This window comes from Oncorhynchus tshawytscha, linkage group LG09 (assembly GCF_018296145.1).
Source record: "Oncorhynchus tshawytscha isolate Ot180627B linkage group LG09, Otsh_v2.0, whole genome shotgun sequence".
Taxonomy (NCBI): Eukaryota; Metazoa; Chordata; class Actinopteri; order Salmoniformes; family Salmonidae; genus Oncorhynchus; species Oncorhynchus tshawytscha.
The window spans coordinates 26,484,966-26,603,498 of NC_056437.1; the positions used below are offsets into that span (position 1 = coordinate 26,484,966).

The 118,533-nt window shown below is 41.4% G+C and overlaps 6 protein-coding genes and 1 non-coding gene across 12 annotated transcripts; 3 read left to right on the forward strand and 4 right to left on the reverse strand.

Annotated features, from left to right (window-relative positions):
* The first annotated feature begins 2,509 nt into the window (after positions 1–2,509).
* On the forward strand, positions 2,510–40,220 carry LOC112257660 (E3 ubiquitin-protein ligase RNF128). Of its 2 annotated transcripts, none has more exons than XM_024431407.2 (7): positions 2,510–3,008; positions 31,800–32,047; positions 35,589–35,660; positions 37,448–37,530; positions 37,667–37,763; positions 37,942–38,131; positions 38,664–40,220. In XM_024431407.2, exons 1-7 carry the CDS (start codon positions 2,582–2,584, stop codon positions 38,771–38,773), a joined length of 1,227 nt encoding a protein of 408 aa, XP_024287175.1. In that variant the 5' UTR covers positions 2,510–2,581; the 3' UTR covers positions 38,774–40,220. The 2 variants fall into 2 exon arrangements, with proteins under 2 accessions (XP_024287175.1, XP_024287176.1); XM_024431408.2 differs by lacking the exon at positions 2,510–3,008 and adding an exon at positions 25,962–26,541.
* Positions 40,221–42,263: 2,043 nt separating this feature from the next.
* LOC112257661 (TBC1 domain family member 8B) lies at positions 42,264–68,345 on the forward strand. 4 transcript variants are annotated; one of them, XM_024431410.2, is made up of 21 exons: positions 42,264–42,379; positions 56,163–56,273; positions 56,499–56,617; positions 57,034–57,259; positions 57,431–57,671; positions 57,830–58,037; positions 58,138–58,305; positions 59,090–59,251; positions 59,433–59,583; positions 59,722–59,936; positions 60,033–60,150; positions 60,302–60,587; positions 60,758–60,890; positions 60,974–61,072; positions 61,166–61,234; positions 61,394–61,634; positions 61,786–61,851; positions 64,722–64,814; positions 65,108–65,155; positions 65,274–65,371; positions 65,549–68,345. In XM_024431410.2, exons 1-21 carry the CDS (start codon positions 42,313–42,315, stop codon positions 65,960–65,962), a joined length of 3,333 nt encoding a protein of 1,110 aa, XP_024287178.1. In that variant the 5' UTR covers positions 42,264–42,312; the 3' UTR covers positions 65,963–68,345. The 4 variants fall into 4 exon arrangements, with proteins under 4 accessions (XP_024287178.1, XP_024287181.1, XP_024287177.1 ...); XM_024431409.2 differs by lacking the exon at positions 42,264–42,379 and adding an exon at positions 52,481–52,831; XM_024431411.2 differs by lacking the exons at positions 42,264–42,379; positions 64,722–64,814 and adding an exon at positions 52,513–52,831.
* A 1,569-nt stretch (positions 68,346–69,914) lies between these two features.
* LOC112257662 (zinc finger MYM-type protein 3) lies at positions 69,915–91,171 on the forward strand. Its single transcript, XM_024431414.2, has 25 exons — positions 69,915–70,027; positions 70,938–72,013; positions 72,268–72,326; positions 72,413–72,479; positions 72,607–72,991; positions 73,076–73,256; positions 78,286–78,498; positions 78,602–78,752; positions 78,873–78,985; positions 79,576–79,662; positions 79,847–79,997; positions 80,124–80,296; positions 80,636–80,801; positions 81,063–81,112; positions 81,334–81,490; positions 82,887–83,002; positions 83,206–83,353; positions 83,453–83,602; positions 85,391–85,491; positions 86,097–86,244; positions 86,476–86,615; positions 86,745–86,859; positions 86,939–87,196; positions 89,658–89,772; positions 89,940–91,171. The coding sequence occupies exons 2-25, from the start codon at positions 70,945–70,947 to the stop codon at positions 90,124–90,126; spliced, it is 4,500 nt and encodes a 1,499-aa protein (XP_024287182.1). The 5' UTR covers positions 69,915–70,027; positions 70,938–70,944; the 3' UTR covers positions 90,127–91,171.
* trnav-uac lies at positions 90,259–90,334 on the reverse strand. The gene has a single exon. It is a non-coding gene; the product is annotated as a tRNA-Val (tRNA).
* A 2,222-nt stretch (positions 91,172–93,393) lies between the features above and the next one.
* Positions 93,394–101,482, reverse strand: LOC112259337 (gap junction alpha-3 protein-like). Its single transcript, XM_024434049.2, has 2 exons — positions 99,683–101,482; positions 93,394–95,020 (listed from the first exon to the last, which is right to left on the reverse strand). Exon 2 carries the CDS (start codon positions 94,969–94,971, stop codon positions 93,898–93,900), a length of 1,074 nt encoding a protein of 357 aa, XP_024289817.1. The 5' UTR covers positions 94,972–95,020; positions 99,683–101,482; the 3' UTR covers positions 93,394–93,897.
* A 1,559-nt stretch (positions 101,483–103,041) lies between these two features.
* Positions 103,042–106,136, reverse strand: LOC112257663 (gap junction beta-1 protein-like). 2 transcript variants are annotated; one of them, XM_024431416.1, is made up of 2 exons: positions 105,991–106,136; positions 103,042–104,556 (listed from the first exon to the last, which is right to left on the reverse strand). In XM_024431416.1, the coding sequence occupies exon 2, from the start codon at positions 104,540–104,542 to the stop codon at positions 103,820–103,822; it is 723 nt and encodes a 240-aa protein (XP_024287184.1). In that variant the 5' UTR covers positions 104,543–104,556; positions 105,991–106,136; the 3' UTR covers positions 103,042–103,819. The 2 variants fall into 2 exon arrangements, with proteins under 2 accessions (XP_024287184.1, XP_024287183.1); XM_024431415.2 differs by lacking the exon at positions 105,991–106,136 and adding an exon at positions 104,936–105,128.
* Positions 106,137–108,782: 2,646 nt separating this feature from the next.
* Positions 108,783–112,038, reverse strand: igbp1 (immunoglobulin (CD79A) binding protein 1). Its single transcript, XM_024431417.2, has 6 exons — positions 111,601–112,038; positions 110,987–111,289; positions 110,540–110,735; positions 110,372–110,448; positions 110,062–110,171; positions 108,783–109,916 (listed from the first exon to the last, which is right to left on the reverse strand). Exons 1-6 carry the CDS (start codon positions 111,810–111,812, stop codon positions 109,768–109,770), a joined length of 1,047 nt encoding a protein of 348 aa, XP_024287185.1. The 5' UTR covers positions 111,813–112,038; the 3' UTR covers positions 108,783–109,767.
* Between the last annotated feature and the right edge of the window lie 6,495 nt (positions 112,039–118,533).

The window sequence follows — 118,533 nt, forward strand, 5'->3', positions numbered from 1 at the left end:
ATAATTGTACTCCCTCATTATGCCAGCTATTTTTGAAGTGCACCAGTCCCTCCTGCAGCAAAGCACCCCCACAACATGATGCTGCCACCCCGTGCTTCATGGTTGGGATGGTGTTCTACAGCTTGCAAGCCTCCCCTTTTTCCTCCAAACATAATGGTGGTCATTATGGCCAAACAGTTATTTTTTTGTTTCATCAGACCAGAGGACATTTCTCCAAAAAGTACGATCTTTGTCCCCACGTGCAGTTGAAAACCGTAGTCTGGCTTTTTTATGGCAGTTTTGGAGCAGTGGCTTCTTTCTTACTGAGCGGCCTTTCAGGTTATGTCGATATAGGACTCGTTTTACTGTGGATATAAATACTTTGTACCTGTTTCCTCCAACATCTTCACAAGGTCCTTTGCTGTTGTTCTGGGATTGATTTGCACTTTTCGCACCAAAGTACGTTCATCTCTAGGAGACAGAAGGCGTCTCCTTCCTGAGCGGTATGACGGCTGCGTGGTCCCATGGTGTTTATACTTGCGTACTATTGTTTGAACAGATGAACGTGGTACATTCAGGTGTTTGGAAATTGCTCCCAAGGATGAACCAGACTTGTGGAGGTCCACAATTTTTTTTCTGAGGTCTTGGCTGATTTCTTTTGATTTTACCATGATGTCAAGCAAAGGGGCACTGAATTTGAAGGTAGGTCTTGAAATTCATCCGCATTCCAATTGACTCAAATTATGTCAATTAGCCTATCAGAAGCTTCTAAAGCCATAACATAATTTTCTGTTAAAAGGCACAGTCAACTTAGTTTATGTAAACTTCAAACCTACTGGAATTGTGATACAGTGAATTATAAGTGAAATAATCTGTCTGTAAACAATTTTTGGAAAAATTATTGTGTCATGCACAAAGTAGATTTCCTAACCAACTTGCCAAAGTGTATGTAAACTTCCGACATCAACTGTATGTTAACATGGTCTATTTTCAGAACTTTTCTGGGATGCTTGATTGTTTTCATTGCTTTACTTGGAAGCAAAGCAGAAGTAGACATGCTCATGTGATTTATGTTATTGCAGGGTGAGCTGCACACAGTGGACTTCCTGCTAGGGCACACCGCCTTAGTGCTAACAGTATAACTCTGGTTCATAGGCAAATGATTACTGCATACAATAGTTGCAGGACCAGCAGGGGCATTCAGGGCAGTTAGAGGGACATAATTTAGGTTACTTACATTGTCTTCCAATGCCCCTGGGAAAATGTACATTTTCTGAAGCATTATGATAACTCAGTGACACAATGGTAGGGATTAACTGAGCTAGGCTTGGGTCATTGATAAGTCATTGTCTCAACGCAGCCTTATAAGGCTGTGAAAGGATCCAGGAACCAAAATGATTTGCGTGGATCCCATCCTCCTTATGAAACAAGCTTTGTTTCCAGAAGGTATCAAAACTGTCAATAAATGTTACACCCACAGAGCTGGAATAGTCTCATAGCCAATTACGGAGGACTAAAAGTCTCCTGAAATGTATGTCAAGATTTAGGGGGGGCCCAGAGCCAGATATTATGGGGGTGTTTGTTGGTGTCAAGCAGAGACCCAATCAGTTCTTTAAAATCCATATTCAGCTGTTCTGAGCTGCATGTCAGCAATCAAGTGTAAGATATATCACTTCCAAAATACAGAAATACAGCAGGCATGAATCATACCGGCAGTATTTCTGTATTTTTAAAGTTAAATATCTTGAATATTTTATTGCTGACATGAAAACCATTTTGGGACTATATCAACAATGGACTAATGAAATGAATACCAAAATATAGTTTCAGGGTGGAATTTTACTTTAAGTATAATTAAACCATTAAATGGTTAATAATCACATTTTAAAGAGGATTTTGTTTTAAATTGCAGGGGTTTTGACTTGTCAACTCGTCTTCCATTAAGCACATGCTTAATGTTTCCTTATGCCACAGGATAAAAACAAGCTACATGGGCTCTGGAAAAAGTACATAGAACTATACAGAAGGTAGAATATTTGAGTAAACATCCTGAAAATGAGGATATAGTTTATGGCTCAAATGTTTAGAGTAAACCACCTTAACTGGTTTTACATTGGGATTAATTTTTCAATCTGTGATGCTGCTGCAAATATGTACAAAAGAATTGCCAGTTTTTTTGCTAGATCTGTGTTTTAAGCCTACGGTATCACATTATCTTGTGGACTTTTATGGCAGCAGTATTGTATTGACATTTAATGCGTTTGTTGACACTGCTCATTTTAAATCCTGCTAGAGCATTTCCTCCTATACACATTTAATAGCGCACTGGCCCGAAACTAATGAAGACAGATCGTGTGTTGGAATACAACACTGCAATATTGCAAACAAAAGCATGTGTCAAATCAACAGGCTAACACTCACAGGTAAACCTGGACTTAAAGCTTGTGAGCAAGGTCCACTGAGATAAGAGAGACCACAACTGACGTAGACTTGGTTTATGTTACAGAGAAGGGAGGTATCAGTTTACTGCACTACAGTATAGCGCTCCAGGCAGCCGTTAACCAGGAAGACGGGGCTCGACTGAACTACAGGAGTTGCGAGTATGTTTGAGAGGAAAATGGAGAAGAAAGGCACACATGGATTTGGCTTGAGATTTCTCACATTGCTCTGCCTGATAACTGCTCAACATGCTGGGGCGGACATGGTATTTACGAAAGCGATCGTTCAAACGCGTTACTTTAACACAAGTGACAACCAAACGGTGTTACAGAGCTGTGAGTGTGGATTATATGGGCTCCACTCTTCTGTCACCTCGGTTTCCGGAGAGGTGATTCTTCCAAATTCAAATCCCTTAGCCTGTGGTCTCCAGATAGGCTTTAACAGCTCAGAGCTGTGGATCGCCCTTATTCAGAGGGGGAACTGTACCTTCGCTGAGAAGATCAAGACTGCTGCTGAAAGTGGAGCCACTGGTGTGGTTATTTACAACCTTCCCGGTACAGGCGACGAGGTAACCCCCATGGTGCACCATGGTGAGTGATTCGGTTACCTTCCAATTGGTAGTGCTTCAGCCTTTTTGTTTTTCTATTCCTTACAGAATTGCAAGCTTAATAACTAACTAGAAAATGCCATTTACTTAAGTAAACTGAATTAAATGTGGTGACACTGATGCACATTTGCAACAATGTACATATGTGAGAGTGGATTCTCGGCCCTCACTAGCATGAAAACTAAATGCAGGCACAGACTGTGTGGAAATTGATTTAAGACTGAGACTCTCCAATACAACCCAACATGGCAGAGTTATGTGCATCCTTTCAAGCACACCCTTCTCATTAACCTGTGGTGAGTTTTTTTAAAATGGAGGTAGTTTTGTTATCAACTGTAACGGCCATTGGTGGAAGGTAAGGACCAAGGTTCAGAGTGGTACATGTTTATATTATTTATTCGAAACTGAACACTAAAATGCAAAACAACAAAGAGAACAACCGAAACAGTTCTGTCTGGTCCAGACAAAAACAGAAAGCAACTACCCAAAAAAACCCAGTGGGAAAAGCTACCTAAGTATGGTTCTCAATCAAATCAAATCAAATTTATTTATATAGCCCTTCGTACATCAGCTGATATCTCAAAGTGCTGTACAGAAACCCAGCCTAAAACCCCAAACAGCAAGCAATGCAGGTGTAGAAGCACGGTGGATAGGAAAAACTCCCTAGAAAGGCCAAAACCTAGGAAGAAACCTAGAGAGGAACCAGGCTATGTGGGGTGGCCAGTGCTCTTCTGGCTGTGCCGGGTGGAGATTATAACAGAACATGGCCAAGATGTTCAAATGTTCATAAATGACCAGCATGGTCGAATAATAATAAGGCAGAACAGTTGAAACTGGAGCAGCAGCACAGTCAGGTGGAAGTTGAAACTGGAGCAGCAGCATGGCCAGGTGGACTGGGGACAGCAAGGAGTCATCATGTCAGGTAGTCCTGGGGCATGGTCCTAGGGCTCAGGTCAGTTGAAACTGGAACAGCAGCATGGCCAGGTGGACTGGGGACAGCAAGGAGTCATCATGTCAGGTAGTCCTGGGGCATGGTCCTAGGGCTCAGGTCCTCCGAGAGAGAGAAAGAGAGAAGGAGAGAATTAGAGAACGCACACTTAGATTCACACAGGACACCGAATAGGACAGGAGAAGTACTCCAGATATAACAAACTGACCCCAGCCCCCCGACACATAAACTACTGCAGCATAAATACTGGAGGCTGAGACAGGAGGGGTCAGGAGACACTGTGGTCCCATCTGAGGACACCCCCGGACAGGGCCAAACAGGAAGGATATAACCCCACCCACTTTGCCAAAGCACAGCCCCCACACCACTAGATCAGCCACCATCAATCAGAGACAACGATAGACAGCTTATTTTATTTATTTATTTTTAAATGTAACCTTTATTTAACCAGGAAGGGCTCATTGAGATTAAAATCTCTTTTTCAAGAGCGCCCTGGCCAAATTAGGCAGCACCAAGTCATTACAAAACAATTACAGACAGACAACATGAAAAACTACAAGTAATCTAGTAAAAACCATTGAATTCACAAGAGTATAAAACAGCAAATTAAAAACATTGACAGGTCAAGGAATCAGCCTCAAAATCCTTCATCAGTGATTTAAAAACACCAATCGGGACAAGTTCTTCCAGTTTAAAAGTATTTTGTAAGGTGTTCCAAGACTATGGCGCAGAGTACATAAAAGCCCTTTTACCAAATTCAGTTCAGACATTTGGAACAGTTAGCAGGATAAAGTCCAGTGAACGAAGAGAGTACCCACCACATTTCTGAACAATAAAATGCACAAATAAAAAGTTAGAAAACCCAAAATGGCTTTGTAAATAAAAGTATACCAGTGACTGAGCCTACGAGTGACTAGAGAAGGCCAGCCAACCCTGGTATATAAAAGTGCAGTGGTGTGTAAGGGTTTTGCAGTTTAAAATAAATCTCAAAGTGCCATGGTAAAGAGTGTCAATTGATCTCAAAAACTGAGCGGAAGCATTCATATATAAAATATCCCCATAGTCTAGTAAAGGCATACATGTAGCTGACACTAGCCTCCTTCTGGCTTCAAAAGAAAAACAGGCCTTATTCTTAAAATAAAATCCCAATTTCAGCTTCAATTTTTTTGTAAGTTGTTGAATATGCAATTTAAAAGAGAGGCCGTCATCAATTAAAATTCCAAGATATTTATATGAGGTTACAACCACAATCTCCTTGCCCTGACAGGTGAAAGGTTCAGAGGTCTATTTCTTGCATTAGAAAACACCATTAGTTTAGTTTTGTCAGTATTGAGGATAAGCTTCAATTGACACAAGCTTCAATTGACACAAGGTATGTTAGACAGTATAAAAAGCAGTTTGCATGTTCTGGAAAGCTTTTGTAAGAGATGAGGCACAACAGTAAATAAGTGTCATCAGCATAAAAATGAAGTTGTGCATTTTGGACATTTTTGTCTAAATCATTTATATAAATAGTGAATAAGAGAGGACCAAGTACAGAGCCTTGGGGCACACCATTCAAGACAGACAATTTAACAGACATAAGCCCATCAAATTGAGTGCACTGAGTTCTATCAGACAGATAGTTAGCCAACCATGCAACTGCATGCTCTGAAAGACCTACACTCGACAGCTGCCTCTGATTGAGAACCACACCCGGCCAAATTTCAAAGAAATACAAAAAAATAGAAAATGAGCATTGAATGCCCACCCTAGTCCCACCCTGGCCTAACCAAAATAGAGAATAAAAGCCTCTCTATGGCCAGGGCATGACATCAACAAAAAAAATGGTTAAATATGTGTCCAAAGAAACTGAAATATTTCCTGAGCTTTCTTATCCTAGATACAGGACAGACAATGCGACTGTCTTTTTACCATTTATGAATGTGTTATTTAATGCGTTTCTATGGGCAATAGTAGTAAAGGTCAATTTTTGGGGGGGATACCTACAGGGGTCCTAAAATTCTAAATCAAATAGCTAAATGATCCATGGTATGACCACCTTAAAATAATACACAAAGGCTTAGACTTTCAGGTTAACTGGTGGAAGACTAGTAGTGACTGGAATTTTTACCATTCAAGTCCCTGAAATGCATTGGGATTTATGGAAATACCGTGGTAGTGTGAAAAGTATAAGTAGTATCAAAAGGTTTGTCAAGCAACAGTGCCCGTCTGCACATTATAAAATTGTTTTGGTAGCTTGAACGGTTAAAGACCAGTGGGGTATCCAAATACTTCCCATTCAAATCAAATCAAATGTATTTGTCACATACACATGGTTAGCAGATGTTAATGCGAGTGTAGCGAAATGCTTGTGCTTCTAGTTCCGACAATGCAGTAATAACCCACGAGTAATCTAACCTAACAATTCCAAAACTACTACCTTATACACACAAGTGTAAAGGGATAAAGAATATGTACATAAAGATATATGAATGAGTGATTGTACAGAACGGCAAAGGCAAGAAGCAGTAGATGGTATCGAGTACAGTATATACATATGAGATGAGTAATGTAGGGTATGTAAACATTATATTAAGTAGCATTGTTTAAAGTGGCTAGTGATATATTTTACATCAATTTCCATCAATTCCCATTATTAAAGTGGCTGGAGTTGAGTCAGTGTGTTGGCAGCAGCCACTCAATGTTAGTGGTGGCTGTTTAACAGTCTGATGGCCTTGAGATAGAAGCTGTTTTTCAGTCTCTCGGTCCCTGCTTTGATGCACCTGTACTGACCTCGCCTTCTGGATGATAGCAGGGTGAACAGGCAGTGGCTCGGGTGGTTGTTGTCCTTGATGATCTTTATGGCCTTCCTGTGACATCAGGTGGTGTAGGTGTCCTGGAGGGCAGGTAGTTTGCCCCCGGTGATGCCCATCGATGTGGATAGGGGGTTGCTCCCTCTGCTGTTTCCTGAAGTCCACAATCATCTCCTTTGTTTTGTTGACGTTGAGTGTGAGGTTATTTTCCTGACACCAAACTCCGAGGGCCCTCACCTCCTCCCTGTAGGCCGTCTTCTCGTTGTTGGTAATCAAGCCTACCGCTGTAGTGTCTTCCGCAAACTTAATGATTGAGTTGGAGGCATGCATGGCCACTCAGTCGTGGGTGAACAGGGAGTACAGGAGAGGGCTCAGAACGCACCCTTGTGGGGCCCCAGTGTTGAGGATCAGCGGGGTGGAGATGTTGTTACCTACCCTCACCACCTGGGGGTGGCCCGTCAGGAAGTCCAGTACCCAGTTGCACAGGGTGGGGTCGAGACCCAGGGTCTCGAGCTTGATGACGAGTTTGGAGGGTACTATGGTGTTAAATGCTGAGCTGTAGTCGATGAACAGCATTCTCACATAGGTATTCCTCTTGTCCAGATGGGTTAGGGCAGTGTGGTTGCGATTGCGTCCTCTGTGGACCTATTTGGGCGGTAAGCTAATTGGAGGGGGTCTAGGGTGTCAGGTAGGGTGGAGGTGTTATGGTCCTTGACTAGTCTCTCAAAGCACTTCATGATGACGGAAGTGAGTGCTACGGGGCGGTAGTCGTTTAGCTAAGTTACCTTAACTTTTTTGGGAACAGGGACTATGGTGGCCCTCTTGAAGAATGTGGGAACAGCAGACTGGGATAAGGATTGATTGAATATGTCTGTAAACACACCAGCCAGCTGGTCTGCGCATGCTCTGAGGACGCGGCTGGGGATGCCGTCTGGGCCTGCAGCCTTGCGAGGGTTAACACGTTTAAATGTTTTACTCGCGTCGGCTGCAGTGAAGAAGAGTCCGCAGGTTTTGGTTGCGGGCCGTGTCAGTGGCACTGTATGGTCCTCAAAGCGGGCAAAAAAGTTATTTAGTCTGTCTGGGAGCAAGACATCCTGGTCTGTGACGGGGCTGGTTTTCTTTTTGTAATCCGTGAATGACTGTAGACCCTGCCACATACCTCTTGTGTCTGAGCCGTTGAATTGCGACTCTACTTTGTCTCTATACTGACTGAGTGTTTTAATCGTTGCTATGGGAACGGCATCGTCAATGCACTTTCTAATAATCTCGCTCACCGAATCAGCGTATTCGTCAATGTTGTTGTTGTTGGAAGCAATGCGGAACATATGCCAATCCATGTGATCGAAGCAGTCTTGAAGCGTGGAATCAGATTGGTCGGACCAGCGTTGAACAGACCTGAGCGCGGGAGCTTCTTGTTTTAGTTTCTGTCTGTAGGCAGGGAGCAGCAAAATGGAGTCGTGGTCAGCTTTTCCCGAAAGGAGAGCGGGGGAGGGCCTTATATGCGTCGCAGAAGTTAGAATAGCAATGATCTAGGGTTTTACCAGCCCTGGTCGCGCAATCGATATGCTGATACAATTTAGGGAGTCTTGTTTTCAGATTAGCCTTATTAAAATCCCCAGCTACAATGAATGCAGCCTCAGGATATGTGGTTTCCAGTTTGCAAAGAGTCAAATAGAGTTCGTTCAGGGCCATCGATGTGTCTGCTTGGAGGGGAATATATACGGCTGTGATTATAATCGAAGAGAATTCCCTTGGTAGACAATGCGGTCAACATTTGATTGTGAGGAATTCTAAGTCAGGTGAACAGAAGGACTTGAGTTCCTGTATGTTCTTATGATCACACCACGTCTCGTTAATCATAAGCCATACCCCCCGCCCCTCTTCTAACCAGAAAGATGGTTGTTTCTGTGGGCACGATGCGTGAAGAAACCAGCAGGCTGCATCGATTCCGTTAGCGTCTCTCGAGTGAGCCATGTTTCCGTGAAGCAAAGAACGTTACACTCTCTGATGTCTCTCTGGAATGCTACCCTTGCTCGGATTTCATCAACCTTGTTGTCAAGAGACTGGACATTGGCGGGTAGTATGCTAGGGAGTGGTGCGCGATGTGCCCGTCTCCGGAGCCTGACCAGAAGACTGCTTCGTTTGCCTCTTTTACGACGTCGTTGTTTTGGGTCGCCGGCTGGGATCCATTCCATTATCCTGGGTGGAAGGCAGAACACAGGATCCGCTTCGCGAAAGTCATATTCCTGGTTGTAATGATGGTGAATTGACGTTGCTCTTATATTCAGTAGTTCTTCCCAACTGTATGTAATGAAACCTAAAATTACCTGGGGTACCAATGTAAGAAATAACACGTAAATAAATAAAAAAACTACTGCATAGTTTCCTAGGAACGCGAAGCGAGGCGGCCATCTCTGTCGGCGCCAAGAGCTCTTTTATGCATATTTAAACATTTATAGTTCAAGTAATAAATAGTATCAAAAAGCTGTGTACAAGAAACATTTTTGAGACAAGTCTGCACCATTTAAAATTCAAGTGGTGTTTCTAGCTTAAACGGTGACTCGTTTTACCCAGAATTTTTCCCATTCAAATCTATGGCCATTGAAATCAAATCCAATTTTATTGGTCACATACACATGGCTAGAAGATGTTATTGCGAGTGTAGCGAAATGCTTGTGCTTCTAGTTCCGACAGTGCAGCAATATCTAACATGTAATCTAACAATTCCACAACAACTACCTAATACACACAAATCTAAGTAAAGTAAAGGAATTGAATAAGAGTATATATAAATATATGGATGAGAGGATGACAAAGCGGCATAGGCAAGATGCAATTCATGGTATAAAATACAGTATATACATATGAGATGAGTGATGCAAGATATGTAAACATTAAAGTGGCATGTATATAGCCTCACAATTGTTACTTTACTGCTGTTCTTTAATTATTTGTTACTTTATTTCTTTTTTTGTTGGTATTTTTCTTAACTGCATTGTTGGTTAAGGGCTTGTGAGGAAGCATTTCACTGTAAGGTCTACTACACCTGTTGTATTCGGTGCATGTGACAAATAAAATTAGATTTATTAAAGTGACTAGTGATCCATTTATTAAAGTGGCCAATGATTTCAAGTTTGTATGTAGGCAGCAGCCTCTCTGTGTTAGTGATGGCTGTTTAACACTCTGATGGCCTTGCGATAGAAGCTGTTTTTCAGTCTCTCGGCCCCAGCTTTGAAGCACCTGTACTGACCTCGCCTTCTGGATGGTAGCGGGGTGAACAGGCAGTGGCTTGGGTGGTTGTTGTCCTTGATGATCTTTTTGGCCTTCCTGTAACATTGGGTGCTGTAGGTGTCCTGGAGGGCAGGTAGTTTGCCCCCGGTAATGCGTTGTGCAAACCGCACCACCGTCTGGAGAGCCTTGCGGTTGTAGGCGGTGCAGTTGCCGTACCAGGTGGTGATACAGCCCGACAGGATGCTCTCGATTGTGCATCTGTAAAAGTTTGTCAGGGTTTTGGGTGACAAGCCAAATTTCTTCAGCCTCCGGAGGTTGAAGAGGTGCTGTTTGGCCTTCTTTCCATTTCAGTTTGTACGTGATGTGTATGCCGAGGAACTTAAAACTTTACACCTTCTCCACTGCTGTCCCGTCGATGTGGATAGGGGGGTGCTCCCTCTGCTGTTTTCTGAAGTCCACGATCATCTCCTTTGTTTTGTTGACGTGGAGTGAGAGGTTATTTTCCTGACACCACACTCCGAGTGCCCTCGCCTCCTCCCTGAAGGCTGTCTTGTCGATGTTGGTAATGAAGCCCACTATTTGTTTTGTCGTCTGCAAACTTGATTATTGAGTTGGAGGTGTGCATTGCCACACAGTCATGGGTGAACAAGGAATACAGGAGGGAGCTGAGCACGCAACCTTGTGGGGCCCCTATGTTGAGGATCAGCAGGAGGTGTTGTTTCCTACCTTCACCACCTGGGGACGGCCTGTCAGGAAGTCCAGGACCCAATTGCACAGGGCGGGGTTGAGACCCAGGGCCTCAAGCTTAATGATGAGCTTCGAGGGTACTATGGTGTTGAATGCTGAGCTATAGTCAATGAACATTATTCTTACATAGGTATTCCTCTTATCCAGATGGTATAGGGCAGTGTGATGGCGATTACATCAAATCAAATCAAATCAAATTTTATTTGTCACATACACATGGTTAGCAGATGTTAATGCGAGTGTAGCGAAATGCTTGTGCTTCTAGTTCCGACAATGCAGTAATAACGAGCAAGTAATCTAACTAACAATTCCAAAAAAAAAACTACTGTCATACACAGTGTAAGGGGATAAAGAATATGTACATAAGGATATATGAATGAGTGATGGTACAGAGCAGCATAGGCAAGATACAGTAGATGATATCGAGTACAGTATATACATATGAGATAAGTATGTAAACCAAGTGGCATAGTTAAAGTGGCTAGTGATACATGTATTACATAAGGATGCAGTCGATGATATAGAGTACAGTATCAACGTATGCATATGAGATGAACAATGTAGGGTAAGTAACATTATATAAGGTAGCATTGTTTAAAGTGGCTAGTGATATATTTACATCATTTCCCATCAATTCCCATGATTAAAGTGGCTGGAGTAGAGTCAGTGTCATTGACAGTGTGTTGGCAGTAGCCACTCAATGTTAGTGGTGGCTGTTTAACAGTCTGATGGCCTTGAGATAGAAGCTGTTTTTCAGTCTCTCGGTCCCAGCTTTGATGCACCTGTACTGACCTCGCCTTCTGGATGGCAGCGGGGTGAACAGGCAGTGGCTCGGGTGGTTGATGTCCTTGATGATCTTTATGGCCTTCCTGTAGCATCGGGTGGTGTAGGTGTCCTGGAGGGCAGGTAGTTTGCCCCCGGTGATGCGTTGTGCAGACCTCACTACCCTCTGGAGAGCCTTACGGTTGGACCTATTGGGGGCGGTAAGCAAATTGAAGTGGGTCTAGAGTGACAGGTAAGGTGGAGGTGAAATGATCCTTGACTAGTCTCTCAAAGCACTTCATAATGACAGAAGTGAGTGCTACGGGGTGATAATCATTTTGTTCAGTTACCTTTGCCTTCTTGGGTACAGGAACAATGGTGGCCATCTTGAAGTATGTGGGGAGAGCAGACTGGGATAGGGAGAGATTGAATATGTCCGTAAACACATTGGGATTGGTATTTATGCAAATGTTATCAACCTGCTCGATTCGGTCTTATGTAGCGAAATTTGGAATTGTGTTTTTTTACATTGGATAAAAGTAGAGACTCAGAGATAGAAAATGGTATATAATACACTACAGTTGAGGAACAATGGTAAGGTAATTCTGCATTGATAGTTCATAAACTTGTTACCCCACTTTTGAGAAAATGTCCTTTGAATATTTTGGTACAGTACACCTACTGGAGAGCTCAGATATTCCCAAAATGGGGTACGTGTAACCCCAGGGGTATGTGCAATGCCGTCGGGGGTACGCCAGATAAAAATGTGATTCACATTTTCAAACAGTACATTTGTATTTTCCAACGGTGGTATACATTCGGGTGAGTTTTTTTCTCTCGCCTGAGTAGCCTCGTTTCGCTGCCAAAAATAAAATTAAACCCTTTAGTGTTCAGAAATAACAACACAATGTCAAATACAGGTAGTCTAGTCAAATAATGAACATCCAATCACATTAACCATTACTCTTTCGCGGGAAAACGTCACTCTTGCGGAGACATTTAGAAACAACACATGACCATTTGAAAAATAAGCCACGGGGGTTTTTGAGCTAGAATAAAGACGACTTTTGAGTAGTAAAACATGTATAAAAGCAACAGATACCATTAATAAGAAGGGGCTAGAAGCGTCTTATATGGTAAGCTACCGAGTGGCTAGGACAGGCAAGCCCCATACTATTGTGGAGGACTTAATTATTCCTGCTGCCGCGGGTATAGCTGGGACAATGATGGGGGGAAAAGGCCCAGAAAACTATACAGACAATGCCTTCATCAAACAACACTGTTTCATGACGCATCAGGGACATGGCAGGAGATGTTTTGAAACAATTACTTCTTTGCATAAAAGCCAATGAATTATATGCGTTACAGCAGGATGAGTCAACAGACGTGGTGGGCCTGGCACAGCTCCTGGTATATGACCGTTACATTTATGGGGGGTCAATTAAGGAAGACATCCTCTTCTGCAAACCACTGGAAACAAGGACAACATGAGAGGATATTTTTAAAGTACTGGACAGCTTTGTGACATCAAATTGACTTTGGTGGTCAACATGTGTTGGTATCTGGTATCTGTACTGATGGCGCAAAAGCCATGACAGGGAGACAGTGGAGTGGTAACACGCGTGCAAGCAGTTGCTCACGATGCCACTTTTTCTCTCCTGAATGATCTGAATCTAGGATTACAGGGACTCTCCGCAACTATATTTAATGTGCGGGACAAAATTGAGGCTATGATTAAGAAGTTGCAGCTCTTTTCTGTCTGCATTAACAAGGACAACACACAGGTCTTTCCATGATGGTATGATTTTTTTGTGTGCAAATGAACAAGCTTACGGACAATGTCAAATGTGATAACGAAGCACTGGAGAGAGCTGGGTGCGCAATTATGCAGGTACTTTTCCGAAACGGACGACACAAACAACTGGATTCGTTATCCCTTTCATGCCCTGCCTCCAGTCCACTTACGGATATCTGAACAAGAGAGCCTCATCGAAATTGCAACAAACGGTTCTGTGAAAATGGAATTTAATTAGAAGCCACTGCCAGATTTCTGGATAGGGCTGTGCTGAGAGTTTCTTGCCTTGGCAAATTGCGCTGTTAAGACACTGATGCCCTTTGCAACCACGTACCTATGTGAGAGTGGATTCTTGACCCTCACTAGCATGAAAACTAAAGACAGGCACAGACTGTGTGTGGAAAATAATTTAAGACTGAGACTCTCTCCAATACAACCCAACATTGCAGAGTTATGTGCATCTTTTCAAGCACACCCTTCTCATTAACCTGTGGTGAGTTATTCACAATTTTTGATGAACAAATAAGGTTTTATATGTAAGATTGCTAAATAAAGAGCAAAATTATTGATTACTATAATATTGTTATTTGTGCCCTGGTCCTATAAGAGCTCTTTGTCACGTCCCACAAGCCGGGTTGTGACAAAAACTCACACTCATTCTTATGCTTAATAAATGTATCGTACAGTATGTGTATGGCAGGCTTACAATGATGTTTGGGAACCACTGGTCTACGCCCATTCAGCATCGTTCACACCCTCTTCGGCCTAAACCCCACCAATCTCTTTAAGGATTCATATGTGAGGCCATGTGCTAAACAGAGTGAGTATGGTAGTGTAATAAACAACCAAAGATTTCAAGACTAAAGACTGTTTTATAATATGTCTACATTATACACATGTCTGTAGACAGTCGCAGTGACATCTATTGTTGTCTGTTATCAAACTTGTCATGATCGTTATAAAAAAGTATAAACCCAAATACGACAGACTGCATGACATCAGCAGCCTGGTGGTCCAAAATAGCTTTAATGTTGTATTTTAACACCAATAAACCCATCTGTTTAAAAATGAATTTAGTATATGTCAATCTAGCAAACCAGGCACTTAAAAGTAACTTTCTAAACAATGTTTTGGTTCGTTTCTGGCTTGTTAGCTCGCTAGGTAGTTCAAATAATAACAATATCATAGCTGACAAAGTTAACTTCAGCATATTTTTATTGATTATTACAGGAAAATGAACTCACAACAATAGTATTATTTAAAAGTTAATGGCAAGCAAATTACAAAATATAGCTAACGATTGTGAGTGTGACAAAATAAAAGCAGGGCATTCTACCCGAGAATTTTTAAACTTGGACACTGTCTCGTTGACCTAACATTATATCCTAATTTGACTTTGGTGCAGGTCATGTTGTTCTTCACATTACCGTCTCTGGAAAACACACGCAAAATCAAATAAAATCTGTTTATTTGCCACATGTATAGGATACAGAAGGTGTAAACGGTACAGTGAAATGGTTACTTGCATAGTGGATTCTTTTGTTTAGAAATGTAGCTAGTTAGCTAGCTAAACAATGAACCATAATCCCAACTCATAACTTTACAACTATGCATGAATCTGCAGGGAGCTAAAGCTGACCAACTAGGTTCAATGTTAGAGCCTAATGTTAGCTAGCTAGCTAACTAGCAATGCAAATTTCTTTCTGAGATACAAATAATATTACTACACAGATCATACACGTAACATTAGCTAGCGAACCAGCCAGTGAATGTTAGCTAGCTAGCTAGCTAACAGTACACTTTAAATTCCAATGAAAACGACTTTGACAAAATTAGAAAATTATAATATTTGAAAATGTAGCTAGCTAGATACTCTTACCCATATACATGGCTGAACGCTTCTCTCTCTCTGTCACAGATGCCATGGCTGCCTTTAGTTTGAAGATGTAATCCGGAGACAGGTGTTTTATATAACAGTGTTCTCTTTTCGACTCACTCCGCATATTTGCAATCTCCTTAACTATCATACTCTGCTTCGACCGGGCATTCCACTGATTTCAAAACTAGGTCAACTTCTTCCGTGACAACAACACTGTTGATCGCTGTTTTAGAAGACTCTACAACGTCCTTTTCAATGAAAATGTTTCTACCTAAAATCAGGGATTGCCACATCATCGGATTAAGTTGTTGAAAGTGGAGAGCATTAGCATCACTTTTGCAGTTCTTCGTGATATCTTTCAAATAAGCCACGTTAGAAAGGATTACCTAGACAAACTGAGCATACTGTTATAGACAGAAGCATGGTAGACCAATCCAAACTCATCTCTCAGCATGTCTAGCCCATCCATTATCTCAGCCAATCATGCCTAGCGGGAATGTTCCTGTCTTTTTCCGTGGCTAAACCAACTAGGCTCATAATTTAACGATTAAATTTGTATTTACAGATGGCATACACGTTTGTTATTAAGGCACCTGAAAGTTCACATGTTCCAGAAGGCAAAATAAATGTTTACATTCAAATGCCTCTCCTGGGAAGTAGTGACGTGCGACATACGACCAATTTACTGAAACGAGTCCCAAAATATGGTTGTAGTGTAAAAAGTATTAGTAGTATCAAAAAAAAAATTCAAGCATGCTGACCAGTGGCGGTCTGGACGTTTAAAAGTAGTTTGGGTGTTGGTAGCTTTTACGGTTTAGGCGCTACAGGTGGCAGCCAATAATAATAAAATATGAAAAAAAAACATTTAGGTTGTGCTTTGCTTTTCATGAGTGCATTGTGAAGTTTAATTTAATACACAAATAAAGCGAACTGGATGGAAAATGTCTTAAATCTTCAACATATAAATGCTATGAAATATAATTTACAGATACTCATTGCAAATTATGGAGTAATTGATTCACCAAATTATAGTATGAATGAGGAAGCTAAATATTTTAAGCAGATGTCTCCTCCATCTCCACTGAATGATAACAGTAAGGATTTCCCCCCTAGTAATAATGTAAAATTAACAAATTGTACAGAAATACCTGTGTGAAGGCCAACTTACAGAGGAACTTCAAGGCAATTAAATCCTTTCAGTCTGGAAAAACCCCAGGGCTTGATTGCATACCAGTAGAGGTACAGTACCAGTCAAAGGTTTGGACACACCTATTCAGGGGTTTTTATTACAAACTGAATTGGTCCACTCACACAGACAGCATCGTGAGGAAGGCGCAGCAGCGCCTCTTCAACCTCAGGAGGCTGAAGAAATTCGGCTTGTCACCAAAAGCACTCACAAACTTCTACAGATGCACAATCGAGAGCATCCTGGCGGGCTGTATCACCGCCTGGTATGGCAACTGCACCGCCCTCAACCGTAAGGCTCTCCAGAGGGTAGTGAGGTCTGCACAACGCATCACCGGGGGCAAACTACCTGCCCTCCAGGACTCCTACACCACCCGATGCTACAGGAAGGCCATAAAGATCATCAAGGACATCAACCACCCGAGCCACTGCCTGTTCACCCCGCTGCCATCCAGAAGGCGAGGTCAGTACAGGTGCATCAAAGCTGGGACCGAGAGACTGAAAAACAGCTTCTATCTCAAGGCCATCAGACTGTTAAACAGCCACCACTAACATTGAGTGGCTACTGCCAACACACTGTCAATGACACTGACTCTACTCCAGCCACTTTAATCATGGGAATTGATGGGAAATGATGTAAATATATCACTAGCCACTCTAAACAATGCTACCTTATATAATGTTACTTACCCTACATTGTTCATCTCATATGCATACGTAGATACTGTACTCTATATCATCGACTGCATCCTTATGTAATACATGTATCACTAGCCACTTTAACTATGCCACTTGGTTTACATACTTATCTCATATGTATATACTGTACTCGATATCATCTACTGTATCTTGCCTATGCTGCTCTGTACCATCACTCATTCATATATCCTTATGTACATATTCTTTATCCCCTTACACTGTGTATGACAGTAGTTTTTTTTTGGAATTGTTAGTTAGATTACTTGCTCGTTATTACTGCATTGTCGGAACTAGAAGCACAAGCATTTCGCTACACTCGCATTAACATCTGCTAACCATGTGTATGTGACAAATAAAAATTTGATTTGATTTGATTTGATTTATTTTTTACTATTTTCTACATTGTAGAATAATAGTGAAGACATAATTATGAAATAGCACATATGAAATCATATAGTAACCCCCAAAAAAGTGTTAAACAAATCAAATTATATTTTATATTTGAGATTCTTCAAATAGCCACCATGAATGCATTTCAATTAACAAGTGTGCCTTGTTAAAAGTTCATTTGTGGAATTTCTTTCCTTCTTAAAGCGTTTGAGCCAATCAGTTGTGTTGTCACAAGGTAGGGGTGGTATACAGAAGAGAGCCCTATTTGGTAAAATACCAATTTCATATTATGTCAAGAACAGCTCAAATAGGCAAAAAGAAATGACAGGCCATCATTACTTTAAGGCATGAAGGTCAGTCAATACAGGAAATTTCAATAACTTTTTCAATAAACTAAAGTTTCTTCAAGTGCAGTCGCAAAACTATCAAGCTCTATGATGAAACTGGCTCTCATGAGGACCGCCACAGGAAAAGAAGTCCCAGAGTTACCTCTACTGCAGAGGATAAGGTCATTAGATTTACCAGCCTCAGAAATTTCAGCCCAAATAAATGCTTCAGAGTTCAAGTAACAGACTCATCTCAACATCAACTGTTCAGAGGAGACATTGTGAATCAGGCCAAATAGTCAAATTTCTGCAAAGAAACCACGACTAAAGGACACCAATAAGAAGAAGAGACTTGCTTGCGCCAAGATACACGAGCAATGGACATTAGACATGGACATTAGATCATTAGATCAGTGTCTTTGTGAGATGTGGTGTGGTTGAACGGATGATCTCAGCATGTGTATTCCAAACCGTAAAGCCTGGAGGAGAAGGTGTGGAGGTGCTTTGCTCGTGATAATGTATGTGATTTATTTAGAATTCAATGCACACTTAACCAGCATGGCTACCACAGCATTCTGCAGCGATACTCCATCCCATCAGGTTTGGGTTTAGTGGGACTATTGTTTGTTTTTCAACAGGACAATGACCCAACACACCTCCAGGCTGTGTACGGGCTATTTTACCAAGGAGAGTGATGGAGTGCTGCATCAGATGACCTGGCCTTCACAATCCCCGATCTCAACCAAATTGAGATGGTTTGGGATGAGTTGGACCGCAGAGTGAAGGAAAAGCAGCCAACAAGTGTTCAACATATGTGGGAACTCCTTCAAAACGGTTGGAAAAGCATTCCAGGTGAAGCTGGTTGAGAGAATGCCAAGGTGTTATCAAGGCAATGGGTGGCTATTTGAAGAATCTCAAATATAAAAGATATTTAGATTTTTTTTTTTAAACACTTTTGGTAACTACATGATTCCAAATGTGTTATTTAATAGTTTTGATGTCTTCACTAGTATTCTACAATGGAGAAAATATTAAAAATAAAGAAAAACTCTTGAATGAGTAAATGTGTGCAAACTTTTGACTGGTACTGTGTATATATATATATATATATATTTGTTTTTTAAATACATTTTTTTAAACAAAAGTAGTGCACTGAAATAGTAAAATAGTAATAGTAAAAATAAAGACAAACCCTTGAATGAGTAGGTGTTCTAAAACTTTTGACCGGTGGTGTACCTAACTCTTTCTCTACGCTACGGCATTAGATAGTCGGATTGGGTGTAAATGAGCCCCTGTGGTTTCATCAAACACTATCACCACTTTTCACTCCGACACATCATTACTCTTGCTTCCTACCTTGGCCCTTTTTATGCTTACTTTATTAGTTGGTCCACTGCTTTCTGTATCATGGTCTGTCTTCTTCCTATGCCTTTCCACTACTGACCAGTGGCAACACGTTTTGAGCCCCACCTGTTTAGCTAAAAATGTTATTGTATGTTATTTTGCCATTAATTCATGTCACATATCAGTTTGCAAAAAATGTAAAGACGAATGTATTGAATGAATAAAGACACCTACAAACATGGTCTCTTTCTTGCTTTCTTGAGTAAGGCAGCTTCAAAATGCAGGTGTTTCAGCCTAGCTCAGCGCTTTCTGTTGTGAAGGGACAGCCAGTGGAAAATACAGAGTGTAGGCGTTGGTAATCTTCTCTAGTTGTGCAGTGATTAGCTCTGGTGTTCTGTAACTGATTGGGGACACTACGTCACCGCAGAATCTATAGGGAGAGCTAGGCAATTCAAGCCCCATTGGGTGCTGTCATAGATTTACATGAGAAGTGCCCATCCAAGAAGGCTCAAGGTCATTGGCCACAGCTAAAATGAGATCAAATAAAATAAAACAATAAAATCATATTTTATTTGTCACATGCGCCGAATACAACAGGTAGACCTTACAGTGAAATGCTTACTTACAAGCCCTTAACCAACAATGCAGTTAATAAAAATAAGTGTTCAAGTATTTACTCAAATAAACATAAGTAAAAAATAATTAAATTAAATACTAAATTAAAATAAAGAAAAATAGAAAAATAACATCATTAAGGAGCAACAATAAAATAACAGTAGCGAGGCTATATACGGGGGGTACCGGTACAGAGTCAATGAGCGGGGGCACAGGTTAGTCGAGGGAATTGACGTAATATGTACATGTAGGTAGAGGTAAAGTGACTATGCATGGATAATAAACAGAGTAGCAGCAGCGTAAAAAATGGGAGTAGGGGGGATGCAAATAGTCCAGGTAGCCATTTGATTAGCTGTTCAGGAGTCTAATAGCTTGGGGGTAGAAGCTGTTAAGAAGTTTTTTGGACCTAGACTTGGCGATCCGGTACCTCTTGCCGTGTGGTAGCAGAGAGAACAGTCTATGACTAGGGTGGCTGGAGTCTTTGACAATTTTTTGGGCCTTCCTCTGACACCACCTGGTATGGAGGTCCTAGATGGCAGGAAGTTTGGCCCCTGTCATGTACTGGAGAGACTCCTTCCCCTCCAGGAGACTGTCAAACAATATGACAACACCACCCCAACAGGTGTTGCTGGGCAGCTTCAATGTGGTGCTCTTATTCTTCTCACTTTGCTTGGTGAGGTAGATTGCTGCTATAACTTGATGACCCTTCACATACCTAACCATTTCCTTAGCTCTCTTGTAGAGTGTATCCATTGTTTTCAGTGCCATGATGTCCTTGAGGAGCAGAGTCAATGCATGAGCAGCACACCCAGTGGGTGTGATGTGAGGGTAGGACTCCTCCACTTTAGACCAAGCAGCCTTCATGTTCACAGCATTGTCTGTCACCAGTGCAAATACCTTCTGTGGTCCACGGTCATTGATGACGGCCTTCAGCTCATCTGCAATGTAGAGACCGGTGTGTCTGTTGTCTCGTGTCTGTGCTCTTGTAGAATACTGGTTGAGGGGCGGAGATGATGTAGTTAATTATTCCTTGCCCACGAACATTTGACCACCCATCAGAGATGATTGCAATACAGTCTGCTTTCTCTAGGATTTGCTTATCCTTCACTTGAACTCTGTTGAACTCTGCATCCAGCAAATGAGTAGATAAAGCATGTCTGGCTGGAGGGATGTATGCTGGGCAAAGAACATTCAGAAATCTCTTCCAATAAACATTGCCTGTGAGCATCAGAGGTGAACCAGTTGCATACAGAGCTCGTGCAAGACATTCATCAGCATTTGTCTGACTACCTTCCTCAATTGAGTCAAAAAAACTTCTGATTCAAGGAGAACCATGAGCTGTTGCTATTGATAAGGTGTCTGATTCAACATTTCCACCTCGAATAGAAGTAGAGGGACTTTTGTCAGAGGTTGCTTGTTGTGAGCACTGAGGCAACTTTATGCACTTGGCCAGATGATTCTGCATCGTTGTTGCATTCTTCACATATGTTTTGGCACAGTATTTGCAAATGTACACAGCATTTCCTTTTACATTAGCTGCAGTGAAATGTCTCCACACATCAGATAGTGCCGTGGCATTTACCTCTAAAGATTAGAAAACAATTGTCAAAAAACCCCAAATACAATTTCATGTAGAGATAAATAGTTAAGTAGTTAGATTAAACAACTCACTTGTAAGATACATGTTTTAAAATGAAACATGTATGGAAACAGGTAAATTAACACTCCTCAGTTAGCAGGATCAAGCAAGCTAAAACCCACATGGTAGCAAAACTAACTAGCAGAAATTGTTAACAAGTTAGAAATTATTTAAACACACTTTGCTGTAGGCTACTATGTATTAGTTAACATGTCATAAAATATATTCACCCCACCCAGTATTGTAATCAAAACTTACCAGAAAGCATGTAGTCCTTGTCTCAGACAGTGTAGTAGTTTGGGCTCAATAGCATCTCATTAGTGTGCAAGATCTTGAGAATCAGCTCTACATGTGATGGAAGAATGCACTCGCTGCACATGTGATGGAAGAATGCATTGTGTATGCAGAGGGTTGCAATTCCAATGAATTGGGAATAGTTTCACCAAAATATGCCACAAGACCTAGAATTGCCTTATGTGTATCCCACAAAAAAAAGTTCACTGTTATAAGCTAACTTTTTTGATGAATTTAAGCAGAATTCCCAAAATTCCAAGCTTAACTTCCCATGGAAAATTTCCATCCCCTTTGCAACCCTAGTTGTTACCTACCTTTACCACCTGGGGGCAGCCCGTCAGGAAGTCCAGGATCCAGTTGCAGAGGGAGGTGTTTAGTCCCAGGGTCGTTAGCTTAGGGATGAGCTTTGAGGGCACTATGGAGTTGAATGCTGAGCTGTAGTCAATGAATAGCATTCTCACAAAGGTATTCTTTCTGTCCAGGTGGGAAAGGGCAGTGTGGAGTGCAATAGATATTGCATCTTCTGTGGATCTTTTGGGGCGATATGCAAATTGGAGTGGGTCTAGGGTTTCTGGGATAATGGTGTTGATGTGAGCCATGACCAGCCTTTCAAAGCAGTTCATGGCTGCAGACGTGAGTGCTACGGGTTGGTAGTCATTTAAGCAGGTTACCTTAGTGGTCTTGGGCACAGGCACTATTATGGTCTACTTAAAACATGTTGGCATTACAGACTCGGTTAGGGACAGGTTGAAAATGTCAGTAAAGATACTTGCCAGTAGGTCAGCGCATGCTCGGAGTACACGTCCTGGTAATCCATCTGGCCTAATGAATGTTGACCTGTTTTTAAAGGTCTTATTCACATCTGCTACGGAGAGTGTGATCACACAGTCATCTGAGCTGATGCTCTCATGCATGCTTCAGTTTTTCTTGCCTTGAAGCAGAGAAGTTATTTAGCTCATCTGGTAGGCTCATTGTCGCAGCTTTGTAGTCCGTAATAGTCCTGCCACATCCGACGAGTGTCATAGCCAGTGTAGTACGATTCAATCTTAGTCCTGTATTGATGCTTTGCCTGTTTGAAGGTTCGTCGGAGGGCATAGCGGGATTTCTTATAAGCTTCCGGGTTAGAGTCCCGCCCCTTGAAAGCAGCAGCTCTACCCTTTAGCTCAGTGCGGATGTTGCCTGTAATCCATGGCTTCTGGATGGGGTATGTACGTACGGTCGCTGTGGGGATGACATCATCAATGCACTTGTTGATGCAGCCAGTGACTGTGGTGTACTCCTCAATGCCATCGGAAGAATCCTGGAACATATTCCAGTCTGTGCTAGCAAAACAGTCCTGTAGCTTAGCATCTGCGTCATCTGACCACTTCCTTACTGAGCGAGTCACTGATACTTCCTGTTATATCTACCTTAGCTTTGATTGGACTGATCATATCAACATCATACTTTCAAAATCTTAGCTCGGCAAGCAGTCATCATCATGAATCACGTTGACAATCTGCTGGCAAATCCTTCTCAATCCTTGTCATATGAAGAGAAATCATAGATAAAACGTGTCGGTGCTCAGCGGCCATTGGACGTAAACATTTCACAAGTCGGAAATTCTACTTTAAAATGTTTATTTTTTATTGATATACTTTTTTATTTAACCTTTATTTAACTAGGCAAGTCAGTTAATTACAAATTCCTATTTACAATGACGGCCTACCCCGGGCCAAACCCAGACGACGCTGGGCCAATTGTGCACCGCCACATGGGACTCCCAATCACGGCCGGATGTGATACAACCTGGATCGAACCAGGTACTGCAGTGACGCCTCTTGTACAGAGATGCAGTATGTTAGACCACTGCGCCACTCGGGAGCCCAACTAATGGTTTGGTAGGAATCAGTGGCTAACGGCAAACGTTGCAAAGCAATCAATATTTTGCTTCCTCTGCCTGCTATTCAGTGGATAGGGTGTGTGGTTCAAGTCTGGGTTTAAGGATTTAAAACATTTGTCTGAAAGGGTCTCTTTTCCAAGCTTAAAAGGATAAACATTCACACGGAACACCATGGGACAGTAAAGGTTGAATACATTGGCCATGCTGTCAATCCAGCATGACTTCTGCCGCTTTCAAAACAACTGGAAACTAAAAACTCAGATTTCAGTGAGTTCAGAAAAACTCTGGGGAAAAAACGAGGCTGACTGGGAAAATAATTTTGAACGGTCATCCAACTCGGAATTCCAAGTCGGGAACTCGGGCCTCTTTCTAGAGCTCCGACCGGAAGATCACTGACGTCATGATTCAACCTTATTTTTTTCTGAGTTTCCGGTTGTCTTGAAAGCACCATAAATCCAGAGAATGCCAGACTTTGATGACAAAATTTGCCCTCAAGAAAGGCCAGCGCACCACCTTCCTGTTCAAGTGAGCACAGCACAAGTTGAGTCCAAAAATGTATTGTATGCTGCTGCATAAATGATGTAATATGCCAGGGCGATATGTATACTGTAGCTAATAAAGTAATATTAAGTGTACGTTGTGTAGTAAGCTGTTAGTAGCTCACCCTAATAATTTGGTCTATTTTCCCATCTTAATTTTGCTTACTGCTCTGACTTGGTGGTGCACATGTAGCCTATAGCCTGTTTTAGAGAAATGTCATCATCGAATATTGTAAGAGCTTTCATTGTCTGCTTATATGCCCCCTTTATTTATCCTAGGGTTCTGACTTGGTGTACAGGGAGAATACTGTAAGAACAGCCCATGTTCTGAATTCTGTCGCTGTACATTTCAAAAATGCTGAACAAATACTACGACTATGTCGGTCCTAGCTCGCTGTCTTAATCAAAATGATGGATTGCCTCTTATCCGCTCGTCGTCCCCTTATGCCATAGTTTGTACATCTCAATTGTCAGTAGAAACAAAATTTGTTTAAGCAAGTCATCCATATCAGCAATGTTTTTTTAAAGGCAGTAAATTAGTCTGAATGAACTGTTTTGCTGCCAAACAAGGCTCTGCTGATAACCAGGTGTAGCAGTGATAAGGATTCATCCCATGGTGCTGAAAATAAATCTCTGCTGTTGGGATAGCTTTATGTAGTTCCTAACAGTTTGTGGTCCCCGTTATAGTGCAATTAATGTATTGTTTAGTTTTGTATACTGGCTTTGCTGGTATGTATTAAAAAAAAAAATTCTGGAGTTTACCCAACCAAGATGTACATGCTAAAATTGCTACTGGATCGACTACTCACACGAATCCTCTTAGGATCCCTCCCCCTTGACCCATTGTCTACTTTCTTTACTGCCTCAGCATATGACACCCTCTGCACTATAGCGTTAGACCCATGCCTCGTAGCGCCACTTTCAAACATAACATCCCTAATATGGCACTACTTTAACTAAAATGAAAAACAAAAAGGCAATTAAAACTTGTTGTATAATTAATGAATATGATTTGTTTGTTTAGGATTCCTGGCAATGTAATTTTTTGTATGTATGCTTGTTTGCATGTGACTATTCCTCTTGTTTGTTGATATTTGTTAATAAAAATAATAAAAAATAAAACATGACATCCCTACCTGTTTGCCCCTCCCACCTATCTGTTTCACGTCTCAGGTAGGCCTAGCCCGCGAAAGTCAGCATGGACAGAATACAATAATGGACTATTATTTGCCATATTCTAATAATTATCATGTGCCAACGGCCAGTGCCATGTTGCATCTTGTACTCCTGTAGATCTGAAATAATTGGATAGTTAAACTTGCCAGCCAACCAGAAAAGCAAGACGAAGCAATTCAGGCATTTTTGAAAGTCATTACAAACAAAAATTTATTTTTCAAGCAGTATGTATTTATAATTCAATGTTGAGTGAAGCCTTATAGTTATGTGATGACATCAATTATTTGGCAATCATTTATTCGAAAACACAGTTTCCATCATAATTTGTCGCAATTAAGAAAGTTCGACCAAATAAACATGCACTCCTGTCGAACGAATAAAAATGTTGTCGATCTTAAGAACATATCTCCTTTCTGTCGTTTCATTACACATCTCAATGTTTATTTTTTTGTTTTTGTCGAATAAACGTGGGTCAATGGAAACCTGTCTATTATTGCAATGTTCAATCAATTACTGTCCTTTCAGCAACATAGGCTACGGCCTAGCCTAACATCAGTAAATTTGCAAGCATTTTATCGTTAACATTGTTATTTCGCCGTAAATAACCATCGAGGTTTGGTTTAAATGTGTGCTTCTCCTTTAAGCTTTGGAGATGGGAGTGTACTACTCAATTTGACCTCGACGAAGAGGACTGTTCGACTTCAAACTAGTTCACCTGTCAGCGGCGTCTGACATTATATTCCTAGTTACACTGCAACTTTTTTTTATTTTTTTTAAATCTCATACCTTTTATCGACTGTTGAACGCGGAAAGGCACTATAGAAACCCCCGTCGTAAACAGGATTATGGAACCTTTAGCGAAACGGTATCTATTGTCATGGCTGTTTGTGGCTTCAAGTCTTCAGGTGACGAGTTTGCATTTTGCGGATGCGACTTACATATGTACAGCCTACCTGAATGTGTCGTTTATCGATTCTGTAAACAACGAAACCGTATGGCGACAAGAGGAAAGCGGACTATATGGACAACAATCTCCTAAAGTCACAGTGATGGGCGACGTGTATTTACCTGATCCGATTTACAGTTGCGAAAGTAATACTTTTTATGATGTACCCAGTGGGTCAAAGGGCTGGATCGCCTTAATTCAACGCGGCCAACTATGTTCTTTTTCAGAGAAGATCAATGTTGCGGCCAGTAAAGGAGCTATTGCTGCTGTAATTTTTAATGATCTTGGTACAGACAATCGAGTCATCCAAATGTCGCACCCAGGTATGTAGCCTACATCAACATTGGCAACTCGGCTATATATTAGCCCATAGACGTTATTAACTACCTTGAGCGTCTTCACGAAGGTTCCTTTGTCCGGAGGAGTTTTGTTATTAAGAGCCCCGACACTCGTTCTGGAAGTTAAAATGCATCGCTTGCGGTACGGTTTTGGAAACATATGGACTATATAAGCGATAAATAATAATACAAACAAAAAGATTAAATGACTAATCACATTTTCATAGGATTAATGTTCCACCCTGTCATATCTCAGTTTACAGCGCTTGTTTACGTAAAACAGGCGTAAAACAGAGCTCACCTGTGCTAATGACCTAGCATGATCGAACACCTGTGTGTAAGGGTAACTGGGGAGGAAGTGTAGTTCGTCAGCTTTGTGTATGGATCTGTGCAAACATGTTACAGTGTACCTTTTTAACTTATTATTTCTCGCTGATATCTTGTGACATCACAAGCGATTGTTATTAACGTTTCTAAACGACAGAGCGTCGGAATTGTAGTTAGCATGGTCCCACTGGTAATCGGTGTTTATAACTGACAACTCTTAAATATGCACTACGCAAAAATCGCTCCGCAATATCCTGGTTGCTAAAATTATAATTGTCACAAACGGATTTACAAAAATTGCAAGTGTAGTGTAGAGAATCATTGTACCATCTAAACCGCTGTGAAATATATATATATTTTTATAGCCAAAAATATTGTAATTTCAGCTGTTTAAAGCTGGTGTACAAAACCGAAAGTACAAGACGAAAAAACGAAACTTAAGAACGGGAAGCATATAAATATCGCATATAGAACATATCTACAGCTTCTTTTAACTTGCTTGCAATTAGAATGAAACGTTATATAACTCGCTCTATGTGAATGTGATCCAGTCACCCAAAAAGTTAAATATTGCAGAATGCTTGGTTAATGCCTTGGGTTCTGGAGAACAACTCTACATGTGTTCCACTTCATTCACTCAATACTTTTTTTTCTTTTTTAAATGAAACGATCTCATAGCCTAATGGTCAAGACACGTTGGTTGATTTTAGATTAAAACTGAAACCGCAATTAACCTTGTAATATTTAGTCCCTATGAACTGTACAGTGACTCTGCTAATTTAGGGAATATGGACAACATTTATGAAATGTTGTTTCTGTTTGGATGAGTTGGTTGTCAGAAACGAGGGGCCTCTGTTCTAGTGTGATAAGGTTTGAAGTCAACTGTGTGTAAACATCTAAATAGTACTGTACTCAGAATTATAATTAAATTCTAGTGAAGTACTTGTTAACCTAAAAAAAGTAAGAAACATTCCAAGTTGACATTGTTGGCTAAAACAATTGAGTCTTGTTCAACGTCGCTCATCTGTGCTTGACTGGTGTAAGCTTTATGCACCAGTTGTCATTTTCAATTTAGATCATTTTCATTGTGTTGAATCCAACTAGAAATTAACATTAAGTCCTAACACTTGCTGAGACGGGCTGGATGACAACCTGTGTAATGGATCATTCTATTGTTTAAAACTCTGAAGATGTGTGCTTTCACAGAGAACAATACACATTGACACTAATATTCCATAACAAGTGGAGTTTGTCTACACATGAGGATCCGGACAAGAAAATCATCACGAAATCGTCTGGAAAACCCTAACTGTGTGACCTACTAACTCATAAGTACCACCATCTAAAGATAGGAGACTCACGAACACTGCTCTACGACATCCGCAAGCTTTAGGAAGTCGTCTGAACTCTGTCACGGATGTCCTCATTTCTCACAAAACTGACCCTCTAGACCAAACCGTTGGAGCTTCAAACTCATGTCACCAATATCAAAAGGGAAGACTCACAAACACGAAGGTGTCTGTTCTGCTCTATGATGCACACGAAAGTAACCCAGTACCGGGCTGTAAAAATTGCAGGAAGTTCATATGGGGTAAAATGTGCCACAAATAACATGACCAAACATGGTTCTAAAATATGAATTTCTTTCCCCCTGAGTTTTCTTATCTCATGGATATAGAACAGACACTTCAAAACCTTAACCTAATTTTACATATTTTTTATTTAACCTTTAACTTATGATTCATTTACAAAAAAACTGACGTAAAGGCCAAATTAAATGTTTCATCGAATACATTTTATATACACTGCTCAAAAAAATAAAGGGAACATTTAAACAACACAATGTAACTCCAAGTCAATCACACTTCTGTGAAATCAAACTGTCCACTTAGGAAGCAACACTGATTGACAAATTTCACATACTGTTGTGCAAATGGAATAGACAACAGGTGGAAATTATAGGCAATTAGCAAGATACCTCCAATAAAGGAGTGGTTCTGCAGGTGGTAACCACAGACCACTTCTCAGTTCCTATGCTTCCTGGCTGATGTTTTGGTCACTTTTGAATGCTGGCGGTGCTATCACTCTAGTGGTGGCATGAGACAGAGTCTACAACTCACACAAGTGGCTCAGGTAGTGCAGCTCATCCAGGATGGCACATCAATGCGAGCTGTGGCAAGAAGGTTTGCTGTGTCTGTCAGCGTAGTGTCCAGAGCATGGAGGCACTACCAGGAGACAGGCCAGTACATCAGGAGACGTGGAGGAGGCCGTAGCAGGACCGCTACCTCCGCCTTTGTGCAAGGAGGAGCAGAAGGAGCACTGCCAGAGCCCTGCAAAATGACCTCCAGCAGGCCACAAATGTGCATGTGTCTGCTCAAACGGCCAGAAACAGACTCCATGAGGGTGGTATGAGGGCCCAGCGTCCACAGTTGGGGGTTGTGCTTACAGCCCAACACCGTGCAGGACGTTTGGCATTTGCCAGAGAACACCAAGATTGGCAAATTCGCCACTGGCGCCCTGTGCTCTTCACAGATGAAAGCAGGTTCACACTGAGCACGTGACAGACGTGACAGAGTCTGGAGACGCCGTGGAGAACATTCTGCTGCCTGCAACATCCTCCAGCATGACCGGTTTGGCGGTGGGTCAGTCATGGTGAGGGGTGGCATTTCTTTGGGGGGGGCCGCACAGCCCTCCATGTGCTCGCCAGAGGTAGCCTGACTGCCATTAGGTACCGAGATGAGATCCTCAGACCCCTTGTGAGACCATATGCTGGTGCGGTTGGCCCTGGGTTCCCCCTAATGCAAGACAATGCTAGACCTCATGTGGCTGGAGTGTGTCAGCAGTTCCTGCAAGAGGAAGGCATTGATGTTATGGACTGGCCCGCCCATTCCCCAGACCTGAATCCAATTGAGCAAATCTGGGACATCATGTCTCGCTCCATCCACCAACGCCACGTTGCACCACAGACTTTCCAGGAGTTGGCGGATGCTTTAGTCCAGGTCTGGGAGGAGATCCCTCAGGAGACCATCCGCCACGTCATCAGGAGCATGCCCAGGCGTTGTAGGGAGGTCATACAGGCACGTGGAGGCCACACACACTACTGAGCCTAATTTTGACTTGTTTTAAGGACATTACAAAGTTGGATCAGCCTGTAGTGTGGTTTTCCACTTTAATTTTGAGTGTCACCCCAAATCCAGACCTCCATGGGTTGATAAATTTGATTTCCATTGATAATTTGTGTGATGTCAGCACATTCAACTATGTAAAGAAAAAAGTATTTAATAAGAATATTTCATTCATTCAGATCTAGGATGTGTTATTTTAGTGTTCCCTTAATTTTTTTGAGCAGTGTATATACCCACACACAGTTGAAGTCGGAAGTTTATATACACTTAGGTTGGAGTCATTTAAAACTAGTTTTTCAACCACTCCACAAACTTATTGTTAACAAACTATCGTTTTGGCAAGTCGGTTAGGACATCTACTTTGTTCCTGACAAGTAATTTTTCCAACAATTGTTTACAGACAGATAATTTCACTTATAATTCACTATCACTATTCCAGTGGGTCAGAAGTTTACATACACTAAGTTGACTGTGCCTTTAAACAGCTTGGAAAAGTATGTCAGGGCTTTAGAAGTTTCTAAAGCACCTTCAGTGCCTCTTTGCTTGAATCATGGGAAAATCAAAAGAAATCAGCCAAGACCTCAGAAAAATTGTAGACCTCCACAAGTCTGGTTCATCCTTGGGAGCAATTTCCAAATGCCTGAAGGTACCATGTTCATCTATACAAACAATAGTACGCCAATATAAACACCATGGCACCACGCAGCCGTCATATCGCTCAGGAAGGAGACGTGTTCTGTCTCCTAGAGATGAATGTACTTTGGTGCGAAAACTGTGTTATCAATCCCAGAACAACAGCAAAGGAGCCTGTGAAGATGCTGGAGGAAACAGGGACAAAAGTACCTATATCCACAGTAAAATTAGTCCTATATTGACATAACCTGAAAGGCCACTCAGCAAGGTAGAAGCCACTGCTCCAAAACCACCATAAAAAAGCCAGACTACAATTTGCAACTGCACATGGGGACAAAGCTTGTACTTTTTGGAGAAATGTCCTCTGGTCTGATGAAACAAAAATAGAACTGTTTGGCCATAATGACCATTGTTATGTTTGGAGGAAAAAGGGGGAGGCTTTCAAGCCGAAGAACACCATCCCAACCGTGAAGCACGGGGGTGTCAGCATCATGTTGTGGGGGTACTTTGCTGCAGGAGGGACTGGTGTACTTCACAAAATAGATGGCATCATGAGCATACTTCCAAAGTTGTGGCAAAATGGCTTAAGGACAACAAAATCAAGGTATTGGAGTGGCCATCACAAAGCCCTGACCTCAATCCTATAGAACATTTGTGGGCAGAACTGAAAAAGCGTGTGTGAGCAAGGAGGCCTACAAACCCAACTCCGTTACACCAGCTCTGTCAGGAGGAATGGGCCAAAATTCACCCAACTTATTGTGGGAACCTTGTGGAAGGCTACCCAAAACGTTTCACCCAAGTTAAACAATTTTAAAGGCAATACACTAAGTATTTGGTAGCATGTCATTGGCTCAATGACTGGAAGTCAATGGGAACAGCTAGCATGTCATTGCGCTAGAAGCAATGGACCCCCCCACCATTGCCACCACTGCTGGAGGAAAAAATACTATGGGAAACACGGATACTTTGCAATAGATATGTTTTGACATTAAATTACACCATATTCATACATTGCTCGTTAAATATTTTTGATAGACACATTAGGCCTATAGTGAAATTCAGTTGAGGGCTCATGGGGGAATATTTAAGGCCCAGCCTGTATATGTGTCAGAGGATAGTGTGATGTTTCCTCATACTTTGTTTTCCCCCTGGTTACAGGAACAGAAGGTATGGTCGCTATCATGATTGGTCACCGACGGGGCATGGAGATTGTTGAGCTAATCAGGCAAGGGATTCCGGTCTCGATGACTATTGAAGTGGGTAAGCAGCATGGTCCCTGGATGAGCCACTACTCGGTCTTCTTTGTCTCCATCTCCTTCTTCGTGGTAACAGCAGCCACTGTGGGCTACTTCATCTTCTACTCAGCTCGCCGCCTCAACAGCGTTCGTCTACAAAACCGCAAACAGGTCAGTCTCCAGTCTCTCGAACAATGATGACAATTATTTACCCTGAATTATATATGCAGGGCTCCCTTATGAAAGAGACCCTGGTCTCAATGGTTACTCTCTTGTTTTAAATAAAGGTCAAATCAAACAATTCAGTGGTTTGTGATGAAACAGAATACTGCAGCACTATCACCTTTTGATCTGTAGAACAATATGACTGGGGAAATTCCACTGGAAACTTTGTTGTTTTCCTTTCCTGCGTCAAACATACCTTCTCTTATGTGTGTGTTTCAACGAACTGGAAACATTATGGAACTCTTAGTGGGGCTACACAGTTTGGGGTGTGTCAGCATTCCTCAGCAATACAGAGGGAGTCAGGCGAAACTAAAATAAAGAGAACATTTCCTGTTGAGTCAGTGTCTGACTGCTCATCTATGTAGAGGTGATTCATATATATATATATATATATATTACTGTTAATAACTTGATTGTTGCATGACACGGATCCAGCCAACCAGAGAACCCCTGGACAGCAATGTATCTTATTATAATTGTTGTTTTCCTGTTTTCTGCCTTTGGGATCTTGTGCTTTAGCTTCTTTCTGAAATCTGTGTTTGGATAGAGCGGCAGTGAGTTTCCCTTCTAAAAGGCATGGTAGGAGTCCTGACTTGTACTAGTTTTCTTTCAGATGGTGACAAGATCCCACCTTGTGTTTTGTCTTTTACAGTTCCCTTACAGCTTTGCACATGTTCTTTGTCTGCAGGTGTCTGTCCCAAGCAGCTTGTTTAATTGTCTCTTTATATTCTTTAACACAAGAACCCTGCAGGAAAAAGGAAAAGTTTCTTTGTCAAAGGTTTTGTCAGATTGTATTCACCGAGTGTAACTGAACTGTCGGGCTTATATGGTGGAGAAACGTTTACTATGGGAAGAATGCTCAGTTCCACTCAATGGTAGCGTTTCCAAAAAACCTTTGAACCTGCTGCTGCGCAACAAGTATTTCCACTTCATCTGATTGGATCTGGGCTGTTATGCAAGGTAAAACCACTCACGTGAACAGGCCCATGGTTTTCAAAGTTACAGTACTTTTCTCAGCACTGTTTACTCCTGCATATAGGGGGTAACCTTGACTTTGAAGACTGACTGGTCTCAAGTGCTTGCTTGCAGGCTCTGTTTACTTATTAGCAGTATACCACGTATTGTCCTTGCTTCATGATCACTCCCAGAAGCAGTGAAGCTGTGTGTTGTCTGAAGCACCCGGTGGTCTAAGGGGTGTCTGTTCACGTGGCTGATTATTCAATGCTTTCTGCAGGGAGGCTGGGTAGACAGACTGATACAGAGAAGTGTATTTTTGAGTGGGTAGCTGAGCAGTTAGAGCAGAGCTGACTTCGCCCACTGAGCTAGGACCTTATGCTCAGAGGGCACAGGGCACCATTGTTCAGGCCGTAATCATATGCAAAACTCTAGGTTCGTGCTTGCCCTGTGAACTAGAATGACCGCAACTTGCCTCCCTCAAATCTACATATCGGTCAAGTGAACATGCAACAGTATTCAATTTAATATCTGCCCCTTTAAGGATTATGAAGAATGTTGTCAAGCATCAAAACCATCTGTGCCATGTTAGTCTTTGATATCCAAAACCAAACTCTTTTCTACGCTGAACAAAAACACTTCCTGTTGCGAATATGTTGGCCCAGTGTTTCATCAGCTGAAATAAAAGATCTCAGAAATGTTCCATACTCACAAAAAGCTTTATTACTCTCATTTTGTGCACAAATTTGTTTACATCCCTGTTAGTGAGCATTTCTTATTTGCCAAGATAATCCATCCACCTGACAGGTGTGGCATATCAATAAGCTGATTAAACAGCATGATCATTACACAGGTACACCTTGTGCTAGGGACAATAAAATTATTGTCACACAACACAATGCCAAAGATGTCTCAAGTTTTGAGAGAGCGTGCAATTGGCATGCTGACTGCAGGAATGTTCACCGGAGCTGTTGCCAGAGAATTGAATGTTAATTTCTCTACCATAAACTGCCACCGACAACGTTTTAGAGAATTTAGCAGTATGTCCAACTGGCCTCACAACTGCAGACAACGTGTAACCACACCAGCCCAGGACCTCCACATCCGGCTTCTACACCTGGGGGATCGTCTGAGACCAGCCACCCGGACAGCTGATAAAACTGTGTTTGCACAACTGAAGAAGTTTTGCCGAAACTGTCTCAGGGAAGCTCATCTGCGTGCTTGTCATCCTCACCAGGGTCTTGACCTGACTGCAGTTTGGTGTCATAACTAACTGTGAAAATGCTCACCTCCAGCATGCCAGTGGCCATTGAAGAAGTGTGCTCTTCATGGATGGTTTTAACTGTGCCGGGCAGATGGCAGACAGCGTTTTATGGTGTTGTGTGGGTGAGCGGTTTGCTGAGGTCAACATTGTAAACAGAGTGCCCTGTGGTGGTGGGTTATGGTATGGGCAGGCATAAGCTGTATCACCCATTGAGCAGGTTTGGGATGCTCTGGATCGACATGTACTACATCGTGTTCCAGTTCCCGCAAATATCCAGCAACTTATTACAGCCATTGAAGAGGAGTGGGACAACATTCCACAATAAACAGCCTGATCAACTCTCTGCGAATGAGATGTCGTACTGCATGAGGCAAATGTTGCGCACACCAGAAACTGACTGATTTTCAGGTCCATGTCCCTACTTTTTTTGTTTTTGTATCTGTAACCAACAGATGCATATCTGTAGTCCCAGTTGTGAAATCTATAGATTATGGGCCCAATGAATTGACTGATTTACTTATGAACTGTAACTCAGTATATTTTTGTTCAGTGTATATCACAGAAAACATCTACATAATGACATTTTCCAGAGAATCCTCAAAGCCAATATTGACCCTGACTCATCCTCTGTCTCCTAAATCCCCTTACATAACGTTGATTCTTCCTGTGTACAATTGTGCACATTTTGTCTTGTTGCCATGGGGAGGCTGCATGAGCACAGAGCGAGTAGTCCATAATTGTGTATGTACAATATGTCCAAAGCATGATTTTATTGTATTTCCCAAATTATAGTTTTAGAATTGAATCTGTCAGACTGTCCCTCCAGGATTATTTATGCCTAATACGAAAAGTCCCTGATCTACGTAAATCTGCTGTTTTGCCATCCTATATGCAAGCTGATGTAACGTTTCCAATACATGATCTCAGAGGAACGGCTTAATGACACAGGCATGGGCTCCTCTAATGAACGCTCTGCTTCTCCCAGATCACCCATGTTCTCTAACATGACCTCGTCGCATACGGTTCTCCTGCTCCTTGTTATTTCAGTTGTTTCTGGTCACAGTATAGGAAATATTTTTTTTTTAATTTGTTTGCTTTGTTGTTGCATTCTAGTTATTACATAGTGATGTTTTTCAGTTGTCCACCCACGTAGTGGGTTGCTGAATGTGTTTTGATTTAAATTAGTTGTCAGAGGAAGCAGATGAATAATGTAATTTAAACAGTAGCCTGCTCACGTTCTAATACTGAACACGTTCTTCTCGCCAACAGAAACGTCTCAAGGCAGAGGCCAAGAAAGCCATTGGTCAGCTGCAAGTCCGGACTGTGAAACGGGGAGATGAGGTGAAACGGGGAGATGTTTAAGTATAATACGGATGTGTTGGTTATTATGCATCACTTTGAGGATCATTTGAAAAATATGGTTGTTTCAAACTGGTAACATAGGGCATACGCAATTTTTACTGATGTGTGTTGTATGGTTCTTGTTCTGAGGACATGCAGAGTATTGTAAGCTTCTGTTTTAACCCATTACTCAGACTACTGCACATTTTAAACAATTTTACTTTGTTGGTCTACATATGGGGAAGTGACTGTCTGTTTGTTCCACCCCCCCCCCAAACCAAACCATGGTGATCAGTATCAAATGCAATGTTCAGTTCTTGAAAAATTCAATGGTTGCCTCAGACCACAGGCTCTTATGAAGACTACATACATGTATGCTCAGTGTCACTACTAGGGCTGTTGGGGTGATGTATTACCGTCAATGGTAGTACCCTAATGACCATCAGGTCCTAATGGCCTGGTACTCAGGGCTCTATTGTCCCTCTAACCACTCTGACATCAATGCAAAAATTTATCAAAACAGTATCATCACCTCACCTCACTGCGATGATCAGTTTGAAACGGAGTGTAAAACATGGTCATTGTGGATCTTTTAAAGCTTAACACAACAAAATGGACAATGCTTTCTAAGGTGGTGATTCATTCAGAACACCCATATGCATATTGGAGCTTATGCATAGGCTTATGAGCCAAAGTTGTGCTGTTATACAATACATAGCCCATTACAAATGGCAGGGGAAAAAAACATAAAACTGATTTAAGATGTCTTTGGCACATTGTTTAATTTTGAGAGTATAGGCTAGACCAAATGTTAGTAATTGCCTATGAGTATGGACTGGTTACCTTATGTTAGGCTCCAAACCTTCTATCCATGAGTCTGGGAGAGAAGTTAAAGCCCTAGGCGAGGCTGTTGGTTCATTGATTGTGCAAGGCGGCTTACAATTATAGTGAATTTGTATATGATTTTGAATAGCCCAGTAATAGCTCCTTGAATAGTGTTTAACGTGTGGAGGGAAATAAGTGTTCTTGTATTTAGCACATCTATGCTATAAAACCAAGAATAGTTTGATGGCTGAAAATATTATCACTTGATGAGAACAGCTGTGCATCCTGAGGTAAGGAATGGAGCTAAAGCTTTTTTTTCTTACTTTCTCAAATCATCAATAGCCTATAGTCGCATCATTCAGCCCATATATGTTTTGATATAAGGTTTGTATGATTCACAACTAAAGTTGCCAAGTAACTCTAAATATAGTATATAGGACCTGTTTCAAATTAATACTTTTATGCTCAACATAGCCACTTCATATGCTCACTTGCGCCGGAATATCCTTTCTATTTAATTCAGCTAAATTCAATTATATACTTCTTACTATAAAATAATGGCAAGGGACTTAAAAGCATATCTTGTCAGCTAAATGAACAAGCCTACAGCATGGAGCATAGACAGATACCAACATGCAGTAGATCAACTTATATTCTGTTCTTCTAAAATACATTTTCATATCTTAATGTTTCTTTAGACCCGGCTAAAATAAATACTGGATTTATTGTGAAGGTGTATATTAAATTGATTTATTAGACGTTTTAAATGTAGATGTTCCAAAGGCGCACATCAGTGGCTTGAATGCAGCTTGTATGCGTGAAAGGCCTGGAGATGCAAAACTTGTTTATGTTTAATTAATGGTCATTTACCGTGAGACCTGCTGTCTTTTGCATGACAACCAGCTGACAAAATGTCATGACCACCCTAGTCACTACAATATATTTTTGAACATGTTTTTCAGGAGACTGGGCCTGATGCTGACACCTGTGCAGTGTGTATTGATGCTTACAAGTCTGGCGACGTGCTGACCATCCTCACCTGCAAGTAAGTGCCTAACTGCAGTGGCTTGTTGCTAGTTTAATATTGTCACATCGAGTACAGTAGGCCTACCCCTGTCTGCTATTACAATTCCCTTAATTTTGTGATGTCATCATGATTCTTGTTTGTTTTTTGTTTCCAGTCATTTCTTCCACAAGACCTGCATTGAGCCCTGGCTATTGGAGCACAGGACATGCCCCATGTGTAAATGTGACATCCTTAAGGCCTTGGGAGTAGAGGTAGGCAACTGTATCTTGCATCATGTCCTCTGCATTACCCTGTACTTTGAAATAACCTTTGCCTGTCATTCACTGAAGTTCTTGATTAAACAATATTTACACTGCTAGTGCCATTGTCTAAGGAGAATATGAAACTTGTCAGTGATGCTAGTCAGTCCACCTGTATCCCCCTGAGTAGCAGCCGGAGGAGGAGCATACCAGTCATCAAGTAACCATGACTCCAGACATGAGGTCCTACCCTAGCATCCCTGTCCCAGATGACACCCGCAGTGAGACAGCCTCCTCAGGCTATGCCTCCTCAGGCTATGCCTCCGTACAGGGCACAGAGAAGCACAGCAGCCCAGCAGACGAGACCAACACATTTGAGAGTAAGACACAGCATTCACATTCGGAGGCAAATTATTTTGATGAAGTCTTATAACATCACATAAATAGCTTTGAGAGCTTTTTCTATAGACATAAGGGGGACTACTGTAGTTCAGTTGGCAGTGGTGCTACTTTGTGCATGGTCTTTAGAAGATGCAGGCTTTTACATTACTGTGATAAAGCCGCAACCCTGCTCAAGACATATTGTATGAATTTTGCTCCCATGGTTTTTAAATGCTAGTGGTTAGATATTCCCGTTAATGAATTTCAGACACTTTTTTTTGTCTAGTTCGTTTGATTGCTGCAAGTAGATATCAATGAGTCCACTACAAAGTCTATTCCTGATCAAACAACCACTATTGTTACTGTCTGGTGCTGAAGTGCCTCTGTTTCCCTCCTCTTTAGCTTGCTTATCCATTGACCTCTGTATCAGCCATTGTGCCAAAATAAATATTGACCAGCAGCTTGGTTCTTGTACGGTTTGCTAGCAGCACTTATGAGGCTTGACTGACTGTAATCATGTTTGTGTTGCAGCGTTGGGGCACTATCCTGACCCTGGGTCAGTCCAGGTGGCCATCCAGCCCCATTATGACAACCTGGCCTTCGAGGGTGACTCACAAAACCAACTGGAACCCCGGACATGAACAGCATGCTCACTCCAAGCACTGGAGCATGGCTAATGGGACTTGCACCACAATCAATTACATTCAAAGATGTTTCCTGTGGTCATGAAGCAAGTGAAACCAGGAATGTGGGCCTGAGATTATTCATAGGAAAAGAGGCCTCAACCTACCTATGCATGTCAGTTTAACATTAAATTGATGAGGCAATTCTTTGATGCACTTACCACTAAGTTAGGAAATTGTAATGTTCACTCTTGTTCAAGTCCAGTTTAATTCCGATTGAATTTAATTGTACGTTTTAATGATTTATTTGATTACGTTTGAGGTTTAATTCCTTCAGTCAATGGATCAGTTAGTTACATATTTTTACGTGTTTTTTATAGCTAATTTCACACCCACAGTTTACTGGGATTAGACTACTCTCCATGTGTCTGTTTTTAATGGGGTATTATAGGTGACAGTTCTCATGACAATGAAAGTTTGAGGTGATATGCAAATTCAGTTTCAAAGACCCTTACATTTAGAAACGTACAATAATGCAGTAGTTAGTGTAAGGCATTTTCTGATAAGATTTACAGCTTTGAAAATTACTTTGACAGCAAGCACACTGCTATACAAAGCTCAGTTTTACCTATTGTATGTGTCTAAGCATAGGATGTTAGTGTCTCTACATACCTTGGTTTGCCTTGTCTAGCAGAGGAGCGCATAAGATTATGTGAGGAACATTCCAGTTTCAAAATATAGATTTGTCTCATTGTTGCTAATTGAATGTACATGTGAATTTGGTTTGCCACTTGTTTGAGGTAAATTCCAAAATGAGGGACTGCTTCCTCCTTCTGTATGCTTGTGACATTACAATTACTTAGGTGCCCTGGCACACACCCCTGCCCAGCGCTTCCTGATCTGTACCTGTAGCTACATGTCTTTTTTTTTTTTTTGTCTTATGAGTTTGATGCATTTTAGGAGTAGTATTTTAACTTGGAAATACGGAGTCTTGGTATGGGAGTAAGAGCATCTATTTAAACCCCCTGGCTTCATGCAAATATTTGTACATGTTTCAGTAACTACCTGTGCTTTTTGGGTGTGTACCTTAATGATTCACCAGTGAAAGATATATTCCATGCCATCCTACTTTAATAGAAAAATGCAATGAGTTCACTGTCTTCTCAACTAGATTGTGCATGCACTTCACATTAATTAGTTCATTTAATGTCAATACATGTCTCAGGTTTTAAACACAAAATTGGTCTTAACCTTGTTCAGCCTTTCCAGAGTAAATGTCTTAAGTATTTTTGCTTAAATAAGGGACAAAGGTTAATTTTATTTTACTCAGTTATGTGGGAAATGTACTAAACTGGTATATATTAATAAAATACTTATTGTAAATACATTTGTTTGATCAAAATATTGCTTAGTGCTAATTTGTTCATTTTGTTTGTAAAGGGGATTAAAAATGTTCTGATCTTCATTCACTAGTGATGCAATTAATTGTTAGAAAAGGTCATGCTCACCTCACAGTTTGAGACCTCTGGAATTCTGTGGGAAAAAAGTGAATTGGGAAAATGGGCAGGGAAGGGTAATGGCATTTTAGTGGTATTTGCCCTGTAGGCTGTTATTTAATTTTTCTAATTTTAATGCAAAAATGAGGGATATTATTAGTATTCATAGTGTCAGTCAATTATATCAGCTGCACTTCACCTTAGACTACATTCTTGTCGGTGTTGTGTTTGAGACCACCTAAAGCGAGATGGATTCAAAACAAAGACTGGAGGAAATCGAGTCCATTTCAAGACCATGATTGGAATTATTTGTCAAATCGTCACAATAATAAGAATTCAAAATGTCCAGTATTTGTGTTCATATTTCAGAACATGGATTCTTTGGACATTCAGAATAGGAAAACATTGCTTGCTGAGGGACAACAGAGACACTATAAACTCTTACTAACCCAAACAATGGGCCTTCTGGTACTTCAGAGAAGGGCTAAGGGTTTATTAAAAAATTATAATTAAATTATTTTCAATGACGTTCTGATTTAATCTCTTCTGTTTTTGGTAGAAAGGTTTAACACTGAAGAGAAAATATCCAATCAAGATTTTTCTTTGCTGGTCTCTGGGGAGATAAATCTAGCTAGCTAAGTCAGCCATTGGCTAGGCCATCAGAAACTAGATAAAGGCATCTGCCATTCAACTTTATTAGTACAACATTTGAGTGACATTGGAATCAACCAATCATATTTTGACTTAATGGGTGGGACCGTTTTTACAAAAATGTATGGAAACTTCTGCCTTGAAAGCCAACAGGTCACTACGCAATAGCGAGCAGTAGTTTTCCCACGGTTTAGCTAGCTAGCTTTTGTTGTCGGCTAGTTTGCTGCAGTTGCAGTAGGTGTTATCAAATAGGATGTTGCTAATTTGTTAGCTTCTCCCTTTTCAAGAATAAATTTCAACAAGAAGTTAAGTTTCAAATTATGATCATCTGGTGAGTGGAACTGTGTTTTTTATTGCAGCACGCTTGCTGTTAGCTATCTTTGAAAATAACTTGTGTGAAACGCTGCATTTAACGTGGAACTGACAGTGGCGACTCGTCATTCAGGCCTGTTTTGAATGTTATTTTGGCATTAATATGTGTCACATATCAGTTTGAAAACAATGTAAAAAAAAAAAGTATAATCATTGAGTTAATAACGCCGCATACAAAAATGGTCTCCTTTTTGCTCTCTTGAGTAAGGCAGCTCCAAGATGTAGGTGTTTCAGCCTAGCTCAGTGCTTTCTGTGGTGGTGGGGCAGACAGCGGAAAATACAGAGCATAGAGGTTGGTAATGTTCTCTAGTTGCGCCATGATTGGCTAAGTGTTCTGTCACTCATGGGGACACTATGTCACCACAAAATCTACGGGAGAGCTAGAAAATTCAAGCCACTTGGGTGCTGCCATAGGGTTACATTGGAAGTGCCCATCCAAGAAGGCTCAATGTCATTGGCAACAGATAAAATGAAGTCAAATCATATTATATCTACATTAGCTTTGATTGGACTGATCATGTCAACATCATACTTTCAAAATCTTAGCTAGCAAGCTAGCAGTCATAATCATTAATCAAATCGACAATCTACTGGCAAATCCTTTTCAGTCCTTGTCATATGAAGAGAAATGATGAAGATAAATTATAGATAAAACGTATTGCAAAGCAATCACTAGCCTGCTTTTCAGTGGAGTGGATGTGTGGTCCAAATCTGTGTTTCAGGGTCTCTTTTCCAAGCTTTAAAGGATAAACATTCAACATTGGCCATGCTGTCAATCCAGCATGACTTCTGCCGCTTTCAAAACAACTGGAAACTCGGAGATCTCGGACTTCAGTGAGTTCAAGTTGACTGAGAACTAGGTAACTACGTTATTAAACGGTCATCCAACTCGGAATTCCAAGTCGGGAACTCGGGCCTCTTTCTAGAGCTCCGACCTGAAGATCACTAACGTCATGATTCCACCTTGTTTTTTTCCAAGTTCCCAGTTGTCGTGAAAGCACCATAAATCCGGAGAATGCAAGACTTTGACAAAGTTTGATGACAAAATTTGCTCACGAAAGACGTCCACGCCACCTTCCTATTCAAGTGAGCCCAGCACAACAAGGTGAGTCCAAAAATGTATTGTATGCTGCTGCAAAAATGATGTAATATGCCAGGGAGATAAGAAAGTAATACTAAGTGTATGTTGTGTAATAAGCTGTTAGTAGCCCATTTGCCTCACCCTTAAAATGTGGTCCCTTTCCCCCTCACATCCATTGGTAGTACACATGTAGCCTATAGCCTGTTTTTGAGAAATGTCATCATTTGCAACATAATTTCCCCTCCTCTTGATGCCATCTATTTTGTGAATACTTTTGTACCGGTTTCCTCCAGCATCTTCGCAAGGTCCTTTGCTGTTGTTCTGGGATTGATTTGCACTTTTCGCACCAAAGTACATTCATCTCTATGAGACAAAACGCATCTCCTTCCTGAAATACAACCACAGGTATACCCCCAATTGACTCAAATGATGTCAATTTGCCTATCAGAAACTTCTAAAGCCATGACATCATTTTCTGGAATTTTCCAAGTTGTTTAAAAGGCACAGTCAACTTAGTGTATGTAAACTTCTGACCCACTGGAATTGTGAAACAGTGAATTATAAGTGAAATAATATGTCTGTAAACATTGTTGGAAAAATTACTTGTGTCATGCACATAGTAGATGTCCTAACCGACGTGCCAAAACTATAGTTTGTGAAAAAGACATTTGTGGAGTGGTTGAAAAACGAGTTTTAATGACTCCAACCTAAGTGTATGTCAAATCTAATCAAATCAAATGTATTTTTATATAGCCCTTCGTACATCAGCTGATATCTCAAAGTGCTGTACAGAAACCCAGCCTAAAACCCCAAACAGCAAGCAATGCAGGTGTAGAAGCACGGTGGCTAGGAAAAACTCCCTAGAAAGGCCAAAACCTAGGAAGAAACCTAGAGAGGAACCAGGCTATGTGGGGTGGCCAATCCTCTTCTCGCTGTGCCGGGTGGAGATTATAACAGAACATGGCCAAGATGTTCAAATGTTCATAAATGACCAGCATGGTCAAATAATAATAAGGCAGAACAGTTGAAACTGGAGCAGCAGCACGGTCAGGTGGACGGGGGACAGCAAGGAGTCATCATGTCAGGTAGTCCTGGGGCATGGTCCTAGGGCTCAGGTCCTCCGAGAGAGAGAATGAAAGAGAGAAGGAGAGAATTAGAGAACGCACACTTAGATTCACACAGGACACCGAATAGGACAGGAGAAGTACTCCAGATATAACAAACTGACCCCAGCCCCCTGACACATAAACTACTGCAGCATAAATACTGGAGGCTGAGACAGGAGGGGTCAGGAGACACTGTGGCCCCATCCGAGGACACCCCCGGACAGGGCCAAACAGGAAGGATATAACCCCACCCACTTTGCCAAAGCACAACCCCCACACCACTAGAGGGATATCTTCAACCACCAACTTACCATCCTAAGACAAGGCTGAGCCCACAAAGATCTCCGCCATGGCACAATCCAAGGGGGGGCGCCAACCCAGACAGGATGACCACATCAGTGAATCAACCCACTCAGGTGACGCACCCCTTCCAGGGACGGCATGAGAGAGCCCCAGTAGGCCAGTGACTCAGCCCCTGTAATAGGGTTAGAGGCAGAGAATCCCAGTGGAAAGAGGGGAACCGGTCAGGCAGAGACAGCAAGGGCGGTTCGTTGCTCCAGAGCCTTTCCGTTCACCTTCCCACTCCTGGGCCAGACTACACTCAATCATATGACCCACTGAAGAGATGAGTCTTCAGTAAAGACTTAAAGGTTGAGACCGAGTTTGCGTCTCTGACATGGGTAGGCAGACCGTTCCATAAAAATGGAGCTCTATAGGAGAAAGCCCTGCCTCCAGCTGTTTGCTTAGAAATTCTAGGGACAATTAGGAGGCCTGCGTCTTGTGACCGTAGCGTACGTGTAGGTATGTACGGCAGGACCAAATCAGAGAGATAGGTAGGAGCAAGCCCATGTAATGCTTTGTAGGTTAGCAGTAAAACCTTGAAATCAGCCCTTGCTTTGACAGGAAGCCAGTGTAGAGAGGCTAGCACTGGAGTAATATGATCACATTTTTTGGTTCGAGTCAGGATTCTAGCAGCCGTATTTAGCACTAACTGAAGTTTATTTAGTGCTTTATCCGGGTAGCCGGAAAGTAGAGCATTGCAGTAGTCTAACCTAGAAGTGACAAAAGCATGGATTAATTTTTCTGCATCATTTTTGGACAGAAAGTTTCCGATTTTTGCAATGTTACTTAGATGGAAAAAAGCGGTCCTTGAAATGATCTTGATATGTTCTTCAAAAGAGAGATCAGGGTCCAGAGTAACGCAGAGGTCCTTCACAGTTTTATTTGAGACGACTGTACAACCATTAAGATTAATTGTCAGATTCAACAGAAGACCTCTTTGTTTCTTGGGACCTAGAACAAGCATCTCTGTTTTGTCAGAGTTTAAAAGTAGAACGTTTGCAGCCATCCACTTCCTTATGTCTGAAACACATGCTTCTAGCAAGGGCAATTTTGGGGCTTCACCATGTTTCATTGAAATGTACAGCTGTGTGTCATCCGCATAGCAGTGAAAGTTAACATTATGTTTTCGAATAACATCCCCAAGAGGTAAAATATATAGTGAAAACAATAGTGGTCCTAAAACAGAACCTTGAGGAACACCAAAATGTACAGTTGATTTGTCAGAGGACAAACCATTCACAGAGACAAACTGATATCTTTCCGACAGATAAGATCTAAACCAGTCCAGAACTTGTCCGTGTAGACCAATTTGGGTTTCCAATCTCTCCAAAAATGTGGTGATCAATGGTATCAAAAGCAGCACTAAGGTCTAGGAGCACGAGGACAGATGCAGAGCCTCGGTCCGATGCCATTAAAATGTCATTTACCACCTTCACAAGTGCCGTCTCAGTGCTATGATGGGGTCTAAAACCAGACTGAAGCATTTCGTATACATTGTTTGTCTTCAGGAAGGCAGTGAGTTGCTGCGCAACAGCCTTTTCTAAAAATTTTGAGAGGAATGGAAGATTCGATATAGGCCGATAGTTTTTTATATTTTCTGGGTCAAGGTTTGGCTTTTTCAAGAGAGGCTTTATTACTGCCACTTTTAGTGAGTTTGGTACACATCTGGTGGATAGAGAGCCGTTTATTATGTTCAACATAGGAGGGCCAAGCACAGGAAGCAGCTCTTTCAGTAGTTTAGTTGGAATAGGGTCCAGTATGCAGCTTGAAGGTTTAGAGGCCATGATTATTTTCATCATTGTGTCAAGAGATATAGTACTAAAACACTTGAGTGTCTCTCTTGATCCTAGGTCCTGGCAGAGTTGTGCAGACTCAGGACAACTGAGCTTTGAAGGAATACGCAGATTTAAAGAGGAGTCCGTAATTTGCTTTCTAAATCATAATCTTTTCCTCAAAGAAGTTCATGAATTTATCACTGCTAAAGTGAAAGTCATCCTCTCTTGGGGAATGCTGCTTTTTAGTTAGCTTTGCGACAGTATCAAAAAGGAATTTCGGATTGTTCTTATTTTCCTCAATTAAGTTAGAAAAATAGGATGATCGAGCAGCAGTACGGGCTCTTCGGTACTGTACGGTACTGTCTTTCCAAGCTAGTCGGAAGACTTCCAGTTTGGTGTGGCGCCATTTCCGTTCCAATTTTCTGGAAACTTGCTTCAGAGCTCGGGTATTTTCTGTGTACCAGGGAGCTAGTTTCTTATGAGAAATGTTTTTATTTTTTAGGGGTGCAACTGCATCTAGGGTATTGCGCAAGGTTAAATTGAGTTCCTCAGTTAGGTGGTTAACTGATTTTTGTCCTCTGGCATCCTTGGGTAGACAGAGGGAATCTGGAAGGACATCAAGGAATCTTTGTGTTGTCTGTGAATTTATAGCACGACTTTTGATGTTCCTTGGTTGGGGTCTGAGCAGATTATTTGTTGCAATTGCAAACGTAATAAAATGGTGGTCCGATAGTCCAGGATTATGAGGAAAAACATTAAGATCCACAACATTTATTCCATGGGACAAAACTAGGTCCAGAGTATGACTGTGACAGTGAGTGGGTCCAGAGACATGTTGGACAAAACCCACTGAGTCGATGATGGCTCCGAAAGCCTTTTGGAGTGGGTCTGTGGACTTTTCCATGTGAATATTAAAGTCACCAAAGATTAGAATATTATCTGCTATGACTACAAGGTCCGATAGGAATTCAGGGAACTCAGTGAGGAACGCTGTATATGGCCCAGGAGGCCTGTAAACAGTAGCTATAAAAAGTGATTGAGTAGGCTGCATAGATTTCATGACTAGAAGCTCAAAAGACGAAAACGTCAGTTTTTTTTTTGTAAATTGACATTTGCTATCGTAAATGTTAGCAACACCTCCGCCTTTGCGGGATGCACGGGGGATATGGTCACTAGTGTAGCCAGGAGGTGAGGCCTCATGTAAACTTCCGACTTCAACTGTATATTGACTATGTCGGTCCTAGCTCGCTGTCTTAATTTAAATTACGGATTGCCTCTTATCCACTCGTCATCCCCTTATGCCATAGGTTGTCCATCTCAATTGTCAGTAGAAACCACATTTGTTTAAGCAAGTTAGCCTTTTTTTTAACCTGGCAAGTAATGTAAATAAGAACAAATTCTTAGTTACATTGACTACCCCGGCCAAACCCTCCCCTGAACCAGACAGCTCTGGGCCAATTGTGCGCCACCCTATGGATCTCCCGATCACGGCTGGTTGTGATACAGCCCCGAATCGAACCAGCGTCTGTAGTGACACCTCTAGCACTGAGATGGGGTGCCTTAGACCTCTGCGCCACTCGGGAGGTAGCTATGTCAGCAATGGTTTTTTAAAAGTTAGTAAATGAGGCTGAATTAACTGTTCCTCTGCCAGACAAAGCTCCGCTGATAGCTAGGTGTAACAGTGGAAAGGTGTTGGGTCTGATGTTGGGACAGGTTTATGTAGGTTTATGTAGGCCCTAACCTGACACTGTTTCAAAGCAATGTGTATGCTTTCTTCGTAAATGTGTTTTGAAGTTTTTCTTATTTAACTTCAGTTTGCAGTGTGGACAAATTACAATAACTTTTCTTGACTTGCCATGTATGTTGGGACCAGGTGATTTCATTATTGTATATACTGTGTGTAGGCTGTGTAGACTCGCTATGTGTAACTTAGGAAATAGCCGTCGGCATCAACGATACACATTTAGAGCCAGCCAAACACAACAAGGCATATATTGAAGAAACACAGAAAATAAACGATCAAATCGATTACATAACTGTACATGTAAACCTAGGCTTACTGCTCAAATAGGCAAATTGGTCCAAATAAGATTCCCTCATTGCAAGCAATTAGCTAGCTCAAGTGCAAATGGGTGCTAATTAACTCTATGCTAACATCGGTGCGATAGTTGGTTATCTCAAAATATACCACTGCACTGGTATATCATGAATATTACAAAGTACGTTATGCATAATGACAGTCTCACTTACTTCCATGGTTTATATTTTTATCCATGTAGGTTAGGTTCAATTAAGATTCGCTTTCAAATTCAGTGTGGACAAACCTCAGATGGACAAAAAAGGGGCAGGGTCAAACGTGGGTGGAGTCAAACGTTTGACTCGGCCCACATTGAACACAGCCCCAAACTGCACACTGCAAAAAAAAAAAAAAAAAAAAAAAAAATGTTGGATGGGGCCAAACGTTTGACTCCGCCCACACTGAGCCCCGCCCTGACCTGCACACTGCAGTCAGGGGTTCTTGGTTTTATGCGCTGACTGAATCAGTGTTGCCAACTTAGCGACTCAGTCACTATATTTAGCGAGTATTCAGACCCCTCTAGCGACACATTTTCAAAAAAAATCGACTAGTGACTAATATAGCAACTTTATCCGGTGTTATTGGAGACTTTTGGCGACTCTGACGTGAAAGCACGTATTGTTCTTACACAGGCGGCCCAGTCCTCACGCAGCAGTCCCTCCCAACTGCAGTCAGCGCACGAGATGTTCACCCCTCCACATCCAGACTGCAAATGAATCACGCACGCGGGAAGCCGCCACTGGCTGATCCCGCCCTGGCTTACATTCAGGGCGGAATGTAAATGTAAAATGTTCTCCGTCTAAAATAAATCACTGCACAAAATAAATCACTGCATTTGACTCACACAGCCTCAGTCACTTACTCACCTTGTCCACTGTGTGTGTGCCTCTCTGTGACATAAGCTAAACATCTAGCTGGCTTGCTCATCATGTCTCAGTCTTAACTGTACACTCAAAAATACAGAAAGGAGTGGGAATCAAACCCTGAATTCAAAGGCTGGTTGAAGCCGTTTATTGAAGATGATACATGGGCATACTGCCTGTATTGTAAGGCTGATTTCTCTGCCAAACTTAGTGATGTAATAAAAAAAATAAAAAACACATGACAACTCAAAAACATACTCAAAAGACAAAGCCTTAACAGCTTCACCAAAAACAAGCTGCCATTTATGGTTAAAAAAAATAACTCTGCAAAAAAGGCAAAGGCACCATGACATTAGCTATCGCTGAACACTGTTCCATGCTGGCATGTGATCACATTGGAGAAGAATGTAGAGCTGCTTTCTCAGACTCCACTGCTGCTACCCACTTCAAAATGCACAGAAATGATTAATGGTGTTCTAGCAACATACTCTGAAAAAGTTGGTCGCAGATGTGGGTGACTAGTGTTTCAGCCTCCTCCTCGATGAGTGCATGGATGTAAGTGTTTCTAAGTACCTGGGGGTTGTGATAAGGTACTTTAGTGACACCAAGCAGACAATTGTATCAACATTTCTGAGGCTTGTTGAGTTGGAGGGAGGAGATGCCAAATCTATAGCCCGTGCTGTTGTGGCTTTCCTCGAGAAGTGTTGTCTTAACAAAGAGAAACTCCTGGGGATAGGGACTGACAATGCCTCTTATGACAGGGATTAACAATGGGGTCCATAAAGTGCCGAAGGAGGAGTATGGGCTCAAATATCTGGTTCTTATTTGCTGTGTGTGCCACTCTCTGCAGCTTGCTGTAAGTCATGCTTCCAATGACACCATCCCCGTAGTGTGGAGTACTTGGTACGAGAGACTTATAACTGGTTTTCAGTGTCTCCAAAGCGCAGGGAGTCCTACAAGACCATATGAGACCATCAACTGTGAGGAGAAACCTTTACAGATAACCAAGGTGTGTGCCACACGTTGGCTCTCCATTGGACCTGCGGTTTCACGCATTTTGGACCAGTGGGAGGAGCTTAGGCATTTCACAGTCACCAAGTCCAGTGAACACTGCTACATGGCTGAGGTTTTATACTCCATGTAAAGTGATCCTCAAAACATACTGTATCTGACTGTTTTTTAAAGTCAGTGCTGGGTGAGGTACAGTTGGCCATCAAGGCTTTTGAGGGAGAGCAAGTAGATCCTCTTAAGCTACTTGACAGCTTGGTTAGCCTGATCAAGTCTGTGAGCAGCAGGTTGCTGAATCCACTGGCAAATGTTGATGTACTCAAAGGGCCAATCGATGGATACATAAGTCCCAAACCGTACCTTGGTTACCTTTTTGAGTCAAGGCAGCTGAGTTCCACCTTGCGCCTGAGGATGAAAACAATGTCCGAAAACGGTGTGTATAGCCTTCACCATCTCCCTCACTAATGAGTTGAGGGTGAGACTGCCGGACACCATCTAAGCATTGCAGTACATGTCAGAAACTCTAAAGCACAATAAGAGCCCTGGAGAAATAGAAAAAGATAGACAATTGTCCAGCAATTTTTTTATTTTACCTTTATTTAACTAGGCAAGTCAGTTAAGAACAAATTCTTATTTTCAATGACGGCCTAGGAACAGTGGGTTAACTGCCTGTTCAGGAGCAGAACGACAGATTTGTACCTTATCAGCTTGGGGGTTTGAACTTGCAACCTTCCGGTTACTCATCCAAAACTCTAACCACTAGGCTACCCTGCCGCCCCCATGGCGTGCCATCCATCTTAGTAAATGGAATGATACAAAAAAACACACTGGGCTTCTGGATTGATATTTGGAAGTTCAGGGATGCAGCTGATATCAACCCGTTTCAGGAACTTGCAATGACTGCTGTGTCTGTGTTGTCCTTGCCACACTTGAATGCTGAATTTTTAAATGTTTTTCTTTATTTCACCTTTATTTAACCAGGTAAACCAGTTGAGAACAAGTTCTCATTTACAACTGCGACCTACCTGGCCAAGATAAAGCAGTGCGACAGGAACAACACAGAGTTACACATGGAATAAACAAGCGTACAGTCAATAACACAATAGGAAAAGAGTCTATATCGAGTGTGTGCAAATGGCATGAGGTGGTAAGGCCATAAATAGGCCATAGTAGCAAAGTAATGACAATTTAGCATATTAACACAAGAGTGATAGATGAGCAGATGAAGGTGTGTAAGTAGTTATAATTGGTGTGCAAAAGAGCAGAAAAGTAAATAAAAACATTATGGGGATGAGGTAGGTAGATTGGGTGGGCTATTTACAGATGGACTATGTACAGCTGCAGCGATCGGTTAGCTGATGTTTAAAGTTAGTGAGGGTAATGTAAGTCTCCAGCTTCAGTGATTTTTGCAATTCATTCCAGTCACTGGCAGCAGAGAACTGGAAGGAAAGGCAGCCAAAGGGGGTGTTGGCTTTGGGGATGACCAGTGAGATATACCTACTGGAGCGTGTGCTACGGGTGGGTGTTGTTATCGTGACCAGTGAGCTGAGATAAGGCGGAGCTTTACCTAGCATAGACTTATAGATGACCTGGAGCCAGTGGGTCTGGTGACAAATATGCAGCGAGGGCCAGCCGACTAGAGCATACAGGTTGCAGTGGTGGGTGGTATAAGGCGCTTTGGTAGCAAAACGGATGGCACTTTGATAGACTACATCCAATTTGCTGAGTAGAGTATTGGAAGCTATTTTGTAGATGACGTCGCCAAAGTCGAGGATCGGTAGGATAGTCAGCTTTACTAGGGTAAGGTTGGTGGTGTGAGTGAAGGAGGCTTTGTTGCAGAATAGAAAGCCGAAGTCGAGAGAGTATTCAGCCAGATGAGTGTGGTAAAAAGCAAACTTAGAAATCGGATGTCCTTGCAGACCCTTAACTCCATCCTGTACATTCGATATGGACTGCAGCTGTCTGCTGAGGCTTGCTATGAGCACCAGCTGCCTGATAATGTTTTGCAGCTTTTTGGCACATCAGCTGCTTACTCATTTAAGTCAGCTCCCTCAGTTGCTGAACCTGGTATAGAGAGCCTTAACCATTATGACGATGACCCACTCTTTCTGTGAGCCAGCACAGCCTGTGTGTGTGTGTGGAGGGTGTCTGGAAGAAAAAAAAACAATTAACCTGAATTAGGGCAAGACTAGTTACGATCATTTTCTCACATTGCCATTGACAGTTTTTTCTATCATCTCTTTTTGGTCCATTTAGATTGTTAATGTAGATTGTATACAAAAAAAAATGTTTAAAAAAAAATGGTTAAAAATGTTCATGTTTTACTGTGACTTGTTGTAGGCTCCTAAGTGGACCAAATTAGGAAAACATTTTAATTATTTTATTAAATGAAAAATAAAATAAAAAACTAAGTAACTCCGCCGGAGTGTCTTTGGGTCACTTTTGCAGGTCCCAAGCCCGGATAAAGGAGGAGGGTTGGAATTGTGACATTAAAAAAACAAGAATTGACAGAAGAAAGTTCATTTGTAGTTCTAAACATATTTAGGGTGTTTTTGTACTCACTTTTTGTCCCACGATGTTATTCCTCTCTCCTTCAGCGTCCATCACAATTACATGCACATGGCCAATTATGCTAATTAGGCGATGACGTCATTTAGCGCCTTTTAGCACAGCCAATAGCTACTTTCCTTACTGAGAAGTTGGCAACACTGGACTGAATGGAGGCGGATAATTATTCGTTTTTTTACTCCGCTGTTCTTGGCTGGTTTCTGGAAGAAATTACCAGTCCTCACTGTCCGAGACCGGTTTTATGCGAGACCGGTCTCGAGTATTACAACACTGGTGTTTGTTTACACTGTATATACATCATTGTGCTTGACGATCTAGTTATTATGTCGCAGTACTTTGAAGATATGACATTTGATACTTTTCGACCGAAAAGGACTATGGGAAATCAAGTCAACAGTATCAAGCGAGCTCATTCTTGTGCATACACGCACCAATGTCAAGAAACTACAATCCCCAGAAGCCCTTGTATCGTTGACTTTGGCAAGGTTTCTGTGGACGTGGGAAAGGGTCTGCTCAGCGCTCACACAAACAAATGTCCATGGGTAAAGGTTGCAATCGAAATGAACAGCTTGACATGCACATTTGATTCAACATATATATGTGAATTAAAATGTGGCTTAAACCTGAAGAGATATTGCTGAAAAATGCATTAAAGTTATGGGTGGCAGAAAAAGGCAACGAATATTTCGTATTACAAAGGAGGCGAGGATATGGAGAAGGAGGAGGAGGTTTGACAGGTATGTGTTCTGTTCTTTGCTGGGCTGGTAAAACCCAGTGCCATTCTAGCAAAGTGTGCATGCCATCGGACAATAGTTAATATTTCCGGTCTTTTCTAACGTCCCCCTTCAGATTCTGTCATGTAAACATAGGGGTGGGAGGCAGACAGTTCTCCAGATCCTCGTGTGAAATGGACAGGCTGGACCCCAAACGTTAGTTTAGATTGCAATAGGAATTGCAATTTAACAGTTTACAGCTGTGATATTCAACCGGGGGTTCGCAGCGCCCAATGGGCCTGCGTAGGTACTGTAGGGGTTCGCCAAAATGTTAGATTTTTTTGTGTGGATTCCCCCGGAAGAGAACAAATAATTAATATACCCACTCTTTCTGTGAGCCAGCACAGCCTGTGTGTGTGTGTGGAGGGTGTCTGGAAGAAAAAAAAACAATTAACCTGAATTAGGGCAAGACTAGTTACGATCATTTTCTCACATTGCCATAGAAAAAACTGTCAATCGTCTCTTTTTGGTCCATTTAGATTGTTAATGCAGATTGTATACAAAAAAAATGTTTAAAAAAATGATGGTTAAGTGGACCTAAGTGGACCAAATTAAGAAAACATGTTTTAATTTTTTTATTAAATGAAAAATAAAATAAAAAACTAAGTATCTCCGCCAGAGTGGATTCCCCCCCCCAATGTTTTTATAAATATTGCTAGCAACAACAGAATAAACACATTTTAAAATTGCCTTTGTTTAGGCTGCAAACCACTGTCACAACACTTGATGATGCTGTCAAAAAATGTCTGTTGATTTGGTACACACACACACAAAATGACACAGTAGTGTCATATTGGGTTGCTGACATTTGCTTTAGCTTTATAGGTGGAGCAGTAGATTATACTGAGGGCACACAGCACTTCTGTATGATAATGTACTCAGGCATGATGCCCTAGAGAGGCAGAAGAGCCAGGTCAGTGCTCATCCATTCCACAGTCCCTGTCTGGTCTACTGATTCCTAGCTTTTGAAATGGGATGATCCTATTCTACATCATGAAAATAGTGTTTGTTGATCTTTGAGATCAATGCTTCCCTATTTTATAACACATTGATCCTCCTTAAACATGCAAGTCAGCAGTCCGTGAACACGTTTACATGTGCCCAGTGTTCCGTATAGTAGCTCATATCCCGCTTAGTCTTATCTTATTCGGGATAAGCGGTTTACATGCACCTTTGATATCCCACTCACGACTATCCCTGTATCCATGAATAAACAGAATATTCCTAATTTCAGTTCATATGGGGTAAATGGAATAGTAACTGAAATATGGACCCCTGATTGTAGGCGTATAACCTCTCACATGTAGCATAAAATAATATTTAATTTCTTACAGTAAAATTCTACAACAAATGTAGATTTGTTTCCTTGGGACAGGAGTTAAAAAATATTATTTCTTTCTTTCAACATCTCTTGAGAAAATGCAAATGCGCATGTAATGTGTTATCTTTGACACTGTTATGCAAGCAGACAGTATTTCAACCACATAAAATATGTGCCCAAGATGAACTGAAGTCTTTTAATTTCCCTTACTGGTTAAAACCAATATTTTGCACATGACCAATCTTTCCTCTGTTTTGGAGTTTTCTCCCTGGACCCTAAACAAAACAGACAACTTGACTGGTGTTAGATTACTAATGCATTCATTCTATCGATGGAAGACATTATTCTGGTGAGCATTGCTTTATTTACTCTTTTAGGGCAAAACGTTATGACAGAAGTGAAGTTACATGTATCTAACTATTGTTGACAAATGGCCTAACAAATGTTGGAGATTCTAAGCAGAAACGGTTCAGTACGGAGGAGCCTACCAGCAAAATAAATTCTGACATTTTTGGTTTGAACTGCACAGGTAGCCTACTTTTTGAAGTGATTTGTTTAACAATCAGATAAAAACATCACACAATATGTGAAACTGAGCCTGTGTAAACCGCAAAAAAACAACATCAAACAGGATAAGATGTTTACATGCTACAGGATCCCGTTTATGATTAGTATATCCCAGGCATGTTATCCAGGTTTCTCATAACCGGGATACAAGCCTTTTCGGGGTTATTGTAAACAGGATATGTTTATACCCGTCAATACAAAACAGAATACTTGAGTATCCCGAATAATAGTGGGATATTGGTGTGCATGTAAACGAGGTAAAAATAATAATAAATTACACCAAGAGTGAGTAGGCAGGCTAACTTGTCTGCTCTAATGCAATCAGTGAATGTCAGTTGTCCATTTCCCAATAATAGTAGTTTCCCAATAATAGTAGTTTTTCTTGCACATGGTCACACAGCCTCTGACAAGCCAATTATCAGTTGTTGATCACAGTAATCCACTTGACTGAAACAGAATAGCTAACTTTCACATTTGCCACATCTCTAAAACGAAAAATGGCAATCTGGTGTCCTTCTAGTCTATTGAAGCTGCCGGTGCCAGTGGCTGTAGTCTACCGATAGTAATGGTACATGTCTCCATAAAAAAGAGGGACACTGAGAACACCATCTAGCTCTGTCCCTCAAAACATCAGAGCTATAATTATAGGTAAGTAATGGGTTTGATGAAGTGGAACACAATAGCTTTCTCTTCTGACTGGGCTAATGATGATGGAGGCCCCCCAGGGTCTGCTCTCCTCCTGTTCAACGTCTCCCCTGAAGCCCCCTCTAACTCAAGGACCTTTTTATCCTGAAGTATCCAGATGTAAATCTCAAATGGCCACAGGGCAGAGGGCAGGCTATTATTTAGGGATACCTGCTCACTTAATTGGGCCCTTGCAGATGCACAGGTTTTTTATTTAGAAATTCTGCCAAACTTTTATAATGGATGATTTACAGGGGAAATGAACTCTGTCATCAGTTCATAGTTGTGGTCTAGTCCTCCAGTCGGCTCTTGGTAGCAATTAACCTGGGAGCGAGGTTAAGGCCACTGTACAGCTGTGTCATGATCCCCCAGCCCAGCAGCCATAGATGCTGCTGATGCAGTCGGGCCGGGATAGCAGTAAAGGCCTAGCTCTGACCTTGTTAATAATATATGAAGGCAACTACGGTCCTAGATAGGTAACACAACACTGTTGGTTTGAACCATGACATGCAGGACACTTGAATGTGATGATAATCAGCACAATGAGTTTTCCACTATTCTATGTTACATGATTGATAACCCAGGTGGGAGGGCTGTTTTGTTTGCTAGATACTGTAAAATCAATAGGCATGAAATTGCCTCATGATTTTAAAATGTCTTATCATGCATGTCTAATGTCTGACTGTTAATGGGAAGTATGATTGTTACTTACTTTTCTGACAGGTCTTCTGGTTGGAACTCTTGATACGATGATGGATTCCACGTCTAAGGTCGCTCCATTTCGCATTCTACACCAGACACCAGACTCTCAGATCTACTGGTCAATAGCATGTGGTGAGAGTTTTTGCTCTACATTTTCTCAACTATCCCCATTGTCAGAATAGCCACAAGTAAACATTAAAGGCTACAGTCATGTAATAACTACAATCTTGTAATAACAACCTTTTCCTATTGTATTTCAGTCAACACTCATTTCCCATTTTGTGACAATAGATGGCTTAGTCATGCATAGTGTAAACAGTTTCCTTTCCATTGTGACTGAGTTTTCCCTGTGATTAGGTGGCACCAAGGAGGAGATCAACCAACACTGGGAGTGGCTGGAGAAGAACATCATGAGAACCTTGTCTGTGTTTGACTCCAGCGATGACATCACCAGCTTTGTACAGGGCAAGATCAGAGTAAGTAATCGCTACAGATAATTAAACACACAGTTTACACAGACACTGCTATTGTTGATCTCTGCCACTCTCACAGGGAGATGGAGGCCTCCTACAGACTTAATGATGTATTAATATAGTGAAGCCTACTGATGCAGCAAGTGCTTACTCTTTGAAAACAGTTGGTGGTGATTATGGTCTTTCACTGATCATTGTTTCTGATATGAAAACCTTTGACTGTTTATTGAAAGCTAAGAAAATGATAGTAGGTTTGTAATAAAAATGTGAATTTAAGAAATGATATGATGCTAATTTATATGCCTTGACATAAATGTTACAGAATGGAGATGGCATGCTGATGTGTTTAGACTGCTAATTATATTTGTTTCCTTCAGTGACCATGAGAGAGATGTTGTCCTCCTCTTCTCTCTATAAAGGGGCTGATTGCTGAGGAAGGGAAGGTGTCAGGCGTGCAGGAGGACGACCCTGAGAAGTTCCGTGAAGCACTGCTGAGGTTTGAGAAATGGTTTGACCTCCCTCAGAAGGAGAAGCTGGTCACCTACTACTCCTGTAGCTACTGGAGGGGCCGCGTGCCCTGCCAGGGCTGGCTCTACCTCAGCACCAACTTCCTGTCCTTCTACTCCTATCTGCTGGGCTCTGAGGGTGAGACGAGACAGAAACCTGAACAAGCCCTCACTGTTGACTAACAGTCACTTAAATGCAGGAACTATCAGGCTTCATCCATTTACTTGTATTTGGATACAGTATTATCATTCCATGTCAAGACAGAAGGGCAGCGAGTTACTCATTAAAGATAATCTTTTTCCACTTCAGTGAAGCTTGTAGTCTCGTGGAATGAGATCTGGAGGCTGGAGAAAACGTCCAATGTCATTCTGACGGAGAGCATTCATGTGTTGGCCAATGGGGAGGACCACTACTTCTCGATGTTCCTACACCTCAGTGAGACCTTTCTGATCATGGAGCAGCTTGCTGACTACTCCATCAAACGCCTATTTGATAAGGAGACCTTCCAGGAAGAGCCCTCCCTCTCAGACCCATTACAGATCACCAAGAGGTATACTGCTTGTCACTGTTCTTTTTTACTCATATTTGACAAGTTATTTCAGGACACCTTAGTGAATGGGGATGATATTGATTTTTATTTTTTTTTTACCTCCATGCTCTCAAGCTGTCCTCCCTTTTTCACTACTTTTCTTTTTTGCTCTCCTTCAGAGGCTTGGAAACTAATGCTAGAAATGAGCAATTCCGGGCCTTCTTCAGGCTGCCTAAAGAGGAGAACCTGCTGGAGGTTTATGAGAGCTTCCTATGGGTTCCATTCAGCCACTTCAACACGCTTGGGAAGATCTGTCTGTCTGAGAGCTACCTGTGTTTCGCTAGCCAGGATGGCAGCCAGTGCCACGTCATCATCCCCATGAGAGAGGCAAGACACAGCACACTACCTTGACACTAAACTAATTTAATAACCTTGGTGGCTCAGTGGTTTTGCTCAATGTTGTTGACCCAAACACCTATCCTTGCAGGTGATTGGTGTGGAGAAACCGGACCGTAGCAGCAGGGCTTTGACTGTGTGTGTGCGGGGTAAGAGGGCTCTGAGGTTCTCTGAAGTTCGGGACTTTGAGCGTCTCGGCAATGCAATCCGCAGGAGGTGTGGGATGACTGCCAGTCCTCAACACTCTGCATCAACTGAGGTGACTAACTTCCTGTTTTGGACCTTCTTACTGCTAGGTCTCTGCCCCAAGGGGACAATTCCAGTCTGTCTGCAACCCTCCAAATGTGTCTAAGGGGGCTTTCACATCAAACTGGTTAAACTGTTTTTTCCTCACTCTGGTGCGTTTACCCCCTTGGTTCGATTAATTTGAACTGGTGTGAACACTCTAACTGCACTCGGGAGCGCAACCAAACAATGCACCTTCTCTCAAAAAGGGTGATCTCAGTCCATTTCCATTCGTACCGTGGTGTGTTTCACTGCAGGTGTGAACGCAGTTTGGACCAAGCACAGGAAAAGAAGCAGAGATGTGCAGTATTATTGGTTGTTTGACAATGAGCATTTGATCAAATGCACGCATTATCAGAACTTGGTTTCTCTGAAACATTTTGTGAGTAGCAGCACATTTATGAGCACATCCTATGCAGATTAGGTTAGACCGGGGCTATACAGGAGATATAGGCTACTGAATACATTCACTGCATGTCATAGTTAGAGCAACTATTGCACTATTTTCCTCCCAAATGTTGTTGGAAGACCTAAGCTAAAGTATTATAACGATTGGCTGGGACACACAAGTGATGCTCCATGATGATCATAGATGGATTTAACATGAGAATTTTTGCCCAATAAACAAAATACTTACATGAAGATGTTAGTTCGTTTGACATTTGGCAGTGTGGAACCAACTGGACCAAATGAAAAATATCTGCCAGGCTATAATTGCTGCCATTGAAAACGAACTGTGGGTTCACTGTGCCTTGCAGGGCATCAGAGGGGAGTGCCAAAACCTCATCAATCACTTTGAGGACAACCCAGAGGAGGTGGCTATGATGGTGGGACAGAAGGAGAGCAGCAAGACTGTCAGCAATGAGGCCCTCATGACTGTGTTCCACCCCCAGGATGCTGAAAACCTGGATCCCAAAATGGTGGGATTTTACTCTAAAATATGACCTTCTCTCCTAATATGAAGAAATATACAATTTCTGTTTTCTTTAGGAGTGCTGTTTTTTCCACCCAGTGTGAGAATGTGCTCTCCTTGTACTGTCTAGGTGTCTCAGCCTTGACAGCTCATTTCTTATTCCGCTGTTTAATCTCTGTGCCTGACAGCTAAAGGAGAAGATGAAGGAGCAGTCATGGAACATCCACTTCTCAGAGTATGGCCGTGGCACCAGTATGTTCTGTACCAAGAAGACACGAGACCTGATTGTGCGTGGTGTCCCTGAGGCCTTAAGGGGAGAGCTCTGGATGCTCTTCTCAGGTTCTGTTTGATATGGCTCTTTCACTGTTTTTTGGCTCATATGTCTCCTTCACTGATGTGTAAAAGTGTGGTGTCTATAATGTTTTGCAATATGTGTTTTATTTAAATATGGTGTGGTGTTTTGCCTTGGTACCATAGGTGCAGTCAATGACATGGCCGCTAACCCTGGGTATTACAGTGAGATAGTCGATAAGTCTCTGGGGACCAGCACCCTTGCCACTGATGAGATAGAGAGAGACCTGCACCGCTCCCTACCAGAGCACCCTGCCTTCCAGAGCGACACAGGCATCTCTGCCCTGCGCAGAGTCCTCACTGCATATGCCTACAGGAACCCCAAAATCGGCTATTGCCAGGTGCTAATCTAGAAACCCCTATAACACTTCCCTGCGTTCGTTCTCTCAAGAAGCTTATAGGCATCTTTACATCTATCCTCCTTTTCTCTTGTGAAGGCCATGAACATCCTGACGTCGGTCCTGTTGCTCTATGCTAAAGAGGAGGAGGCTTTCTGGCTGCTAGTGGCTGTCTGTGAGAGGATGCTGCCTGACTACTTTAACCGCAGGATCATTGGTGAGAGACGCAGCTGAATAACAATATAATTTCCAGTGTTGCATCACGTTAAATATATGCACTGTATGTGTGTTTGATACTGAATACCTGGCTTACACTTTCTCCCATAACTGCTATAAATCCTGTTTACAAATATCTTGTATTTCCTCAGGTGCCCTGGTGGACCAGGCGGTGTTTGAGGAGCTGATCCGAATGCACCTCACCCAGCTGACGGAGCACATGACAGACCTGACCTTCTTCTCCTCTGTGTCCCTGTCCTGGTTCCTCACCCTGTTTATCAGTGTCCTGCCCATAGAGAGTGCTGTCAACGTGGTTGACTGCTTCTTCTATGACGGCATCAAAGCCATCCTGCAGCTGGGCCTGGCTGTGCTCGACTACAACATGGAGGGTTTGATCAGCTCCCATGACGACGCTGAGGCAGTCACCATCCTCAGCAAGTGAGTGTCAACACAGAGAGATCTGAAGGTCAACTGAATTGGTTATTTCAAAGTACTGTATTAGGTTTATGAAAGATTGTGAAGTAACAATCTCCAAAACAGTGAGTTAATTCTACAGGAATGCCCATCTTGTTCATGTTACTTAACTGCTGCTCTGTTTGTCCTGGCAGGTTTTTTGATAATGTGACCAATAAGGACAGTCCTCTACCACAAACAGTGCAGCAAAACTCAGTGGGGAACAACGACAAAGCATCATCGCTCTCCAAGGTGGACATCAGTGATCTCATCAAAGAAGCCTATGAGGTACTGTAACAGTCAGTGTTGCTAGGACTGACCCCATGTCTCAATGTCAGGCTTGTCATTTAGCCTTTTTAATTTGCTTATAGAAATATGGAGACATGAAATCAGAGGAAGTAGAGCGCATGCGGAAAAGAAACAAACTGTATGTAATCCAAACATTAGAGGATACGACTAAACAAAATGTGGTGAGTGGCACATCCTCAAACTTCCATTGCAACCTTTTGGCATTGTTTACAACAATATTATGTAGGATTAATTGATATTTACTTTTTCCTCAGCTACGGGTAGTGTCACAAGAAGTAAAGTTCAGTGTTCCCCAGCTTGATAACCTTTATGCATTGTTCAAGGTATCACAATCACTACTGCATACTGCTGCATACTGTACACTACATGCATTAATATTCCTTGTCATAGACACAGAGTTGACATGACTGGCATGAAAAATGGAAATTTGTTGAAAAGACAGATTTAACTGCTGGAAATTGAGTACTTCAATGTGTTTCCAGAGGCAACATTTCCTCAGCTGCTACTGGACGATGAACAGCCCAGTGCTGCTACACCACGACCCCAGCCTGGCCTATCTGGAGCAGTACCAGCTGGGCTTCCATCAGTTCAGGGTGCTCTTCTCCCTCCTGGAGCCCTGGTCCCTCTGCAGCGGCAACGATGCCCTCTTCCTCTGGGCCTTCCGCCTGCTGGATGAGAACCAGGATGGCCTTGTCAACTTCAAAGAGTTCTGCTGTGCCCTGGGTAAGGCTAGACCAGTGCTCTGATTCATTGCTACAGATCTATGATCGCTGTGCCCACCCTCCGTTTTCACCATTATCTGTGTAAGGTATGTCACATCTAATCCTGCATCAACCTCATGCAACCTTTCATGCAAATGTTGTTCTTTCTGCAGACATTTTGTACAGTGGCACTTTCACCAACAAACTGAAATTCCTGTTCAAGCTTCATCTGCCACCAGGTAAGTAAGATCACCGGAAACTGCATAAGCACCTTCTCTCTCACTTGTCATTCTACATCCATGATACTTTTGATCTGTATTCCTTCTGCTTGAATACATCATTTAGAATAAAAAACGAATCTAACTCTAAATTCGCCAGGTCGCAGTTGTAAATGAGAACTTGTTCTCAACTAGCCTACCTGGTTAAATAAAGATGAACAAAAAAATAAAGGTTTGCAAAGGGTCAGAAACTTTCTGGTAAATTTCCAGAATTTTTCCATGGGAAGTTAAGTCCTGGAATTTTTCTTAAATTCATCAAAAAAGTTATCTTAAAACAGTGAACCTTTTTTGTGGGATACACATAAGGCAATTCTAGGTCTTGTGGCATATTTTGGACTATCCCCAATTCAATGGAATTGCAACCCACTGCATGCACAGTGCACTCTTCCATCACATGGTCAACTGATTCTCAAGATCTTGCACACTAGTGAGATGCTATTGAGCACACACTACTACACTGTCTGAGTCACAGACTACATGCTTTCTGGTAAGTTTTGATTACAGTACTGGGTGAGGTGAATAGATTTTATATGACCTACATGATTTTGTTAACTAGTAAATAGTAGCCTACAGCAAAGTGTGTTTAAATCATTTCTAACCTGTTAAAATTTATTCTAGTTAGTTTTTTCCACCATGTAGGTTTTAGCTTGCTTGAGCCTGCTAACTGAGGAGTGTTAATTGACCTGTTTCTATACATGTTTCAATTTAAAACATTTATCTTACAAAGGAGTTGTTTAATCTAACTACTTAACTATTTATCTGTACATGGAATTGTATTATTATTTTTTTGCAATTTTTTTTTCTAATCTTCACAGGAAACTGCCACAAGCACTATCTGATGTGTGGAGACATTTCACTGCAACCAATGTAGAAGGAAAAGCTGTGTACATTTGCAAATACTGTGCCAAATCATATGTGAAGATTGCAACAAAGATGCAGAATCATCTGGCCAAGTGCGTAAAGTTCCCTCAGCACTCACAACAAGCATCCTCTGACAAAAGTCCCTCTACTTCTATTCGAGGTGAAAATGATGAATCAGACACCTTATCGATAGCAACAGCTCATGGTTCTCCTGGAATCAGAAGTTTGGATGAACGTAGTCAGAGAAATGGATGAACGTAGTCAGACAAATGTATTGGAAGAGATTTCTGAATGTTCTTCGCCCAGCATACATCCCTCCAACCAGACATGCTTTATCTACTCATTTGCTGGATGCAAATGCACTTCAACCGAGTTCAAGTGAAGGTCAAGCAATCATAGAGAAAGCAGCCTGTATTGCAATCATCTCTGATGGGTGGACGAATGTTCGTGGGCAAGGAATAATTAACTACTTCATCTCCACCCCTCAACCAGTATTCTACAAGAGCACAGACACGAGAGACAACAGACACACCGGTCTCTACATTGCAGATGAGCTGAAGGCCGTCATCAATGACCGTGGACCACAGAAGGTATTTGCACTGGTGACAGACAATGCTGCTAACATGAAGGCTACTTGGTCTAAAGTGGAGGAGTCCTACCCTCACATCACACCCACTGGCTGTGCTGCTCATGCATTGAATCTGCTCCTCAAGGACATCATGGCACTGAAAACAATGGATACACTCTACAAGAGAGCCAAGGAAATGGTTAGGTATGTGAAGGGTCATCATGTTATAGCAGCAATCTACCTCACCAAGCAAAGTGAGAAGAATAAGAGCACCACATTGAAGCTGCCCAGCAACACCCGTTGGGGTGGTGTTATCATCATGTTTGACAGTCTCCTGGAGGGGAAGGAGTCTCTCCAATAAATGGCCATATCACAGTCTGCTGATATGGACAGCCCCATCAAGAGGGTCCTCCTGGGTGATGTATTTTTTTGGAGAGAGTGGTAAGCAGCCTGAAACTCCTGAAACCTATAGCAGTAGCCATTGCACGGGTTGAGGGAGACAGTGCCATCCTGTCTGATGTTCAGACTCTGCTTGCAGAGAAGAAATCCATACAGCCCTGCCCACTTCACTGTTGCTCCAAGCAGAGGAAACTGTAGTTCTGAAATACATCAAAAAGCGTGAAGACTTCTGCCTGAAGCCCATACTCGCGGCAGCGTACATGTTGGACCCCAAGTATGCTGGCAAGAGCATCCTGTCTGGTGCAGAGATCAACAAGGGCTATGAGGCTTTTTGACCCTGACAACGAGCCATCCTCATCAAGGTTGGAAAGTGACAGTGAAGATAAGGCCTCAGTCTGATGTTCAAGAGGTGGATATTGAGGAGGTCCAGGGAGAAGACATGGAAACCTGAGAGGAAGACAATCAAAGCTTTAGTTTCTAGACAATCATTTTACAGATATGTTTAAAAAAGGAATGGGAGATGTGATGGATTATTGGGGATCATTCAGTATTACCTTTTGTTGTTCAGTGCATCCCATGTGAAGAGTCAACTCATTTAATTAAAGTTCAATTAATAAATCATTTTTTGTTTTTTTTCCTATTGTAAGGATTTAATCATTTGCAATTATGTCTACTTATGATAAGGTAGAAGGATTATGTTTGTCTCCATATGATATGGTAAATATATCCAATGCAAAAAACCATCTACATTTTAAATGGTGTTAATATGAATTTGCATATATTTCCATTAATTCCCACGGAAAGTTTCCACCTCTGAATATTCCCCAAAATGTGCAACCGTACTCCCAGTATAGTTTTGCTGTGGACTGTGCCCTTCTAATTTCAACTGTACTGTATATTTCGTGCTACTCTTCTACTCGCCAACTAATCTTTTTGTTAACTGTTTCTTACGTCTGTCCCTACAGTAATGTTGCATGCTCTCACAGACAATGTCTTCTTCTAGCTTTCACAGGGAGTCCTTTCCACTCAAAAGGCCAAAGACTTCCTCACTTTATTCCAATGACTGACGACCTATCCCACTTGTGTCGATTGACTGGTCAGCTTGCTTTGCTCTTTTCTTTCTCTGCTATAACCATTTCACTATTGGCTTCTCTGTGCTTTTCTCTTTAGTAAATGCTCATCTGTCTGTTTGTCTTTAACAATTTCTCACGTGTTGCTCTATTTTTTTCATGTACAATTTGTTTCACTACGATCTAGATATGTGTTCTTGTAGACAAGGTTTATATATGATATAATTTCTAACTGGTTATGGTTTAGAATAGCAAAATGTACTTTACAGTTACTGTATGACTTCCTTTGACTTATATGAATGTACTTTACACTATGTAGTGTCTGATCTCCCAGAAGATGGCGTGATCAGGAAAAGCCCTGAAAGAGGTAATTTATTTGGCCTGTCTCTTTTTTTCTTTTACCAAGCTCTTCACAATATTGCTAATTTAAACAGATGATCATTGTACACATGACCATTTGTGTCTGAAAACTGCACTTTCCACAGGCAAAGGGAAAGTGGATCTGCAGGCCTACCTGAAACAATGGCAAGATGAGATACTAAAGAAAGAGGAGAGCATCAAGGATTTACCCAGAATTAACCAGGTAAATACACCCATATCTAGGTTAACATTTTGTCAATCAGGTGAATATGCAATGCAGATATCTTTCCAACAGATCAACTTTGAACAATTTAATCCACATGTTATGTCATTACTTTATGCAAAAAGAAACACAATGACGAAATCTTAATTGTATTCATCCCCTTTTTTTTGGTGCCAGGCTCAGTTCATCCAGTTCTCCAAAACGCTCTACAATCTGTTCCATGGTGACCCAGAAGAGGAGTCTCTGTACCGTGCTGTGGCTCGTGTCACCAGTCTTCTGCTGAGGATGGAAGAAGTAGGGCGCAGGCTCCAGGAGCCCACTAGCCCCACCCAGGCTGCCCCAGAGGGGGCTCTACTCAACAGGGAGGCCTGCAGCACCCCTGAGAGAAGCTCAGACACCCCTTGCGCTACCATCACTCTGGAGGCAGGCTCCATCCTACAGGAGGTGGAGTGGTCATTCGCCTTTGAGCAGATCTTGGCATCGCTGCTCAACGAGCCTGTCCTTGTGCGCTTCTTTGAGAGGCCTGTGGACATTCAGGCCCGACTGGACCATGCCAAGGGTGCTCAGTTGAAAGCTAAGACAAACAAGTGAACTGAAAGATACACTGTGGTTCTGAACTTCTCAAAGCCAATAAGTCTCTATGTTCACCATTCTCTACTGTTCTTTCTCCGCCTGGTTAGGTAACAGGAGTAGATTCTAAGCCAACCCTGTTCACTGTAACCAAACGCAAGCAATACACTCGTAGAGAATACATTCACACCTCTTAACGCCTATAAATTCCAGTCGTATCTGGTAGATTCATTGTTATAGTCCTGTCATCTGCACACCAGCAAACCTGCTCAAGCATCTTGCTTCTATGTGCCAAAGTGTTTTTTCTCATGCAGTCTTAAATCGCTTCGCTAATTTTTAGAAACACCAGGCTTTCAAATTGGGGTAAGTGTGATCAGTTGACCTGTGTGGAATATGTAGGGAGCAGCAACACTCCAGGGTAATCACTTGAAGTCAACAATGGAAGTCAATCATTGCATGAAACCAGCACATGTAGATGGGATAGATAATTGTATATGATATCTTTACTGTTGCTCATCCATAATTATGCAATGAATGAAACCTAGAATGGAGAGATGAAAGAGACATCACCATGTTATTGTATTTCTGGGTTTACTTTGTAATGACGGGAAATGGCAAATTTATTTCTGTTAATTTTGTGGAGAGGGGCTTTTGAAAACGATGGGACCACTACTTGCTAAAGGCCCAAGGAAGATTGTCGGAATTCTACATTTCAGTTTTTTTACAACCTATATTATGCTTTTGACTTCAGATTCCATTTGATTTGTTGAAGTATCATGAGTGAGGGAAGAGAGGATGTTGTCATTGCCATTTCAAATCACTTTCAGGACACAAACTAAAAACAAATTGGATAGTTGCAGTTGAGGCAACCAATGTTGTCAAATGAGGACATTGTACAATATTTTTTATCTGACTACTGTCTTGAGTCTTCAAGGGAAATTAAGTAATGTATATATCATTTGATATACAGAGGAATGGACAATAAACATGTCTTATGATTGTTTTCTTTTGATTGATGTTGTATAGTTTAATTGATTTTCAAAGGGATTACTAAATATTTTTCAGAGTAAATGTTATATTCAAATGTTTTTTTTATCATGTCTTGTAAAAGGAAATTCTTGTTGTTTGATTATATTTGTGAGACTGAAGATGAAATTATTTGATAGGTGTAACTGGTAGTGTGGCCTGTTAAACATTCCTTTGTATATGGTTTTCCTTTTTTGAAGTCCTTTAAAGCATGAAACTGTGCATGGGCATGGGTACCTTATGATGATAACTAATCATTCCAAATGCAACACAGTTGGTTCTGAATGACTTTATTTCTTGGTTTGATGTGGACTGTAAAATGCAGACTTTTTGTCATTGTTTATTGAAAAAACCCGCTTCAATGTCCTCTGTGTATTATGGATATTCATATTTTACATAAGCAGTTATAAATGTTTATTTTTTTCAAAATTAGTCTGTCAGGAAAAGGACAGCTGAGCAACTTTTACATGGTTTGTATTTTCTGTATTTGAGCGTTCTTCCTCAGTGCCATCTGCGTGCAAAATCAAACCTTGCGGTTATATTATAGTCTCATAAATAGACCCCTTATCCCACACCAATAATCACTTGGCTTAGTAAATATTTCTAAAATGCTGTTCCTTGTTATAATAGCTGCTAAGATGAATATATGTATTTCTCACTTTAAAGCCTTTACTTGACAGCACAATATTGTAAAATATCATAGAGAGGTAGCTACTCTGCATTAAAAAAAAATCAATGTAGTAAAGTTATAAGAGCCCATATTCATTGGAGAACAAGTGTTAGTGTTGGAAATTAGCAGTTTACTCTTTACATTGCATTAGTGGTGACTTGAGCGGGAAGTTAAATTCACCCGTGAACAAGTCTATTAAAATATTTGCAGGGCAATTACCTTTTGAAATGCCACAATTCTCAATTTGTCATGATAGATTGTTGTGGACTACACTCACATTTAGAAATAAAGAGATTGTGTATAGGCTTTATTGGTTATGCTCTAGATGTGTAGTCAGATCTTTATCAACTTGATGCAATACATAGGATAATTGCGTATTACCAGTGAAACCATATTACGTTACCTTTTATTTTACCTTTAAGCTATTTACGCTTTAAGATGTATTTGGGCCTACTTATTGTAAATGTAATTGCTTGGTTGCCAATTAATGGTCTTAATTACAATAATCACAGCTAACGTTATTATAATTTAAGTCTATACTGCCTGTTTTTGTTGGGGGGGGCGGTTCTGGAGGAAAATTAATCCTTTGGAATGTTATGTAGTTTTTGATCTGCCTGTGCCTACCACAAGTGGCACTTTATGTGAATGTCAAACATCTTGAAATGAAATAAAATGTTACAATGTAATAAAATAATCTTAGACATCAAATGTGTTTCTTTGAATGAAAGAGTTGTTTTACAAATAGACCAAGTGAATGAATGGAACAGCCAGGATGGGTTTGAACCACTTCTTCAGGTCATAGTTTGCTATGCTTACGTAGAGAGATACACCTACCATGTTTCCGTCTTTATTGCGTCTTGCCTATGACGCTCATCCATATATCGATATGTACATATTCTTATTCCATCCCTTTAGATTTGTGTGTATTAGGTAGTTGGGGAATTGTTAGATTACTTGTTAGATATTACTGCACTGTCGGAACTAGAAGCACAAGCATTTTGCTACACTCGCATCAACATCTGCTAACCATGTGTATGTGACCAATTTTTAAAAATTTGATTTGATTCTAGATACTGCATTATCCCCTTTTCCCATGTCGAGACTGCTGCTACATTTTTTGACAGGGTGGTTGTCAGCCTCTGCTACCAACACCCATGACTACTTAGCCTCCATAAGTCAGAATACTGGAAGTGCGTGAGAAAAGCTAATAGGTCTACAAAACTCTTCTAAAATCTCACTGACATGAAGATGACCCTAGGTACAGGACCAAATTACCATAGTCAGATAGGGCCTTTGCTAATTGTGATTGGCTCATTTGTTGTAGCGTAGAGAGCTCACGAGAAAGCTGTAGCTTGTGGATTTCCCTCCGTCGTCTCTTTCGACACCTGTTGTTGATTTAACATTGGTGGAAAAGAGAAAAGATTGGTTGAAAATGACATTAGTAGTAGCTTTCATGCTAATTTAAAAGGTGTTTACAGATGGTTCCAAGGATCCTGATAGTGGATACACGGGAGCAGGAGTTTACATTGCTGAATTTGATGTGCAGATATGTAGAAGACTAACAGATGGACTGTCTGTATACTCTGTCTGTATGCTGAACAGTTGGCAATGGTAGTTGCTCTCCAGTGGGTGAGGACACTCAACCTATTGGAATTGTATTATGCTCAGATTCTTTGTCTGTACTGTGTAGTTTATCCTCTGGTAACTTTAATATGAGTGATCTACTATTGGAGGCAATGACTCTATTAAGGAGACTTGAGAGCGTGGTTGTAGTAGTGTGTTTCTGCTGGGTCCAAGCCCATTCAGGTGTGAGAGGGAACGGACTTGTAGACCAAGTTGCCAAATGGGCTTTAAACTAGATATAATTTATATTTGTGCTATATTGGGTAGAGGCTAAGATCATTTTTATAGACGTGTAGAAGAGGTGGGACTCCCGAGCACTACGGTCGGTTTATATGCCCTTGCAAAGAAAGGTCAGTAGAACAAGATTCAAAAGGCGGGACAGGGTGGGGGTTTATTAGAAGTTAGTAGGGCTCTTTTTTTTCATGTTCTTAGGTTGGCATTTATATGCCCTCCAAAGAAAGGTCAGTGGAACACGATTCAAAAGGCTGGACGGGGATGGGGGTTTGTTAGAAGGGCTCTTTTTTTCATGTTCTTAGTAGTACATGATTAGGTAGGAGGGTTTCGTGTTTTTGTTTGTTTTCATCATTGGCCATTGTTTTTTGACAATACACTCCAGTACAGGAGGTGGCGCTATGCACTTCTAACGTCTGTTTGCAGACCGCCATAGAAGAAGAAGAAGTTGTAGCTTGAAACTAGCCACACACCGCAGTTTGGTGGTGGTTGCATGCAACATTTTAGCTAGCTACAGCAACATTTCATATTTTCAGGTAAATGCACCATACTTTGTAGAAGTCTATCATAATTTATGTTTGAATCATTAATATTATATTTTAATAAAGTTACTGTATTAGAATTAGTTAGCTAGTGATTTAGTTTGACTGCTAGTTTGCATAAGGCAACGTTAGCTTCGTAACGTTAGCTAGCAGATAGCGTATTGGAAGCTAGCTAGCTATTAGCTAACGTTAGCCAGTAACGTTATTAGCGGTCTCTTTGCAGAGTCATTAAACATTATACGCTTACCATGCAAGTAGCGAGTTATGTCTATTGTATAGATATTATTGAGATTCTATATATAATAATGGGCTAACATGTACCTATCTAGCTTTCCAGGTAGTTAGCTAAATAGCTAGCATTAGCTAGCTAGCATTCTAACTTGCAAAAATGGAGACGCCAGGTGAGGCGCGCCAAAAGGCAGCAACGTTGCCATAGCCAAACTAGCTAGTGGTTATTACTAGTTACCACAGCCACAGAGTCAAAATGGCTATATCGTAAAAAATAATGAAAACAAAAATGAACTTTTTGGGCTTAAATTAGGGTTAGGCATAAGGTTAGCAGTGTGGTTATGATTAGGTTTATAATCAGATTTTACGATAAATTGTATAAATAGGCGGGGTTTAGCCATAAATGTAATTATTCCATTGTGGCTGTGGTAACTAATGACAACTGCTAGCTAACGAGTACCAAACTTTGGATAAATTGACCTAGCTAGCTAACTAGATATATGCCTTCACTTGTGTGGTCTAGAATAGCGGATCCACAATAAACTAGCAACTTGTGGCTGTAATTTCTCAAACCTACCACCACATTTGATTTGACATGAGTACCAATCGGTTGCCATGTGAGACTGAAGCAAACCATTGTTTTTGTTGTTTCGTTTCTCTTAAATTGTGATGTTAGGTGCAGTATGGAACCCTCAGAGCATCCAGAAACCTCAGCCACTTTTCAAATGGCCAATGAGAATGTACATCTAGACCTGCTATCCACACAGACTGATATGGACCTGTTTTCTGGGCACACTGATATGGGCCTTCTGCCTGCTCAGACTGATGAAGGCCTACTGTCTGCACCGAGTGATATGGACCTGCTGCCTGCTCAGACTGATGTAGACCTACTGTCTGCACAGAATGATATGGACCTGCAGCCTGCACAGACTGATATGGAGGTGGCCTACTCTGGCTCACTGGGAACAGAGGGACACAGTGGGGAGCAGCAGGCCCTTGACGAGTTGACAACCTTTCTCACCCAATCTGAAAGAGAGAGGCTGAAAACTCAGGACAGTCTGAGCATCCTGGGGGACCCAGACTCACTGGAACTGTCCAAAGTCCAGGTGGAGGACTTTTACAGCCGCACAGTCCTTCCAGAACCATCAGACTTTCAGGAACCCTCAGTCTTTCCAATGCCCTCTGTCCTTCCAGAACCTTCCGTCCTTCCAGAATCCTCATACCTTCAAGAACCTTCAGGCTTCTCAGAATCCTCAGTCTATCCAGAACCCTCATACCTTTCAAAACCCTCAGGCTTTTCAGAGCCCTCAGGCCTGCCAGAACACTCAGACTTCCAAGAGCCCTCCGGTTCAGCCACAGGCCTCAGTCAGGATGAGTGGGGCAGGCAGGGTCACACAGAAGCCTGGTCAGAAATGGGAGCTGAGCCTGGAACAGACAGACTGGAGGTCACCGAGGGAACACCGACTGTAACTGGGACACAGATGCCAGGGACAGGAGAGGAGCAAATGGACATAGTGCATGAAGATCCCACTGCATCTGTTCAAGATGAAGTTGATCCAAATATGCCTTCTATAGTCAGCGTAGAGAGCTCACACTCTGAGGATGGTCCAGGCAAAGAGGAAGCCTTATCATTCTATGGATTGGTGCCAAAGGTAGAGGGCACAGCAGAGAAAAAGAGTGAGAAAGAACAGCCTGTGGGGGGCGGTATGTCCCCACTATCATCCTGGGCCCAGCCATTGACACCAGGTGAAGGTGTGTAGTAAGGAACTTTAGGTTTTTAGGCTCATAAGTTTATTAACTTATGTCACACATACATAGAAGTCTCAGTGCCACATAAATAGTTTGAGAAGGATAAAGGGAAATGCAAAACTTGATTTAGGCTTAATTACACATCTTTGAGAAACGATTAGCAATCACATCTTCAAATGGCCATGTCAGTTTACATATAGTCTGCATCTACTATGTCATGAACAGCCTTTAGTTACTGATGATCGATTGTGTTTCAGCTGAGGAACAACCTGAAACTGAGGTCGCCGTCGAAGATCCAAATGGTCAAAAGACTACGGTAAAAAAAAAAACTTTTCGTGAATTCTAGACATTTTCTGTCAAATTAAGTTAATTACTGTTAGTTACTCTTCTCATTTATTTTAGGGGAGAAAGAGAGGTCGTCCTAATCGTGGAGAAGTGAGGAAAAATGCGCAAAACATGTCTGATGGAGGTAAAACATATTTTGTGAATCTGCTTAGCTAATTCATTTTACCTCGGTCTCAACTATCATTATGTAGGACTATTTTTCCAATTATATGATTATCACGTTGATCTAAATGCGTTGTCTTCTGCTGCAGACCAGCTAACGGACAGTGGTTCTGACGATGCAGCTGATGATCCGAGGGACACAGACTTTGACCCCGCACGGTTTGGCCTCCGGCGCTCCACCAGGGTCTCCCAAAGGAGCCAGAGCACTCCGCCCCCCCGCCTCATTTCCCCGAAGTTGTCTGGTCCTGCCTCTACCCCTGCGTACACTCAGAGGTCTGGAGGACCCCCTCCACCCCGGCCGCCACCCCCTCGCCAGCCTACTAGGGTCCTCTGTGCCAACTGCAGTGGGATTCTGCAGAGCGGACAGACTGCCTACCAGCGCAGGGGTCAGCCTCAGCTCTTCTGCAGCTCCACCTGCCTTAACTCCTTTGGCAAGAAAGCCCCCAAGAAAAAGCCCTGTGCTTTCTGTAAAAGGTAAGTAAGTGTTAACGTTGTGCATCGTTTTGATCTCAACAATATTTGTGAAATTTACCGCAAGGTTTGTGTCTTCTATTTTAGGGACATGGGAAATAGAAAGGACACCATGCTTGCACAGGTTGGCCAGTCACAGTCCTTCCAAGAATTCTGCAATAGCACTTGTCTTTCCCTGTATGAGGCCCGGCTGGAGAAGGGCCCGACACAGCCCCCAAAACCAAGTGCCCCTGCCCAAAGATGCAGCGTGTGCAACCACATGCGTGAGGTACCAAAGCTTTCGCCATAACATTTTAGATGATGAGCTCCCAGCCATAGCATATCTCTTAGTTGTCAATCAAATCTATTTGGCGTCAGTCAAATGGGTGGGAAGGCAGGCAGGCAAGTTCCCATTCAGTTGTCAAAACGTGGGTTGGGACAAGCATGCGTTGGCAGGCAAGCTGCAGAATGGTGAGCAGGTTACTTTTTCCCCATCGTTTATCTGCAATTTTGACGGCCAACTACAAGCTGAAAAAGTTTGAGAGTTTATCTACTGTTCCCTCATTAGATTTTAGCTCATCTCGCTCTGGCTAACATTAGTTGTTGATCTGGTTGTTTTTGATGTACATAGGCACTTGAGGGGGAGAGAGCCTACCTTTTCATGGTTTGATCAATAGGGCTGTAAAGTTCACAAATGTAAGAGGACTCCCGTCATGTTTACATATTTGCTGAAATCCATTCAGGTGGCTTTTGGCGAAAGCTTTCTAATAAACTTAAGTCTCACTGTTGCTACTGCCTGTAAACACACAGTCCAGTTCAAAGTGAATGATGGCAGGCCCGCGTGGCAAATGGCTTATTTGCATATAGTCCTACTGTTGCGCTCATTGGCTATGGTGCACCAGTCTGTGTAGAGTTCAGTCCTGGACAATACATATATTTCTATTAGGTTTTATTTACTGCAATGTCTATTAATTGTCCAAACGCATGGCTGCTTTTTAATAAATAAATCAAGTGTATTTAACCTTTATTTAACTAGGCAAGTCTGTTAACCTTTCTAGCGCGCCCCTCGACAACATTCCGCTGAAAAGGCATCGCGCAAAATTCCAAAATATATTTTTTTAAATATGTAACTTTCATATATTAACTTGTTATGGCTGCAATCCCACTAACGGGATAAGTGTCATCAACAACCGCAGAATAGCATAGCGCTACATTCAATAAATATTACTACAAATATTTATATTCATGAAATCACAAGTGCAATATAGGAAAACACAGCTTAGCCTTTTGTTAATCCACCTGTCGTGTCAGATTTTGAAATTATGCTTTACAGCGAAAGCAATCCAAGCGTTTGTAAGTTTATCGATCGCACAACAAAACATTAAGTACACTTAGCATCAGGAAGCTTGGTCACGAAAATCATAAAAGCAATCAAATTAATCGTTTACCTTTGATCTTTGGATGTTTTCACTTAACGAGACTCCCAGTTATACAACAAATGTTCCTTTTGTTCCATAAAGATTATTTTTATATCCAAAATACCTCCGTTTTGTCGCGTTATGTTCAGAAATCCACAGGAAAGAGCGGTCACGACAACGCAGACGAAAATTCCAAATAGTTTCCATAATGTCCACAGAAACATGTCAAACGTTTTTTATAATCAATCCTCAGGTTGTTTTTAAAATATATAATCGATAATATATCAACCGCAAATGTCTTTCACAGTAGGAGAGGGAAAAGCAATACCTATCCAAACTCTGTTGCGCGAGCAAAACTCATATGACCACTTGACGCAATGTTATCGTTCTGGCTCATTTTTCATAATAAAAGCCTGAAACTATGTCTGAAGACTGACACCTTGAGGAAGCGATAGGAAAAGGAATCTGGTTCATATCCCTTTAAATCCAGCAAAGGGAGGCTATGGAACATGGAGTTTTCAAAATAGAAGCCACTTCCTGTTTTGATTTTCCTCAGGATTTCACCTGCAATATCAGTTCTGTTATACTCACAGACAATATTTTGACAGTTTTGGAAACTTTAGTGTTTTCTATCCAATACTAATAATAATATGCATATATTAGCAACTGAGATTGAGGAACTGGCCATTTACAATGGGCACCTTTTCATCTAAGCTACTCAATACTGCCCCTGGAGCCATAAAAAGTTTTAACAAGTCCAAGACAGCAAATGAAAGATAAACATCTTGTTAATCTACCCATCGTGTCCGATTTAAAAAATGCTTTACATCTAAAGCACAGCATATGATTATGTTAGATCACCGCCAAGTTGAAAAACACACAGCCATTTTTCCAGCCAAAGATAGGAGTCACAAAAAGCAGAAATATAGATAAAATGAATCACTAACTTTTGATGATCTTCATCAGATGACACTCATAGGACATCATGTTACACAATATATTTATGTTTTGTTCGATAATGTGCATATTTATATCCAAAACTCTGTTTACATTGGCGCCTTACGTGCAGTAATGTTTTGATTCCAAAACATCTGGTGATTTTGCAGAAAATCTCATAATAAACATTGATAAAATATACTAGTGTTTTTAACAGAATTAAAGATAGACTTCTTCTTAATACAACTGCGGTGTCAGATTTAAAAAAAACTTTACGGAAAAAGCATAATCTGAGAACGGAGCTCAGAACCCAAAACAGCCAGAGGAATATCCGCCATTTTGGAATCAACAAAGTTAGAAACAACACCATAAATATTCACGTACCTTTGATGATCTTCATCAGAAGGCACTCCCAGGAATCCCAGTTCGACAATAAATGACTGATTTGTTCCATAAAGTTCCATCATTTGTGTCCAAATAGCCACTTCTTGTTAGCGTGTTCAGCCCAGTAATCCATCTTCATGAGGCGCAGGAACTTCATCCATACAAACTCGAAAGGTTCCGTTACAGTTCTTTAGAAACATGTCAAACGATGTATGGAATCAATCGTTAGGATGTTTTTAACATTAAACATCAATAATGTTCCAACCGGAGAATTCCTTTGTCTTCAGGAAAGCACTGGAATGAGAGGTAACGCTGTCGGGAGCTCTCGTCATGAGACCAAGGCTCTCTGCCAGACCACTGACTCAAACAGGTCTCATGAGCCCCTCCTTTTATAGTAGAAGTCTCATTCAAGTTTCAAAAGACTGTTGACATCTAGTGGAAGCCCTAGGAAGTGCAACCTCATCCATATCTCAATGTGTATTCGGTAGGCCAAGCTTTGAAAAACTACAAACCTCAGATGTCCCACTTCCTGGTTGAATTTTTCTCAGGTTTTCGCCTGCCATATGAGTTCTATTATACTCACGGACATCATTCAAACAGTTTTAGAAACTTCAGTGTTTTCTATCCAATACTAATAATAATATGCATATATTAGCATCTGGGACAGAGTAGGAGGCAGTTCACTCTGGGCACTCTATTCATCCAAAAGTGAAAATGCTGCCCCCTATCCCAAAAAGGTTAAGAACAAATTCTTATTTACAACTACGGCCAAACCCGGATGATGTTGGGCCAATTGTGCGCCACTCTATGGAACTCCCAATCACGATATTATTCAGCCTGGATTCGAATCAGGGACTGTAGTGACGCCTCTTGCACTGAGATGCAGTGCCTTAGACCGCTGCACCACCCTGGAGCCCATATTACTTTGGAATATTCACAAACAACATTAATAAAAACAATGTTTTAAAATGTGAAAATGACCATATCTGAGTAGTCAAACCAAAGTTTATTTGTCTTGTGTGCCGAATACAACAGATGTAGACCTTATAGTGAAATGCTTACTTACAGGCTCTAACCAACTGTGCAAAAAAGGTATTACGTGAACAATAGGTAAGTAAAGAAATAAAAACAACAGTAAAAATAACAGTAGCGAGTCTATATACAGTAGCAAGTCTAGAACAGTAGTGAGGCTATGTACAGGCACCGGTTAGTTGGGCTGATTGAGGTAGTATGTACATGTATATATGGTTAAAGTGATTATGCATATATGAGTAACAGTAGCGTAAAAGGGTGGCGGGACACAATGCAGAGAGCTCGGTCAGCCAATGTGCGAGGGCACTGGTTGGTCCGGCCAATTGAGGTAGTATGTATATGAATGGATAATTAGTGACTATGCATATATGATAAACAGAGTAGCAGCAGTGTAAAAGAAGGGTTGGTGGGGGGCACACAATGCAAATAGATGGGGTAGACTATGGATTACCTGTTCAGGAGTCTCATGGCTTGGGGGTAAAACTGTTGAGAAGCCCTTTTGTCCTAGATTAGTAGCTTTGTATTCTTTCTGGGTGTGTGTATGAACAGATTTTAATATGATTTGATGTTGCTAAAACGCTGTCAGTTCCATTTAAATAGACCGACAAGAGTTCCAAACCTCTCTGCCGAAACCAGTTAGTTTTCAGTTTTCCCGTCCCACTCAGACCACTCTCAGACAGTCCTATCATAATTTTTGCTTGACTATTTTATTTGCAAACAATCAGTAAGCTACTTAATTGTTACATGAAAATGATTTGATATTGAGATAGAAATGGTGGCATTGGACCTTTAACACAGTATGACTACACTTCCACAATGCTTTGCTTATGGTTTAAAATGCTGTAGGCATTTTTGTTAGTCATACATTATATTGAAGCTATTTTAAAGACTGCAGCGTCTACTCTAGCAACAGGTCAACATTTTATGCTTACCTTGAAAAGCTGGCATAAGCCTTACTTGTTCTGATTTGAGTTTCCCCCACCATGTGTTAGTCATTTGTCAATTTGTACAATAAAATGTATTAAAAATAAGTAGGCACTTTTTAATGCCAAGCACTGCAAAACCACACAATAATGTGATTATGGTATACCTTCTTTAAAGTTGTCTTTCTGTTGGAAATGCTGGTTCGAGGTCTGATCAGCACGCTTCAATTCAAGCTCAGTCAATGTAGTGTATGTGAAGTGTTTGTCATGTCATGGGCTTTTCCCAGATGTAGTGACAAAGAATACTTAAACCCTAGTGACACACATTCCACTGTCACCTCATGTTGATATTTCATAATTGAAAAGATTTTGTGTGTAACTGGATCTATGCTGGGATTATGGAGTCTGCATGAGGCAGGAATTCTGACAACCTTTGAAATCAATATTGACAAGTTTATGCTGCTATTGAGTCTTTGTATGCTATGAGCAGGCAGCAGAATAAATTATAACCAACTACAAGATTTTGGTCGACTAATGGGAAATGAAAAAGGGTGGCATTATTTGAAGTTAGGATTGATAGAATTCAGCCTCGAGTTTCTTACCTTCCTTCCCTCTTCTGCCTCAGATCAACCATGAGGTAACCATGGGCAACATGATTCACCTGATGTGCAGCGATGCCTGCTTCAACCGTTTCCGCGCCACCAAGGGCTTGAAGACCAGCTGTTGTGACGCGTGTGGCACCTACATCAACACCTTCACCTCCCGGGCTGAGTACCTACTGCATGAGGGCCAACAGAGGAGGTTCTGCAACTCCTCCTGTCTCAGGCTGTATAAGATGGTGGGTGCTTATCTCTTCTTGAATGTACAGTCCTGTACTATTGAGTGATACGAGAGTGATTTGTCTGCTTTGTGTTTAATCAAAGTGTCGTCTTTGATTTCAGAAAAACACTAAGGTGCTCTCGTGCCAGTGGTGTAGGACTCTGTGTAAGAATTTTGACATGCTGTCGAAAGTGGATCAGTATGGCAAGACCAGACATTTCTGTTCTTTGTGCTGTATCGCCTCACATAAAGTTAAAACTTCTGGGGACACAGGTACATTCTACTCTCCTTGTTTACTACTGTATTAATTCACCTTTGCTCAATCTGAATGTATTAACGTGATGTCTGACTGTGAATGGCTTTTCACTATTATTACATCTGCTTCTTTTCCAGTGCCCAGTGAAGCCTGCAGTTCCTGCAAAAGAAGCCCCTCTGAACCTTACTACTGTAAAACAAACGAGGCCGTGTACGTCTTCTGTAGCCCTAGCTGTTGGAGCAAATTTCAGGTTGGATAAATCCATACCCTTAATATAGTTTGGACAACACTACAACCTACAGATGCATTGTCCAGTATTTAGTCACAACATGGTCTGCCAGATGTTTATATAACACTTTATTTTGTGTTAAATGTAAATTTGAGTACCTCAGTTGTTCAACCAAATAAATTAGTGATGGATTCTGAAAGTGAAAAAAGGGAACCGTTAATATTTACAGTGTGATGCACAGGCTTGGCCGTGGGTGCCCGTTAAGCAGAAAATGCTAGTTAAAATGCAGACCAAGCAGCTGCAGTGGGGAGTTCAGCCTCACTTCTGGAGCCCGTTAAAATAAAAACTCATCATTAAGCTCTTTAGTGTGGAGAGGGTCACCCTTTGAAAGCTTTTGCCTTTATTCTACCGAAGAACCTATGAATTAGGGCTTGGTCTGTTTCTGCAAAAACCTTGCAATAAAATGTCTGAGAATGGGCTGAGACATTCTTGAGTCCCTCTTTGATACTAGTTCTGTGGGGTTGCTTGTTGTTTTTTTGCCTTGGCTTAATGTTTGCTGCTCATTCTCTTCTTGTTAAATCTCCAATTAAGAAATATACTCTTCTTCACAGAGCAACAGTCCCAATGGAGACCTCTACTTCAACTGTCTCTCTTGTCATAACATGTTCAGTGGGGTACCAGAAATCCTAGACTGGCAGGTAATCAAAATGTGCATTTTACATACATTGTGCCAAAAAAGTGGTTTAGTGAAAACTGTTATTTTTTTCAAGACTACTTCAAGAAGTACATCCACGATTCTGTGTAGTCCTGTATGGCTCAGTTGGTAGATAATGGCGCTTGTTACACCAGGCTTGAATATATTATTATTTTGCTTGCTTTCAGGACTCAATATATCAGTTCTGCTGTAAGGAGTGCTGTGAGGACTACAAGCGTCTGAATGGTGTGGTTTCCGTGTGTGAGCACTGCAACCAAGAGAAACTGCTGCATAAGAAGATAAAGTTCTCTGGGGTGGAAAAAACCTTCTGCAGTGACGGTTAGGATGATGCATGCATTTCTGTGCTCATTTTTATATTCAATAGATTGTCGATTTACATGGAAACACTTTACTGTGTCTCTAGGCAGAGACTTATGTTTTTTTGTTGTCTCTTTTTTTACCAAGGTTGCATTCTACTGTACAAGCAAGACTTTGCTCAACAACTGGGCCTGTGCTGTATAACCTGTACATACTGTTCTCAGACCTGCTCACGGGCGGTCACAGAGGAACAGGATGGCAACACATGGGACTTCTGCAGCGAAGATTGTAAAAGCAAATACCTCCTGTGGTACCTGAAAGTATGTCCGAACAATAACAATGCCTTATTTACACCATGACCATATGACTGACCCTGAGAAGTTTTAAATGGCTGCCGGTACACAGGCTGCATTCAGTTCACCCTCTTTTCACTGTGCATTGTCTGTTGTACGGTAATATAGACACTTTTTGTTTGAGGAATGATAGCTTCAGAATGTATGGGCTAAACTAGCACAATATTGTCATCATGACAGAATGAATCCAGAATGTGCATGATTTGCGATCGAATTGTGTTAGCAGTGTCCTCTGTTACCAGGCTACAATGTATGTGCTGTATGTATGGTTTTTGTGTGTGTTTTGAGCTGTGTGTGTTCTTTTAGGAAGCACAGTGCCATGCCTGCAAGCGGCAGGGGGAGCTCCTGGAGACCATCCACTGGAGGGGAGAGATCAAACACTACTGTGACCAGCCGTGCCTCCTACGCTTCTATAGCCAACAGAACCAGCCCAACCTAGACACCAAGCAGGGCCCTGGGAGCCTGCTCAGCAGTGCGTTTGCTTCACATATACCAACACATGCAAACACAACACCCATACTGTATTTATCATAAACCCAGTCCATACATGGGAATTGTTTTTTCTAAGTATGCTGTGTTGTAATATAGTTGTTTGTTTGATTTTCACTGTTTGACATAATGTTACAAAGTTACTGCTATTGTTTTTGTGATTTCCCTAAAATCTGTAAAATGTAAACACATGTTCGTCTCAGTAATTCGCTGTTAAACTTGTATATGTTTACTGGACTTACAGCTCATTCCCCAGAGTCTACACCTCCCCCTGCAGCTATAAAGACAAATGAAGTAAGTGTGCTTTTTGACTTGCTGCTCCAAAAGTTGGGGGGAAATGCTACCGAAAGGACACAAAAATAAATTTGAGCTTGGCTTTTACCACGCATACAAATGTATTCTCTGCTTGAAAAAAAACGTGATTGGATTTTGAAATAAAGCAAAGAGCTACTTTTCTCAAATTTCTGCTGAGTGAACATCCAAACATTTATTTATGTCAATGTTTGTTATTTCAGGCCACAGGAAGAGGCCTGAAGAGGACTGTAGCCAAGCCTGCTCCTCCCTTCACTCTACCTCTCTCCCAAAGGAACAAATCCTCCATGTGTAAACCCATGATGGCCACTACTGGTGTTGCATGTAAACCTGAGATGAAGTCCCAGAGTTGCCAGACAGGTAATGGCGAATGTAATCCCATGTCCCTTTCTGTAGACTGGTTGGCTGACAAAATAACGAAAATGATGCGCATTAATCAATGATTCTGAATGGTCAGCTAGCAACAATGACAGGAAGATGCCAAGTGGTGAATCGCAGGTGGTTCGTTTCAGCCCATTGTAGACTATATGACCAAAAGTATGTGGACACTTCCTCGTCAAACATGTCATTCCAAAATGATGTGAATTAATATGGAGTTGGTCCCCCATTTGCTGCTATAACATCCTCCACTCTTCTGGGAAAGCTTTTCACTAGATATTGGAACATTGCTGCGGGGACTTGCTTCCATTTAGCCACAAGAGCATTGGTGAGGCCGGGCAGTGATGTTGGGCGATTAGGCCTGATTTGCAGTCGGCATTTCAATTCATCCCAAAGGTGTTCGATGGGATTGAGGTCAGGGCTCTGTGCAGGCCAGTCAAGTTCTTCCACACTGATCTCAAGACACCATTTCTGTATGGACCTCACTTGGTACATGGGGGCATTGTCATGCTGAAACAGGAAATGGGGGCCGGTTGCAGACGATTTTTACGTGCTTCAGCACTCGGCAGTCTCGTTCTGTGAGCTTGTGCGGCCTACCACTTCGCAGCTGAGCCGTTTTTTCTCCAAGACATTTCCACTTCACACTTATAGTTGCCCGGGGAAGCTCTAGCAGGGCAGAAATTTGACGGACTGACTTGTTGGAAAGGTAGCATCCTATGTTGTTGCCATGTTGAAAGTCACTGAGCTCTTCAGTAAGGCGATTCTACTGCCAATGTTTGTCTATGGAGTTTGCATGGCTGGGTGCTCGATTTTATACACTTGTCAGCAATGGGTGTGCCTGAAATAGCCAAATCCACTAATTTAAAGGGGTGTCCACATACTTTTGTTTGTGTGTATATATATATATATATATATCTTATTGATACCATGTCTTATTTTGACTATCGTGTCTAATTTAATTCTAGCTAGCTAACCAACATTTAACGATGTAGTTGAGACTGCTCATTGTATGTTTTCAATTAATGTATGTTTTCTATAAACATTTAGAGACTAAATATAGTTTACATAGTCAACATTCTAAGCCAACCCTGTCTGTTTTGCCCCTTAGTTGCTCACACAACAACCAACCCATCTATGGGACTCACTAACACTGTATTTAATATTTAAGATCATTCTTTTAAGAATCAATAGGTGTATATATCATTAATTTATAAGTCCAAAAATGGATATTGCAGCTAAGGATTCTAGCTTTAAACATAACCTCCCTATGCATATGCTAAGAGCTTTATGTTAAATCAGGCCAACAATTATATATTTTATTAGCAATTGCAAAAAAAGCACCTTCATGGTTTTAATAAATGTTGTCTGGTTGTTTCAGATGATTTCTTGCAGTCCCCACCTGTGGTGTTGCCAGTCCCTGTACCTGTGTTTGTTCCTGTACCTTTGAATATGTACTCTCAGTACACTCCCATACCAATGGCCCTGCCTCTGCCGGTGAGTTGGTTTTGTCTAGGTCCTGTTGTGTATTGTGCAAAATTTGCTCTAGGCTTATCGTCATTAATTTAGAGTCTAGAGTAACTCTTTGTTTCCAGCCAAACGTGTTCCTTATGGGTGCCTACACACAGCTGCAATCTGTGGTTCTCTAGAGTGACTGTCCTATTTGTCTGCTTATTGTTTTTCTCTTTATTCTCTGTCAGATCCCTGTCCCCATGTTCCTACCCGTCACACTGGATCATATCGATAAACTTGTGGAATACATAAATGACCTGAAACTCCAGATCCCGTCTGATCCACTGGAGGCTGACATTCTGGCCATGGCAGACATGATAGCAGAGGAAAATAAAGGCAAGGGTTCCTCCGGATCTCTCTCTACTTAGTCAACTTGCCATTGATGTTCTAGATATAATTATTGTAACTATATGGTGGTTATATGTGTTTATTTAGATCTGGACAGTGATCAGAAAGCAGGCCCGTTGCTGAGGGACTGCACCTTATTTGATTCTTCATCCCAAGATGACATCCTCTCCATGGCCGTCAATATGGCTGATGTACTGACTGAGCCAGGTCAAGACCCAGTAGATGAGCTCACCAAAGGCAGGTTCAAGCTTTATAATATGTCATGTCTAATGCAGGGGTCTCCAACAGGTTAGTAGCTCGCCAAACAATTCTGAAAGTACATGCATTTTTACATGCATGTTCCACCGCAAACTGTCATAAATAAATCTCCCAAGTTTCAGACGCCGCAAGCTCCTTGCTACTATCTAAGCAATGCAACATTGACATTATCCCACCCCTGGTTAGCAACTATTGGCTTAAAAAGACAAACCTAACACAATATCTGCCAATTCATTTCCAGTAATATTTCCCCTGTCTGTGTGGTGCGCAAGCTTGTCTATCACTCTGTGTGTAGCCAGTTGATGTGATACCATCTACTGGGTTGAAAGAAATACTTTCCCCAGAACCTTCTCAATTAAATGTTAACTGCAAAGCAGGTTTACCTGGCAGAAGTATTTCATGAGTTAGTATACCATTTGTTATTTGCCAACTTTGCCATGAAATGAGCAGCAGCGGTACAGAACCATCCTAGACGGCACATTCCTCACTCGCAATTAAAGGCCCAGATGCTCAATTAAAGGGCCATTGCACTCAATCCAAATGTATTACTTTTCATCCAGACCTAAATTTTTTATTTTGGTTTGATTTAAGCATTGACATGGACTCCGAACATCCAATGTCATTGTTTTCTATGAACAATTGTAATTTTGAGATTTAAAAATATATAAAACCAGAAAAAATAAAACCAAGAACATAATTTGGGAAAATATAAAACAGAATTTGGGGTGGGGGTCACAGATTTGATAGGGCCCCACTTAGTGTTTTATTAAATCCTTAAGTAATCTAAGTAACACAACAAAAACATACAAATCTGTCAGTTTAAGCTAGATATGTTTTTTTTTTTAATGTTTTACATGGGTTTTATCTTAATCCACTGCAGTCACACATTTCGGACTTTCTGCATCCGCGGTGAAAGGTGGCCAAGCTACATCGGTGTTTGTCAAACCATGAGACGAAAACGTCTGTAAGGTCCAAACGGTTTGGCCTAGAAAACTAATATGACCACTCTATGGAAAGATGAGACTCACAAACACGATGGTCTTCTCCATTTTGCTTGAAGTCGGTAATGCTGATGTGCCAACTTCTGTCTGTCGTGTCAACCGTTTTGGCTAAAAACTAATATGACCCCACTGTGGAAAGGGGAGACTCATGAACACGATGGTGGCTGACGGCAACCCATACAAATTAAAGGAAGTTTGGAGGTAATTTTGTGCCAACAAAAACCAGGGGTTAGTTATGTGTCCAAAAACCATATTTCCTGAGGTTTCTTATCTCCTAGATATAGGACAGACACTTCAAAACCTTAATCATTATTTTTTTACTCTCTTTTTTTTGTTGTTGCTATTTTTGAATGTGTTATTCGATTCATTTCTGTGGGCTGTAGTAGTAAAGGCCAAATTCTATATTTTATCAATGTTTTTTTCATCCCTAAAGGGGTCTCAAAATTCCAAATCCAAATAGATAAATGATTCATATTCCATGTTAGCTTAGTAGAAATGCCCCCAACGACTTACAGGACCTGGGGAAGAGTTGCAGGGGAAAAGAGAAGAACATTGTGCCTATTTGAATGCTATAAAACAAAAAGTAGTAGCTCGCGAGATGTTTCGTTTTTTAAAAGTTCTAATGCGGTAAAAGGTTGGAGACCCCTGGTCTGATTAGTTTGCTTTGCTGCCTGAGATGTGTAAACGTACACTATAATTGCACACACTCTGTCAACAGTCTATGATATATATATATTTTGTGTCCATTCTCATTTGTGTTCTTTAGCTTCCCTGGACCTGAACCCCAATGTTGATTTCCTCTTTGACTGTGGGATGCCGCCTCATGCTACTTCAGCAGAGCAGAGCGCCGATGTCACTGTTCAGAAGGTATAAATAAACACAGCCTATAATACAAGTGTATTTTGTCTGTTGTTTTCTAGACCTTGCAATGTCTATCATTTTGTATTGGATGAAATAGTGTCATAAACGTTCAACTTATTTGAGAGACGCAGTGGAATCGCATAGGATGCTGGGCATCAGGAAAAAGCTGGCACCAACATGAGATGTCTTGGTGTCAGACTTACTGGGGAAAAGTGCTCATGTTCTGCATACTTAGACAGCTGCAAGAGGGTCCCAAAGGTGAAATGTCTGAATAACAAATATATCCCTGGCGGAAGGCAGGCAGGCAGGCATGGTCCCCAACATGCAGCTCATGTAACATAAGGCAACAGTCACAAAACCTACCAGATGGACTGTTTACCAATGAACAGTGTCCATAAAACAAGAGAGTATTTGACATATATACTGAAATGTTTACTTTTGCGCTTTGGCAGTCTCTTGGACCAGACAAATTCTTAATGATCAATGCACGTGTAGAATTTATGTAATGGGTGCACTCGGAAGAGAATATGAGTAACTAACTAACCAACTACAGTAGCTACCCCTTAACAGGTCATAGCAGTGTGATGTCTAATATAGGCTTTGTGTCACAGGGACCCAAGCGTCAGGCCATGTCAGAGATGACCCTACACGATCCCCTGGACAGTCAGCCTCTCGGCGCTGGTTTGAACAGCTCCCTTGGGGTTAAAGCCTGGAGGTCATGGGCCCAAAGCAAGCACTCGGACACTGACTACAGAAAACGTAGGATATCTCTTGACTGGAACTTTAAATGTACCTGTCTTTGATAGCTCTGCTTTGAGTTTGATAGATCTCCTGTGAGTAAAATGGGCTGTAATGTTTCAATGTAATCATCACAAGCATTTCGCTACACTCGCATTAACATCTGCTAACCATGTGTATGTGACAAATAAAATTTGATTTGATTTTGATTTAATCCTGATAATAAAGTGCCTGTAATTTTCTCCCTTATAGAGAAACCATTAGACCTTCTCGTGTGTAGTCCTGAGGAACTGAACCATGGCCTGTCGCAGTTTGTCCAAGACATTGTTCATCCTAGAGGGCCGTGCTACAAACCTGACAGTGTATTTTACCTCTGTCTTGGGATTCAACAGGTCTTGTAGTTCATATTTGCAATTTGTGGAAGAGGGGCTTATTCAAATCTTACATGATTTAATTTTTTTATTATACAGTGTTCAACTAAAACATTTGAGCACAGTGGTCTTGTCTTGTATATTTTCCAGTATCTCCTTGAAAACAACCGGATGGTGAATATATTCACAGACCAGTTATATGTCACCTTTGCTGAGGAGCTGAATAAGATTGTCAGCCAATGGCTGCCTTCCATGTCACCTAATGGTGAGTTCATATTTCTATTTTATTTTCACACATTTTGTCTGTGTTGTATTTGGGGTGTAAGTAATGTGTTTGGGTGCAGGTGGTCTCGGTTCTCGTGTCCTGGAGGAGCACCTGTGGGAGTGTAAACAGCTGGGTGTGTACTCTCCCTTTGTCCTGCTCAACACTCTCATGTTCTTCAACACCAAATACTTTGGTCTGACCACCGTGGAGCAGCACCTCCAGCTCTCCTTCTCTACAGTCACGCGCCAGGCCAAGAGGAGGTCTACACCACATGGCATGGTCAAGTCGTCTAGTGTCTGCTACCACCCAAAATCACAACACAAGAGAACAAGTAAAGGTAAGAGTTTGTGTGACTAGCCAGGTTTCTATCTAATTGATATATGCAAATATTATAAAATCTGCATAAAGAAAATGTGCTTTTTCCCACCAGTGGTGTGTTTCCACCAAACAGACTTGTTGCAGATAAGTCAGTGTGTGTGTGTGATGGCGTAGTGGACACAACATACTTTTCCGCTTAAGTTTTCATGTACCGAATAAAAATCGAAAGTTCAATGTGTTTCCATTGCATTTTCAACTCTACTGATAGTTTTGTCACAAACTGTGCCTACTCTGGTCTTGGCACGTGTGCTGTAGCCAACAGCTCTCAGATACAGTGCGGGTAGGTTAGTCTACATGATGAGATTGCTATGGATAAGAGTGAGAATATTTGTCAAGCGGCAGTAAAGCATTGATCATCATGTCACCAGAATAAGACCCTCAATATTTATTAGAAAGGGGCATTAAGATCACCGTGCACTTTAACCACCCTGTAATAATTGATTTAATCTGTAGCCTAATAAACTGCATGCTTTCCCGAGTTGTAGTGAAAGGACCACACACCATATCATTGTGTGACTCTTAAGTTTACTTCTCTGTGATGGTTATGTCACTATTCACACATGAATGCGTTTCCACGGCCATTTCTCGCATAATTAATTATACCGACATTCAAAAGTTCCCACCGTGTCGAATGGACAAATTATCTGTCAGCATTTATAAAATTGTACCGAAACTACATGTCTCCATCACAGCTGTTGTGAATTTAAAAATTATGGTACAAGTCACAACAACATTGGTGTTAATTTGTCATTTTCATGTCTGAGATTTGATTTGGTATAAGAAAGCCCGGTGAATGAGAAGTGTTAATATGCTCCTTAGCCCAATGGATGATTGGCTAGTTGTCATTCCCAGTAACCAATGAGAGATTGTGTTGCTTTGGGTCATGGGTCATGACCCCAGCTTGGGGTGGGGGGAAGCAGGTCGCCTATCTTGAGTTGTACCACATTTCAGCTGAATGACAGGGGGCCTGACCAGGGCTAGGGTATGGAGTCATTTTACATGAATATCACCAACTAGGTGAAATTAAATCTTTGAGTTCATATTTAGAATGTTTGAAAGTCTAGTATAGTGTTATGAGGTCCAGTTTAGTGGTAAGAATGTATTTTCCAAAACATCCTAAAAATACTGTGCTTGTAGATATCATACGCTATTTCCAACAAAACATATTTTCAACTTCAGTAATTTATATAATTTGTATGTATGCATTGTAGGATCTTTGCCTTTATCTGCTGAGGAATGATGGTTGACATTTGTCTTAAACCCAGGTTATAAGAGTGGCTTTCTCTTATTATTAAATCCCCTTATCACTACAGTTTTTAAAAAATGCAATTAGATGGTGATGGGCAATTCTCTTAGGCAGGACCACCACTTCTAAACATGGTCTTGCTGACCTCAAAGAGCTTCCATTGAAAATAAACTGTTCAACTGTTCAACTGTCTTCCAGCGATCAAATAACATGGTGCTAATGAGTTGTACTGCTTGGAGACCAACTCCTGTGAAATTGTCCTTGTGCCAGTTGTTTATTTAAAACATATAGGTTAGCCTAGACCCACATCTCCATCCTACTCAGTGTTTTTCTGATTACTGGCATGTTCTGACTGAAACATAATCACGTGTTTTAACGTAGGTCTATTTTCAACTTGGCCTGACCATTCTCTGGATATCAGTGTCACTAGCTAGATTCCTCTGGCTTTGTAGGTCAGTTTGAAATGGATCAGTTTGGTACTACTTTGGTGGTTTTATGCTGATGTATAAAATTAAAAAGAGGATTTTAGTGTGACATTGTCACCTGTTGACAGTTGGTGTTCTATGAGTGATTGTCTTAACTATTCCAAATAACAGTGAGAGAGCTGTTGATGTAGGAGAAGGAAGTTGTTGCCCCCCCGGTTGGTCCATACTGCTATTCGCAGTGTGTCGGACAACTATTTATACCGCAGAGTGGAGTTGTTTGAAGAGCTGCTAAGCATGGGAGGTGTACCATGGTATGCGTCTTAGAACTGGCCCTGGCCATACACACTACAAACGCCAACCCCTGGCCTGCCACTGTTTGGGAAAACCAGGAAGCTAAAAGGAGCAACTCTTGAGTTGTGCAACATGATATACGAGTAGAGAATCACTGACTGAATGTCTGAAAAGTGTTTTAGATATAAATCAACGTTGGATGAAACATGTGGACTTGTGACCTTCATGACAGCCAAAAATACCTTTTTATGTAGGAAAGACCTTGTCCATTGCAAAATAATATTTATTTTAATAACCTTTTTATAGTATGACAGACAGTGACATGAAAAACTAAACTGTTCCCCATAACTGCTGGCGATCAGCTTAATCAGTTTAGCTTGGCACTAACTGTAGCCAAGTGTTAAAATAAACACCAAGGGAAGTGAAGTGAGCGTGTACTCTGTTCTGTTTACACACAGAGGGCGGCTTGGGAAAGAGGAAACGGGATGAGCCTTCTGAGCTGGAGCAACAAGAGAACCGGTTGAACCCTCTCAGATGCCCAGTCAAATTCTTTGAGTTCTACCTCTCCAAATGGTAAGCAATGTAGACTGGCCAGGTACGCACAATTGAAACGCCAGTTGAAGGACTATCCCTGGGTCTAATAGATTCTGAATGGGTTTGATACATTGCAATGAATAAATTAAACTGTATAGTTTCATTTGTTAGATTCACATATGGTGTTTGTCTTTGTGTTCCTACAGCTCAGATGGTGTGCGGAGCAGCTGCAGTGCGTTCTACCTGCAGCCAGAGAGCACATGTATGGCTGAGAGTCCTCGCTGGTATTCTGACATCCCCATGGACAAGGGCAGGCTGGGAATTATGCTCAACAGGATCCTGGCTGTCAAGGATGTCTATGATGAGCACCCGGGACAGGGAGACATGGACTGACAGCCACGCAACAAGTTTATATATTGATGCTGATGTGGAAGCCGCTAGCACAAGTTACTTTTTCCATTTTTTTTATTTAGTAATTTAGACGCTTTATCCAGAGCGACTTAGTGAGTGCATACCTTTTCGTACTGGTCCCCCGTGGAAATCGAACCCACAACCCTGGTGTTGTAAGCACCATGCTCTACCAACTGAGCCACACAGGACCCACAACCCTGGCATTGTCCTAACTACAATGCCTTTAGTTGTTCCATGGTTGTTATATCACCCCTACACAAATAGTTCATTGAGCATTTCCCCCATAGAATTACCATTGTAGCTAGATCTGTATAGAAACTATATTAGCACTGCCGTATACCACCCTCAGTTCAGATAATGTATTTGGAACGCTTAGGTACTTTGGGCATCGTCAAAGACAACTAGTTGAAAGGTCTGGTTTGTATTGGAAACCCATATATTTGTTTGTTATGAAGTGTGCAGAACAGCTGTATAAAAGTACTTTACTTTAGTTCATAAAACTATTTAATTGACACTGCATTTAACTCTCTATGCCAGCCTCACTGGATTTTGTTTCATTCAAAAGCTTAATGTTCATACACTGATAACATAAACAGTCATGTTCAACTTAAACACTTTAAATCTGTGTTTACCCTGTGGCCAGTGAGGTGGAAACCATTTATTGCTGCCGGAGATGTTCACATGTACAGTATCAAGAAACTCATAGTCATGGCAGACCTTTTACTTCATAGCTAATGTGTATATATATTGCCCTTCATCATTTCTTATTGTTACAATCATATAACCAACCGTTCATTAAACCACACAAAAGAAGCCTAACTTCATGATAGAAATCTTTTATTTTAAACTTTTTGATCCTGCTTAACTGTCTTTCATTTACAAACTTACGGTTTAATGCATTTTATGTCCTGAATGTCTTGAGAAAAGTTGATTATGTACTATAAAGTTTATTTTCTGTCTTTTTCTAATTGAAGGAATCAAGAATGAATGTCTTGTACAAATTCTTCATAAACAACAGTTCACTATTCATGGTTGTAAAATCAAATGCATGCTTTATCTTAACAGACAAATGTAAACTTTCTAGTGGGTAGTCTGTGCCAAAAGCATTACACAGACGAGCAATTGCTTTGGTATTATTTCCCGTCAGAATAATTGGCATATTATGGGTTCTTAAGGAAACAACTTGTTTTGGAACACTGAAATATTATACTGTGCATGGCAAATGTTTGGCTGATGAGAGGGAACCTCCAACAATTACTGTTTGCATACCCAAACTAACTCCTTTATGAAGATTTGTACTTCGATTGGCCTCTCTCTTTGCAATCAGACTCACTGGCAACCCTCTCCAGTTAGCATTATGGCACTTGTCCTTTACCTCTGGGAGTTGTGCAAGTCAGACTTGGGTCTCGTCGGTTGACCAAGGGATTGTTCTGTACAGTAACATAACTGAAGAAGAACAGGAGCCCACCTCTGTTTCTAGCACAACACATGGCATCTGACATCCTTTTCAGATGAGGTTACATTTTGAGGAGTGAAATGTTTCATGAGAATTAACTACCTTGAACAATTAAACAGAATGATCATATGCCTCTACAGAAGGTTTTTGTTACTGGCCCCTGACAAATGAGGTGAACTATCCTGTTTTTTAAGTCTGTTTTCACCCCTCAAATTCCCACTTTAGAAGGTTTCTTATTCACGTCAAATCTGGTATACAGTGGGGCAAAAAAGTATTTAGTCAGCCACCAATTGTGCAAGTTCTCCCACTTAAAAAGATGAGAGAGGCCTGTAATTTTCATCATAGGTAGTACACTTCAACTATGACAGACAAAATGAGAGAAGAAAAAATCCAGAAAATCACATTGTAGGATTTTTAATGAATTTATTTGCAAATTATGGTGGAAAATAAGTATTTGGTCAATAACAAAAGTTTATCTCAATAGGTCAAAAGTTTTCTGTAAGTCTTCACACACTGTTGCTGGTATTTTGGCCCATTCCTCCATGCAGATCTCCACTAGAGCAGTGATGTTTTGGGGCTGTTGCTGGGCAACACGGACTTTCAACTCCCTCCAAAGATTTTCTATGGGGTTGAGATCTGGAGACTGGCTAGGCCACTCCAGGACTTTGAAATGCTTCTTACGAAGCCACTCCTTTGTTGCCCGGGCGGTGTGTTTGGGATCATTGTCATGCTGATAGACCCAGCCACGTTTCATCTTCAATGCCCTTGCTGATGGAAGGAGGTTTTCACTCAAAATCTCACGATACATGGCCCCATTCATTCTTTCCTTTACACGGATCAGTCGTCCTGGTCCCTTTGCAGAAAAACAGCCCCAAAGCATGATTTTTCCACCCCCATGCTTCACAGTAGGCATGGTGTTCTTTGGATGCAACTCAGCATTCTTTGTCCTCCAAACACGACAAGTTGAGTTTTTACCAAAAAGTTATATTTTGGTTTCATCTGACCATATGACATTCTCCCAATCTTCTGGATCATCCAAATGCTCTCTAGCAAACTTCAGACGGGCCTGGACATGTACTGGCTTAAGCAGGGGGACACGTCTGGCACTGCAGGATTTGAGTCCCTGGCGGCGTAGTGTGTTACTGATGGTAGGCTTTGTTACTTTGGTCCCAGCCCTCTGCAGGTCATTCACTAGGTCCCCCTGTGTGGTTCTGGGATTGTTGCTCACCATTCTTGTGATCATTTTGACCCCACGGGGTGAGATCTTGCGTGGAGCCCCAGATCGAGGGAGATTATCAGTGGTCTTGTATGTCTTCCATTTCCTAATAATTGCTCCCACAGTTGATTTCTTCAAACCAAGCTGCTTACCTATTGCAGATTCAGTCTTCCCAGCCTGGTGCAGGTCTACAATTTTTTTTCTGGTGTCCTTTGACAGCTCTTTGGTCTTGGCCATAGTGGAGTTTGAAGTGTGACTGAGGTTGTGGACAGGTGTCTTTTATACTGACAAGTTCAAACAGGTGCCATTAATACAGGTAACAAGTGGAGGACAGAGGAGCCTCTTAAAGAAGAAGTTACAGGTCTGTGAGAGCCAGAAATCTTGCTTGTTTGTAGGTGACCAAATACTTATTTTCCACCATAATTTGCAAATAAATTCATTAAAAATCCTACAATGTGATTTTCTGGATTTTTTTCCTCTCTCATTTTGTCTGTCATAGTTGAAGTGTACCTATGATAAAAATTACAGGCCTCTCATCTTTTTAAGTGGGAGAATTTGCACAATTGGTGGCTGACTAAATACTTTTTTGCCCCACTGTATATTGTTTTAGATAATACAGATATGGTCCATTCTGATCAAGAATGTCAGAAGAGGAAATAATCTTATCTTCCATATTGTTCCTTCCATAACCTTGCTCTCCTGATACAATGCTTTCCAACAAAGGCACATTGTCTACTCTGGTACAGGGTGAAATGTATATTGTACAAATTTGACTGACACTTTTTGATTATGATAAGGTGTTACGCTTGTGTATACACCCTGGTATTATACCACGGAAATTGTTTCCAAAGCTACAATGAGGACTTGTGCAGAGCAGAATCAACAACCTCTGAAAACTCATTTGCTTTTGAGAAGGAAACGGCTCAATTATTACGTTAACTGTTAACCATTATTTTAATACATCTCCAGAAGTCCCACTCTGGACACAAGTCAGTAGGTCCATGTGGAAACACAAAAGTTTGAACCTTTAGGCCAAGCATCTGTATAAAACCCAGTGGTGGAAATGCGCCATAACTGTCCCTCAGATCTTCAGATCGTCTAGTCTGGTCTTACTATTGCTGTGCTTGCTGGATCGACTGGGTCGCCGTTGTTTCTCTGAAGGCGACTCTGGAGCAGAACTGGAGCCTTTCCTTTCTGTGGTGTCACCCCCTTCTGGTTTACTGTTCATCTCTACGGCCAGGTTGTCTCTGTTCTGCTTGTAAGCCACTTTGCTGTTGTAGGGGTGGTAGGCAGAGTCAGGCTCATTCATGATGTACTGGTCTGCATGGTAGGGCTCAGGGGCTGGGTGGTGCCTAGGGAAGTAGTTATAGTTTGGGACAGAAGGCACCACTGCCTCGCTGGGGGCCTTGGACCCTGTCTCACATGGGGTCTGGAGGTGTCTGTACCGGCGGCACTTGGTGAACCCCAGGTGATACATCTCCACTATGTTCAGCACCAGAGATATGCATGCCACTGCCAACATGAAGAGGATGAAGATCGTCTTCTCTGTGGGCCTGGAGATGTAGCAGTTCACCACGTTGGGACAGGGTGAGCGGTTACAGGTGTACAGAGGTTTCAGCTCAAACCCATAGAGCAGGTACTGAGCTATGATAAATCCCACCTCGAACAGGGTTTTGAAGATGATGTTGAAGACGTATGTGCGCAGCAGGACCCCCTGCAGGCGGACGCGGCCCAGGTCGTCCCGGACGGGGGGCTTCTTGGGTTTGGCGTCAGGCAGCAGCTGCTGCTTGTCATTGTGGATGGCCAGTTGCTCAGCCAAGTCTTTCTCCTTCTGCTTCTGTTTCTCCTCCATGCGCACCAGGTGCAGGATGTGGCCCAGGTAGATGAGAGTGGGCGTGGACACGAAGATGATCTGCAGCACCCAGAAGCGGATATGAGAGATGGGGAAAGTCTTGTCATAGCAGACATTCTGACAACCAGGCTGCTTGGTGTCACAGGTGAAGCCAGACTGCTCATCACCCCACACTTTCTCAGCTGCAGCTCCAAGCACCAGGATCCTGAAGATGAAGAGCACGGTCAGCCAGACCTTGCCCACTACAGTGGAGTGCTCCTGGGCACTCTCCAGAAGCTTGCCCAACAAGTTCCAGTCCGCCATAGTGGCTCACTCATAGGCTCAGTCTTACAGAGAGATTTGAAACAGGAACCTGCAATCAGAATAAAAACAATATAAACGAATGTACTGCATCAGACAAACATCACAATTGGATTGAAATCCGTTGCATAATAACTTGGATAGTTTAAGGAAAATGCCTCAACCATATTATATTATTACACCCAGGGTGGCATAATAAATTAACCTATACTGATGCATTTTCATTTATGATCTATTTGGTTGTAAAGCTTGCATTTAAAGATAAGAGCCAATTATTTTTTCTGTGGCTCTACAGACCTCTACAGCTCAATAGTGTGTTTGTAGTTTGTTTGTTTTTGTTTTTTTAGAGTGTTTCTGTAAATTAACCAGATTCATTTTTATATATAACGCCCATGCTTTAACAAGTTAGCAATCTATGACCTTGTCCTTTCCACACAGTTTATTTTTCATAAACTGGAGTCCTAATCCTGAAAATGTGAGACGTTCTGAAGAACATGAAGAGTATAATGTTGGTCATGTACCTAGAGTGTTGCCATATGCTTGTGAAACGTCTTGTAGAAAAGCTCAGGGTGCAGTATGCATCTTTTTGGATTTTACCTTAATTATTCTGAAAGAAATCATTTCATCAAAGTTCCTCTGTTTTTATTATTCATTTAACGGAGTGGCTGCGGATCCTTCCTTTAATGGACACACCACAGGCAACAGAAGGACATAACACCTGTTTCCCTGAGGAGAAACCAACCATCAAGTAGACCTAGGGTTGCAAATACCAGGAACGAACTTTCAATAAATTCCCTGGTTTTCTAGAAATCCTAGAATCCTTTTCAAACCTGTTTGAAATACAAAAACTATACTGAAACTGTTATGTTTGAATCCAAAACTAAATACAATACAATAAAATAAAAATTCTCAACTTTGGGCAATCAAGCTTTTGGGGGATTTTCAAGCTACTGAATCTGGCTGGTAAATGCGGCAACGAGATGGCCTTCTTTCAAAAAGGCCTAGCTTTGCATAACTTAGCTTCGCTAACTATCACTAGCTAACAAGAGGGGAAACAGGTAGGTAGCCAACTTGATTCTTCTTACATGTACTACTACGGTTAAAAAGCATTGGATTGGTGTAAACATGGACGAGAGATAGTTTCCTTCTACCTTATCGTTTTGCACCATTCTATTCCTTTTAAAACCAAGTCACTTTGAGATTAACTTTATCATTTAAACCTAACCTAACCATAGCTCTCGAGAACCCAAGACCATACAGCCATAGGGTTCTCATTTGAACAATAGATCAGAGCAAGGCAAACGTTTACAACTGTCCCGACACTGTCTAACCGTTAATAATCACTGTGTGCAATACAATTTTGGAAACCTCAGAAATTCTACTTTCATATCAACCCAAAATGATTGTACAAAGACAAAAGATACATTTACTGTGTGCCGTTTTAACACAGATTCCCACAGAGGTGTTTTGCATTGCACTTCCTGAGGTAATGGCGACAGAATGTCGGCTCAAAGCGTTATTACACACAAAAAAAACTGGAAATCTGCGGTAAAACAGCTAACAGTACATTTATCTTTCGTATTTGTAAAGTTATTTTTGAATGATAATTAAGTTGTGTTCAAGGTTTTCCAAACTATATCACAAGCAAGAATCAACTGTTTCTAGATAGAGCTTTTCACACTTGACTAAATCTCCTCAGCTAATCAAAAGGGATGTGGAACGACTCCAATGTAGCATGAGAAGGGCTTACCTACTAACCTACTGTATGACCTGACCCATCATCTTATGTATTAATGGCCCCCAGTTGCAAGAAGTGGCATCCCCAAAAACATAAAAAACGATACAACCCAAATGGCTCATAGCCTCCCATGTATGCCTTCGGTCCCTAAACCTAAAACTGAAACTAAATAATATAAAAACAAAATAGAAATATTTTATACAACTCAAACTAAATAAAAACTAGCAAATCAGATTTGAAAACTAACAAACTAAACTGAATTCAAAATAAAAATAGAAAAAAACCTGAATATAAAAACACAAAACTATAATAACCTTGGTCTACACAACAGTCTTAACATTTTGCTGCTTTAAAATTACATTTGACAAAAATCCTACTGAAGTACACAACCTACGTTGAATAAGATTCTACTAACTTTGCACAACTCTTAGTACATTTGGTTGGGAGCCATTGATGGACAGCAATATTTAAACCTTGTCTCTGATTTTCAAGCAGATTTAACTAGGACTGAAATCTATTGAAAAGCCATTCTGGTGTGTCTTTGGCATTAACATTTGTGTAATTTCCCATTGAAAAATAAAACCCTATCCCAAGGTTCGGAATTCAGAAGACTGAGGCAGGGTTTCCTCTAACTTTTTATCTGCGCTTTGCTCCTTTCATATTTATTTTTGTTCTGATCAAGTCCCCAGTCCATGCCAGTGACAAGCATACAACATGATGCTGCCACCACAATATTTGAAAATATTACCTTTTTAGATTTCCTTTTAAAGCATAAAAATGTGAAGAATGTGCAAGGGGTGTGTAGGCTTTCACTAGCGACTATGTACCCATTGAATGCATACTAAGTACTGACTGTACCCATAGTATGCACTGGAGCAGGTAGTGGCCTGGCCACTGTATCCTACTGCCAGGCAGGAGCTCCAAGACAAACACACTGACACACATGGCCTCTACAGGGTGTAGCTCTCTTCTCCCTAGATATAGGTTTCCAGGGGTTGAGTTGTCACTTTGGTAAACATACTGATTGATGCCAGTTGGACTTGCCTATGGAAGTGACGGTCAGGTTCCCAGATGAGTTTCACTTTCCATACAGGGATTTTAAAGTTATGAAAAACTAGGAAGCTGTTACCTAAGGGCCTTCCATGACAGTGTACTGTACATGTGGATGGCCAAGAACTCGTATCAATCTAGGATTTCTGTGATTACATTCCTCATAGTCCATGGTTTAATCATGGTTTAATCATTGCACTGCAACTACACTCACTGTAATGGTTGACTATCCCTCATAACAGTTTGAAGTTGAACCATTTCAGAAATTCAGAGACTAATATCCCAGCTAGCACATTTGTTTCCTTGGAAGTTGTGGGAAAGTACATTTATGGTTTCCCATTGGTTCTGGGAATGAAGCCATAAGTATTTTGAACGGAAGTGACATTTTTACCTATTCTGGGAACGTACATTCTTTGGTCCTGAGAACTAAGGTTCCCTGAAAATGTTCCTGGGAGGGTTTATTAACGTTCTGAGAACATGTTTCAATAAGACTTTTAATAAAACAAATAGCTTAGTTTAACTGTTTGGAACTCCGAGCATAGATAGAACACTTTTGCTTAGGCATTAATCTTGGGCATTACTGGAATGTGTAATGGGTGTACAGGGTCCTGAGTGGCGCAGTGGTCTAAGGCACTGCATCTCAGTGCAAGAGGTGTTACTACAGACCCTGGTTAGATTCCAGGCTGTTTCACATCAGGCTGTGATTGGGAGTCCCATAGGGCGGCGCCACAATTGGCCCAGCGTCATCCGGGTTTGGCTGGGGTAGGCAGTCTTTGTAAATAAGAAATTGTTCTTAACTAACTTGCCTAATTAATTATTGAGGAAATGGTTGAATGTATTATTATTTTGTGAAATGTATGATGTAGAAAGGGAGAGGTTGTTTGACAGGGTCAGAGAGGTTGGAAGGGAAAGAGTATGTGGTATTTTGGGTGGGGGTGATGGGGCTAGTGAGGTTATTATTTTATTTTATTAGAAATTCAGGGTTAGTTAAGAGAATATAGTGATATAGATAGGTTGTGACTGGCCTCACACTCCAGTAGAGTAGGTGGCGGTGTATGCACCTGTCATTTGGTTGCGATTTGCCAATAAAACTTGAAGAAGAAGATGAATTTTATTTTATACTGAGAAGAACTGAATGTACATGTTTTTAAATAACATTTATAGAACGTTCTATGAACTTTATTCAAGTTTTCGTGTGGTTTTTATGCAAAGTTTTCTTAATGTTCCTCGGAACAATTTGAGAACATTACTTTAAATACAACCAAGAGGAAACCTGTACAGTAGGAAACATTATGCTGAAGTACTGAAATTCACATAGAAAAACTTTGTTTCTTAACGTTCTCAGAACAAAGTGAGAACATGACTTTAATAGAACCATGAGGAAACATGTAAGAAACTTTATGCTGAAGTACTGTAATTCCCACAGAAGAATATTGATTCTCTGAACTAATTTGAGAACATTCCCAATGTCAAACCAGTTGGAGACATTCCTAGATCATTACCAAAATTGAAAAGAAATCCATCTTTGAACTTTTACGAAACGTTCTGTTAAAGTAATGAAATTACAAAAAAACATTATTTTCTTGGTAAGTTCCTTAAATGTACTGAGAATGTTCAAAAGCCAAGCAACTATCCTGCATCATTCCCAGAAGTTTTGGGAAGGTAGTACGCAATAACAAAAAAATATATACATGTATAAGTTTCATGTTTATGAGGAAACATGTATGGTAGGAAATGTTATGCTGAAGTACTGGTTATGCAAAATAACCATAGAACACCCACACTTTCACCAATTTCTAAGAAACATATGGCTTTCAGAACATTATGTGCTAGCTGGGTATTGACCGTATTACTGACCATATTAATTATTTCTAATGTATGTTTCTTCAGTTGAAACCTCTATAGACACAGTGCGTCAAGACCCACCTTCCCATAATGCTCATCTCCAGTAAAATTGCAGATCCAGTAGTGGCGTCTCCACTTAGGTCGCTATCACAGTCTACACTGTGGTACTCCAGTCCCCGACAAGGCCATGTCCTTTGATAGTGATGACACGACACTGCTAATGTTAAGTACTCTTGTCTCCAAATGGTTTCAATGAGTTTTCAGCTCTTGTCCTGTAAAAGTAACCAATAGGACCTCTGTAATACCCTCTTTCACTGTGTCAGTTAGCTAGGATGAGAACACTCACTCTCTGTTGAGAATTATAAGGCCCACTGCTAAAGTGATGTTTCTTTACGACTGAGTGGCGTCTAAGTAGTCCAATGGGTGGGTGGGTTTAAGTCTTGTGTGGCATGGCTCTAAATATAATTCACTGTGAAGGGAGTGGCTTTGCTATCACACTCAGGGGGTTTGGGGGGGTTGGTGAATTGGAGTTGAAAGGTAGTGTTCCAAGGCCTGTGGCTGTGTGGAGTGGGAGAGCATCAGAAAATGATAAAGGTGGGCCCTCCCTTCATTGTTATAGTTGTCATTGACTGGCACATACTCCAGTGTCATTGTTAACAGGCTGACAGGAATCTCATAGTCTGTGGTGGTTGTAAATTCAACAAGAGGACATCCTTCCAAACAGAAGCAGTTAGCTATATTTACTTTACCTAAAACAGAAAAAACGTTGTTTGGTTAAACTGACTGTTCATTGTATGGATGAAATCATAACCCCTTAAGCATCAAATTGCATGGTAAGATAAATCAACAGAGAAAACAGAAAACATAGAACATATGGTACATTGCAAATCTGCACTTTGAAAGGCACAGTATGAATGCTTACCATATGACTTCCGTGAAAAAGAATTGCTGTATTTATCCATTAACAGCTTGTTAACAGCAAAGTGTCATGTAAAAATAATGCCAGATAACATCTACATTTAGAGAAGTAACTCAGACGGGGCAGTGAAAACTATTGTGATTAGATGTCTCGCTTCTCAGTCAGACCTCACATCTGATAGACTCTCTATATATGGTCTCTATTGATGTCCTCCAGAAAAAGAGAAATGCCCTCACACTTGCCCCTGCTAGGTCCAGCTGTCCCCAGGGTGAATATTTCTTAGCCTCAGAGACTGACCCCTCACAAGGCTACGCTATTGATAACCTGGGACCATGCACTCTACCCGGGCCAGTCTACGGTTTTAATTGCTGAAGCTTCGTCAGACATTTCCTCACAGGTGGTCTGACAGCTCACAAGAACTGCAGCATACAGTACCTCTGACTTTAAAAAGCTTCACGAGACTTCATTCTTTGATTGTGTTTCAATCAATAAAATCTATGGATTGGATTTTTCTCTTTCCAATTCTTACTCAATGGCACTGTCAAATGATCATAACCGCAGATAATCTAAACGCCCTTAGTACCTGCTGTTTGGTTAGTTTCATATGTTTGTGCTGCTCTCCAGTGGCTTTCTGATGTATCACATAAAGACTTTGTAGCGACGTCACCTTGTAACTCAAGACAACACACATAAAGCATTCAGAATACACTCATAATAGCTGCGTGTACTACTAGCTCGTTAATATTTCCATGTGGCTATTGCACATAATATAACTCAAGTATTTTATTAGGAATGTCTAATTATATTAGCTACAGTAATACAAATATGTGCAAGACATTCAACATAACAAGGCATGGTATACAACAAAACAGGAACTAAAATACTATCAGGGTTGGGTAGGTTACTTTCTAAATGTAATCTGTTACAGTTACTAGTTACTAATTGTAATCAGTAACGTAACTTTTGGATTACCCAAACTCAGTAACGTAATCTGATTACATTCAGCTACTTTTAGATTAGTTTCCCCTTAAGAGGCATTAGAAGAAGACAAACAATTATGTTACTAATTGAACCACATCTATTGCAGGATAAATCAATGTTAAAGTTTACATAGCTGGCCATATATGGATGTTACATTTTACTTTATGGGTTGGTTATGTAGACTTTTTCTAACCCATCGCTTTCTACTACATATAATAATACAATTAAATTATATCTTTACATTAAAAACTAATGTCTATCAGAATTCCAGTCATTCCAATAAATGTTATACCTCTTGATCTTCAAGAATAGGACTTGGAAATATGGAAGTATAGATTAGCCAAATTGTTTTACCTGAGCATAACCCCAAAACTAAGGATTTATTAGCCAGCCCTACTCTGTTGTTGATGATTTTGTTGTCATGGAGGACTGATTGGGCTCATTGATTTAAATTTAAAAATAAATGCTGCTCTCATGAAATTGCATGCTTTGAGCACTACTGAAAAGTGCTATTTATATGTTAAAAATGAATGCCATATACTGCATTTGCTATAGTCCAATTGTTTATTTTTTTGTTGGTGACACTTTGATATCTTGATAATATGCAGCTGTTCAAAGTGCAAATCCACAGATGAAACAATAACCAAACGGCCACCCCGCCCCAGTTTTGGTAAAAAGATGAGGGATGGGCCTGGAGAAATGTAACCATGCTCAGATTAATAGACAAGAGCTATGGATGCAAGGACTGACCACCCATGATATAAAATTATTGTTTTAACCATGTTATGAGGCTATAAAGCATTTGTTTACATTTACAATGTTTTACAAACATTGGAGAAAAACAAGGTAATATTTTGGATTCACATGGAGAGCGCATTTTTCACTGGCGGTCCACTGTTTTCAAAAACAATGATTGATAGGCAGCTTAAACTTCTTAAATTCAACCATTATCGGGTTCAAATACACATTTAGATTTGCGAACAGCCATCCACAACAACCACAATCCGTAAAACGCAAATAGCTAAATAAGAGAGCAGCATTGTGATTCACATTAATGCGCTACGCAGATAACAATAATTTGTGATATCCGTATCGCAGTAGACTACACCACTGCTGTCATCCTTACCTCCAAACGTTTATTCAAGTTAGATAATCTTTGGATGCCGACAGAAATTGCACCATTGGAAGACATAGCTTGGACTGTAGCCTACAAAAGCCTGTTCCTGCTCTTTTACAGCGATCCATCAAACCCATTTGGTTTGTTATCATAGTGGTATCTGACTTCTGGTCAGACTCGCTCATGTGGAACAAACTTACATTTGCGCCTTTTTTCAATATTTATTTGAATGTCATTGAGAAAACAGAGAAGTGTCAAATATTTTTTTCTTCTCAAATCTCTTCTGAATTTAATTTAATTGAATCATCTAGTTTTTCAAAAGTATCTGTAATCTGATTACAATATTTTTTGCTGGTAATGTAACGGATTACAGTTACCGTTTTTGTAATCCCTTATATGTGAAGTAAACACTTTACAGTACCACAAATTCTAAACATCCTTTATCTCACGCACACAATAGTTTTAAAGCAGCAATGCAGTATCTAGTAAGAAAAATAATGAGATAGACATGAAAATTAATCATTTGGTTCTTTCATTTTAACTTCAACTAAGCACATTTTCTCATTCACTATTCTATTTTACTCTATACACTTGCATAATCAGTCTCATTCATAGCATTCAAAACACTATGTGGATGTCTTGAAGCACTTGATATTTCACTATGAAAGTGAGGTAGTTATTAGTAGTGCTTTGGAATAGCCTCATAGTTATTAGTAATACTCCACCACAACCACCAAATGTTGGTTAAATTCATCACTTGGACAGTTTTCTTGGGTTACTATTTATAATAAACCAGGGGTACCAATTCTTTGTCCTAATGATACCACATTATCAGTGATTAAAATGTCTATCAGGAATTGAAAACTATTTATGAATCATAATACAGAATGGATGATGAGTCGGTTTAGTTGCTTGAATCTTGCAGAGCATATCGAAGGTGACTGCATATTGAATTCAGCTAAATTTGAGACGTTACAAGGTAAGGGACTGTTAATAAATCAGTTTACCATACTTTTCTTCAGTCTCCTCCTCTGGATTCTGTTCTATATCCAAACTGAAATTGTCCTTTGAGGCATATCTATTTGAAAAATATAGAAAAAGTGTGAACACCTCATTAATTAATGTTGTTAAGGCCATTACTTTGAGCTTTGAACATATGTGCCCAATTACAGTTACACAGTGTTGGTCCATTTAGCTTGTTCTAGTAGGAGCAGAGCTTTTGGGTGATCCATGCTCCCATGGTTGAGTCTCCAGCATTGCTTAAGTGCCTACTACAGGCCTTTCCCACTAGGAAGACGACCTCTGCGATGTTGAGCAGGATGCAGATCCCTGACACAGCCAGCATGAACACAGTGAAGACGGTCTTCTCTGTGGGCCTGGACACAAAGCAGTCCACTGTGTTGGGGCAGGGGTACGAGTCACACTTGACCAGCCGGATCATCTTATAGCCAGGGTAGATCATGTAGAAGAGGTACATGAAGGTTACCTCAAAGATGATGCGGAAGAAGAGGCTGATGATGTATGTCCACCAAAGTGCACCTGCAATCTTCATCTTCTGGGTCTTGATTTGCTCCAGGTCCTTGGGGTTGGCCCGGCCAGACAGCTTGTAGAGTTTTTTGTCGATGTGTCGGCGGTGGGCCACATGCATGGCCACCAGCAGGGCTGGGGTGGACACCAGAATTAGCTGCAGGGCCCACAGACGGATATGTGAGATGGGGAAGAAGTGGTCATAACAGACACTGTTGCAGCCGGGCTGCTGGGTATTACAGGTGAAGCCGGACTTCTCGTCACCCCACACACTCTCTGCTGCAACCACCAGGACTAGGATACGGAAAATGAAAAGAACAGAGAGCCAGACGCGACCGATGCCCGTGGAGTGTCTGTTTACACCGCTGATGACGGCATAAAAGGACGCCCAGTTCATTTTCGATTCCAGGTCTGAAAAACAAGGACGCCATTAAAATTATTTAATTGTAGAAAGCTTTGAGGTCAATAATGTTGATAAATTGTTGATAATTTTGCATAGAAAAATAGTATGATATTTCCACAAGATTTCTGTATACAAACACTAATTGCACGTTTTAAAAAAACTAAAAACACAGATTTCACATAACCCGCTTCACCAGTCAACACCACTGTCTGACCAGCACTGGTCAGCGACTGAGATATTGGGAAATCTCCATAAAGCCATCAATTCTCAAAAAGCAGAATCCCAACTGAGGTCTCTCCATCTTGTTATAATTCAGATCTATTGAATTCCATTGTTTTAGTCATTCCTGCCATGGCAGTAGAAGAGACTTGGAGAGGTGGAAGTTACCAAGCTCATCAGGAGGTGTAAGAGGCATAGGCAGCACCCAGGGTGGAGGACAACGTTGACCCGCCGGTGTAGCGTGGACATTGATGTGTGGCCAGTAGAGAACCAAACCTCTCTACATGCCTAGATGTTGGTGGGCGGCTTAAGAGCGCAACCCTTTGGTCTGGCACTACACATCAGGTGACCATTTTCCCAAAGTCACTGGCAAGGGAGTATCTGCCCCAATGTGACCAGTGTGCCATGTTGACACTGGCACCAGCCTCCATGGTATATCTATGCCCCTCCCCAAGCCAGACTGACCACAGAGTGGGGTCATAGTGGGGACTTTTATGAAATGTTTTATAATATGTAAAGTCACAACAAAGACTATGATAAGCCAACGCCAAAAGAGTCTACAGACAACATGGTTCAGGTCTATTTCACTTTAACTCAGTCAAATCAAGATAAAAATGAAAAAACATATTTCAGGATTTAAAAAATGTTAATGGCAGATTTGATTTGATAAAATGAGAAATTAGAGGTGAAATGGTAAGAGAAGATTAAAGGAATAGGATTCTTGAACATGAGATCGCAAATTTAATGGCTAAATTAAGATTTCCACAATAAATCCTTTAAGTATAGTTATTATTTAGGATTAGCATGTTTTCTTTATTCTTACAGTGTGCACCCCTGATTTTCTAAGATATTTCACAAGCAGCCTATTATGGCTGTCACTGGAAAGCACAGCTATGGTTATCTAAGCCACATACAATAGGCTATCTATGTAGAGGAATGAGTGAAGAAGAATGAAATACAACACAACTGGTGCTTTTAAATGTGAATACATCAATTACACTTTTATAAGGATACTTTTAGTTTATTAGTATTAATCCTAAATAAACATTTCCAGATCATCAGTACAAATGTTTGTTTGACTAGGCAGAAAGATGACCAGGGAGAGATCTCATTCCCTTTAACATGAAACCTAATCACAAACATGTAAATCATGACAAAAAAATGATGTGTATACTTAATTTAGATTTCATAGCTGTAACAAATTATTAAATTCGTGAAATTACCTTCAGTAGAAGTAGTGCACAAACACGCCCAGAAACAATTGAGTTACCATCAGTATAGATGGATTTCTTCCCATTAGTGAATCTGTGAACCAGAACACCATGCGTTTGCATTGCTAATGATTTCTCTCACACTAGCCACTGCCCTGCACAGTCGGAGTCATATGCTCTTGTGTGAATAATTTACATACAATAGCTGCTTTTATTAGATCCAACAAGCCCCTTTAGAATTCAGATCAAGCGCCTCAGTTTCCGCCTACCCTCAGCAAAGGAAAGAATCTGTGTGGACACAAAGAAGCCTGCCCTATCTATTGTGCACTGTACTGCAAGGGAAGTGAAGGCTGGTTTTGACACAATATGGATGTAAAAATGACTAAACCCAAACAAAGAAAGTCTAACCACATGCAGAGGGAGTAAGTCTTATAGATAACAGTAGAGAAATAAATGCTTGTTTGTTCATAATGTATTTGGTGTGTGTGTGCATCAGTGTGTGTGGTATTTTCAAAGACATTCTAACCTTTCCTTGTATACCCACCTGCCGTCAAAAATGTAACTGACAATTCTAGTACAATTCTGAGGGATACTGTGGAGAGATAATTTTAAATAACCTTAAACAAGCCTCAGACAGATCAACATCTCATCTCTAGAGGGTGCTAGGCCCACTGAAGACACATCATGAAGCAAGAACTAGGTGACCCACAATTGAGGTGGTCTACTGGGCATCCTTTTCAGTTGTCCAATGGGTATAAAATAAACATTTAGTGAGGATGTGCAATACATTAATTTAATTGGCTGGGAAACAAATACATTTTGAGATCATAATTTATGCTTTCACCAAACGACATCAAGTTAGATGGGAGCAATAGTAATCGTCAAATCAAATCAAATTTTATTTGTCACATACACATGGTTAGCAGATGTTAATGCGAGTGTAGCGAAATGCTTGTGCTTCTAGTTCCGACAATGCAGTAATAACCAACAAGTAATCTAACTAACAATTCCAAAAAAACTACTGTCTTATACACAGTGTAAGGGGATAAAGAATATGTACATAAGGATATATGAATGAGTGATGGTACAGAGCAGCATAGGCAAGATACAGTAGATGATATCGAGTACAGTATATACATATGAGATGAGTATGTAAACCAAGTGGCGTAGTTAAAGTGGCTAGTGATACATGTATTACATAAGGATGCAGTCGATGATATAGAGTACAGTATCTACGTATGCATATGAGATGAATAATGTAGGGTAAGTAACATTATATAAGGTAGCATTGTTTAAAGTGGCTAGTGATATATTTACATCATTTCCCATCAATTCCCATGATTAAAGTGGCTGGAGTAGAGTCAGTGTCATTGACAGTGTGTTGGCAGTAGCCACTCAATGTTAGTGGTGGCTGTTTAACAGTCTGATGGCCTTGAGATAGAAGCTGTTTTTCAGTCTCTCGGTCCCAGCTTTGATGCACCTGTACTGACCTCGCCTTCTGGATGACAGCGGGGTGAACAGGCAGTGGCTCGGGTGGTTGATGTCCTTGATGATCTTTATGGCCTTCCTGTAGCATCGGGTGGTGTAGGTGTCCTGGAGGGCAGGTAGTTTGCCCCCGGTGATGCGTTGTGCAGACCTCACTACCCTCTGGAGAGCCTTACGGTTGAGGGCGGTGCAGTTGCCATACCAGGCGGTGATACAGCCCGCCAGGATGCTCTCGATTGTGCATCTGTAGAAGTTTGTGAGTGCTTTTGGTGACAAGCCGAATTTCTTCAGCCTCCTGAGGTTGAAGAGGCGCTGCTGCGCCTTCCTCACGATGCTGTCTGTGTGAGTGGACCAATTCAGTTTGTCTGTGATGTGTATGCCGAGGAACTTAAAACTTGCTACCCTCTCCACTACTGTTCCATCGATGTGGATGGGGGTGTTCCCTCTGCTGTTTCCTGAAGTCCACAATCATCTCCTTAGTTTTGTTGACGTTGAGTGTGAGGTTATTTTCCTGACACCACACTCCGAGGGCCCTCACCTCCTCCCTGTAGGCCGTCTCGTCGTTATTGGTAATCAAGCCTACCACTGTTGTGTCGTCCGCAAACTTGATGATTGAGTTGGAGGCGTGCATGGCCACGCAGTCGTGGGTGAACAGGGAGTACAGGAGAGGGCTCAGAACGCACCCTTGTGGGGCCCCAGTGTTGAGGATCAGCGGGGTGGAGATGTTGTTGCCTACCCTCACCACCTGGGGGCGGCCCGTCAGGTAGTCCAGGATCAAGTTGCAGAGGAAGGTGTCTAGTCCCAGGGTCTCGAGCTTGATGACGAGCTTGGAGGGTACTATGGTGTTGAATGCCGAGCTGTAGTCGATGAACAGCATTCTCACATAGGTATTCCTCTTGTCCAGATGGGTTAGGGCAGTGTGCAGTGTGGTTGAGATTGCATCGTCTGTGGACCTATTTGGGCGGTAAGCAAATTGGAGTGGGTCAAGGGTGTCAGGTAGGGTGGAGGTGATATGGTCCTTGACTAGTCTCTCAAAGCACTTCATGATGACGGATGTGAGTGCTACGGGGCGGTAGTCGTTTAGCTCAGTTACCTTAGCTTTCTTGGGAACAGGAACAATGGTGGCCCTCTTGAAGCATGTGGGAACAGCAGACTGGTATAGGGATTGATTGAATATGTCCGTAAACACACCGGCCAGCTGGTCTGCGCATGCTCTGAGGGCGCGGCTGGGGATGTCGTGTTCAATATATGATTTTGATTAATGCACATTTTGTGTATGTGTGTATATCGATGTGCCAATAACAATTTGCTTGATCATAGCAGCTTTCTGTATCATATTTATTCTGGGCCGTATCCATATTTTCAATGCACTAGCAACTTCTTTAAGAAACAATGGGGAAAAAGTACAAAACACTCAAATAATTTCTTGTTACATACAGTGGAGACCATACAGAATTCCTGCTATTGTGGAGAAAATAGACCAAGAGTTATCAACTCTGACAAAGGAATCCACCAAGTCTGTCAAAACCAGTGCCTGTTCAAACTGTACATTTGTAAGAGGTGGAAAATAAATAAAATGAGTCAGCCATACTTTTGAGAAGGGCAAATTGGCTTACAAACAGTTCTTTAACAAAAAGCAAAACAAGATGAAAAGTGGTAGCTACATATCATACCTAAATAGCAAACTATTATTCAGTTTCACAATGGACATTGATCAGAGGAAACATCTTTCAATATTGGAGTTTCTTGTGATGCACATCTTCTAGGTATAAGCACATGAGCTAACATAACCAATCAGATGAAGTATGGATGACAAAATTCAATCAATTTGTAGTACCAGTAGAGTGTTACTACCACCTTCCTAGGGCATTTCACAAGTCAACAGTTTAAGTTTCACTGGATACTCTGTATTACTCTGTTTGGGAGCAGCTGTTAGACAATATCATCAAATTCACTTACTAATCTTCTTAAGCACAGCACGGCGCTGTCTCGACAGAGACTGGGCCTTGTTGTCAATGCTTAGTTGTGTATTTGCATAGAGCCTACAGATCATATTAATGGCTACCACTAAATAATGTTCCTCTGATATGGCCACAATGAAAACTGTGCTATGCGGCATCAGAAGAAAAAGAGACCATAAACAGACACTTATGAACAGTTTCTGTCTGGGATTGTATAAACCTCCCTTTTCTTCAAGGCCATCTTTCCATATACACTGGCAACTTGTTCAAATGTATTTAAGAGGGAATAAGAGCAGATGAATACTGCAGACCAGGTTGGCACTGTTGCTGTGTTTGATGGTTGTCAGCCCATGTTTTTACGGTTCCCATAGCCTCTCTGATGTGTATCCTTCCAGTTGTCCCAGTCTCTAGCTTTCTGCAAGGCCTCCTCGTCATCATTTTCAACCCGCTTCTCTTTCTCTTCTTGCTCTCGCTCTTCTGCATCAACGTCCTCTGAATGGGGGACAAATTGTATTTGGTGAATGAGAAAAGGTGTAAAAAAACATGGATCATGACCGTTTGACTTTTCCCCAAAACAATATGTACATACGGTTAACTGTAAATAGAAAATAATTCTGAACATCTCTTTTAACCCTACCAGTGCTGCGAGGGATCCCCTGGTCCGGCAGGGCATTTTTCTTCCTGTGCTGCTCATACCAGTCATCCACAGACATAGTAGGCAGGCTGGGATAGCCAGCCCCAAACACTCTGAAATGAAAGATTACACATTTATTATACATTATTCAACTATTTACTTCATGTCATATAATAAGCAAGTAGCTATGTCATTTAATTTTCATGAGGGAGGTTGGACAGAGTACTTATTTTGTGAGTAGGAAAACAAAAAAAAAACATTTTACATAAAAATGTGCAGAATGAGAAATAAATAAGTTTGAGCAGGTGCTTACCTGGCCTGAACAGCATCTTTGGTGAGAATGAAGGGTTTCATGGGAGGCCTTTTAGATTGTGATGGCTCTGCTGAACTCTGCACATGGAAAATATAAAGAGCATCAGGAAATCACCCTTTCAATTAGTCATTGGTGAATAAGATTAGTTACATCTTCAAATACATGTACCTGTTTTAGAACATCCATCCTGGTCAAAATCTCAATTTCCTGATCAATGCTCTCAATCTCCTCCAGGGATACAACAATCCATTTCCTCAAGTTGAGGAGGTAGAAGTCTCTAACTATCTCGTCATCTGCCTGCCCACTGTCCACTGCTGCCTTGATCTCTGATAGCTTGGCCTCTGTGTTCTTCCTCTGGGTGTATCTGCAGAGTATAGCACAATAAATAAGAGTCATCAGACCAATGTGGGTGCAGATGAATTGCCATTATAAAATAAACAAGAGAGCTGTTTAAGTTGTTAAATAGCTGAGGGACATAACATATTTTAAGAGGCTCGTGACAGGTACTATACCTTAAAGCATAGGCCTAAATATTACTTGTGCAGTGCTGAATCAAAACAATGCGTGTTCCGATTGTCAAAATTATTGTAATTGAAAAGCAGATGTTTCTGATACCTTTCTATCTTTGCCGCTCTTACTGTCGCCATTGCAATCAAGTCCGGAGGTTTGGGGGGCCCATTTGCAGATTCTTCTTCCAGTGTGCCAGCAGAGTTTTCATTGGTTTTGGGTAGTTCAAACTTTGATATGTTATACTCCTTACATCTTTTCAAGAAGTCCAAAAAGTAACATCTTGCTATCTGAACTTGCTCTAGTCGTTTTGCCAGGTTCACTTGCTTCATAGTAAGAGCCCCCAAGAGGACAGGCAACATCAGATACTTCAGATCTGTTGTTGCTACCTCCTCCAATTCTTCATTTCGGCTAAAAAAACAAACATGAAGAATGAACAAGAATGAAATTGCAGCATCACTTTCATTTGCATTGACTTAGTGAACGTTAGCTAGCTAACCAGATTGTTTACGACTTATCCTAGCCAATCAAAAGTATCTAGCTGGCAAAACTGTCAAGCAACTCTAAGGTGGAATCTGTTCGTTATTTCGTTGGCTATACTCCTTGATATATAATCATGCCCAATACATGATAGTAACTAGCTACCTGGGTATCTGGCTAGTCATCAAAGCTTGAGTAGATAGCGATCTATAGTTAGCTAGGTGCTAGCTAACGTTAGCTACCTGAACAAGTCGAGCTGGGCAACCATCCGCGTTGCCTCTTCCAGTTGCGTTATCCCACGCTTGATTTTAACCTGGATATGGGTAGCTGCGATGGGATCGTTTGTGGTGTCCACCTCCTCATATAGTTTCCATCCCCGATCTAATAAATCAGATAGTTTAGGCGGTTCTTCTGCCTGACTTGGTGTCAAGCTAGTGCTTTCAGCGGCTGCCATTTTTTTCTTTTTTCTATGTAATGACTACTATCGGCTTCCGTATTCATTCTACGCTCACTTCCTTTATGACAAGATTCAAATGGTTTCCACTAGTTAGCACAGCCACGAAGTCAGAATTGTCGCAAAAATCATTATTGTGGTTTGGGCAATGCTTAGGTTTCACTCTCGCCAAAATCCGTCCAAAATAAGCCCAATGCGTTTCAATTGGCTATTTTGGGACCTAAACTTGTCGCCTGCCTTCCCGCATTTGGGACGACTCCCATTGTTAGGGCGGAGACATGAACATATAATCAATTATATAAACATCTCTGTATAGCGGAAGTATGTTGCAAATACTGCGTCCAAAAGAACACCGTTTTTTTTACTGCAGTAACTTTGCAGTGTAACCACAGTTAACTGCTGTTATTCTGCAATTACTGCGTCAAAAAACACAGTCGAATGCAATTACTGCAGTTTCAAAACTGCAATCTGCTTTTGTAAGGGCGGCCACTGAGCCGCCTGACACTAAAACCTGCCTATCATTAAATGTATTATTCTGTACGTAAATTGTGCAACCCAAATTTAGTATGATCATAGATCAGATATTTCACTGGATGTATAAATGTGAAGCATCCGGTAGGCGTTTCCAATCACTACCAAATATGGTGATGAGAGGAAGCCCAGTGGCCGGCAGTTGAAGAAGATTAAGCGACTTCGATTTATCAAGTTTTCTCATCGACGAAACATTTGATCTCCCTACAGTTTTCTGTTTCCAAAACTAAAACAAACAGAGGGCTCTGCTTTTTGTAGACTTTACCCTTTGCCAAAGTTTTAGAAAATTGCGTTGTTTAGAAGGAGAGCAAGGGCGAATTGAGTTATTGCACATGCGCACTTCAAAGTATGCGTTCCCTATCGAAAAATGCAAATAAATGCTAGAACCGACAAAAGCTTCTCACTCAGTGATGCCAATTTAGCAATTTTGTTGTTAGATTTAGCAACTTTTCAGACTACCCTGGCAACTTTTTTTTTCAAACAGCACCTAGCAACACATTTAGCTACTTTTAAAATGTATTTGTAACTTTTTGCAACTTTTGAAAAGTGATTCACGCTAAAATGCACGCATTTTCCCTCTAAATGACACAAAACGATTTCCTCTGTCACACACTCAGTCACAACCCACGTGCCTGGCTGCAAAAGTGCATTGTGAGTGACGTCAGCAGCAGTATAGCAGCAGCAATTTCAGCAAATTGCAAATCATTGTTGGCTGACTGCAGCAGCAGTAGCACGGGTTCGACGAGCCAAACCCAATGAATATAGTTGGTCACGATTGTTTGATCTTGAACAGAACTTACAACATCAATCAACATGTCACAATCAACATTCTACAGGAAAGAGTGGGAGTCTGTACCTGAACAAATGTCAAATCATATTTTTGCCGAGATGGCCAGTCAATTTGAGTAACGTTATTGTGGATTCTACGTAATGACGCAGTTTTACGTTGTCACGCAATGACATCACAACGTCATTTATCAACTTTTAGCAACAAATCAACCTGCCTCTAGCAATTTACCCTGAAAATTAGTTGGCAACACTGATCTCACTAGCTCGTGCTTGGCTCTTCCTACCTCATTGCTTGTTCTGCCCACGACAATTCATTTGCTCTGTTAGACCAGAGCCTGTAGTTTCCATCTTGGGTTAGTTATACAAATCTTTGGTATGATGCTGAGTTCAAATGCTAGTCAGAACTACGTGAACGTGGCATGATATGATACCTTACGTTTGCCAAAACTTGGCCACGCCTAGCTACCTTTTGCCATTTCCTTAGTTGTTTTTGGGCGCGTAATCAATAATAACGCGGAATGACAATACTAGCAAAGAGAATTTAAAACTGACATTAGCACGTCACAGGTAAGACATAAAATATATACAAAAGTATGTGGACACTCCTTCAAATTAGTGGATTCAGCTATTTCAGCCACACCTGTTGCTACTGGTGTATAAAATCGAGCACACAGCCATGCAATCTCCATAGACAAACATTGGCAGTGGAATGGCCTTACTGAAGAGCTCAGTGACTTTGAACGTTGCACCGTCAAAGGATGCCACCTTTCCAACAAGTCAGTTTGTCACATTTCTGCCCTGCTAGAGCTGCCCCAGTGAAGTGCTGTTATTGTGAAGTGGAAATGTCTAGGAGCAACAACAGTGGTAGGCCACACAAGCTCACAGAACGGGACCGAGTGCTGAAGCGCGTAGTGCGTAAAAAAAACGTCTGTCTTCGGTTGAAACACTCACTACAGAGTTCCAAACTGCCTCTGGAAGCAACTTCAGCACAAGAGCTGTTCGCAGGGAGCTCCATAAAATGGGTTTTCATGGCCGAGCAGCCACACACAAGCCTAAGATCACCATGCACAATGCCAAGCGTCCGGTAGAGTAATGCAAAGCTTGCCGCCATTGGACTCTGGAGCAGTGGAAACGCGTTCTCTGGAGTGATGAATCACACTTTGCCATCTGGCAGTCCAACGGACTAATTTGTGTTTGGCAGAGGCCAGGACAATGCTATCTGCCCGAATGCATAGTGTCAAATGTAACGTTTGGTGGATGAGAAATCTTTACAGCATACAATGACATTCTAGACGATTTTGTGCTTCAAACTTTCTGCCAACAGTTTGGGGAATGCTCTTTCCTGTTTCAGCATGACAATGCCCCTGTGCACAAAGCGAGGTCCATACAGAAATGGCTTGTTGAAGTCGGTGTGGAAGAACTTGACTGGCCTGCACAGAGCTCTGACCTCAACCCCATCAAACACCGTTGGGACGAATTGGAACGATGACTGCGAGCCAGGCCTAATCGCCCAACATCAGTGCCTAACCTCACTAATGCTCTTGTGGCTGCATGGAACCAAATCCCTGCAGAAATGTTCCAACATCTAATGAAAAGTTTTCCCAGAATAGTGCAGGCTGTTATAGCAGCAAATGGGGGACCAACTCCATAATAATGTCCATGATTCTGGAATGAGATGTTCGAAGAGCAGGTATCCGCATACTTCTGTTCATGTAGCGTATTTTGCATGATGCTTCCTTGACTAGACTACTGACGTTACACAAAATTCAAAGCCAGTGAGGCACATTTCAGGCTATGACCAAATTAAACGTTTTTGCTTATCGTTTCATACACATCTATGTGCTTTTACGAGAAAAAAATTAACATGAAGGCTATGAGGATTATATGTTTATATATGCATCGTAACAAGAAATAGATGACAATGGTGGTCCTGTCAACTTGTATTTTTTTCCCTACCACTGACTTATTGGTGGCGTGTCTGCTAAAACAGTTGTCTCATGATTCAATGGTGGTGACTTCTAATCCCATTCGGGCAGATATCTATTTTTTAAATTCTTTATTTACAATATTTATTCCGTGCCCACACACACACACACGTCTAATTTGGAAGTGAAAGCATACCTACCTATCTTGATTATTGTCCAGTTATATGGTCAACTGCTGCAAAGAAGGACTTAGTTAAGCTGCAGCTGGCCCAAACAGTGGCACATTTTGCTCTTCATCGTAATCAGAGTGCTAACATCAGTACTATGCATCCCAGTCTTTTCACAGTCCCCAGGTTGAGAACAAATGAAAGGAAATGTACAATACTATACTGGGACATGATTGCATGGAACTACCGTCCATCTCATTCAGCAAATCTGATTCCAAAAAGAAATAAAGCAACACCTCATGGTTCTTGTAAAAAAATCTTTAACTAAGCAAGTCAATTAAGAGCAAATTCTTATTTACAATGACAGTCTACTGGAGATTATCTGCCTTGTTCAGGGGAAGAACGACAGATTTTCACCTTGTCAACTCGGGGATACAATCCAGCAACCTTTTGGTTACTGGCCCAATGCTTTAACCACTAGGCTACCTGCCACCCCCACTGAGTATTACAGTTTTTTCAATCGCTTTGGTGCCATTTCACAAGTATGTGGTGAATTTAGTACAAAACTCGAAACAGGTAACACTTGTAATACAGCAAGTCTTACGTTCAAAACCTTTTATTGGGCATTCATTTTGTTTGGAGACATCTTTCACCAAACAACCTGTTATGAACCCCTTTGGCCCTGCAGTCTAGGGGGGATGGAAACGAGACCCGTAACATATCTCATGCAAATCATAACAGTGAAAAGGAACAGTGAGAACTAAAATAAATCCAGACAACTTCAACCTACCATCAAACACTTCAGGTTTATTTTAAACACAGGGTAATGGGGTGTGGGAAAAAAGGGTCTGAGCTGGACCCAAGGAAAGAAAGAAATATCCAAAAACCCCTAAGCTACTCTAGCCTGCTCAACGAACAGCTCGCTAACTAGCCAATAAAATACAGTGGGTGGTCCACCCAGTTCTAACTAGGGTACTTAGACAAAGTCTTCATACGGGTAATGTATGCCCATGGGCAACTTGGCTTTGTACCCCCTTTTCCCACCAATAAATAAACAGTCAAGAGAACAGCACCAGCACCTCTGGCACTAGCATCTACCTCAAGTTTAAACGGTCATTCAAAATCCGGAGCAGCAAGTACAGGGGTATTACATAAGAGGACCACTCAAACATAGCTGGACTGAGCAAATCGGTCAATGGAGCAACTACCGCAGATACATTTTTACAGAAACTACTGTAGTAGCCAACCATACCTAAAAAGCGGCGTAGCTCTCGTCTGGTGGTAGGTGCGGGGAATGCAGTTATAGCCAAGACCTTGGCATCAACAGGGTGCACCTGTCCATGGCCATCCTCTTTGCCGAGATAGGGAACAGTGGCCTTCCCAAACTCGCACTTTGCCAAGTGCAGGGTTAGAGAAGCAGCTGCCAAACGTTCACATACTACCCTTAGAGAGCCAACATGATCTGACCACTCAGACGAATAAATCACTAGGTCATCAAGGTATGCACTACAATCGGGAACGCCAGCTAATACGGAGTTAACCAGTCGTTGCAAAGGGGCTGGTGCATTCCACATCCCAAAAGCCATGACTGAGTACTGTAGGAAGTTGTCTGGGGTCACAAAGGCAGAAATCTCAGAAGCACGTGAGGTTAACGGAACCTGCCAGTAACCTTTTAAAAGATCTAACTTAGTTACATACTTAGCAGCACCAACAGTGTCGATACTGTTGTCCAGTCTGGGTAACGGGAACGAATCTGGCATTGTGACAGAATTTACCTTTCGATAATCCGTACATAACCTGGATTTCTGCCTTTGTTACCCCAGACTTCAGGAAACAGCAGTGGGAACACCCCCCTATCCACATCGATGGAACAGTAGTGGAGAGGGTAGCAAGTTTTAAGTTCCTCGGCATACACATCACAGACAAACTGAATTGGTCCACCCACACCGAGAGCATCGTGAAGAAGGCGCAGCAGCGCCTCTTCAACCTCAGGAGGCTGAAAAAATTCGGCTTTGTACTAAAAACACTCACAAACTTCTACAGATGCACAATCGAGAGCATCCTGGCAGGCTGTATCACCGCCTGGTACGGCAACTGCTCCGGCAACTGCTCCGCCCACAACCGTAAGGCTCTCCAGAGGGTAGTGAGGTCTGCACAACGCATCACCGGGGGCAAACTACCTGCCCTCCAGGACACCTACACCACCCGATGTTACAAGAAGGCCATAAAGATCATCAAGGACAACAACCACCCGAGCCACTGCCTGTCCACCCCGCTACCATCCAGAAGGCGAGGTCAGTACAGGTGCATCAAAGCTGGGACCGAGAGACTGAAAAACAGCTTCTATCTCAAGGCCATCAGACTGTTAAACAGCCACCACTAACATTGAGTGGCTGCTGCCAACACACTGACTCAACTCCAGCCACTTTAATAATGGGAATTGATGGGAAATGATGTAAAATATATCACTAGCCACTTTAAACAATGGTACCTAATATAATGTTTACATACCCTACATTATTCATCTCATATGTATACTATATACTGTACTCTATATTATCTACTGCATCTTTATGTAATACATGTATCACTAGCCACTTTAACTATGCCACTTTGTTTACATACTCATCTCATATATATATACTGTACTCTATACCATCTACTGTATCTTGCCTATGCCGCTCTGTACCATCACTCATTCATATATCTTTATGTACATATTCTTTATCCCCTTACACTTGTGTGTATAAGACAGTAGTTTTGGAATTGTTAGTTAGATTACTTGTTGGTTATTACTGCATTGTCGGAACTAGAAGCACAAGCATTTCGCTACACTCGCATTAACATCTGCTAACCATGTGTATGTGACAAATACATTTGATTTGATGTACCATCAGGTTTAGGAACCAGAATGCAAGGAGAACTCCAAGGGCTTGAACTTGGCGTAGCCAGGTCATTCTCCAACAAATATCTTACCTCATCCCTCATTATCTTCCTCTTAGAAGCGTTGACACGATATGGTTGTTGCTTGATAGTGGCAGCATTTCCAACATTAATGTCATGTTCCATCACGTTTGTGCGAGTAGGAACGTCATTAAAGAGACATGGAAAACTGTGTAGAAGCCTCACAATATCGTCGGCCTGTCCATCCGTTAAATGAACCAGACCTGACTGGAGAGACAGCAGCATTTCTGAGTTGGGCAATCTCACGCACTGCTGCTGAGTATTGCACAACTCTAATCCATCTCCATCAACATCATTAATATGACAGCCCACTATCATAGCAGCAGAAGCAGAGGAGACAGTAGT

Coding starts and splice junctions, on each gene's coding strand:
- LOC112257660 (XM_024431407.2), top strand. CDS start 2,582: ATGTTTGAGAGGAAAATGGAGAAGAAAGGCACACATGGATTTGGCTTG. Junction 37,764..37,941: donor TTAAGGCCTTGGGAGTAGAG/GTAGGCAACTGT, acceptor CCCCCTGAGTAG/CAGCCGGAGGAGGAGCATAC. Junction 38,132..38,663: donor CGAGACCAACACATTTGAGA/GTAAGACACAGC, acceptor TTTGTGTTGCAG/CGTTGGGGCACTATCCTGAC.
- LOC112257661 (XM_024431409.2), top strand. CDS start 52,705: ATGTGGCTTAAACCTGAAGAGATATTGCTGAAAAATGCATTAAAGTTA. Junction 56,618..57,033: donor TTGTACAGGGCAAGATCAGA/GTAAGTAATCGC, acceptor CTCTCTATAAAG/GGGCTGATTGCTGAGGAAGG. Junction 64,815..65,107: donor CCACTTGTGTCGATTGACTG/GTCAGCTTGCTT, acceptor TACACTATGTAG/TGTCTGATCTCCCAGAAGAT.
- LOC112257662 (XM_024431414.2), top strand. CDS start 70,945: ATGGAACCCTCAGAGCATCCAGAAACCTCAGCCACTTTTCAAATGGCC. Junction 72,992..73,075: donor CCCTGTGCTTTCTGTAAAAG/GTAAGTAAGTGT, acceptor CTTCTATTTTAG/GGACATGGGAAATAGAAAGG. Junction 79,663..79,846: donor CAGAAATCCTAGACTGGCAG/GTAATCAAAATG, acceptor GCTTGCTTTCAG/GACTCAATATATCAGTTCTG.
- LOC112259337 (XM_024434049.2), bottom strand. CDS start 94,971: ATGGCGGACTGGAACTTGTTGGGCAAGCTTCTGGAGAGTGCCCAGGAG.
- LOC112257663 (XM_024431415.2), bottom strand. CDS start 104,963: ATGCCTCTTACACCTCCTGATGAGCTTG. Junction 104,557..104,935: donor TACACCTCCTGATGAGCTTG/GTAACTTCCACC, acceptor CTTGTTTTTCAG/ACCTGGAATCGAAAATGAAC.
- igbp1 (XM_024431417.2), bottom strand. CDS start 111,812: ATGGCAGCCGCTGAAAGCACTAGCTTGACACCAAGTCAGGCAGAAGAA. Junction 111,290..111,600: donor GCCCAGCTCGACTTGTTCAG/GTAGCTAACGTT, acceptor TTGTTTTTTTAG/CCGAAATGAAGAATTGGAGG. Junction 110,736..110,986: donor AGAGCGGCAAAGATAGAAAG/GTATCAGAAACA, acceptor TATACTCTGCAG/ATACACCCAGAGGAAGAACA.